This window comes from Momordica charantia, assembly GCF_013281855.1.
Source record: "Momordica charantia cultivar OHB3-1 chromosome 2 unlocalized genomic scaffold, Mcharantia_2.0 BLBB01000002.1, whole genome shotgun sequence".
NCBI classification, from domain to species: Eukaryota; Viridiplantae; Streptophyta; class Magnoliopsida; order Cucurbitales; family Cucurbitaceae; genus Momordica; species Momordica charantia.
Window position 1 is genome coordinate 617054 of NW_028275160.1, and position 120766 is coordinate 737819.

General features: G+C 33.9%; 16 protein-coding genes and 1 pseudogene across 36 annotated transcripts; 4 read left to right on the forward strand and 13 right to left on the reverse strand.

The window, feature by feature from the left end:
• Nucleotides 1-4752: 4752 nt before the first annotated feature.
• LOC111021183 (peroxidase 2) lies at nucleotides 4753-6254 on the reverse strand. Its single transcript, XM_022298048.2, has 4 exons — nucleotides 5996-6254; nucleotides 5703-5897; nucleotides 5450-5612; nucleotides 4753-5363 (listed from the first exon to the last, which is right to left on the reverse strand). Exons 1-4 carry the CDS (start codon nucleotides 6251-6253, stop codon nucleotides 4921-4923), a joined length of 1059 nt encoding a protein of 352 aa, XP_022153740.2. The 5' UTR covers nucleotide 6254; the 3' UTR covers nucleotides 4753-4920.
• A 4846-nt stretch (nucleotides 6255-11100) lies between these two features.
• LOC111021195 (peroxidase 2) lies at nucleotides 11101-12516 on the reverse strand. The gene is made up of 3 exons (XM_022298060.2): nucleotides 12216-12516; nucleotides 11931-12119; nucleotides 11101-11847 (listed from the first exon to the last, which is right to left on the reverse strand). Exons 1-3 carry the CDS (start codon nucleotides 12417-12419, stop codon nucleotides 11254-11256), a joined length of 987 nt encoding a protein of 328 aa, XP_022153752.1. The 5' UTR covers nucleotides 12420-12516; the 3' UTR covers nucleotides 11101-11253.
• A 4518-nt stretch (nucleotides 12517-17034) lies between these two features.
• LOC111021185 (peroxidase 2) lies at nucleotides 17035-18511 on the reverse strand. Its single transcript, XM_022298050.2, has 4 exons — nucleotides 18261-18511; nucleotides 17982-18170; nucleotides 17725-17890; nucleotides 17035-17640 (listed from the first exon to the last, which is right to left on the reverse strand). The coding sequence occupies exons 1-4, from the start codon at nucleotides 18474-18476 to the stop codon at nucleotides 17195-17197; spliced, it is 1017 nt and encodes a 338-aa protein (XP_022153742.1). The 5' UTR covers nucleotides 18477-18511; the 3' UTR covers nucleotides 17035-17194.
• Nucleotides 18512-24611: 6100 nt separating this feature from the next.
• LOC111021222 (peroxidase 2-like) lies at nucleotides 24612-26042 on the reverse strand. The gene is made up of 3 exons (XM_022298093.2): nucleotides 25786-26042; nucleotides 25504-25692; nucleotides 24612-25435 (listed from the first exon to the last, which is right to left on the reverse strand). The coding sequence occupies exons 1-3, from the start codon at nucleotides 25990-25992 to the stop codon at nucleotides 24836-24838; spliced, it is 996 nt and encodes a 331-aa protein (XP_022153785.2). The 5' UTR covers nucleotides 25993-26042; the 3' UTR covers nucleotides 24612-24835.
• Nucleotides 26043-32855: 6813 nt separating this feature from the next.
• Nucleotides 32856-34208, reverse strand: LOC111021223 (peroxidase A2 pseudogene; annotated as a pseudogene).
• A 962-nt stretch (nucleotides 34209-35170) lies between these two features.
• On the reverse strand, nucleotides 35171-37268 carry LOC111021196 (peroxidase N). Its single transcript, XM_022298061.2, has 4 exons — nucleotides 36948-37268; nucleotides 36693-36875; nucleotides 36410-36575; nucleotides 35171-35793 (listed from the first exon to the last, which is right to left on the reverse strand). The coding sequence occupies exons 1-4, from the start codon at nucleotides 37167-37169 to the stop codon at nucleotides 35372-35374; spliced, it is 993 nt and encodes a 330-aa protein (XP_022153753.1). The 5' UTR covers nucleotides 37170-37268; the 3' UTR covers nucleotides 35171-35371.
• A 1751-nt stretch (nucleotides 37269-39019) lies between these two features.
• LOC111021198 (Plastid-lipid associated protein PAP / fibrillin family protein) lies at nucleotides 39020-43431 on the forward strand. Of its 3 annotated transcripts, none has more exons than XR_015789232.1 (11): nucleotides 39020-39378; nucleotides 39475-39528; nucleotides 41144-41218; nucleotides 41558-41677; nucleotides 41756-41947; nucleotides 42083-42166; nucleotides 42244-42336; nucleotides 42676-42729; nucleotides 42795-42896; nucleotides 42983-43090; nucleotides 43174-43214. XR_015789232.1 is itself a non-coding variant. In XM_022298063.2 (11 exons), the coding sequence occupies exons 1-11, from the start codon at nucleotides 39142-39144 to the stop codon at nucleotides 43259-43261; spliced, it is 1182 nt and encodes a 393-aa protein (XP_022153755.1). In that variant the 5' UTR covers nucleotides 39030-39141; the 3' UTR covers nucleotides 43262-43431. The 3 variants fall into 3 exon arrangements, 2 of the variants coding, with proteins under 2 accessions (XP_087976704.1, XP_022153755.1); XM_022298063.2 differs by having other exon boundaries at nucleotides 39030-39378; nucleotides 42820-42896; nucleotides 43174-43431; XM_088120578.1 differs by lacking the exon at nucleotides 41144-41218 and having other exon boundaries at nucleotides 39029-39378; nucleotides 42820-42896; nucleotides 43174-43431.
• Nucleotides 43432-43750: 319 nt separating this feature from the next.
• On the reverse strand, nucleotides 43751-47536 carry LOC111021197 (uncharacterized). 10 transcript variants are annotated; one of them, XM_088120574.1, is made up of 5 exons: nucleotides 45487-47536; nucleotides 45067-45144; nucleotides 44574-44674; nucleotides 44310-44405; nucleotides 43751-44126 (listed from the first exon to the last, which is right to left on the reverse strand). In XM_088120574.1, exon 1 carries the CDS (start codon nucleotides 47155-47157, stop codon nucleotides 45541-45543), a length of 1617 nt encoding a protein of 538 aa, XP_087976700.1. In that variant the 5' UTR covers nucleotides 47158-47536; the 3' UTR covers nucleotides 43751-44126; nucleotides 44310-44405; nucleotides 44574-44674; nucleotides 45067-45144; nucleotides 45487-45540. The 10 variants fall into 10 exon arrangements, with proteins under 10 accessions (XP_087976700.1, XP_087976699.1, XP_087976703.1 ...); XM_088120573.1 differs by having other exon boundaries at nucleotides 44848-45144; XM_088120577.1 differs by lacking the exon at nucleotides 44574-44674 and having other exon boundaries at nucleotides 43751-44116.
• Nucleotides 47537-48823: 1287 nt separating this feature from the next.
• Nucleotides 48824-50353, reverse strand: LOC148212622 (delta(12) acyl-lipid conjugase (11E,13E-forming)). Its single transcript, XM_088121206.1, has one exon. It carries the CDS (start codon nucleotides 50225-50227, stop codon nucleotides 49028-49030), a length of 1200 nt encoding a protein of 399 aa, XP_087977332.1. The 5' UTR covers nucleotides 50228-50353; the 3' UTR covers nucleotides 48824-49027.
• Nucleotides 50354-52649: 2296 nt separating this feature from the next.
• Nucleotides 52650-54098, reverse strand: LOC148212623 (delta(12)-oleate desaturase). Its single transcript, XM_088121234.1, has one exon. It carries the CDS (start codon nucleotides 54001-54003, stop codon nucleotides 52876-52878), a length of 1128 nt encoding a protein of 375 aa, XP_087977360.1. The 5' UTR covers nucleotides 54004-54098; the 3' UTR covers nucleotides 52650-52875.
• Nucleotides 54099-55863: 1765 nt separating this feature from the next.
• GATA29 (GATA transcription factor 29) lies at nucleotides 55864-57867 on the forward strand. Of its 2 annotated transcripts, XM_022298145.2 has the most exons (4): nucleotides 55864-55994; nucleotides 56216-56392; nucleotides 57031-57450; nucleotides 57540-57867. In XM_022298145.2, exons 2-4 carry the CDS (start codon nucleotides 56228-56230, stop codon nucleotides 57621-57623), a joined length of 669 nt encoding a protein of 222 aa, XP_022153837.1. In that variant the 5' UTR covers nucleotides 55864-55994; nucleotides 56216-56227; the 3' UTR covers nucleotides 57624-57867. The 2 variants fall into 2 exon arrangements, with proteins under 2 accessions (XP_022153837.1, XP_087977262.1); XM_088121136.1 differs by lacking the exon at nucleotides 55864-55994 and having other exon boundaries at nucleotides 56118-56392.
• Nucleotides 57868-59164: 1297 nt separating this feature from the next.
• Nucleotides 59165-63340, forward strand: LOC111021238 (enoyl-[acyl-carrier-protein] reductase [NADH], chloroplastic). Of its 2 annotated transcripts, none has more exons than XM_088121116.1 (13): nucleotides 59165-59387; nucleotides 60133-60443; nucleotides 60693-60802; nucleotides 60939-60994; nucleotides 61077-61161; nucleotides 61258-61305; nucleotides 61604-61678; nucleotides 61761-61872; nucleotides 61997-62048; nucleotides 62236-62287; nucleotides 62392-62449; nucleotides 62691-62789; nucleotides 62887-63340. In XM_088121116.1, exons 2-13 carry the CDS (start codon nucleotides 60170-60172, stop codon nucleotides 63039-63041), a joined length of 1176 nt encoding a protein of 391 aa, XP_087977242.1. In that variant the 5' UTR covers nucleotides 59165-59387; nucleotides 60133-60169; the 3' UTR covers nucleotides 63042-63340. The 2 variants fall into 2 exon arrangements, with proteins under 2 accessions (XP_087977242.1, XP_087977243.1); XM_088121117.1 differs by having other exon boundaries at nucleotides 60150-60443.
• A 375-nt stretch (nucleotides 63341-63715) lies between these two features.
• On the reverse strand, nucleotides 63716-72538 carry LOC111021224 (uncharacterized). The gene is made up of 7 exons (XM_022298096.2): nucleotides 71580-72538; nucleotides 71297-71496; nucleotides 70699-71146; nucleotides 70232-70591; nucleotides 69981-70159; nucleotides 66906-69881; nucleotides 63716-66460 (listed from the first exon to the last, which is right to left on the reverse strand). The coding sequence occupies exons 1-7, from the start codon at nucleotides 71782-71784 to the stop codon at nucleotides 63872-63874; spliced, it is 6957 nt and encodes a 2318-aa protein (XP_022153788.2). The 5' UTR covers nucleotides 71785-72538; the 3' UTR covers nucleotides 63716-63871.
• A 2218-nt stretch (nucleotides 72539-74756) lies between these two features.
• On the reverse strand, nucleotides 74757-78393 carry LOC111021243 (FT-interacting protein 3). Of its 2 annotated transcripts, none has more exons than XM_022298125.2 (2): nucleotides 78010-78393; nucleotides 74757-77446 (listed from the first exon to the last, which is right to left on the reverse strand). In XM_022298125.2, exon 2 carries the CDS (start codon nucleotides 77212-77214, stop codon nucleotides 74899-74901), a length of 2316 nt encoding a protein of 771 aa, XP_022153817.1. In that variant the 5' UTR covers nucleotides 77215-77446; nucleotides 78010-78393; the 3' UTR covers nucleotides 74757-74898. The 2 variants fall into 2 exon arrangements, with proteins under 2 accessions (XP_022153817.1, XP_087977284.1); XM_088121158.1 differs by having other exon boundaries at nucleotides 77931-78393.
• Nucleotides 78394-79349: 956 nt separating this feature from the next.
• LOC111021245 (NAD(P)-binding Rossmann-fold superfamily protein) lies at nucleotides 79350-84298 on the reverse strand. Of its 2 annotated transcripts, none has more exons than XM_088120677.1 (12): nucleotides 84035-84298; nucleotides 83535-83675; nucleotides 83031-83079; nucleotides 82331-82348; nucleotides 81434-81549; nucleotides 81245-81358; nucleotides 80881-80931; nucleotides 80385-80473; nucleotides 80233-80293; nucleotides 80070-80147; nucleotides 79778-79884; nucleotides 79350-79682 (listed from the first exon to the last, which is right to left on the reverse strand). In XM_088120677.1, exons 1-12 carry the CDS (start codon nucleotides 84155-84157, stop codon nucleotides 79562-79564), a joined length of 1068 nt encoding a protein of 355 aa, XP_087976803.1. In that variant the 5' UTR covers nucleotides 84158-84298; the 3' UTR covers nucleotides 79350-79561. The 2 variants fall into 2 exon arrangements, with proteins under 2 accessions (XP_087976803.1, XP_022153821.1); XM_022298129.2 differs by having other exon boundaries at nucleotides 79350-79687; nucleotides 79783-79884; nucleotides 84035-84297.
• Nucleotides 84299-84665: 367 nt separating this feature from the next.
• On the reverse strand, nucleotides 84666-91927 carry TOP6B (topoisomerase 6 subunit B). 5 transcript variants are annotated; one of them, XM_022298119.2, is made up of 21 exons: nucleotides 91815-91927; nucleotides 91589-91717; nucleotides 91434-91486; nucleotides 91198-91295; nucleotides 90970-91075; nucleotides 90611-90748; nucleotides 90399-90450; nucleotides 90194-90258; nucleotides 89620-89726; nucleotides 89304-89406; nucleotides 89091-89176; nucleotides 88802-88998; nucleotides 88362-88477; nucleotides 88152-88237; nucleotides 87894-87966; nucleotides 86633-86724; nucleotides 86322-86460; nucleotides 86154-86248; nucleotides 85833-86007; nucleotides 85343-85464; nucleotides 84666-85172 (listed from the first exon to the last, which is right to left on the reverse strand). In XM_022298119.2, exons 2-21 carry the CDS (start codon nucleotides 91680-91682, stop codon nucleotides 85118-85120), a joined length of 2052 nt encoding a protein of 683 aa, XP_022153811.1. In that variant the 5' UTR covers nucleotides 91683-91717; nucleotides 91815-91927; the 3' UTR covers nucleotides 84666-85117. The 5 variants fall into 5 exon arrangements, with proteins under 5 accessions (XP_022153811.1, XP_087976801.1, XP_087976800.1 ...); XM_022298120.2 differs by lacking the exon at nucleotides 84666-85172 and having other exon boundaries at nucleotides 85206-85464; nucleotides 91589-91883; XM_088120675.1 differs by lacking the exons at nucleotides 91434-91486; nucleotides 91589-91717; nucleotides 91815-91927 and having other exon boundaries at nucleotides 90611-90743.
• Nucleotides 91928-105144: 13217 nt separating this feature from the next.
• Nucleotides 105145-109767, forward strand: LOC111021194 (linoleate 13S-lipoxygenase 2-1, chloroplastic). Of its 2 annotated transcripts, XR_015789429.1 has the most exons (10): nucleotides 105145-105450; nucleotides 105872-106152; nucleotides 106258-106495; nucleotides 106650-106970; nucleotides 107048-107133; nucleotides 107220-107330; nucleotides 107421-107725; nucleotides 107813-108079; nucleotides 108193-109069; nucleotides 109160-109767. XR_015789429.1 is itself a non-coding variant. In XM_022298059.2 (9 exons), the coding sequence occupies exons 1-9, from the start codon at nucleotides 105246-105248 to the stop codon at nucleotides 108953-108955; spliced, it is 2577 nt and encodes an 858-aa protein (XP_022153751.1). In that variant the 5' UTR covers nucleotides 105145-105245; the 3' UTR covers nucleotides 108956-109767. The 2 variants fall into 2 exon arrangements, 1 of the variants encoding a protein (XP_022153751.1); XM_022298059.2 differs by having other exon boundaries at nucleotides 108193-109767.
• The last annotated feature ends 10999 nt before the right edge of the window (nucleotides 109768-120766 follow it).

A 120766-nucleotide genomic window follows, 5' to 3' on the forward strand; every position in this document is an offset into this window, starting at 1 on the left:
CCAAAATAAAAATATCAAAATAAAATAAAGAAACATTCCGTTTTCTTATTTTAGAAGTCTGTAAATAAAAATAGGGAAGAAGATATAAAATTGTTCAGAATACAAAATTTATTAATTTAAAAGAAGAGAAGAAACTGAAATAACGTTGACAGTGAGAAAAGAAAGTGAAGCTATTAAATGGAAGCTTAGCATAACTTAATTAATTGAGGTATATATCCCGAACAAAAATTTGTCGGTTTAAATTCATATCGTTTATTATACTAAACAACGAAAGTCAAAAGATGTTAACAAAAAATAATAACGAAAAAAGAAAAAGGAAAAAAATGAAGAAATTCGTTAAAAATTAAAAATATTTTTATTTATATAATAATAGTTAATAATGGAGAGAATACACCATTAATTCAAAAGAGAGGGAGTGCGATAGAGTGTATCAATTTTACCTTTAAATATGCGGATCCCACATAAAAAATAAAAATATTTTTATTTAGGTAATGATAGAACAACTTTACATATGCACAATTTAAGTGGGAGTAGTATCGGAAGTTTTCCGTATCACGGGAGGAATTCTCCAGCATGAACAAACAACACAATTAAATCAAGCTTCAGTATTTATTCCTCACAATATATTTTAGTGTGAAATCTGACCCCTTTCTAAATATTTTAAAAAATAAAGTGACTCAAGACTCAACTAGTTAAATATTTATATATTTTCATTAAAGTTTATGTTTTTTTTTATGGGTCTAGATTTGGATCCCATCTCTTATTAACCGTATAAAAAATCACATAAACTAGATTTGGATTTTTTATAATGAATTTACAGGAAAAGAAAAAAAAAATCTCATCATGATGGATGGTGGATAACCTAACCCGATCCTAATCTTAATAATGGACTCAAGGGATTGAAATTTTCTTTTTTTAAATGAATACACTCCATTTTAGAAAGAGCTGTCCGCAGCTCTGCACGCCAAGTTTGATTTTATGCAATTTCTCTCTCGATCTAACTTGCTAGAAAAATAAAAAACTAATATAATTTAATTTATATGGATAATTAAGATTAAATAAAACATTGTTTAATGGTCGTTAAAATCAAGAAAATTACAATATAATATTCTAAATGAAAGCGGGAAAGATGCAAAATTTACTTTGATTCCTATGCATGTGACGGCCATAGGATTACTACTTTATTTTATTTTATTGTGTGGTGGAGAAAATTAATATTAGTAGGTAAATGAGGGTCCCACATGGGCAAGTTGGTCAATATCTTATATGGATGACATTTTACTTTTGCAAATTACCATTAACAAAGTAGAGCAAAACGAATCTTTTCCATTTATTTTTAACTTCCAAGTTTTGAACTTTAGAGCTGTTGTTTTATTTATAGCTTAAACTTTTTATTTATTTATTTTTCCATTATGTTATATGCCCATGCCAATTAACAAAATAATTGTTTCTTTTGCCTTTGTTTTGAATTTTAAAATCTTATGAATTTTTTAACAATAAAATATTTAAGATAATTAGCTTATAAGATTAGTTTGACATCAACCGATATCAAAAAGAACAAAAATATATAATATTAAAAATAACAACCTTCTCTATTTTAAAAAAAATTTTACAATGAAATAAAAACTTTAATTAATACAAATTTAATATTTTGAATCATTACCACCAGCGGATAGTGGCATAGTGGGTTTGTGGTCGAATGAGGATACCCCTCTCCAGTTCGAACTCGTTGGGACCTGTAGTTGGGATTCCTCTCCTTTCGGGGACGAGACCCACAACATTAATTATAGTGTTGGGTGGCTATTGACACTCCGTTATAGAGATCCAAATTCAAATTATAAAAGGATATATACATTTTGAATAATTACTCTCTAGTATATTTTAATAGCTATAATATTATTAATATAAAGTATAGATTCGATGACTTACAAGAAGTTACAAATTTTTTAATCACCCGAATTACCGACTACAACGCAATATGCTCTAAGTGGTATACTTCTTGCTTTATAAGTTGTAAATTAAAAAACTCCACTTTTGCACTTCAAACAATAATAGAAATGAAATCTAATAACAAATCATAAATATAGGAATAAAATAAAAGGAAAGAAAGAAATAAAAAGTGATATTGAATTAAATCCGTTGGGTCCCACCTGCAACCCTCTTCCTTGAATTCAAACTTTTGCAATTCGCCGCCCCAACGCAATTAAGCTAAGTCCTTGGTTTATAATTGAAAGCAGAGTGGGCAGACTCTGGAAAAGGCTTCCATAATAATTATATGATTTACTCACATTCATTATGATCATTATTTTCTCCTTTGTATTTGTATATTAGTTTTCTTTTCTTTTTTTTTTTTTCATTTTTGGTTTCTAAACATGGGTTATGGATATGTGATTATTGGTGTATCATCGCAAAGTTTTTTTACATTAGGTGGGGTAGGGGATTCGAATTCATGAACTCTTGGTTAGAGATATATGTCAATTTACACTCATGTTGGCTGCATCATCGTAAAGTTAATATCACAATCTCTTTGAAAAATTTTAATCAAGATTACCTTTAATAATGTGATATTATAAAATAATTGAAGTGTAAACTACAATGAGCTCAAAACAAACTATTAAAGTCAAAAGGGTTATCACATCTATTTCAAACAAGTTATCCAATAAAAATAAAAGGAAAATAGAATTGTGATTTGAAATGGGCTCAAATTCCCAACCAAATTTTACAAAAGTAGGTAGGTTAACCTTCAAATCATCAAATCGATTTAAAGTTTTTTCCTTTTTTCTCTTTAATATTCGTGAGTGTTCGAGTCAGTTTACATATACATCGACTGATTTACGGGACAACTGTTTGATCCTACAACATTTAGTATCGGAAAACACATAGGAATTACTAATTTCAAGGTAGATAACCTTCCTGAATAAAAATGGGATGGAACCTCACGTGAAAATTTTAAAGTATTGATATATTATTTTTATCCATGTGAAAACTTAAAAAAAAAAAATCTAAATTAAATATTGAAGCCCAAACGTGTCCCGTTTTATGAGGCGAAAATAAATGAAGCTGTCACATCAGGTCCAATAATTCAAAATGGGATGGAGAAATCAAAACTTTCATATGAAAACTATGTGCTGCATTGCAATTTCGGTGTTGGATAAGGTTATTTATTAACATTATCTCACATACTGTACATCGACGACCTCTATTTTAATAATAAGAAAATAACCCTTTTTCCAAATTTACAAATAGAAAAATGGGATTTCTTTTTTAAATATATGATAAAATCAGCTCTTTGTAATTTGGACAATTGAATTGATACGAAAATGACTTTAAAACCTTATGTTATTTTAACAATTTGTAAACCTGCCACGCGTATCTTTTTTTAGATGAGGATAAATATTTCTTGTTGTCAATGATACAAGTTCTCTGGACGACGATTGACATATTATACATATATCTTTAACAACAAGTTGTGAGTTTAATCTCCACGCCCACATATTATATTTAAAAAAACTCATTGATTAATAGTAGAGGTTTAAAGGTACTATCTACTTGGTTTATTTTTAACTTTTAACTTTTGTTTATTTTAATCCATGTATTTTCAAAATATCTATTTTTGTTTCTATACTTTTAAAAAGGAGTCATTATGCTTGATTTTTATCTCTTTAAAAAAGAAAATTGGCTTTTTCAAAAAAAATTGATACAATGAGCTAATCATGGATAGTATACTCGTCTTTATATCACCAAAATGATGTGACGTTATAATTTATGTTTAAGGAAAAAAAACATATATATTATATAGTATATATGGCTAATTGCTAATAATGTTGGAGTGACCTTTTATATTTACATTAAAGAAGTATTTTCTTAAACTATTTTGTTTGGTTTTTAAAATCTAGTTAAGATCTGAACATTCTTTGTGAAAGATCAAAAAGTAAGAATAAATTGTTTACCCTTTTATTTTTCTAAGAAAAACCTTAATTTTGCTATTATGATTAATAAGCAAATGAATAAATGTGACACTTTCACATCTAACATGTCTCAGGACAACTTGCATGAGAGTGACGTTTTGAAACTAATTCTAACTTTATAATTCCGACACCCTTTATTATTTTTGTTCGAAAGGAACCATCAACCATTACACATTCAAGAGAGAAAAAACAAAACAAACAAAATAAAATTCTACAAATGGTACAATCTTCTCTTACTTTTGGATCCTTGCAATCTAACGTAGTTCTCTCTCTCTCTCTCTCTCTCTCTCTCTCTCTCTCTCTCTCTCTTTTTTAATTTTTTATTTCAAGGGGCAAAAATATTAATGTCAATAAATTTGAATGATAAAATAAGGATTACATGGTTAATAATTATTTAAGTTCTTTGAATATTAATAGATTTCTCTCTCTCTCAGATTTATCAGTGTCTATCTTACCCAGACCCAACTCCTTGCTCCACCATAAATTCCTCCTTCCCTACCTAAAACCTCATCTTTTCCATCCCAAACTTCAGAGAGAGAAAAAAAAAGCAAATATTAGCAATATTTCATGTATAATAAATGTACCCTTTTTCATATAATCAAAATCTTTTTCACTCAAAACTACTACTCCTAATCACCCATATTCTATATGATCTTCTCCATTTCACGAAAAAAGAAAGTCAAATGAGAGAAAACCGTGTGAGGGTGACGGCCATATGGTAGCCTTCCAAAATGATTCAATTTTGTCACTTATCCAAACAACATTCCAGCATTCATTAACGTAATTGTAGAATTTACCCCAAATTTTATTCATTAATTAAAAATCGAATGAGGAGTTCCTTCTTCTTGTCTGTTTGAGTGGAGAAAAAGCAATTAAGGAGAAGCTGTTCGTTCGTAGAGATTTGTTTAAAACTAATTTATTTGTGGTGCACAGAAGAGGCAACCGAGATTAGTTACATAACATCATGGCCTGCTCCTGCTCCTTGTCCCAAATCGTTGACCCTCCTGCAATTTCTTCTGATTTCCCCTTGATTTCCAGTTAAAGGTCTGATATTCCCCATCTTAATCATGGAGAGGCGAAATTGTCTAAAGAAGGTGCCTTCTCGCGAGCCAAGAAGGTTGACAATGTCAATTGTGTCGGCCCCAGGAGTGGAGAACAGCACTTGGTCACTGGTGAGAAGTCCTCGATTGGCTTGAAGGTTGGTGTAGTAATTCTTGTCAAATGTGTCCGGCGTCGTTGGATCGAAGTTCACTCGCGTTTGCCCATCCGTACAAGCTCGCTCCAGCTGTTGCCTGTACGCCGGGTCCAGCGTCGGATCCGGCCGCCCGCTCCCGCTGAAGTTGGAGAAACGCCCGTTGAAGAAGAGGCATCTCGACCGACCGAACGTATGAGCCCCTGTTTTTTACACAAAACCCACTGCGTTGAATCCCATTCCCAATGCTCTTAACATTATTTGCGTGTGTAATTGTGAAGAGGGTTACCAGATAAAGCCACAAGATCGGTGGAATTGAGGTCAACATCTTGGAACTTTTTCTTGAGTGGATCCAGAGTTTCGAAGGGACTGGGGAGGTTATCCGCCCCTGTTTTATTGGCCGTTCTGCTATCTCTTCTCCCGTATAAGACCCTCCAGCTAGGCCCTCCTTGCTGCCAAATTTAAAAAAAAAAATAATAATAATAGTTATTGAACCCATTTGAATTTTTGAAGTTCGAGTAGTGGAAATTATTAGTACGTACCACGTCGACAGAATCTTTAGAGGCCTGAGCTAGGATGTCGGCGCAGGAGACGACGCCGGGACATTCAGCCTCCACGGCGGCTTTGATGGCGTCCACAATCTCGAGCCCTTGGATTCCCAAATTTCCAAGTCCGTTGAGCTCGCTCACTATGCCGGCCCCGGGATCATCCTCTAGCAAAACAGAACCGTCACAACCCTGCAAAATTAAAGCTTATTTAGAAATAGAATACTGAATCCATTGAGACCGAGAGCAAATAAATTTTTTTAAAAAAATTACAGGATAGAGGATATTACCTGGACGAAGCAGTCGTGGAAATGGAAGCGAATGAGTTTTGCCCCGGCACGGATGTCGGTATCGATAGCTCTCTTGACCTCGCGGCGGACAATGTTGGGGAGGCGTGGGCAAGTAGAGTCGTAGAAGTTCTCGCTCAGTTGACCCAAAGAGCCTCCCAAAAAGAGACTCACAAACAAAAGGAAGGCGGCTACTGCATTGTAAGAGCCCATTTTTTTTATGGGGAGGAGGAGATGGGATTGGTGAGAAAACCACCACATATGGAGCATCGTTTTATAGAGATTCATTCAATCAGTGGGGCTCCCATGGCTGCCAAAACACACCCCCAAAAGAGAGGATACACTATAGACGATATTTTGAGGCGTGTGTTCACCGTTCATACATTTTTTTCTATTATCTTCCATTAATATCATATGTCTAATCATCATTATGGTAGGATAAGTCGTTACATTGTCACTCATCCTACGTTAATTAATTTGTTACATACACATATTCATAGTCATAATAGTATTAATGTGTCTGATAAACACCAACTCCAATCTAATTCTCCATCTCAATAACGTTTTATTAGAAAAATAATAAATAGTATTAATGAGGTTGTGACTTTCATAAGCTGGGTTTTATGGTCCAGATTTTGACTTGATCAAAGATAGAACTGCACATTCATCTAAAATAAATAGAATATTTTAAATTAATTAATTAACAGAAAGAAAAAAAAAAGAAAGAAAACTGAGATTCTACGTGATACAAAGTGGATGACCTACCATATAAAATTCTAATTAAATTTTAAAAATTAAATTCCTAAATTTTAATTTATAATGATTTAGTACATATCCTTAGGAATTGACAATAATTTAGACCATTAATTTTATTTTATAATGATTTAGTTTCTCAAATTTAAAATTTGTAACCATTTAGTTTTTATGGTAAACAATGTCATTAAAATTAAGTTAATTTTTACCATATCTCTGTAATTATAAATATATTTAGTCCATCATCAATTTAACAATAGTCTACATATATAAAAAAATCTTATTAAATCTTAACAAAAAATTTTACAATGAAAACTAAATTCATAAAAAATTTAAAGCACAGAAATTAAACTGTATATTTCAAGAATTAATTTATTATCGATTTAAAAATATAAATATTAAATTATTATGAACTAAAATTGAGAAATTAATTTGTTATTTAAAGGAGGCAATTAGAAAATGGAAGAGAGAAGGGAGAACCTTATTCCCGAGTCCCCACCACGCACGTGATAGAAAGGGCGCCTAGGATTTATTGAAATAATAATATAATAATAAACAATAAAGGCAGGGGGGATGGGAGTAGGAAAGTAGTTGCCGGGTGGTCCCCACGTGAGCATACTAGTCAAGTCAATAAAGCCGGTTCTTAATCAATCAGCCCACGTTTCTCACTTTTTACTTTCTTTTTTTTCCTTTGAAATATTACCATTACAGTTTAGAATTTACATTACAGCAAATCAAAGGAATCTTTTCTTTTCTTTTCTTTTCTTTTTTATATTACTTTAAACTTTAAAGTTCAAAACCTATTCTTTTTTTTTTTACACAAAGTTTAAACCCGTTCACTTCTTACTTACACTTTTCTTTTCCATTTTCCCCACACCGAATAACCCACATGTTTTTTTTTTCTCAAAGCCAAAGTTAAATAAGTTCAATATTATTAAATTATCAATTGATGTATAGTTTGAGATTAATTTTAATTTTTGCATATAATTTACCACTTTCAAGTTTGTCTTTAAATCTTTTTAGTACGTTTTAGTTTCTTTTTCTTTAATGTTAGTATGTTTCTGTTGAAAATATTTCAATTTAATCTCTTGTGTTTGAATAATTTTTCAACAATACAAGTTTGCTAATACTCAAAATAAACTCTTTATATTTGAAAAATATATCGAAGGAAACTATGTTGTAACACACCCATAAACTCTCTTAGACTAAGGAAGCTCCCCTGTTATTAGGGCCACGGACTACCAATTAAACGAGTAAACAAAATAATAACTATAAAATCTTTAAAATTTTCAATAGAAACGGAACGGAAAGGAAGACTTTGAAGAAAGAAGGGGCAGGAGTAGGGTTGGTTTGGATTCCAGTCCTCGACATAGCTTTTGTTTGCAAAATAGTCCTCGATCTACTTCTGAATTATCTTCCTCGGAGTTGATTGGCTCATAAAACGGAGACAGTTGCCTGTAAAAGTTTTCAAGAACGTAAAATAATCAATTAAAATAATATAAAATAGCAATTATATATATATATATATATATATTATTATATTACCTTAGCCATCGCTTTCACTATAATGAACGCAAGCCAAGGCGTTGCTTTGGCGTTGGGCGGCAAATTGGAAAACTTGAGCGCGGACCCTTTTACTTTAATATTATACGATTTTTTTTTCTTTTTAGGTTAAAATATTATTTTTATTTTAATTCCTATACTTTTATTTTTGGTACGAAAGCAAATATTGAAATATATCTCTAATTAAGAGGTTGTTAGATTGACATATACTTTTAATTTTTGTTTATTTTAGTTCTTATATTTTTCAAATGTTCATTTTAGTCTCTAATAATTTTAAAAGTGATAATTTTGGTTGTTATTTTCAAAATTTTAACTTAAATATTACACATAGATACTCATTAATATAAAGTAATTGTTACATTTCAAGAAATATATTAAATATAGTATCACGAGTAAAATTTTGAAAGGAAAAAGGAGATTGAAAATAAAACTAAAGAACCAAAATAATTATTTTTTAAAATTATTGGACCAAAATGATAAAATGAATCAAATCAAAATAAATATTTTAAAAATATAAAAATTAAAATGAATCACATAGGGTAGATACACCCAAATAGTATTTAACCTTTATTTTATTATTATGATTCGTTTTCAAACTTCGGTTTCCCATTTTTAATTTTTTAATTTTTTCTCATGGTAAGAATTTGGGAGTGGCCATGTCGTCGGTCGTCGGGACTGGGGAGGCAGAACTACGAAAGTAGCCTTTAAAAGTAATAAAGAATTGCCTATATTCCACTACGCATCCTTAAATTCGATGACAGTAATTGTTACGATTATGCCTATAATTCTATAAAATATTGATTATAAAATTTAATCCTCAAATTGGTATAATTGTAGAAATCTCTCTAGAAAATGTCTCCTTCCCTCTCTAGTCTCTACTACACGGCCGGACCTTCCAAGGTACTAGAGGGCCAGAAAATAAATAATTACATTAAATTAATATTTAATTTATTAATTATGAAATTAGACTTTTTTCAAAATTAATATAGAAGACTTTTTTTTTTTTTATCATACCTTTTCTTTTAAAAAGAAAAATCTCGTATAAAAATGGATTTTTGGAGCACTTTTAATTATGCAAAACAATAATTTTTACCAGAGGAAATATTTCACCCTAAATTTTAAATTTCATTCAATTCGACATTAAAGTTAGAAAAATATTACAATATTTATCTTATATTCAAGTTCTTTTAGGTTCACTATTGATTTTATCCCAAAAAAAAAATGTAAAATATACTAAAACTTACTAATTTCAATGAAAGTCAAACATGACATAAAATTAAGCTTTATCCATGCACAAAATTGGTAACGGGATAAATCACTCAAAACTTCTATCTGCACTAACTTTTGTGATTATTTGAACTCACACAATAATTACTTTTTAACAAATTTTTAAAAGGTAAAAATGGCAACTCTCCTCAAAGTTCAAGATAAGGATTACAATGTTTATTAAAGTCTAATATCCAATTTGATCAAATTAAAAATTTAAAGTAAAAATTCATTCATCTCGCCAAGTTTAGAGATAAAAACTAATTTTGTTCTCTTTAATTATCTAATTAATTAATTATTTTTGTTTTTTTTAAATCAAATTGTTTTTCCGTATAACTATGTGGTTTAAACGGTCAAAATTTTACTTTTTGGATAAAAATGTAATCTTAATTATGATATTCATAATATTGTAATTAAGTTAATTATAATTATATCAATGTGCAGGTATTTCATTCTCCCTCATAAATTTCAATTATAATAAGTACATACTTTTTTAAGTTACTTAAATGGATCCTTATAAATATTATTTAAAAATATTTAGTCATTTATTAAATTTTCATTTTAGCCCCCAAGCATGAGCCGGCATGTTCATGAGATGGTCATCTCTCCCCTAAAACTTGAGAATTCTTTATTAATGAAAATTTTGACAATGTACAAAAAGAGAAGAAAAATAAAGGAAATATTATGAAAATGTCCATTATTTCTCATAGAAATATCTAGTTAGCTTTAATCACAATTTAACGATGTTGTGAAAATAAAAAATAAAAACTGAAAAATATTGAGATCAACCAATTACAAACGAGTGAAGTTTAAAACTCAAGGACAACAATTTCATTTATGATTATTTATTTATTCAATAGGGAATATAATATACAAGTGCGTAAGTGTAATAGAGAAATTAATATTTTGGTATATATTTAATACTTTTGCCCCATTGATTATCTAATTAGCATCTCAGTTTCTTAATAAATATATTTCAATTGACAATATATTACTATAGTACATCTCAAAAAATGAATGTTCAAATTCTCCTACTTTATTATTAAAGTTCAAAAAGTTAAAATAAAATAAAAGTTACAATTTATTAAACGGGCCGTAATTTTTTATTTTCAAGCCTAGCTTATATAATTGAGAGAGAGGGGTAAAATTATAAATTTAATTAGTCTCTATAATTTTGACAAAATTTTGAATTTCGTCTTCAATCTAATCCCACTAGTTTAAGTTTAGTTTTAATTTAGTTGTTTGTGTAATTTAGTCAAACTCCCTAAATCGTCTATTTCAAATACAAAAATTCCGTTTAGAAACTTTATTATTTGGATAATCAGGTTAGTTGTAGAAATAGTATGTTATTGACTTGTTTTTATTACATCACATTTAGATGGCATTTTTTTTTCCTAACACATTGACATTTCTTGAAAGACTAGTGTTTTGGTTCGAACACAAGCCAAAGCATGTGAATGTAATTATGTAATACAAACCGTAGCTAATTAATGGGGCGACATATAATGGATGGATGATCAGTGAAGTAATTAAAGTTCCCACAGTAATCCAGTTTTATTAATCTCCACAGGGACGACAACGGAGAAAAACGAAGGGGAAACACAACATCGCATCAATTAACCGTATGAGAAACTTACATAAGATAACATAACACAGCCCTGAAATCAAACAGCAGAAACTTACATAACATCATGGGCGGCACTGGATGGGTTGACCCGCCTACAGTTCAATCTGACTTCCGATGGGGTGCCAGGTGGAGGGCTGAGATTCCCCATTTTGATCATGGAATTCCCAAACTGAATAAAGAACAGAAGCTGGCTGCCCGCGAATCTGTTGACTATGCCAATGGTGTCGGCCCCGGGCGTGGAGAACAGCTCTTGGTCACTCTGGAGAAGCCCGCGGTGGCTCTGCAGGTTGTTGTAGTAATTTTTGTCGAACTTGTCTGGTGTGGTGGGGTCGAAATTCACTCGTGTTACTGGAGTGGTACACATTTGGCGAAGCTGCTCCCTGTAGACCGGGTCCAGCGTCGGGTCCGGCAGACCGGTGCTGTTGAAGTTGTCGAACCGTCCGGTGAAGAAGAAGCATCTGGCACGACCGAACGTGTGCGCTCCTGACAGAGCCACAAGATCGGTGGAGTCAAGCCCGAGAGCCCCGAACTTGGCTTTGAGCGACGTAAGCGGTTCAGATGGACCGGGCAGATTTGTGGTTGCGGATCTATTGGCTACTCTGCTGTCTTTTCTTCCAAGTGGAACTATCCAAGCTGGCCCTCCCGACTGCAAAATCAATTGATTGATTTATTTATTGAACCAACCAACACAGCTTTAAGCCAATGATTTAGATTTAGATTTAGATTTACCAATACAACAGAAACTTGAGATGCAATGGCCAAGATGTCAGCGCAGGAAACAACGCCCGGGCAAGAGCTCTCCACTGCGGCTTTGATGCTGTCGACGATGTCCAGGCCTTGGATCCCACTGTTGGGAGGTGCGTTCAATTCACTGTCGATGCCGGGTTGGTCCTCCAGCAGCACCGACCCGTCGCATCCCTGGAGCCAAGAAGGAAAGAGAGAGATCAGACAATTATTACTCACTTAATAATTTTAGTCAAAATCAATATAATAATGTTGGGAAATAAAATGTACGTTGACGAAGCAGTCGTGGAAGTGGAGGCGAATGAGCTTGGCAGCAGCTCGGTCGTCGGTTTGTAGAGCTTGAGAGACGGTGTTTAGAACAATGAAAGGGAGCTGAGGGCATGTGAAGGCGTAGAAGAAAGGGTTGAGAGCGTGGGAGCTCCCCAGCATCAAAGCCACCACCACAACGAAGCCTGTAAGCTTAGAGGAACCCATTCTTCACTTTTAGAGAAGTACTAATGGGTTTTAATTTGGTTTGGCGAAGAAGTAGAGAAATTAAGCTTCATTTATACACAGCCATGAGATTGTAGGGTACGACAAGTTGCGGTGGAATCAAGGTTATTAGATTAATATTTAAACAATTCCACCCCTTCAAAATATGGGATTCATATGAAATTTTGCAAGTAAATTAAATTAAAGGGGTTTCGTTTGGTATTGGTATTGGTATTTGGGCTATACTGATCTTTTCCATTAAACTATTTGTCAATTAATGCTCCCAATTTGCATTAGTTTAATGGTCTATCGAAGAAAAAGGTTGACATAAAACCAACCACATCTTTTTACTTTATATCTCTTGTTATGTATACATTCATATATATATTCCTGGTTTCGTGTGGCGACTTGCTGCAACCATAGCCACTCAGAGTTAATGATTTACTTATTAACATCAAAGTATTGGTTGAAGATGAATAAAATATCACTCAACTCAAAAATTTAAATGGATGAATTAAGTAAATTTAATTTATTTATGAATATCTCAACTGTATCAAATTATGTCATAAATATATTTTTATATGTATTATTTGCACTCGTCAACACACATTCATGTATTAAAAAAGAAAAGAAATCCTTATCGATATAAGAGAAAATTTTGCTAGGATAAAAAAATTGTAGTATTAGGGATGTCAACTGGCAGGGCAGAAGATGCCTTTCCCATCTTAAATCTCAGGGGCGGGCGGGGTTTGGATAACGAATTTTCCTGGAGAACTTTTTTTTTTAATTAAATTAAATGTTAAATAATATATGAAATACATATTTTAAAATTAAGATAAAGAAGAAAAAAATATCAATTTATTAAATTTATACTATAATTCAATTAAGTTTATTTTTTTATATTTGTAAGTATCGGCCAACTTATACGCCTAACCAATCTTACTATATTTGGTTGCGAAAAAAAAAATCAAGTGACCACCATGATATTTGAATTCTAAAATTTTTACGATCACCTCTTTAGAACTAGACCCATTCATGATGATTATATTTAATTAAGTTTATTAATCTAGAAACATAAAAGGTTAATATATAATTAAGAAATGGTTGAAATTTTTGGTCCCGCGGCACGAAAAATTGTCATCGCCGTGTAGAATTATATACAAAGTTTGTTGTTTATCACTCTAAAAGTGGCTTAATATTAGCTCTTTAAATTGAATTGATAAATAAAAATATTAACTCTTTAAATTGAATTGATAATTAAAATCCTATGGTATTATTATTATTACTACTATCATGTTGAGCCCTGGACATCCTCCCTGTACAGCCCCAGAGGTGATACGCCAATATGTATGCACAACATACATTGCTAACCATCTGTGGTCCCGTATCTCGTTGTCATCTCTAATGCTTGGAACGTACCTTGTTCGAATTTTTATCTCAACAATTATTATTATTATGTTATCAAAGTCTTATATTGTATTGGTAAGAAGATCTAGCAAGCGGACAACATCTCTATTGGTACAAGATTTTTTAGTGAAACAAAGAATCAAGGTTAAAAAATACATTTCGTCGTTGTACTTCTAAAATAACGATTTAGTCTCTGTACTTTTAAATTTGTAACAATTCAATCCTTGTAGTTTAAACTTTTTTAAAATTTAGTCTCTACACTGAAAAATCTCATCGGTGTCAATTTTTATCATATAACAATTTAGCCTTTGTAATTTATAAACATATTTTAGACCCTCGTCGATTTAGACCCACACTCCCAAAATTTGCAGTAAGGGTTTCAAGTGGAAGCGTGCTGGACACGTGACGGTGGCCGGTAGGTGAAGGGCAATTTAAATAAATATTATGAATAGAAAGTCTGTTTTTTATTGTCCCCACCATACCTTATCCGATCAAGTCTCGGTCAAAATCACGTTATGTTTTACCAATTCAATTCATATTTTAATATATTATTTATTAAGGATAATATAGACATTTCACTTTCTCAAAAGTCTCCGTTGGAGGGCGTCTGATCGTTGCGTGGGACAGAGGTGAAGATTGCCTTGCCACGAAGGATCTACGAAGTTGCGTTCGGGATTAAATTTTAAATACTTTTTATTCGTGGTTTTTAAATTTGGTTTTTAAAAGTAACTTATATTTTTAAAAATTAAGTTTGTTGGGATATGGAAGTACGGGCGCGTGGTCCGAGCTCCACGACCATGAGAGGCGCTGAGCTCCGGGATCGGTATGCGAGTGCATGAACTAAGGGATTGTCTCTATTTTATTGGAAGATTAGACCCTGATATTATTAACGTACGACCTACAGTGGAGAGCAGAGCAAGTCACTGATTTTCAGAACAGTTGAATGGACGAATTAAACGGTTGATTGCCCATCCACCCCTGCGAATACACCATAATTACTTGAATAGATATGAAAATCTGTATGAAACTAATCTGTTTAGCTCGTACCTAAAACTAACTTGAATGTTTAAGTGCTCTATCTATTTTTTTTTTGCATGTCTTGACAAACTTATCAAGAAGATTTATACTTTAAAAGTTAAAAAGTATAATTTTGATTTTTTTTTAAAATTCAGCTAAATGTGAAAAACGAAAGCACGAGAAATAAACATAATTGTTAGAAATAGAAAATTAAAATAAAATTGTTATCATAGCCTATTTTTTCTGTTATTACTATTATTTTATGATTACTTGATCATGCCGTTCCAACACGTCAGCATGATGTATGCCTTATTTAATAACTTAGTCGATTGCATTGACTGCAGGAAAAAAAAAAAAAGGAAAAAAAGGTCTTCAACTTCCTCCTAGATAAAATAGGGTTTTCTTTTTGGAAAATTGAGTGGCTATTAAAACTAATTTTTAAATTACAATAATAAAACAAAGCAAATTAAAAATCATCGTAGTGTTTATCTATATTTGAGTTCTCTAATAAAGATGAATTAAGAGTTCATTGATCAGCTTCATTATTTTAATCTTGTTGTACTTTTTATAATTATTAAATATATAAAAAAATTTACTTAAAAAGACGTTAACATAAAGATTGCATTAAAGTCGACAAAATATATGATTCCTCTATCAAATTATTAAAATATATTTTTCTTTTTGTCAATTATCAAATTTACCTAAAAAAAAGTCGAACCACTTTCTTCGAGGGCAAGCATCCTGCCGACAATATTAGTTGATTCAAGTTTAGCGGTGTTGGGCTTCTAAATCAACCCTTCAAAAATTTCCAATTGATTTTGATATTTAATAAGTACCACCAAAAAAAAAAACTTATCGAAGTACATGGAGAACTTTTAAAGAAAATTATTAAACTATGAGTTAATACTTGGGTTACTTTTTTTCTTTTTTGATGAAGTTAATACTTAGGTTACTAATTATGTATTAGGTGTATTAATTTATATTTTTAAAGTAAACAATTAAAGGTCTGAGTTAATACTTATTAGGTGTATTAATTGATATTATTGTTTTATGTAATTATTACAATAGTAAAGTAGAATTATACATTATCAATAATTAAAGAAAAATGTTATAAAAAATAAATAAAGAAAATACAATTATATATTATCAAATTATTACAAAAACACGATAACACGGAGAAGTTTAATACTTAGAAATGAATTACCTGTATTGCCAGAAAAAAAAAGAAAAAAAAGAAAGAAAGAAAGAAATGAATTACCTAAAAAAATTTAGAACTGAATTAAAATTGTTAAAGTTATAAAGATTAGCAAGTAAGTTTTAAAAATGATAAAACGAAAGGTTTAAGAACCATATTTTTGTTTTTTGAATGGACTATAATTTTAGAAATATTATTTAAAATGCAAAACACAAAATTGCTATTTTATATATATATTTGAAGTCATAGGACGAAATTACTTTTTAGGTTGATAAAATCATCATGGATTTGAATTCATTCCCTCTAAATCCTTTAGATATATCTTTAACCCTTTTGATGTTTATATTATTTATATTAATTAAATTGATGAGTCGATTTAACCCTACATCTGATGTTATATCTTTTTTTTTTAAATCTAAATTAAAAAAAAAGATGGTACATATACACGTAACGAGGCCCAAAATTTGGAATTTTGAACCTAGTGGTAGTAGCATATATTCCCCTACTTAACTTGAGTTGATTTTCTAAAGCGAATACCGCTATGAACCAACACAAGTCCTTTCAACATACTTCATAGCTATGAAATGTCTCTATGTCATTTTAAATAATCCTCAAGCATGTTTGAATAGTCTCACAATTCTTTTCATTCAGACGTAGGCATATCGTTGGTTCATCTATCTACCTCTTGACTAGCTAGTTCAATCAAAAATGTAATTAGTAATTTTCTCATTTAGGTTGCAGCCCCTGTATTTAGACTTTTGAGTTATGTTTATAATGTAAAACTAGCTGATAACATTGATTGAACGAAATTTCAATGTAGCATTCAACCAGATGAAATTTAGAGGGATGACATTATCTAACTCCTAACCGAATGGATAACAAAATAAAGCAACTAGCTAGATCTTTAATTTTTGTTTTTAAAGTTTGGATTTTAAATGAGACAAGTAGTGTAGTGGGATGGTGATGTGTGGAAAGCTTACGGTGGAACATACATGCACAGATCTCGAAGGGCAGGCAACACGGCTGCTTACTACATTTTTTTATAATTATTTTTGGTGGACAACAAAAAAGACGAGGAGAAATTACGACATAGAAAAGCATGGAAAGGAAACAAGTGTGGCCTTAATTATTATTGTGCACTCAAATTAAAAAGGGGTTGTTACATAACATCATGACCAAGACCATCCTCGGCCCGCGGCACTGGATTGACCTTCCTACAGTTGAGTCTGATTTCTCCCCTTCTTCCAGTCAAAGGGGTAATGTTTCCCATCTTGATCATGGAGCGCCCAAAGCTGTTGAAGAACTCGTCTTGGCTTCTGGCAAAGCGGTTGACAATGGCGATGGTGTCAGCCCCGCGAGTCGAGAACAGCTCCTGGTCGCTCTGCAGAAGCCCTCGGAGCCCCTGAAGGTTCGTGTAATAGTTCTTGTCAAATTTGTCCGGCGTCGTCGGGTCGAAATTCGCACGTGTCTCTGAGCTGCTGCAAATTCGCCGCAGCTGCTCTCTGTACGCCGGATCTAGGCTTGGATCCGGCCTGTTCGTGCCGTTGAAGTTCGCGAACCGGTGGCTGAAGAATCCGCATCTTGAACGTCCGAACGTATGTGCTCCTGAATAATGTATCATGACATTTATTAATTAAATAAATCACCCTTCAACCGAAAATTTAAACTTAATTAGTAGTTTTTAATTACCAGACAAAGCAACAAGATCAGTGGAATCGAGGCCTTGTGCAGCAAACTGCCTTTTGAGTCCGTCGAGTGTGTCGAAGGGACTGGCCAGGTTGTTTGAGGCTCCCTCTCTATTGGCTGTTCTACTGTCTCTTCGTCCCAGTGGCACTACCCAACTCGGCCCTCCAGCCTCAAAAATACAAAATAAAAATTTCAAATTTAATTTTTTGATTTAATCATGTTTAAAGTGAAATGCGTGTCAAGTTGCGTGTTTTAGTTACCAGGACTACTGATTCCTTAGATGCAAGGGTTAAGATGTCGGCGCAGGAGACGGTGCGTGGGCAGGCCTTTTCGACAGCAGCTTTGATGTCGTCCACGATGTTGAGTCCTTGAATCCCTTGATTTCCGGGCGCATCCAGCTCACTGTCTATGCCAGGTGCGTTCTCTAGCAAAATAGACGCATCACACCCCTGCAATATCATTCACTACATTAAAACCAAGAGCCAGCCACTAGGAAAATAAGTGAAAACAAAAAACTGGTAATGTATATATATAGTTACGTCAACAAAACAGTCGTGGAAGTGAAGGCGAATGAGCTTGGCTCCGGCTCGGGCATCGGTTCGCAGAGCCTGAGCAACCACACCATTTACAATTTTGGCTAAGTTGGGGCAGGTTTTGGCGTAAAATGAAGGGTTTAGCTGACCCAAACACCCCCCCACTGTCAAACCCACGAACCAAAAGAAGGCTAAGAATAATCTAATATTAGAAGAAGCCATCACTAATTTGGTTGGTTCCACTGTGAAGGTCACTGCCAGTGGAGCTTCCCCTTTTATAGATATTTTGGAGCACACAGTAGGCGTATAAAATAAAACCACGTGGGGCGGCCAATCCAAGCGTCTCTCAAAGTTGGAGACTATAAAAAAAGAAAAAAAAGAAAAATGCAAATTGCACAAACCAAAAAATGCAAATTGCACAAACCAACTCCTAAAATGTGATGATGGTTACAATTACACTTTAAACCTTTCAATTATAAAAATTAAATACAAGAAAAATTGTACCCATAAACTTTTAATTATAAAAATTAAACTCCCATATTTTTATACTTGAAAGAAATTGCAGGCCTAAACCTCCCATTTGGAAAGTTAAATCATATAAAAGAAAAGAAAAGAATCTCAAAACTAGATCAAAAGGATTAAATTGTTTTTAGAAAAAGTCAACCGTGAACTAAATGTTAGGACTAAAATTCAACAAAATACATGGACCAAATTAGATGATTTGAAAGTAAATAAACTAGTGAAGTACAGATAAAAAAAATAGGAAATTTTAAGCACCGTTGATCCTGATCGTTCAAGTTTATTTTTTTTTTCCCATAATGTAATTTACTTTTGTGGTAGTGGTGAAATGAAAGGTCATTGGATTCTGATGATGATCCAATATTGGAATTTGGAAAATCCGCGTAGGAATTATGTCAAATGCCTTCCAGTTTTTATTTAAAGGTATATATAATGATGAAGAGCAAACAAAAATGATACCATTTTCTTTTTTAAAAGCTCCTTTCAACTCTCGAGTCGAGTCTCTTAGGGTGTGTTTGTAAATGATTTTGGTACGATAAAATCACTTTTGTCATTGTTAAAATCACTTTAATTTTTCTCTATTATGTTATACAAATTAAAAAATTAATTTTAAAAAAACATAAAATCACTTAAAATTGGTTTTTAAGATATCACTTGACTTGACTGATGATAATTTTAAAAAATCAATTATTCTTAAATTTATTTTTTCGAGATAACTCTTTCTACTATCCCTCCCCAACACATCTTTAATATACATAAACACATGATGACCCTCTTAATATTATTAAATTAATTTAAGAAACGAAGTTTATTATTTTTTCAAAATCACTGCTTTTATTAGTACTCCCAAACACACCTTTAATATTCACAAACATGATGACCCTCTTAATATTATTAAATTAATTGAAGAAATGAGTTTATTATTTTTTCTAAAATTTTCAAGTGATCCGTATTAAAAAATTTCTGTAATTAATGTGTAACTAATAATTCACTAAGCTAATTAATCTGTCTAAAAGGAATCACTAAGCTAATATGAGAGTGAAAAACTTAGTAACAAAAAAATAGAGAAAAATAAAAAGCGAACTAATTTCTTCTAGAAAATTTTATGTCTTATAATTTAACATTATTATCTATTTTAAAATATATATATTATAAATATGAGATAAGAGAGATTTTTATTTTTTAGAATAACTAGAGTAAATGGGGGAATTTGAACTTCAAATTTTTTAAAATATTCACGCCTTAAGGAATTGAGTTATATTTTGGTGGGCTGAAAAGAAAATATTCAGACTTATTATACATGCACAATTAATACTTTGACCATATTATGCTTGATCAATTTAATTTAACATCTTTTACAAGAAAAATGAAGAAAAAAGGTAAGAAAGTTTCCATTAAAAATGAAAAATTAGAAAGAAAGAGAATAAATTTTGGGAGTGTGTTGTCCACAGTCCACAAGACTCATGTGGTTGGTCACCTAACTCTAACTTTAATATTTACGAATAAAGGGTTTTGGATTTTGGATATTGGTGGGTCCCATTTTCACATGTTTGTGTTTTTTTATTTCAATATCCATACCACTTTATAGCTGTTGTCTTTATCTTTTTAGCACGCATTATTCCACTATCGCCCCTCTTCTTTAATCAATCTAAATATACTGAATCAGTAAATAAAAACAACTTGCTCCCTGTATATGTGTATATATATATATAAACTCCTGTTCTCGTCCAGATCTTGTTTATTTCTTTTATGTTGTCTAGTTTTATAAATTTATTTATATTACAGTCAAATAATACTTGTACATCTTCCTTTTTATGTGGTCTTTCTTTTAACATTTTAGCTTCACGTTGGGTAGGTCTTTCAGTTTCGTACTTTTTGTTGGAGAAAAATCAGACGATCTTGGCTTTGGGATCATGGACTTTTGACAAGAACGCTCCTGTCGTTTTGGTGTACTCTCTTCGGGCGACAGATAGGTCGGAGACCATGTTTTTCTCTCACTGTTCCTTTCAGGTGCAAGTTCACAAATGTGCCTTTCAATTTTCTTGACGTGTGATATGGCAGTGAAATTAGGCAGTGCCCCCTCTAGAGGTCTCGGGGAGGATACATTTTGTTGGATTGACCTTGTTTTACGCTTTAGAGTTTACTTGGGTAAACGGTCCCTCTCGTGCGATTTCAAACTCAGGTGAGCTTGATGGACTAGAGGTTTGATGTCCTTACAAGCAGGATAAACAAACCGTAATAAGACGTGGGTTAAGTTACGAAAGTACCTCACAACTTTACCATTTATTTAAAAAATACCCATATTCTTTCAAAAGTTTAACACTATGCGCTTCACTTTTAATAAACGTTTCAAATTAAAAATACTATTTGATCAACCTTTTATATTTTGAATGAAAAGTTGACATGAGGGAATTTAGAATGGCGTGTTAATTGATAGAAGTTTTCCTATAACAATGAATTGACACTACAACAAAATTGACATTTAAAGATGGTAAAAAAATTCACGAGTCGAAATAATGATAGGCCCATAATTGACCATATTAAAGGTCAAATTTATCATAATGCAATGAATTGTTACTAGCAAGTTTCCATTACTTGTTACGTCATTTTTTATTCTGTCACATCAACTTTCCCTTCAAAACAATAATATATGTTTGTTCAAATAATATTTTTTTAATATTTATAAAAAATAAAGAATAATATATTCTTAAAGATAGAAATATTTTTTTAAAAGAAAAAAATTTCAAGAGTATTTTTTTTTGTTATTTAGCGTAAAATGTATTAGACACATCATACGTGTAGATCTTAACTACAAAAATTTTGGGGATGTACACTAATCTTTTGTTAAGTGACACATGTAACTGTCTAATTTAGTTAGAGTGAATACTAGTATTAGAAATCCACTCTATTAAATTTTGTTGATCAATGTTTTCTTAATTAAAGTAATTTTGAACAAAAATATATTTTCTTAACTGTCTCCATTCTATTCGTCAAGAGAAAAGAAGAAAAAAAAAAGAATCCCCATTCTGAATGGAAAAAAAGAAAAAAAAGATAGACAAAAGTTTGGCAGAACACTTCATGTATTGAAACTTGTCGAGGGACGCTTGTCAACAGTTAAGGAGTGTGGGACAACATATTACACTGTCATGGTAGGAGATGTGACTCCATCTCTCCGATACGGGTAGCACGCTGAAACCAAAGCTTGCCTGCGACAGGCGATAAACCCCAGATCTGCGAGTGATGGCACCGCCCGTCAATTGTCGTGGGACATACACCTCCGCCAGCCGATGTACCGCACGGCACATCCCTGCCACCATAACCATCGTCCTTCCTGTTCGGCCGTCTGAGCCTATATAAGGAATGACTCTCACCTTCATCAAGTAAGTGAAAAACTTGTTACTAACACTTGAGGTGTCTTTTCCTATTTTCTACTCCGATCAATGACTTGAGCATCGGAGGTTATTAGGCAGGACACCGCACTGGAGTCAGTTTTCTGGTTGCAGGCTCATTTGCATTCAGGCGAAATTACTTGTTCGAATGATATGTGGATTTCTCTAAAGTTCGTGGTCAACACAATTATTTTCTATAATTACTCAGAGTTGAATTTTTTTTTTTAAAATACAATAGATAAGAGAGAAGAGATTCAAACTCATAATCTCTTACTAATGTGTACTATCGCTAAATTAACTCTTTTTTTTTACAAACTAAGCTGCAGGGAAAAAAGAAAAAAAAAGTCTATTTTCATAATTACAAGATTGTATTTCTTTTTATGATATAGAAAATAATAAAAGTACAAAGTTACATAACAGATTTTAATCATTTATTGAACTTTCACTTTATATCACGTTTTTAATGTTTATTTATTTTGCAAATGATTATTGATTTTTTTTTTTATTTTGCCATTTTTTTAAAATGAGGGTGTAATTATGGCCATCCACTTTAATTTCTCTATTACTTTATACTTATTTGACAAATATTTTGTATATTTTATTAAGAGATAATGTCTTCGAAGATTGTTTTAGAAACTTATTTACACAAATGTCTAAAATTTTCTAATTTTACACTTTTAGATTTCTGTTGGATTTTATTTTAATTATGATTTTACCCTTATTTATTGCATTTATATTTATTATAGTTAGTATTTTATTTAAATGCAAAAGATTAATATTCTAAATTTGATTATGTAAACATTAAAGTATTGTGGGACCTAAATCAATCATTCTCATCATCACCTAATTTACTCCTTAATATATTATACTCAAGAAAATTTATTACAAAATATTCAATTATTATGATAATTCCCAAATTTACTCCTTAATATATTCTACTAAATAATGAAATTTATTACAAAATATTTTTTCATGGCATTACAAAATTTGGCTAAATTTCAATAATATATTCATTATAATATACACTTATATGGAGATATATATATATATATGTATTTATATGGAGATATAAACTATATCCAGCTACCTTTTCATTTATATGAAAATATAAACTATATCCGGTTATAAACTTAAGCAACATACACTTAACAATGGTCATATAAATTATAGTCATTAAAACATACACTTAACAATGGTGATATAAACTATAGTCATTATAACATACACTTATATGAAGATATAACCTATATCTAACTATACGACTATATCCCTCTACAATTAACAAACAAAGCAAATAACCTACAAACCTTCTGGTCGGCGATTAGATAATGGTCGGAATAAACAAAGGGCTCAAATGGTCGACGGACGGCAGACGACAAGAAAGAAACATTGGTATAAATGGACGGAAACAATGGATGGGCGACTGGAGATGAAGGAGAAGCTAGACGGATTGTTCCAACGACGAAGAAGAACGGCGACGGTGGCTGGAGATGAAGGAACGCAGACGACGGTCGGAGAGGAAGGAATGAACGGAAACATAACGATAGAGGAAGAAGAAAAACCGGAGGAATGAGGTTTTCGAATTTTTTCAATAATGGAAGATTTTTGGGATTTGATATTTTTTACTTTTGGAAAGCCTAATTAAGCAAAATTTAAGGGATTTAAAATGTAACCTTCCAATTAATCAATTTTGGATTTTAAAAATTAATTAATATTGAGGTGAGATACAAAATGATATATTAGTAAATTGTGTGATAAGTATCATCTTAAATAAGGTTGTTTTACGACAAAAGTATAAATTTTATACCATTCAATTCTTTTATGTAATTATAGTCTCTGCTCGTCTGTTTTATTAAAGAGATCAAATATTTGATGTTGGCCCAGCGCACCAATGCTCTGATAATATACAATTGAATACAATCACCTGTTTTGGAATTTGGGTCGGCCCATCGGACTAAGCCTAAAAGATGATCCACGTTTCAATCCAAAGTCGAATATAATATTTTATTTATTTATTTTGTACATGATATTTATATATAAAAATAGATTAAATTACAAGTTTAATATTTGAAAAGTTTCAAAATTGTGTCTAATAAATTCTTAAATATTAAATGTAGCTAATAGATCTTCGAAGTACTTTAAAAAGTTCTAATGAGTCATTTTCTCAATTATATATCTAAGTCTTTGACATATTTTATTATTTATTTATTTTTTTGAAAAAGAATCATTTAATTAAGGGTTAATGTGAGAAATATACCAAATAAAAGACTATAGGTAACAATTCAAAGGAGAGATATGGTAGATATATTGTAATTAAAAAAAAATTAGACTTTTGAGACTAAATTGAAGCAGTGATTTTGATTATTTTAAATTTTTTTAAAATTCAAAGAATTATGAAAGGTCAAAAAGTCTATGCAAACGAGCAGAATGGAAGATATTGAGCAATTGATAAGACAAGAACAAGCTGCACTACCCAACTGGGTATTAGATAGTATTGAAGTTTAATAATTTATTAGACAGAAAAATAATTTAGACAGACCAATTTTTATTAAATAACTCAATTTACATGATGTCTCATGTATTTTGAGTTGTTTGACATGATGGGAAAAAAAAAAAAAAACAGACGAAACAACGAGGGTACATAATGCAGGCGTGCACAAGACAATTTGAAATTTACACAACGGCAGTAGTCGGCAAGGGATTAACGAGCCTACAATTTAACCTAATTTCCCCATCGGTGCCGGTGAGAGGGCTAATGTTGCCCATGTTAATCATCGACTGACCGAACTGAGCAAAGAAATCGGATTGGCTGCTGGCGAAAAGATTGACGGTGGCAATGGTGTCGGCCCCGACGGTTGAGAAGAGCTCCTGGTCGGACTGCAGAAGGCCACGGTTATTGAGGAGATTGGTGAAGTAGCCATTGTCGAAGGCGTCGGGCGTGGTGACGTCGAAGGCGATCCGGTTGTCCGGGTCGCCGGTGGGGCACGCGATGATGAGCGCGTCACGAAATGTGAGGTCGAGGCTCGGGTCTGGGCTTCCGGTGCCGTTGAAATTGTTGAGGCGGTGGGTGAAGAATCTGCATCGTGACCTGCCGAAGGTGTGGGCTCCAGACAGAGCCACGAGGTCAGTGGAGTCCAGCCCAACTGCAGCGAATTTTACTTGAAGTTCGGGGAGGGTCTCGAAAGGGGAAGGGAGGCCGTTTGTGGCTCCAGATCTGTTTGCTGTTCTGCTGTCTCTTCTTCCCAGTTGGACTTCCCAACTTGGCCCTCCAGTCTAAAACAAACATAAACAATTATCTCAGTACACACGACATATTGAACTGAATAAAGAAAGCTCCTTACCAGTACTGCAGATTCACGAGATGCAATGGCTAAGACATCGGCGCAAGAGACGGTGGCTGGGCAGGCAGCCTCGACTGCGGCTTTGATATTGTCGACTATTTCGAAGCCTTGGATTCCTTGGTTCCCAGGAGCGTCTAGCTCGCTCTCTATGCCATCTGCATTCTCCAGTAGTACCGACCCATCACAACCCTGCACAAATTCAATTCATCCCTCCATTTCCAATATATTTTTTCTCACTCAAAAAATTTAAGAGAAAATGTACAAACTTTGAGGCCAGCTTACATTGACGAAGCAGTCGTGGAAGTGAAAACGAATAAGCTTGGCTCCTGCTCGAACATCGCCTGCCTGTGCCTGGGTCACCACATCTCTGACGATGGTGGATAGATTAGGGCATGTTTGGTCGTAGAAAGTGGGGCTGAGCTGAGCCAAAGAGGTCCCCGATATCATACCCACGAACATAACTAAAGCTGCAGCTTTAAAGGGCGACATGTTTGTGGTGTTATGGCTGGTTGGATATATTTTGATGGGAGAAACTACAAATCCAACTTCCCTTTTATAGACACATGGAAGCAAGCCCCGCCCCTAATGCGATACTTTCAAGTTTAATTTGGTCAATAAATTACAACATAAAAACAAGATCCACTCTTTTGTTTTTTAATATTTCGTTTAATTTATCATTACTTCCTACTTTTGTCTTTGTACAAAGATGGAACAAGCTGAATAAAAGCATCTGCGTGTCATGCTCCAAAAGGCAGCAATTGGGATCAGAATATGGAACTTCAGAGTTCAGATTGTGCTACATTACAAGATTTAAGGGTAATGGCAGCCTTTAGGATTTTTTTTTAATAATATTTTTATTTAAATTTATTTTTAAAATAATGCTGCATTAAATAAAATTAGGGAAGAAATATTTATTTTGAAACTTATTACAAAAATATTATTTTTAAAATTTGTTCTCCACTTGGTCGTCTCTTCAAAGAGACCATGTCATTTTTAGTAGTTGGTTGTCTCTCGAAGAGACGACCATAAGAACGTAGCCCTTAATTGGCGACACGTCTTTTTTTTTCTTTAAATCAAGACATGGTAAGAGACGACCATGAATCAAAACCCATTTAACGGCCGCTTCTTCAAGGGACGGAGGGACGACTTGGAATTTTAAGGAAAAAAATAAGTATTATTATATATTATATATTACAAAATAAATTTCATTTTCAGAAATTGATAAGTGGCGTAGTGGATGATGGCGCAATCTTCTCCACTCTCTTCACGGGTTTAAGCCTAAAAAACGGTAAGTTTTTTTTTTTTACTATTAATCAATTTTTTAATTATTATTATTATTATTTTAAAACAATACATTATTATAATTATTATATTTTATAATTTATTATTATTTATATTATAATATATTTCATAAACTAGGTATGTATTTATTTTTTCCTCTTGCTATTAATCCATTTTTTACTTATTATTATTATTATTATTTTTAGTAATAATTAATATTTTTTTCCCTTGAGGAAGAGTGCAATAATTATTATTATTTATTATTATATCAATATATTTTATATATTATTATAATTATTATACTTTTGAGTAGATTTGTAATCACCTTAATTATTATATATAATCAACTATTTATTTAAAGTCAATTTTAATACACTTGATTTGTAATCAACTTATATACAAGATTTTTTTTTGTATTCGAGCCTTGATTAACGCGTTTCTCATTTTTTATTATATTAAAACTATAATAATTATGTATATATATTTTATACACAGCTTATTAAAAATAATATATAAAATATAATGATATAATAACAAATAATAATAAGTAAAGTGTTGATTAATAGTAAAAATAAAAAGAAATGCTTTTTTTTAAATATATTAAAATATAAATAATATATAATAAAATAATAATAATAATAATGTGAAAAAAAACTTACAATATTTAGAACTCGACTCGAACCGTGAGTGAAGTCGATTGCACCATCATCCACTACACCATTAGTCAATTTCCAAAAACGACATCAACTTTTTAATATATAATATATATAATACTTATTTTTTTCCTTAAAAATCCAAGTTGTCCTTCCGTCCCTTGAAGAAATGACCGTTAAATGGGTTTTGGCACATGATCGTCTCTACAAGAGACGATGAAGAGACGACCCTATCTTAATCTTTTTAAAAAATAAGACGTGGCACTAATTAAACGCCACGTCCTTATGATTGTCTCTCGACGACAAAGTGGAGAACGAATTTCAAAAATAATATTTTTGGAATAAGTTTCAAAATAAATATTTTTTCTTTAATTTTATTTAATGCAGCATTATTTTAAAAATAAGTTTAAATAAAAATATTATTTAAAAAAATATCCGTAGACTTTTAACATACTTATTTATATCTATACACATACTTATTATTAAACTTTACCGTACTTGGCAATTTGCGTATTATTAAACTTTGCATCACATCGGTTCAGTAAAGATAATGTATTTTTAACGTGATTATCTATGAATCTAACAAGTGCGAATTGACAATTTGGGTATTAGTTGGTGTTAAATATTAGTTTTTTTTTTCTTTTTCTTTTTGAAGTAGATATCATAATTAGACTTGTTTAATAACCAATTAATCGAGCTCTCTTTAGCCCTTCCAACGATGATTAATTTATATAAAATTAAAATATAATGTCCTGGTCCGCCCTATGTTGGCCAATTATTGGTTTTACAGTTTTTTTTTTTTTTTTTTTTTTTGGATGTTTGTTGGCAATATATATGATGTAATGTTAAATAATATAAAAGTTTGATTTTTCTGCAGTTTATTACTTGGACGTTAATAATATTTTAGTGTTGGCACCCTCGATTAGACCAGAATCCAAAATGCTGAATGTGAATTAAATTGTCGTCCTGAAATGAATATAAAATTAATTTTATATTGACTGAATTGTAGAATTAATTAATTGGTCATTGTCTTTTTGGGCTTAGTTTGATTTTAATAAATGAGGAATCACATGTCCAGGGTGTAGAAAATTTCATGCAACTTAAGATATTGTTAAATGGACACTCCAACAATATATATACAAATTTTTCGAGAAAAGACACTCCAACATTTTTGACTTTTGAATGATTTTTTTTTTCTGTCTTAGGAATTGATCATCAAGAAAACATGATAATAACAGTCGAGATCATAAATTTGCATAAAAAAATAAATTACGAAAGTTGAAAACTATAGAAAAAAAACTTATTTAATAATAACTCAGACCAAACTTTAGAAATAGATGAGATTACTCTCATGAAATCAATTAACTCAATTATCTTCACAATGGTAGGATCTTTTTGGACATAATTCTCACGACTTTATTTTTTAGTTTTACCTAAAATGTCTCATATAATTGACCTCATCTATACACGATGGATCACTCGTTCATGTGAAACTATATATAACAATCAACAACATAAATTTTGGATTATTTATTCTTCATTGTACATACACAACCTCCTTATGGCATACGATTTTTCATTCGTTCAATGTCTCTCTTCCTCCGCCGAGAAAAATCGACGATTTTATTATTGAGGCTCTCTGCTCCAATGTGAAAAGCAAAGATAAATATTCTTTGGTGCAATGCAGTGGTGTTTACCCTTTGGCAAGTCCGATGGAACAAAATAACCGCACCTTTCCGGATTGTGACTGACCGTGTGCTCATAAATGGAGTGATGTAAAAGTTTCTGTATTGTTTTAGTCTTCTAAGTCATCCATTTTGTTGTTGTTGTGTATCAGTCTTGCATGGTTCTCACATACCCTCTTTCTAATGAAATGGTCTACAATTTTGTTTAATTAGAGAGTTTTTTTTATAGCTTTTTCCTCTGGTATGTTTTTCACATACCTTCTTATGAAATGGTCGGGTCGGTATCTTTTTCAAAAAATATATAATAATCAAACTGAATATAATTCAATTGGTTAGGACAAATATCTCAACTAATTAAAAAGGTCGAGAATTGAATAAAACAAAAAATACTAGTGGGTGTAAACTTTGATTTCAATTATTTTATAATAATTGTTAAAAATGTGAATTGAATATAAATTAAAGAAGTTGGTAATACATATTAGTACCTAACTTAAATTTGTCTCTTCTACTAGAGCAATTGAATTATGTATCAACTAACCAAAATATTAAACGTTTTGGATGCTTCGTTTAACGACAAACATATGTATGTGTGATTACACCTTTTTTAATGCTCAAACAACCTTTTCGCTGTTATAATTATCAACTATCATCTTCGTATTTTATTCGGCTACTATATTAAAAATTTGTAAGTTTCATTTTATATATACAGTGAGCGTCCTCATAGTAGAAATCATTTCTTTTTTATAATGCAACCGGTCGGTCTGAAGCTATCAACTAGTAACTAAGATAACATTTAAAAAAAAAAAGAAAATTCTCATATTGTTTTGTTTTGACCTCCAAAATGATGAGAATGTCTTAACCAATCTAAATATAATTTAATAGATAAGATATTTATCATATTTTTTAAGATTTGAGTATAATATTTGTTGAATTTTAATTTGGAATTTCGATGGTGGGTCTCGATGAGAGCTGAGAAGTTGAACAATATAATCTGTCGTCGAGCATCGCACACCTTGCCACAACAATCGTATAAGCTCCAAGTCCCAATCAATACTATTACAAAAATGTTTTGTATTATTTCTCTTTTCTAGTATTGCATCTGCCCTTAACATTGAGAATATATCTCAAACAATTATCATGATAAATTTGGTGTCTATTTTGATCGACGACTAGAATATGCATTTTCGATTTACTAAATCAAATAAATTCAATAAATATACTTTTGACATATTTATTTTACAAAATTATTTTTGAATTTTGTCATCCAGTAGAAATACTAAAACCACAATTTTTATCCTTTTAGTGTTTTCGAATTTGAATTCCAAAGTTTAAAATCTAGAATTATATTAAAAAAATAAAATTTTGAAAAATATATTATTGATTTCAGGTTTAAAGTTAAAACATATAAAACATAATATAATATTGTAAAGGGATAATTATACAAAATTTAATAAATTAATTAATATTATTAACAATTTTTTTAATTGAGATTATAATTTTAGGAAATTGTCTCATGTAGGCTAAATTTTAATCATGATATTTAATAAATTTCCCATCTTTGTTTAAAAATCTAGATTTCGAGATTTGAATTTCAATTTTTTTCCTTTTAATACTGCCCTCAATTAATGTCAAGGTGTAAGCCGGTCGGTTAGACTTGGTTTTAGTTCTTAAATTGAACCGATAATAGATAATATATTAGTTTGAAATCGAAACGAACCAATCCAAAGATAAAAACTGAACTCAACGTACCAAATAGCCAAATCGTCGGTTTGGCGGTTTAACCGATTAGCATGAAGTTCACTTGTCGCCTCAATTTTGTGGAGGGAGAAGTTCACCACGGCTGCAAATTCGTGTTAAGATTTGTGGGGTTTCGTAGGAAGGTGGAGAACTATCGTGAGAGTTGAGAGAGAATTTGAGAGGGAGAGAGCGAGGATGAAGGAAAAAATTAACCAAATTGAAAAAGTTGAAGAAAAAATGTCAAAACTTGTGATTAACGTCTAACCTTAGAGAATGTACTGGACCTCGAATATTAGGAATAGGCTTTGGGATAAGGGAACATTAAATACTAAGGGGATTTAAAAAAGTAAAAATAAAATAATACGTAACTAGCCTCGAATATTGAGAACGAGGTTTTAGGTAAGAGAACATTAAAGAAAAAAGTTTCTTAAACATAAAATAATACATATTAATATTTCGGTTAGGTTTGGTTTTCAAATCGATTTTTGATCTTCTAACCTAAATCAAACCGACTATTCAATTTAAAAAATATAGCAAATCAAGTCGAACTGTCAGATAGTTTAAAAGTAAAGGTTAGTCCAAACTAAACTCAAGTCCGATCCAAGTTCGACTCAAAGTCAATGTTTGACTGACCCGACCCAACCCTATTCATCTATAAATTAGATTGGATATGAATCTTTATTTTTTAAAGCTCCTGTCCAATTTTATTCTCATTTTCGAGCATAAAATTTTAAGGTTCATCTTTCCGTCAATATTGGTTCACCTTTGTTTGGTGGTCCATTAATTGTTATGGTGTATTAGGTTTTTTTTTTTTTTGCTTTTTTTTTTTTGAAAGCTATGGTGTATTAGTTATCTTTTCGGACAACACATTTATTTTTCTGATTGTTTAAATCTCTTTTTTGGCAACCATTGGTTTTCTAGAGACAATTATATAATATATACCTTTTAGTCTAATTTAGAGTAGGATAAACACATACTTGTCCAATAGATTATAATAGTACACCATTTTTATTGAAATATACTAAGCTATTATATTACATAATATATATAACTTTTATTACAAACTATATAGAGCATATACTAAAAACAGATACTATATCATACCTAACCCATATCTACAAAATAGTACCAATATATTGATTTAACATTACAAAATTTATGCTACTGAAATATACTTTATATAAATAATTTCATATCATTCATTAAGCTGTCCGAAAATAATATCATTAAAGTATTATTTAACGTTATAAAGTATATGTAATATATTATATATATATCTAAAATATGCTGGCTAGAAATATTATTAAAAACTATAAAATATACGTAGCATATACCTAAAATATATTGAAATGGGTTGTTATTTATGTATTGTATATCTAAAATATATTGAGTAGAAGTCTTATTAAAAGTATATCTAAAATATAATCTATATTATGGTGAGTTGCAATGACCGGGCAAGGTTTTTTAGAATTACCACCGTTAAGGCTTAGGAGATTGAATCAGTCGTCGAAATCACGGCTTGGTTTCATCAAGCATGCCTATTTCTGCTCTTATCCCTAATTGAATACAATTACCTATTTTGGAATTGGGTCGGCCCATCAGACTAAGTCTAAAAGGCTTCATCTATGATTTAATTCTTTTTTAATTCATTTCTTTAAGTTAAATTACAAGTCTATTATTTATAAAATTAAATTGTATCTAATATGTTTTTGAATTTTTTAAAAAAATTTTCGAGATGTTTAAACTTTTATAATATTTAATAAGTCCTCGATAAAATTAAGTGCCTTAATTTTTAAAAAAGTTAGATTGGTTAGGACTATTAGACACGCTATTAAAGTGAGACTATTTAGACAAAAAAATTGAAAAGATAAAAATCTATTATACCATAGCCATACACAAATTTTGAAAATTTTGAGAATAGACAAACCATGTTTATTTATTGTTAATATTATACCTGGTTTCATAGACATAAAGCAGGCCCGCACGAGACGTGTGATTATTCGTCGGCAATGGTGGGCAAGGGATTAACGCGGCCACAATTTAACCTAATTTCCCCATGGGTTCCGGTGAGAGGGCTAATGTTCCCCATGTTGATCATGGAGCGACCAAACTGAGCAAAGAAATCAGATTGGCTGCCTGCAAAACCAGTGACGATGGCGATGGTCTCGGCGGCATCGAAGGTGGAGAAGAGCTCCTGGTCAGACTGTAGAAGGCCACGCTTGTTTCGGAGATTGGTGAAGTAGGAATTGTCGAAGGCGTCGGGTGTGGTGACGTCGAGCGCGATCTGGTTGTTGAGCTCGCCGGTGGGGCAAGCCACGACGAGCTCGTCCCGGTATGTGGGGTCGAGGGTCGGGTCTGGGCTTCCGGTGCCGTTGAAATTGTTGAGACGTTGGGCGAAGACTCTGCATTTCGCCCTTCCGAAGGTATGGGCTCCAGATAAAGCCACGAGGTCTGTGGAGTCGAGCCCAACTGCTGCGAATTTCAGTTTGAGTTTGGGCAGGCTGTCGAAAGGGGATGGGAGGCCGCTTTCGGCTCCACTTCTGTTTGCTATTCTGCTGTCTCTTCTTCCAAATTGAACTTCCCAACTCGGCCCTCCCGTCTAATAATAATATATAACAACTAATTTAATCATTTAATTAAAACGTGCCCCAACTAATTACAAAGACATATTTAATTAATTGTGAGTTACCAGTAGGACAGATTGAAGAGCTGCAATGGCTAAGATATCCGCGCAGGAGACGGTGGCTGGGCAGGCAGCTTCCACTGCGGCTTTGACTTTGTCCACAATTTCGAGGCCTTGGATTCCTCGGTTCGGAGGAGCGTCTAGCTCGCTCTCTATGCCCGGTGCGTCCTTCAGTAGAACCGACCCGTCACAACCCTACACAAAAGTATGTCCATTTCCAATCATTCTCACTCAACAACAAAAGTAGAAAATTTCACAAACATTATTCCATTGGTCATAAAGACAATAAAGTATTTTCCTTTCTTAAAATGTATAATTTTTAAGCTGATGTACGTCGACGAAACAGTCGTGGAAGTGAAAACGAATGAGCTTGGCTCCTGCTCGAACATCGCCTTCTTGTGCCTGGCTCACCGCGTCTCTAACGATGGTGGATAGATTAGGGCATGTTTGGTCGTAGAATGTAGGGCTGAGCTGAGCCGAAGAGGTCTCTGTGGATAAATTGGGGTACGTTTGATCGGAGAAGGTGGGGCCGAAGTGAGCCAAAGGGTCCCCCATGGAGAGATCAGGGCATGCTTGGTCGTAGGAGGTAGGGCTGAGGTGAGCCAAAGAGGCCTCCAATATGATACCCACCAACATAACTAAAGCTGCAACTTTGAAGGACGACATGTTTATGGTGTTGTATAGTTGGATATATTAATTAAGATGGATTTGGTGGGAGAAACTACAAATCCAAATTCCCTTTTATAGACACATGGAAGCAAGCCCCGTCCCCTTATCTATGTATGAATAACAAGGTATAATTGATGGCGGAAAATTGAAGTTCAACTTAGATACTTTCTTAGTTTAATTTGGTCAATAATTTACAGCCAAAAACATGATCTTCTCTTTTCTTTTTTAATATTTCCTTTAATTTATCATTATTACTTTTTTTTCTCTTTTTTTTTTTTTTACAAAGATTGAACAGGCTGAATAAATTTGTCATGTGTCATGTTCCACGAAGCTGAGATTGGGATCAGAATATAGAAGTTCAGGTTTCAGACTGTGTTATATTGCAAAGGTTAAGTGGAATTGTAGCCTTTAATATTTTTATTAAAGTTAGTTTAATATATATATTATATGAATATCTATAATGACACAGTTTTTAACCTTATACAAATTTAAAACATTCAAAAAAAAAAAAATTACTGCAAAACAAACCTAAGTATCTAAATGTTTTTGGACATTCCTACAAAACAAATGTGCCTAATCTAAAATTCTAGACATCCATAATTTCAAGCATTCCCATTCAGAAGAAAAAAAAAAGAAAAAAGAAGACGAACATATATGTATATATATCTGATTACACCTTTTTTAATGCTCAACAACGTTGCTTTTTTTTTTTTTGGGATTAAAACCTATTTGCTGTTACCATCACTAGGTCAGTAGAAATCAATTTTTTTTTTCTTTTATAATATGTGTATATGTGATTACACCTTTTTTAATGCTCAACAACCTTTTTGCTGTTACCATCACTAGGGTTAGTAGAAATCAGTTTTTTTATACAGGAACCAACTAGTAACGAAGATAACATAATAAAAAATAAAAAAAAAGGATTGAAAGGGCAGACCAAAACTATATATTTTAACTCATTGAACCCAAAAAATTTTGTTTTTATTTGATCAGTAAAATTCAGATTCCCATTGGTGAAGACATTACTTTTCTTTTATAGGTTGGAAAATATGTGCGTTACTTGATACTCTGGGCCAAATACGTAACAAACCCTATAAATTATCATGCATATGTATGTAATTTATTCATACAATATATATAATCTATAATACTATTCTTAATTAGGAATTAATGACTCTGCAGTTCTTGCGGATCTGTCCATTAGCCCCTGTGAGTGGGCTGATATTTCCCATCTTGATCATGGCTTTCACAAAGTCCTTGAAGAAAAGCGTGGTGTTTGAGCTATAAGCTTCAACCAAGGTTCTTGAGGTAGTTTGGGCTGCAGTGCTCGAAAACAGAATTTGGTCGGAGCCCAAGAGGCCCTTTTGGTTGAGCAAGTTCTTGTAGTAATGGTTGTCGAATAAATCGGTTGAGTTTCTGTCAAGAACTGTAGTCTTGTTGCCGTCGTCGGTGAGAGGGCACAGAGCTTGCAGATCGGATAACATTGTGGTCTCCATGGTGGGATCTGGTGACCCACTTGATGAGAAGTTGAACAATCTGTCTGTGAACATCGCGCACCTTGCCATTCCAATCGTATGAGCTCCTGTCCACCAATATTACATACATTATACAAAAAAACAAAACCCTTCCTTTTCATGGGGTGAGAATGGAAAAAGTTTGGGTTCAATTTTAAAATTATTTGTTGATGAGTGGAATAGATCACTTTATTATAAATTTTTTGTAAGGTCCTTTATTCTTAACACACCGTAGATTTGAAAGAGTGAATAAGTGGTGCATAATTAATATTTCCAATTAATTAAATATTCACTTTTTTTAACTTTTATGTAAATTATTAGGAAGTGACCTAATTTTGAATTATGAATTTTTTAAACCACGTTTGAAATGTATTTTGTTGGTATAGATAATAACTTTTCATTCTTTATAAGTATTTCTTAAGCAGTTAAGATGTTAAGGAAAGGGGATCCATGGTACATAAAGTGATGACAATTATTATTATTGGTACGAGGTTTTTTTGGGTGAGTCCGAAAATAAAGTTACGAAGATTATGCTTTAAAATGGTTAATATCATACCATTGTGAGATACATGGAGGTTTGATAAAGTTTATGTACTACTCTGACATGATGTTTAGTGTTTTGATTGATTCATAAACAGAGGTATAATTTAGGTACTAGGATATAATAATGTTGTTTACACGCACCAGATAAAGCAACGACGTCTGTGAGATCTAGGCCAACATCGGTGAACTTGTTAACAATACCATCAAGGTTTTCGAATGGGGCGGGCAGTCCTTGATCCGCTCCTGTTTTGTTGGGTACCAATCCATCTCTTCTCCCCAACAAAACCCTCCATGTTGGTCCTCCACTCTGCAAAAAATTAAAACATTATTAAACCATATATACGACTAAAAACTTGAGCTTCAGAGATAAGATAGTAATTTAATTTCTGGCTTTATCTCAATTGTTAAGATTCGTGACCATTACCAAGAGCACAGAGTCTCTGGCAGCTATGGTTAATATATCAGCGCATGATACCACTCCGCTACAAGAATTTTCCACTGCGGCTTTGATTCTATCCACTACATCGAGCCCTCTAAGAGAATTTATGTTTGGAAGTGCAAATTGCTCCCCATCACTTCCATCCAGCAGCACCGATCCGTCGCAACCCTATTGCATAAAGAGGAACAAAAAGTTAGAACGTAAAATTTGGTCCCTCCCATAGAAGTTTATAAGACTTACGTTAACAAAGCAGTCGTGGAAGTGGAGGCGGAGAAGGGAAGCGGCCATTCGCATCTCACTCTTTAGAGCATTTATTACTTCTCTCCTCACAATTTTGAGAAGGTTGGGGCAAGAACTCTTATAGAAATCCACAGTTAACTGCGACCTTGTGGCTCCACACAGCATGAGAAAAACGACCATAAGCAAAGCAAGAACCTTTAATCTGCGGCTCGAGGTTTCCATGTCTAATGCTCTCACACAACTTTGCAAGCTGGCACAGACACGATTGTAAACTAAGTGATAATTAGATGAAGGATTCCCAAAATCTAATGATCAAGGCTTAATTTATAGCCTGAAAAAGGCATTCACTTTGTGCAAAAACTTTAATTTTAGTTGCTGGTGATGCATGGCGGCCGAGAAACTGCACTAAGGGATTGACAAAATTATCTTAATTAAGGAGATAGAGATCAAATTATTCCATATACATTATTGGTGGCTACTTTAGAAAGGATTGGTAATGGTGGAATATTAGTTGCATGTGCATGAACATTGAGTAGCTTTAATATTAGTTGGTGGCAGGGAGAGTGCAGTAGTGGCTAAAGCATGTATGGCCATAAAAACTTGAGCGCATGCACATAATCAAAATCAATATAATTGAGCTAAGCCCAGCCACTACAAACTTATTTTAGGATAAAAAATTTGTATGTGAGATGAGTACGTATCTGCTAATGTGAAATAGTACTAATTGCCGAATGCCGAAGTGATCAATCTAGCTTTCCCTTTTTCTTTTTGCTTATTTTGCTTATGGTTTTAGTGCATGCTTAGTGGACACTGATCAGCACCCATGCCCATATTGCACCACATGCACGGCAGATAGTAATATAGAATTTGAATTTAGAACAAATACTTCTCAATTGAGTCGTACGGGTAGGTTCCTACTGTCCACCACTAAATTTTTGACACGTGGCTACTTTTTGAAAGAGAAGCTAAAAGTCTCTTCTCTTCCTCCCTTTATCGTTCCTTTATATTCCATTTGTCAAGAAATTAAATTAGTATTTAGTAGCAAGAATTTTCAAGGTGGTATAATAGTGTATTATATCATGTGGTGTGATTTTCCTTGAGAGAATGGAAGAAAATAATTGAGGGAGAGAAGATAGAGATATAAGTGTTCTTATAGATTAGAGAAATAAATTCAATACAAGTTTTATAGATAAATTTTAGAAAGATAGACAACTTAGAGCTCTAATAAATACTTCAATTTTCTAAGTGATAAATTTTAGAAAGAGAATATATGTAAGAAAGAAAAGATGAATAAATACTTCTCTACTCATTTTATGCTACCCACTATTAATTTTTTTACAAAATTTTAGTGCAAAGCATAAATTTAATATGTGTTTTGACGAGAAAGAAAGATTTGGAGTGAAAAGATAGATGAAACGACAAGAAAAAATTATTTTAAAAAAAAAAAAAAGACAGGACGAAGTTAAAACTTAAAAGAGAGTGAAAAAGTTCTTAAGAGAAAAAGTAAAATTTAGAGAAAAGAAAGTTGAAAAGAGAAAGTTTGGAGAAAGATCAGATTATGTCAGAAGAAAAAAATAGGTAAAATGTAGGAGAGAGTAAAAGAGCCATATTAGAGAGAATATGGTTAAATAAAGAGAAAAATAGTGTTAGAAAATGACTTTTTATTAAAAATTAAAAAGCTTTTTTAAAAATAAAATCAAAACTAAAAGATAGAGCATTAAGAAATTAAATTATCTAATAACACGGTTTTTTAAAATTAAAAATGAAAAATGAAAAACAAAAAGTGAAATTGTCATATCAAATTTACTAAAATGAGTTAACCAAATTTTTGCGTTTTAATTTTATATAATAAAATGTTAAAACAAGTTAAGCTATGCTCGTTCCCAAATTTATTATTAAAATCAATTAGAAAACATAACCCTACATGATATCAGGTAAGAAATTTGTGCCCTCAATTTTTCTCTTCCAAAGCAAAAAAGACAAAAAAAAAAAAAAAAAGCATTGAAAAATCATCCTAGCTTAATTGGTCCACGTGTCTGAAAACAATTGAACCACCTCAGCTTTCTCCCTCGCTTAAACTGCCACCAATACCACACAGCCAGTTCTCGAAAGATAACCAAAAGCATCTCGGCGCCGGCGCCGGCGGCAATTCAGCTCTGTGTTCTCTGTCCCAAATCGCAACCCAGGCCCTATCATGGCTCTTAAAGCTAATGCCCTCCGCCCCCCATTTTTCAGCCCCCAAACTGCGTCTCTGCCTTCGCTCACACGGTACCATCGCCACCACAGAAACATTCCTCTTCGGTGTCAATCTTCTCTCGTCGATGAGCAGCAGAAAGAAGTCGTCTCGTTTTCTGAACCTGAAAATTCGCTCGTTGAGGCTCTCATTGGTGTCCAAGGCCGAGGTCGTTCTGTTTCTTCTCACCAGCTCACCGTAATATGTTTCGCCTATTTCTTTATTCTTTGTCTTCTTGTGTTTATTTCAATCCAAATTCGGAGGTTCGAACTTCTTTTACTCTGATTTCTGTAGAGTGTTGAGCGGGCCGTGAATGTTCTAGAAGATTTGGAAGGCGTGCGAGATCCGGTAATCCGGTTGCCTTTCCCTATCACTTCTTAACAGTCTTCTCATTCACCACACTGCTAGTGCTAACTAATCTCTTGAAACATTGGTAGATAAGTTCGCCAACTGTTTGAAATAATGTCCACCACAAACTTTTCTTACTTTCTTGGGAAAATACTGGAAATACGACCCGACAACCTTCCGGAAAATAGTCTCCGTAAGAGCCAGTGGGTGGCTCATTCTTTTAGCCTTGTTCTGTTAGTTTCTTGCCCGTATAATTTTGTTTGTTGTATTCTGGTTAAGTGCATTACACTAGGAATAGTATTGCCCTACACACTGGTCAGCAAGAGCTCCTTCTCACTTTTTGATATAATTTGTCTGTATTGGTCCATTTCTATTGCATTTTATAGATGAGTGATCCCACTTATATTTTAAGCTGCTAAAAATGAACCACATCAAAAAGTGGAGTTTCAGCTGACCGGTGTGGGGGGCAAGTATTGTTTTTATACTCGATGGTATTCAAAAACCAGTTGGTTTGCAGGCTTAAAATTGGAACTGCCGGTTGATGGTTAGGATGAGTGACTATTTTTCTCCAATTCTGTATCTTCTTCTCTCTTGAGCTGTGCAGTAGAGAGGAACTGGCTTTCATGGTGGATGTATTAATACCTATACATGGTATTTGGAACTATGGTTGCTTGGTATTCTTGACTACTTCGATCGGTTTGATCATGCAAGTTTGTTAGTTCATCAAACTGAGGCAAGTGGACAGATGAAGTAGACAGGCCATAATTTGGGGTAAGTTGGATAAACTTCGTTTAGCTAATGCCTGTGAGAAAACAAGTGATGAAAACCACACCATCATTCCGTTAATTCACTGCCATATCTTCTATGGAAGCTAAATCTGTCATTGTGGAAGACCTTCACTTAAGGCATAATAAGCCCCTGGATGCTCTTGAATTAGAAATCCAGAAATGAAAATTGAAAAGAGTAAGGGAAACGGTGAAAGTTTGAGCGTTAGGAGAAGACCAGCTAAGAGGAATCATAAGAATAGAAGGAAAGGAAGGTCTAAATCCAGCTAGAACCGGAGGTAAGGCTCTTATTATCAAGTTAAGGTGTATTTTTACAATTAAAGTGTAATACAAACTAAAAATTGAACATATCATGAGAGGAGCAGGGGAACTACAGATAGAAGCGCTGGGTGACTGACTACCTCTCACTCTATTTTATATGCTCTCGTTTGAGCTCTGATATAGAAAGGAATTGACTTTCTTAGTGAATGTAGGAGTACCTATGATTTCTGAACCACTACAATCCTCGGTGTTCTTGATTACTTTCTCTGGTTAGCATACAATGGGTTTAGTTCAACAAGTTATTAGTTTGGCAGCCGCACAGTCTTCTTGAGAAATCGGTCTGCACCAAAGTCCTGTTTTGATTAGTCAATGCCAGTACAGCAACTTGTTATTATAACATTATATGGTAATCCAGAAACATTCTTGATTTGTTTCTGTCCATTATATAGAGGCTTGGAAATTCATCCTTAATATTATATCTACAATATGAATCACAATTAAGGAAGATAACCTGCGTCTATTTTACGAGTTTTGCCCTTTGTAATCCTCACTTCTTTCAATGCCTGCAGACAAAGTCTAGTTTAATTGAAGGACGTTGGCAGTTAGTGTTTACGACTCGACCTGGAACAGCATCCATAATACAGGTTTAATTTCAATTCTTGACATAACCTGCAGTCGAACAGTAGCAAGTGGCTTTCTCATAATATTATAATCTTGTACCTTAACTGGTTTTACGGTCGAATCATAGTTCAGAAGTTAGATTATGAATATCAACCTCATTCATGTATTTTAATTATAATGAGGTGAAGAAGTTGCCTGTATGAAAAAATTCTGTTGCCTTATCGTAGGAACCATTTGTTAGCAATTAAGTGTAAATTCTGATAAGACAGCGAGGAATGAAGATATAATCAGTTTGATATTTAACACACTGAAGCACTGATATGGACAAAAGGTGGTAAAAATTAATGGATCTTCTCCTTCAGAGAACGTTTGTTGGAGTTGATTTCTTCAGCGTGTTTCAAGAGATATATCTACAGACAAACGACCAACGTGTCTCCAACATTGTTAAATTCTCCGATGCAATCGGAGAGCTGAAAGTAGAGGTATGTTGATACATATTCTGAAAATCGGTTTATCAATCTCAAGTACTTCGCATATCTAAGGCTATTCTCCCCTGTTAGGCGGCTGCATCAGTCAAAGACGGCAAACGCATCCTTTTCCAATTTGACCGAGCAGCATTTTCTTTGAAGTTTTTGCCTTTTAAGGTTCCATATCCTGTACCATTTAGACTTCTTGGAGATGAAGCAAAGGGCTGGTTGGACACCACATATTTATCTCCCTCCGGAAACCTCCGCATCTCAAGAGGAAACAAGGTAAATTAGTTCTTCACTTTCCCCAGTTATCAAATGTTAGGTCTGGCCATTTAAGATTACCTTCAACATATTTTACACTTCTACTGGGGTTGATTGGGCAGTTGCTAATCATACAGAACCATTGTAATAGTGTAGGGAACCACATTTGTGTTGCAAAAGAAAACGGAAGCAAGGCAAAACTTGCTGGTAGCAATTTCTACTGGTAAAGGAGTTGAAGAGGTAAGACTGCTTGAAAACTGCACAACTTCATTATATTCTCCTCTGGCTAATCTCTCGAGTACTTGAACCTACTACAGGCCATTGAGAAGCTTATCTCTAAAAATCAGAATGATAACAAATTTGAAAAGGAGCTTCTCGAGGGAGACTGGAAGATGTTATGGAGTTCACAGGTAGTCTATGGTTTTTATATTTTCGTATTCTGTACAGAAGAAAATGGGTTAGAAAATTATCAATTAAAGAAAATAGTGGTGGAATGTTGACAGTGGAATATTTGAATTAGACATTATCCATTAAACAGTGTGCATGAGATGTCGAGGAGTAATAGTTCTGGTTCAAAAACTTCATATGAGTATCAATAGGTCATTGTCTCTTTCAAGTTTGTCCCTGTCCGCTCCACTTACTCCATCTTTTTCACTTCTGAATTTCATTTTTTGAATCGGAATAGTTCAGGTTTCGAATGTTACCATTTCAGAAAACAAAGCTAATTATCCAATTCCTGTAAATTGCAGATGGAAACAGATAGTTGGATAGAGAATGCTGCAAATGGTCTCATGGGGATGCAGGTAGAATGCTTTATTAACCTTTAGTTATAAAGTGAACTAATTTTTACCATTTACTACTCTCACAGAGTCGCATGTATATTACCCTGACAGATTATCAAGAATGGACAAATGAAGTTTCGAGTGGATATGCTGCTAGGACTGATATTTTCCATGACTGGTACTTTTGTGTAAGTCTCTCTTCCATTATTGTTCTTTCTATTGAACTGCAAGAATCCCAAGAATTTTTTTTAGACATGCGTTTGCTCTGAGGCAGGCAATCTGAAGACAACACATACGATGTTACCATGGATGATGCTGCAATTATTGGAGGCCCATTTGGATATCCCGTGGAAATGGAGAGCCGGTTCAAGCTCCAACTTCTGTAAGATATCTCCAGTTTTTGCTGCTCTTTTATTCAACGGTGGCTTTTACACAATCCGACTTACTTGCCTGATTATGTTCCAGATACAATGACGGGAAGATAAGAATTACTCGAGGTTACAATAACATCTTATTTGTTCATCTAAGGGTCGGCGAACCAAAGCAGATGTAGGAAAATTTGTTTAAAAGAGGATGCTCCAGCTGAAAAACCCATGTATAGCAGTATCAGTAAGAGATGCCCTTGGCGTCTTCACAATATATATTCATGTTCATATTCAAGAAATTGTAGGCATACCACGATAATCATATCCCTCCAACGATTCAATAAATACTATTTATATACCTTCAGGTTTATTGTTTAGTTTTAAGTAATATGAAAATCATCTTTAATTTGTGAAGCCCATGAGAAGAAATAATCTTAAATTTGTGAATCCCGTTACCAAGATTGAGTTTTGTTTCTGTTGAATCATTCATTCCTCTTGATGGTATTCCATTTTTCCCCATCTACATAGGTCGACTTTCTTCACAATGAGGTTGGCTTTAATGCAGAAAATTGGAGAAATAATTCACGTGTTCGAAAAGAGTTGGCATGCAGCTTTGATTAAACAATTACAGATTAATTGAAACTCGAAAGCAGAGAAAGAATTGCTCGCGCACTCACTGCATCAAAAATAGCCAAATGAAATAGTTTTCACTATTCACAATTTACAAATGCAAGTACCTGAAGGAAGGCTTAAATCTACCGAAACAAACGTTCATATCAGCAAAGAAGGGGACTCGAAATAAAGTTTGAGTTCACGTGCTACTGAAAAACACTGCAGATGAGAAAATATCCATCCTCACACCACCAGCTTATTTACCATGCCTAAGCCGCTTTTCACTTGCGCAGCTGGCAAAGCCTATCACAACCAAAAACTACATAAACTAGGGATGACTATGGGGTCAAGCACCTCTATATCATCTTGGATGTTGTGGACAAATCCACCAGAAGAGGACTTGAATCACCGGTGTCCAACGCCCGTGAGATCTGAAAAGGCCTATCGTATTACATCAAGAAAATAAAACATTATGACTTTTTCAACGCCATTCAGCTCGTTACCAACTATCAAGCTAAGAACTGTAGGAAACGGTAAAAAAAAAAAAAAAAAAAAAAAAAAAAAAAAAAAAAAAAAAATTCCATGGCAGTATTTCCAACCAAGCAACTACATCAGAAAACTTACAGCTACAGCTCATTTTCCAGACAGCAAACGCATCATGCACGCAAATCTTGCGTCTTATACCTTTCAATCGTTATTTCTAAACATCCCGTTCAGCCACTGGAAACCAAGTTTTCAAGAACATAGGAACTGTTAGTACTAATTTTATTGATATCGACAAATTGATAGCAACAATAAAGCCTCAGAATCTAGAGCACATATGAAGGCCAATAAAAGCAAAGGGTTATACCCGAAGTCTTAGCGTGAAAAAACAGATAAATAACTCACTCGTAGAAATGATAAAGATGACTGTCAAAATAACTGATGATGGAAAGGCACAAAACAGTTCACAATATTCTTCCTGGGATGCACACTAAAACTTCCACTAACTGCTCGAGGAAATAAGGATATGTCAAATACACGGAACCGAAGTGGGCAAATTACCATTAGCACAAGAATTGCAAATCTCAAGAAGTGAGATCTGAAAGACACTTCAAGAATCAGAGTTAGCAGAGACTAAGATGATAGGAGAAACCAACTTAAGAAGTTGGGTGATCTGCACCTGATTTCCACATTTCAGGTATCCTTTACCAGATGACTGCAACCCGCTTGTTTTGATGAATGTTAGAGTTAAAACCACAATCATAGAAAGGAAAACTATGAGAAGACTAGTGCATAATTCATTACATAACCAAAATAAAAATACAACTACACAGTTAGTTTAAAAATGCATTTGATTTAGATTATTCCAAAACAGATAAAGAACAAGTATGGCAATTACATTAAGAAAATTGTATGCACACCACAGACCACTGCATCGTGATTGACGCACCATAAAGTTCACCGATTCTTTGATAACCTGACACCAGAAAAATGCTAAGACGTAGTTCATAAATTTAATAAAGAAAGAGATAAATCGCAAACTGGCATCTTCAGCAAAGTGAATCATCACATTAACCACTGAATATATTACACCAAAAGAAAAAGGAAAAAGAAACAAAAACATAACCTAGAATCTGACTCAAAAGCATTAAGAGTTAAGCTAAACAAGAAGAAAACTTGATCAAGAAACATCAGCCGTTTCCAACGAGAAACAAAGACTTTAAAGAAAATATTAGTCAGAAGTATATAACCAGAAGCTGCAGAAGATAACGGCAACAATAGAATTCCATGAAAATGCCTCTTCAGAGAAGTGGCTCACATTTACACAAAATTAATCACTTATCCAAGCACTTCTCTCGAAGTTGGCCTATCATTAACAGTCGTTTCCTGATACATCCTCGTTTGATTCTCCACAGTCTGAATCCTTTACATCTGCAACTACGTTTACTGGTACAACTCTTCTCTGCTCTTCATCATTGACCGTGGCTTCTTTTCCAAACCCTGAATCCAAGTGCAAAGTACTACCCAAATTTTCATCCATATCCTCGCATTCATTTACCTTTCCCGATACAAATTCACTCTTCATTTCTATTTCTTCATATTTTGCAACATTGTCCTCCAGAATCAGTTCATCTGATTCCTTCACCATTTCATTCTTCACCGTGCATTTCTCTTCAACCATTCTCCCTCCCGTAACAGATTCCCCAGCACATTTCTCCCCACCCTCAATATCTAACGCTTCTTCGTCGTCAACATCAACATCTTGGTTTGCTCTAATCTCAGATGCATACTCCATCTCCAACCCTCCATCACTTTCATTCTCAGATACGTTCTCCACTACCTCCTCATTCACATCGTCAATAGCTGGGTTTTGCCCCTCAAGAAGTTGCAACTTCCTCCTCAAATCACCAATCTCTCTCTCCATAAGGAAAAGCCTCTCTTTCAGTGTCAAGTTCTCCTCCTCTAACTGAGCTATATGGCTATCCTGATCATCGACCCTATTCTCCAAACAGTTATTATACTCAACTCCATAGTTCTGGTATATCATTTCAAATCGGCTCAAGTCATGGTCCAATCTGCGTTCTACCTCCAGATGCTCCTCCACATCACTATCACTCGACCCACCACTGCCTTCCTCTTCTTCATCCTCATGCACTTCCGCCTTGTTCTCAGACCCTCTGAGCCTTATCAACCCTTTCATTGATCCATAGCCATCAACGCCCCACTCCTCCTTGGCCATATCACCCAAAGCCTCCCTCGAAGGGGAGAACATAGGAGTAGGAAGCACAGCTGGTGTTACGGGACAAGGAGACACAAGTGAAGCTATTCCACCGAACTTCTTGGCACGAATTATAAAAGACGTAGTATTCCGTGGCGCATAAGGCGCGAACCTATTACTAAATTTCTTTTTTGAGTAAAATTTTCGAGCCTTAATACGATTTTGAGACTGCAACTCGTGAAGACTTGGAGGTTGATATCCTCCAGCGTTATTTCCACCACTTATGGAACCCGGTAAGAGTTTATCCGTTCTCCTATTGTTTATCCTTTTGTCACTAACGCCCTTTCCCTTCCAATTGCCTCGCCCTGACCTCGGTTGCTTCATGTTTCCATAGTTAGGCTTCGAGAAGTTGCGATACTTCTTGTTAGGATCCAAGGGGAGCTGCGGGCGTGCCCATACCTTGTAGTTTCCACTCATCATAGGCGGCTGAGACTGATTCATGATCATCTGGGACTGCTGCATAGCCTGAGGTTGCGGCAAAAGATTTGGCTGATTGATGGCCTGCGACTGAGACATTATCTGAGGATGGATCATTAGCTGGCTTTGGCTGAGAAATTGAGGTTGGTTAATCACCTGCGGCTGATTCATAACTTGAGACTGAGGCTGGCTCATAACTTGAGACTGATTGATTACATGAGGCTGGTTTGCCATCTGCGGATGGCTCATACTAATCATTTGAGCTTGATTAATCATCGGATTCTGATCGTTCATGGTACAACAATATCGAATCGAAGACTTAGCAAAAGAAATAAAACCCTAAGAATTAAGAATTAAAGATCGGTCGATAATTTCTCCGTGTTGGTTTCCAGATCATAAAAAATCGGCAACCAGATCGAGAATTTATATGCCCTAATCGCAAACCTGAAACAAGTATGAAAATATTCGCAACGAATTAACCCTAAGAACCCCGTCTTCCTCAGAGAAGATTCAAGATGAAAAGTCTAGAAAATCCTTAGAACTTGGGAAGTATTTTTCGAGAGAAAGAAGTATTTCAACCACAATTTTTTCTCTCCGTGTCTCCCTTTAATTTGGGAAATCTGATCTCCAGGGAATTTTGATTTCTTGAGAAGCCGTTTACGGTCGGTCCGGGCGCCCCTTGAAGCTTATTTATAGTAGGGAAGACGACGGATGAACGGTAGATGATTTAGTCATCAGATTGAACTTCGTCATGACATGTGTCACACGATTCCCGTAAAGAATCAGAATTTATTATGGGCAAAATTACAAATCTCCACTCAACTTTCCCTTTCAAAACCACCACCAGTATCATCATTGGGCCAGTTCCACCTAAGATCTAACACAATATAAGCCCAAGCCCAACAATAATTTGATTAATGATCTAATCTATTATTAACTTCCTCAAATATCCTTTCTCAAAAAAATAAAAATAATTCATCAAATATATATGTTCGTTTCTAATTTTATAGATTGGTGGTAGGAATAGAACTTCACGATCACTTATACCATGTATTTTTCCATGAAGATTTGGATGATCAATGATCTTTGTGACTGGATGGTGAATGGTTTAGTTATTATTTATTTATTTTTAATTACAAGTCAATGATAAAGATGGAACAATGATCACCCTAAGAAAATGAATCGTGGTGAAAATACAAATTACTCACTTTAATTTATTTTGAATTAAAATTTCAAAACCAATATTTTCTTACTGTCATTATTAGGTCAGGCCAGCTTAGAATAATATTCAGATGAATCCATCATTTATCTATCTTAATTATCATATTAATCTTTTTTTTCCTCTATTTCTCTCCCTGTTTGTCAAAAATTGAACGGTGATACCAAGTATTTGTCAAATAATAAATGAAACAATTTTAAACTTTTAGTAATTTTATTTTTTTTCTTCCTTAATAAATGTACACCATGATATTGTATTTAATGAGAGATTTACGCATGTAAGTAGTATAGGGCACTATTTGTCGTTATTATTATTTTAAAATAACAATAATTATTATATTATTCCTAAATGAATATAATTATTATATTATATTATATATATATATATATATATATATATTCAATTAACTTTAAATAGAGAATTTGAATTTTTGAGGAATGGGTGAATGTGCGGGGAATCAATTTGAGAGGAACAGATTACAATGCGATAATGATAAGAGAGACGTACAACATTTTTTTTTTAACCATTAAACATTTAATGATGATAGATTGATATTCTCTAATAGCAATTACAAAAAAGCATCTATTTTCATTGATGCTCTAAGGTGGAGAACTCTAAAAGTAAAAATTTGCAATTCGTTGACTAGTAAATTTTATTTATTTTTATTTTTTTAATTTTGTTGAGTAGGTGAAATTTGGTTGCATATTTTTATACAATCTAACTTAATTAGCAACTTCACCATTTACAAAACACTAAGAAGAGGAGGAAGTTTATTAGTTTTAGTTGAAAGTATCGCATACACCGCACAACCTCCAGACTCATTCATTTATTTATTTTATTTTTTCATCATATTGATTTGCTCTATGTAGCAGTGATTGACACCTAATTAAATACGTGGAACAAATGAAGTATGAAAAAGAGAGGTGAAAGAGGATATTATTGAATTCAGAGCTTGTTGTGGTACCAGAAAACACCCTTACTACTGGAGCCGGAAGTGGCCCCATCGTCTTCGTCTGGCTCTACATAAACGCACTCTCTGAATTCCCTCCAGGCCGCCTTCCAAATTGGGGTCCCATCAAACTGGTAGTACTCTCCCAGTATTCGCTTTGCTGCAACCGTCGCCTCTTTCCCGTTGTAGTGCGGCATCGAAGGAAACAAATGGTGAACCACGTGCGTGTCCGTTATGTGATGAAACACTCTATTCATTATAGGCCCGTAATCTCTGTCCACCGTCACCAGATTCCCTCTCAGCCAATCCCATTCCGTCGAGTCGTAATACGGGAACGAAGGGTGGGTGTGCTGCAGCGCTGTGATCAGAACTACGCACGCGTTTAAAACGATCAGCGGCACTCCGTACAAGCGGATCAACCACCCCACCCCCTTCGCCATTGCGATCCTGTACAGCAAATACCCGGTCGCCACAAGCCCAGCGTTGGAGATATGAACGAGAACGCGCTCCTTTGGGCTGAATATGGGGCTGTTCGGGTCGAAGTGGCTGGTGAACCGGCCGTAGTACCGGCCGGAGATGTTGAAGGTCAGGTACATTGGCCACCCGAGAGTGAGCGTGATAAAAATAATGAAGACCCTGGCGGGCGGGTTTGTCAAGTACTTGAAGTACCAGGGCATTTTGGCCTTCGGCTTGGGGACGAACACCTCGTCCCGGTCCACGGATGAGGTGTTGGAGTGGTGGCGGCGGTGGCTGATCTTGAAGGAGAAGTAAGGGACAAAAACCAAAGAGTGGATGAGGAACCCAACCACGTCGTCTACCAATTGGTAGTCGCTGAAGGCGTGGTGGCCGCAGTCGTGAGCGATGCCCCACATGCCGGTGAGTACGGCGCCCTGACAGAACCAGTAAACGGGCCAGGCCAGGTAGTGGAGTAGGGGGTGGGGCAGGCGGTGGAAGTAGGTGTCGGCAACGTAATAAAAGGCAGAGACGAGGGCAATGTCGGAAAGAAGGTAGGAAAAAGAGCGGCGGAGGGATCGCTGAAAGCAGTGGGGGGGAATGGCCTTCTTGATCTGGCTGATGCTGAAGGGAGGCCTGGCATGTGTAATGCGCTCCCCCGGCCCCAGCCCCTGCCCCGGCCCCATTTTCTTTTTTGGGCCGCCACCGTTCCTCACTACTCCAATAGCTCCTCTGCCCCCCATTGCCTCCAGATCTCCCTTCACTCACTTAAAAAAAGAAGCTAATTTATTCCTCTACCCCAGAAAACGAGAACGCACCCACCCACATATATATAATAAAATAACACGTACGCACGCACACAGAGACATGGGGAAGGGAAGATATTACGACATTTGTAGAGGAAATGGAGGTGTAGGGTGTAACAAGTGAACCAAACACTTGTCAAGAATGGTGTTATTAATGTGTGTGGGGATGAAACACAGAAGCCTGTAGACAGGCAGACAAAGAGAGGGTGGTTCCGTTTTGGGATCTTGGGGTTGTCAGTTTGCGCTGCACACGGAATATATTTAATTTGCACATTCCAGATGGTAGTGATATTTTACGCGTGTATGTACAACCATTTCTTTTATGCCTCCCTATATGCATGCAATTCTACACGTCGTCTATTACCTTACACAAAGCTAGCCACAGCATTTTATGTTCTCTTCTGTAATAATTCATCTCCACATTATTCTTACATCTATATATATTGTATCTCACACCACAATTTTTCTTTTTTCATGTTATTATTCTATGTTTTAACCAAAACTTAAGAGATTTTATATCGACTTGTCAATGTCATATGTGAGTTCAAGATATTAACACAAGAGGTTTAATGTGTGCATGACAATTAACAGGAGAGTTCGCCGACTCATGAGTCATGTATAGATGTGTCGAGAAAATAGTATAGGCAGATTTGAGTCCATATATTTTCCTTTTCTAATTTGGACCATTTTCATTCTTTTTTCCTTTTCATAAAATAAGCGGTTTTCCTTTTTTTTTATTTTTTATCTTTTGTACCGTACCATTGTTTTCTCTCTTAAATTTATTCAAACTCTTTTGTCAATAATTACTATGGGAACTTGTAAAAATTAATGCATAGAATTCTTCGTTATTGGAATGTTCTCTTGAATTGCATGCTAATTAAGGTCTATTCTTAAATTTTCAGGATAAATTGTGGATCACTGAATATTATACAACCAACGCCCTAAATTTATACAACTTTTTACATTTTTATATTGCAACTTGTAACTTAAATGACACATAATCGATCATGTACAAAAACACAGAACTAGTAACCATGCAGAAAAATATAACATTTCATTTATTGCTTTTATTACATATTAATAAAATTCCTATTATTCTATACTTCAAAGCACATCTAATTTTAGAAAAATATTGTAACTGGGTAGCTAAAATATATGCAAATATAGCAACAACTTTTGAATTTTGCAAATATGACAAAAAAAAAATTAATTTTATTTTTAATATTTCAATTTTACTCTTCTTATAATTACGCTGTATCAAGAATTTATTATTGATTCATTCACTAATATAACATATCAGATATATTAATATTATTAATTATTAATAATGGTATATATGACTCAGGTTATGTATATCAAATCAAATATATATACATATATATATATATATAAATAAATAAATAAATAAATAAAGGTATATTAGTGTTAGCAATTCTTCCAGTAATATAACAAATAAAGTATATCAATAAGCAAAAAGAATATATATTTAATTGAAGAAAAAAATTATAGGTAAATTGAAAAACAAAATATAGTATATGAAAGTTTCTCTCCTTGAAGTCCTATTTATGTATAAAGTAGATTACATGAAAGATAAAGTGAGTGAAGAAAAAGATTACTACTCACCATTTATATTTAAATCTATAACAAATTTGAGCATAAATTTATAGATAAGAAAAAGCTATATTGCAAGTTTTTTTTAATGTTTTATTTTAAATTTTAATGTATTATAACAAGTAAAATTAAAAGTTTACTTCCCATAATTATATGTAATATAGATCCTTATATACTTTTAATTGTGTGTTTGATAAGTCTTTAAACTTTAAAGGTGTATCGTGATCTATGAACTTTTAATTTTATGTCTAGTAGATAGAGAAGCTATTAGATATTTTTTAAAATTCAAATATTGAAATTTGTGTCTAATATGACTCTTTATCATTTAGCTTTGTGGCAAAAAGGTTTAGGAGTTGAAAAGAAACTATCCAGATAAGTCAGGAACTTATATATTAGATAGAAAAATTTAAGATTTAGTTAGACCTGAAATAAAAAATTTAAAGATCTGATAAAAAATTTACGGGAACATATTAGACATAAAATTAAAAGTTCACAGATTTATTAAACAACCGACACAAATTACCTTAAAATTTAACCTTAATTTAGGTACAAACTTTTATTTTTAATTTTGAAATAACAAATTTATAAATGAATTTATTTATAATCACTCTATGTAATTTATATGCACATTGGAGTTCAAGCTTACTGTGTGAATATATATATGTATATTTTTCTTTTTGCCCCCCAAAGGAAGGAAAAAGTCAAGCTTACTCTCTGTTTTATTTTTTTCGTTTTTGATGGTAGAGAGTTGCATAATATAGTAACTTATTTGCATTAAAAGTGACCTCACGAGGAAATTTACCAACAGACGCACTAATTAAGTGGGAAAATTAAAGGTTCATCCTATGAAGCCCAACACAGACAGACCTTAAAAGACGAAATGAAAAATGAAAAATTGACAAAGAACACTGCCAACTCCCACCACGATCAATTTTGAATGTTCCTCATTTTTTTTTTTTGTTGAGGAGTCAGATTCAGATCTTGTTGCGGTACCAAACGACTCCTCTAACAGAATTAGGATCGTCATCAGGCTCAACATAAACACACTCTCTGGCCTCCCTCCACATGGCCTTGAAAACAGGGGTCCGATCCAACCGGTAATACTCCCCCAGTATTGGCTTCACCGCTTCCGTCGCCTCCCTCGCGTTGTAATGCGGCATCGTCGAGAACAAATGGTGAACCACGTGCGTGTCCGTTATGTTGTGGAACACTCTGTTCAGCACCCCGTAGTCTCTGTCCACAGTCGCCAGCGCCCCTCTCAGCCAATCCCATTCCGACGACTCGTAGTGCGGCAGCGCAGGGTGCGTGTGCTGCAAGTACGTGATCAGAACCAAGAACCCGTTCACTATCACCAACGGCACTCCGTAGATCCGCATCACCCAAAGCGCCCCTTTCGCCACCGCAATTCGGTAGAGCACGAAAGCCATGCTGATGATCCCTGCATCCGAGATGTAAATCTGAAGCCATTCCCGTTTGGTGAAAATGGGGCCGTAGGGGTCGTAGTGGCAGGCGAATCGGTCGTAGGGACGGCCGGAGACGTTGAAGGTCAAGTACAAGGGCCAGCCCAGAGTAAGCGTTGCTAGGAGAGAAATTAGCCTGCCTGGTGGGTTGTTGAAGTACTTGATGTACCAGGGGATTTTGGATTTGTGTCTGGGCACGAACACCTCGTCCCGCTCGAGGGAGCCGGTGTTGGAGTGGTGGCGGCGGTGGCTGTACTTCCAGGAGAAGTAGGGGACGAGGAGGGCAGAGTGGAAGATTAGGCCAACGATGTCGTCGACCAATTGGTAGTCGCTGAAGGCGTGGTGGCCGCACTCGTGGGCGATGACCCAGACCCCAGTGAGGGTGCAGCCTTGGAAGATCCAGTAAATTGGCCATGAAATGTACTCAAGAGGGTGGGGGAGAAGGGGGAAGCACGCAATCGCGAGGTAGAAGAACAGAGACACAAAGCAGAGGTCGGAAAGCAAGTAAGAGAAGGAACGGAGAAGAGAGCGGTCGAAGCAGTGGGGAGGAACGGCTTTCTTGATTTGGCTGAGAGTGAAGGGAGGCTTGGCGTGTGGAGCTCGAGCATCAACGGCCTTGTCCATTCTTTTTCCAACTCCCATTTTTCTCTTTTGCTTTGCTTTGGATTCAAAAACTAAAATTACTTAGCCCAACTGCAACTGAGGTGCTTGAGCCCTGGGGCAGTAGGGGTACACAGGGAGATTGTTATTTTAAAGGCAGGTCTCATGGGTCACGTGGAGGAGAAGGGACCCACCATGGATTTGGTAATGCCACCTAAATGGTAATACGACGAATGGGTGGAAATTTTGTTTAATATGACTTGTCTCCTCGTTGGATCCGTATTTATTGTTTCCAATAGTTACCCAATACAAATTTGAAAGGAAAATACTTGGGTTCCAGTAATTTTTATTGGTGATGACCAATCTTATTTAGGGGCCAATCAATCAAGTATTTTCCATAATTCGAAGTATATTTATAGTTTCATCCTGTACATCTAATCATGTAAAATTTTTCAATAATTAATCGGTGGGAGCCTATCTCTGTACGACTAAAATTGAAAAAATCGACAGTTAAAATTCTAAAAAAGAAATCTTTGATTTTTAATTTTCGTCTTTTAGTTATCAAATGGTAGTAAGGATAAGATAGATTTCAACATCGACCACGAGGAGCCAAATATTTTCTGGTTTTCAAGGAGAGGCAGATTGTAAATTGTTTAAACTGTGGACCGGAGCAAGAAGGGTTGAGTGTGGAGCGTGGCAAGTGGAAACCATCTCATCCGGAAGCTTTTTTATGTTGGTATTGGAAGCACACCGGACACTCGTCGAGGATACAGTGAGCCCGTTTCTTACTCCACTGCATGGCCTTGGCACGTACTTACCATTCACCTCTATCACTTGAACTAAACTAAGCTCAAATTTTGCTCTTTGAATTATGAATTATTCTATCTCCCAGCTATTTTCAAAATTTAAAGCTTTTTTCTATATATTTTTTAACTTTGATGCTTTTTAATAAAATTAGTAGTATAGTTTCACATTAGTAAGGGAGAGAAAAATGTGTTAATTGTTATATGTATACTACAATATTTGTATTGGTATGATCGGTGAAATCAAATTTTGGAAGTTTAAGTTTAAAGTAAATAGTATTGAACTACTATGAAAACGTGGGAAGAGACTAATTCTTGGACAGGTAGTTCCAATAAGAGGAGGTAACAGTAGAAAAGTGGACGAATAAACAACTATACGAGGGAAGAATTGGTAATAAAAGTAGGGATCAAAACATCTTGTGTGTACATAATACTTCAAAACAACATTTTTATTGACGTGAAATCTTTTAGAGGTGAAATGGCTAAAAGTAGAAATTGTGGAGGCAAAATAAAAAAGCGATAAGATGTGCCTTGGGCCACATGTTTATCTTAAACTCTCCTAATATGGATTCACTGAAGTTGAACGTTACACACATCATTCAAACCAGACTAAAATTACATAGATGCAGCAAAGAAATATAATTAATGAATGCGCGTTAAAGGTATAGGCTGGTTAAAGTTTGGGTAAATAATAAGTAGTGGTGCAGTGCAGGGTGCAAAAATAAGCAATAATATTTGGATATATAATATAATGGGCAATGAAGGGATCTCGTGTGTGATGGAGAAAAAAGACAAATGTTGATTATAAGGTTGCCAAACTAAAAGAAATTTGAAGTGGATCCAGCCTAATTGTTCAACCATGGTAACTTCGGTTACAACTTTCATTATAATTTATGACTTCAAAATCTAATCGAATTCCAACCTGTCCCTCTCATCAATCAAAATGGCCATTGTAATTTCCACGTGGATGTGAAACGTGTCCACTTTTTCTCTTCTCTCTCTCCATTGTGCCTTCTATTGTTCCAGTACCATACGAGAATCGTCAAACCAGGGGGACAAAATATTTGGTCATTCAACTCGAACTTCTGTCTAGAATATATGATGGAAAATTTTCTTTTTCGTCTGTGGGCATGATAGACGAGTTTGTCGATTTGTGCTTTAATTGTCAGCCTTCCAGCTTGTCAAGCCATCAGTTTTTAAGATTTTCCATGCACTTAATGATCAATCTTGGTGAGCCTCTTCTCTCTCTCTTTCTTTCTTTCTTTCTATATGATCGTGATAATTCATATATGCATATATATATATATATATATATATATATATATATATCTCCCGTATGAGAGGCCGAGAGAATATATATACATATATATGTTTGAACGGTAGCTGTTGCCTGTTTGTGTGGTAATACTCTCACATTTTAACTAATTTTTCTTCCTACGTCCTACGCCCAGAAGACAATAAATATGGAGTCTCAATTATGGCGTCGGTTTCTTCGTTCGGAAAGTCAGGTGGATCTGACACTCCGACTTGGCTTCCCCAATGGCAATGGCGGCCACCCTGATGATCACACTGATCATAATAAACCATTATTCTCCCCACCTCTTCATCATCTTCGTCAAACTCATCAGGTTTCATACATTATACTCTCTTTTACTTTTTACGTCTCGACTTTGTTTTATTTTAACAAATTGTGAAATCATCTCAATAACTGGGTTTTTCAATTTGATGAACAATTGTTTTGAATTTGAAGAATAATAGTATCAATTATTCTCTTGCAAATCCTATTCTTATAATTTCAAACTAGCCTGCGACTTTTTCAAATTTTTTTTTTGAATTGATCGATGATTTGACTATATTTATGATCACAAGTGTGTAATCTGTAGATATTAATTAACCTTCCATCTTATTGTTATTAATAGCATTATTACTATATTTATGATACAAAAACTTTAATTTTGTTAATTTTGAATTATTTACTCGAATTAATTCCACTTCCACCCTAATTTAATCTTCTTTTCAAAAAAAAAAATCCTAATTTAATTTTATAAATATACTAAATATAGGTATTAGGTTTAAATGCACTCAAACGCCATGTCAATCCTAATTTAGTATTATAAATGCCAAATACTCGAACGCCACTTGATCAAACCTAATTAAAGTTTCAAATGTGAGGTTCAAATTCGAACCATTACAAATTAATTAATCAAATAAACCATATTATCTCAATCTAAAAACTCAAAGGGTGTTTAATAAATGAATTAATCAGGTGGCCGCGGTGAACAATAATGTTGGGTTGGAGTCGTGCGGTGGGATGAGTGAAGCAAATTACAACCCTAACCAAATTTTATGGTCAAAAGAGCTGAAAACCTACGTTCTTAAGTCAAATAATCAAACTTCATTGGGTAGTCATGATCAAGTGAAGGGCAATATTGGCATTGGAAATGGCAGCACTACAAATAACTTGGCCAATGTTCCTCTTCAAACCAACAGCAACGACCTCTACACACTCCTCAACCCCGCTTCAAGATCAACAGATGATCACGAAGATGAAACTTCCTCCGGCAGCCGGCGGAAAGCTTCGCGGCTGCGTCGAGTCTCACACGACGAACCTGAAAAGCGGTGCACCAATTACAATTGCAACACTAATTTTACACCCATGTGGCGTAAAGGCCCTCTAGGTCCCAAGGTATACGTAATTGAATTTTTTTTTTAATAATAATGTGCATTAAATTAAAGCATAAACTAACAATCCAACGATAATATAATTATATGCAGAGCCTGTGCAATGCCTGCGGCATAAGGTATAGGAAGGAGTTGATGAATCGGGAGGCGATGACGGCAGAAAACAGCCACAACTAGCGAGCGACTAATGGCGGCTAAATCGGAAAATTAGGGGACCTCCTTAATTTCTTCAACGTCCGGCCATGCCTCGGGTTCTTTTCAAGTAATGCATGTCAAGAACTAGGTGTCAGTTCTCAAATAATATTGTAGATTTCAAAATCTTATGTTTTAATTAATTAAGAATTTGATTTCTTCGCCTTCATCTTTTTCTTTTTAATTATTATCATCATTATTAAAGCTCGGTTGTATTAAATGGATTTTATTACCGTTGAATTAAAAGTCCATTGTAGATATCTTATTTTTGAAAAAAGTTATCATTAATGTTAGCTTATGATGTATTGGTTAAGAGTAATAATTTAGTATATGATGTGTCACAAACGAGTAGTAAGTTTGATAAAACAACGGCGGACAAAGGAAGAAAAAATATGGGGTGGATGAGCAAAATACATTTCGAATCAAATTTTCGGACTATTTGTTATTATTTTATTTAATCAGGGTGATTTACAGTCTATATTGATATTAATGAGAAAAATTTAGAACTCTAGTTACATAATTAAACGCGTTAATGGTATGTATTTGGAGTAAAAAAGTCGTAAGTTTGAACTCACGCAACAAAAAGATAGTTACATAATTAAAAACTCTAAAAGAAATACAAAATAAAACATACGTTGAGTAACTCTAAGGTTTAAATGCTACCTCTATTTATTTCTCATGTTTCATGTTTAATTAATTATGTATGTAATGTTATATTCTTTTAGAAAATACAATTCTAATCTCTTATGGATTTATTTGATAACAATGTTGTTCTCTAAAATTATGATGGGTTTTCTCACCATCTATTTATCAAGTTTTTCACATTTGAAAAAAAATATTTATATTTTCAGCTAATATTTAAAAAATAAAGTTTTTAAAATTATTTTTTAGTTTTCAATTTTTGATTTTAATCTTAAAAACGTTTTTAACTAAGATAATAAAACGGAAAAATAGTGTTTATAACCTTAATTTTTAACAATAAAAAATAACATATAAAATAATTATCAAAGAGGCCCAAAAGCACCTCAAATACAACCACTAAAATTTTAAAAATTAATTGTAATTTTAAGCGTTTATATTACATTACATTTTCTCTAATAAGGGTTTGAAAAAAATCAGAAGATTATGGACAAAACTAAAAAAGACTCATAGTCCAACTTTCTACTTTTTATTTTTCTATATATATTTTTTCCTTGTGATTTCATCCAACAACAAAAGCTTTTTACTTTTCCATGCTACACCCATTAAAACCCATAAATCTTGAATTCTCGATTGCTATTTTTCTCTCTCTCTTTTTTTTTTAAATCAAATTAATTAATTTATTTTCAAATAAAAGAAAGAAAACATTTGTGACCCTGACAATTATTTTCAAAGGCATATAGGTTGATCAGTCACAATGCATGAGTAAAATCATTTGAAAATATTTCTAAAAAAAAAAAAAAACATTTGAAAATAAAAATCTTAATTATCTTTTTCCGAAAAAGAGAAAAAAAAAATAAAAAAATAAAAGCATAGGGTATGCGCGAGCGATCTACTTTGCGATTGTCGACATTTTCAAAGCCCCGACCCTTTCCACTTTCCATCATCGTTATCATCGAAACTCCTATAAGCTGCTACTTCACCATTCTTGTTTTCAACAACAACCCATTATTTCCCTTGATTCCTCTTCCTGGCTCTCCGGAGAAGCCTGCTTTTTAACTGCACCCAAACCCCGCCTCTCTCTGCATTGCCCTTCTCCGTCGCAAAACTGTAAGAAATTACTCTCTTATGTTTAAGTCTCATGGGCTGCTTTTTCAATGCCATTTCACTGCCGATTCAGTCTTGTTTTATGTTTCTGGGGCAAGCTTAACTGGCAGATCTATGTGTTTTTTGTTAACCAAAATTTATTAGTCTCTTGATTTTTCTGTTTCCGCATGTAATTAGTGTAGATGCATTTTAATATTTCTTCGTCCGAAACTATGAGCGTGTCTTTTCTCTGTTTTAGCTCATTAAAACAAAAAATGTTTGCCCAATTCGTTAACTGGGCAATGTGATTTTGCTCTCCTTAAAACCCTGCCTCAGAAATCCTATTTGTCTACCATGGCGATGCCAATATTTTTGCTTCCTGGATGATTTTGTAGAAAATATGTTGTTGAAGATAAGCAAAACCAATGCCAAAAGAAAATTTTCTTCCTGTTTAGAGATGAGTTTTTTATATTGAAGTAAACAATATGGGTTTTGTCTTGTTCTAATTAATCAGGATCATTAATATGTCAGCGGAACTGAACTTGCTTGGCGTTTCTTGTAGCAATTTGGCACTTTGGACCCTGAATATTAGTGATATCAGGGGATTACTTTTAACTTTTATCCTAAAGTGAATCCAGCCCCCAATAAAGATTTCCATTTACAGTTATTTCAATGTTCTTTTTCCTCCTCCAAGGAACTCGAATTGAACTTTATTTTAACATTTTAAGCTTGAATTACTTTCTTGTTCCTGTGGTTAAAAATTGAGCAGATCTCGATTCTCCTCAGTGAGATACCAGTTCCGGAAGATGGCTGCAGCAGCTTCTAATCTTCAAATAGCAACACTAAGAAACTGCCAATTGCCCTCTAGGAAAGGCTTCAAGCCATGTGGAACCACACTTAGTGGCAGTTCTAAAGCACCATCATGGGCGAAGCTTTCGAGTTCTTGCAATTTGTCATCATTGCCCTTTTTCCAGCGGAAGTTTGTCTCATCTTCTGTGAAAGTTGAGAGAACTGTTACCAAAGCAATGTCTGAAGCTAATGAAAGTAAGCCCGTCTCTGGGCTGCCAATTGATTTAAGAGGTTAGAGTTCTTGTAGTTTATTTTTCGTCATTTTTTCTGGTTCACATATGATACATGTTGTAATTACCTTTTTGTTTCTTAGTATCATTGTTTTATTCATTACCATCTTCTCGGTTCGCTTGCCTTTAAAAGATTGTGGTTTTATCTGGAGAGTGTCTCCTTTTGGTAACTTATGAATGGAAGACCTGTCATACTTGAAAATTAGCGAGTGCATGACAATTTTGAACTAATCTACATTTTTATGTGCAGGCAAGAGAGCATTTATTGCTGGTATAGCTGATGATAATGGCTATGGGTGGGCAATTGCAAAATCTCTTGCTGCAGCTGGTGCAGAAATTCTTGTTGGCACGTGGGTGCCTGTAAGTAAATTAACTTGCTCAAATAGTTGTGGTTTCTTTTTTTTTTTTTTTTTTTTTTGCGCACTTCTTGGAAAACATGATTATTTTTCGGTTCTCTGTTGGGAAAATGTTTAGTATTAGAACTTTTATTGTCCAGGCCTTGAACATTTTTGAATCCAGCTTGCGACGTGGAAAGTTTGATGAGTCACGAGTGTAAGATGTCTTTCTTATTATAATCCATACTTTTACCAGAATAAATTTTTGTTTCCCTACTATGAATCGTTTGATATTTCAGATTGCCCGATGGTTCTCTAATGGAGATCACAAAAGTATATCCTCTAGATGCGGTTTTCGACAGCCCCGAAGATGTTCCTGAAGATGTAATTTAGCAGTATCTAATTGATATGATAACAATTGTGTGCTCTGAATCTGATTTCATCTGTATGCTGAACATGTTTGTTTCTCCCATCATGCAGATAAAAACAAACAAACGCTATGCAGGATCTTCAAATTGGACTGTGAAGGTACACACATAACTTTCCTTCCAATACTTTCTATGTTGAAAAGCTATACTAAGTAATATAGTGGATTGTCCATGTGAGTGAATTTTAAGTATTACTAGCTACAAGATTAAGCATCTTATAATGCCAAAAGCCAAGTAGCTGGTATGTGGTATCTCTTGTTTTATATGCATGAGCATGTTGCTTGAATGGATCGTGCCAAAGTTTGATCAAGTCTTTGAGTCATTGTCTCATCAAACCCATGTGATGTCTTTGGACGCTTCAATTTTAATGGCCTGGCTAACTTTTAACCATCTTGCAGGAAGTTGCTGAATCTGTGAAGCAAGATTTTGGCAGCATTGATATTCTTGTGCACTCCCTTGCTAATGGACCAGAGGTATATAGCTTGGAGATTTTGATCAATGATAGGCTTTCATATCTTGCTCATTTTTTTAAAACAAAGATACTCTTTATAATAGGTAACAAAGCCTTTGTTGGAGACATCTCGGAATGGTTATCTAGCAGCTTTATCTGCATCAAGCTACTCTTATATTTCTCTACTGAAGCATTTCGTTCCAATCATGAATCCAGGCATGCTAAAATATTTCCATCGAAGACTTTCATTTTTTCCTCACACATGATAGCCCAAGCTTTCCTTTTCCAGCTATTATAAGGCAAGGAAAGAATATAAAAGGAGAATTTTGGTTTTTGTTAGGTGGTTCTTCATTATCCCTCACATACATAGCTTCTGAAAGGATCATTCCAGGGTATGTATGTAACATGATTGCTTGGCGACCATATACTCAAAGAAAATATGCTTGCCTTGCCCTCGTTACTTTCTTTTCAACTATTTCCAATTAAACTACAGTTTTCTCTCATCCACAGTTATGTTTACTCGGTGGCTTGTGTCACCAAAATTTCACTTATATCTTTATGATTGAATTCATGATTCAGGTATGGAGGTGGCATGAGTTCTGCCAAAGCTGCTTTAGAGAGCGATACACGAGTAAGATTTTTGCTCCCCCTATGCTCTCTTCTTGTGGGGCTGGAATTATTCTTTCTTACCATGATGAGAGTGTTGTATTTAGAATGTGATTATTGTTCTTATAGGTACTTGCTTTTGAAGCTGGAAGAAAATACAAAATCAGAGTCAACACAATATCTGCCGGTATATTTTGTCCTTCCTTTTATTTTCACTTTTTCTGAAAAAAAAAAAATCAACACTTAATCTTGTTATGGTACAAAGAGTCTTTTCAGACTGAAGGGTGACATGCAAATTCCTTTTATCTAGAGTTGGATTGTGTGTTTCGTCTTCTGGGAATCATAATATAAGTATAACTAGAGTCGAGCCGCCGCTATATGTGAATTTCCGCATGGAATCTCTCGAAGTCATATCTTGTTGTCTTCAGGTCCATTAAGAAGTCGAGCTGCAAAAGCTATTGGATTTATTGACATGATGATTGATTATTCATCAGCCAATGCACCTCTGCAGAAAGAACTATCTGCTGGTAAAATCTTCGTCAATCCTTGTGACATGCTCCTTTTTTTCACCATTACTATTATTGATTCATGCTGAAATGCTTCCTTTTTTAATTGATGTAACAGAGGAGGTGGGGAATACAGCTGCCTTCTTGGCCTCGCCTCTTGCTTCTGCCATAACTGGAGCTGTTATTTACGTCGACAATGGTTTGAATGCAATGGCCGTGGGAGTCGATAGCCCGATATTCAAGGATCTAGATATTCCAACAGACAAGCACTAGATTTCCTTTTATATTGGTTTGGTTGATGCCTTGCCAAGGCTTAGAAACTTTAGCCTTAGAGTGCTGTTGTCTCAGCTACCTAGTTCATTACTCTTTTTCCTGTTGTTGGAACCGTTAATAGGAGAATAGCTCGGCCAAGCTGCCTCGATTTTGGATTTATGTTTCTAATTTTTGCTCTTTGAATTCGCCATAAGGGTAGTTCAAAATCGTCCAAGTATGGATGCGGGCATTGTTATAGTACACGTCTGAGAGTAGTATTTCTTCGACATTATGAAATTACTACTGACTAATTACGAGCACTTATAATCTTTTCCACGGCGATTTGGCTTCAATTTGAAAAGAAGGGTACTTTAAGATTTTAACCAAGTATCATGATAAATCTGAATGTTTCTAATTAGATAAAAGCATTTTAGCATATCGAAAAGATCATTCCAAAATAATAATATAGATTGTATTAGATAACATTAATTCAAACCCCAGAATCATGCACTGGCGTCTTTACGTAGAGTTTTTCATGCCCATCAGCTTCAGCATCTCTTTGATTGTTTTAGGGAGAGTTGAGATGCCCAAAAAGGAAAAAGAGAGATTATTCACATATTATAGGAATAAAATAGTCGTCTTCCCACTTCATTTTTGTTCGTGGCATAGTTTTGATTTGATTTCATAATCATCTCTATGATTGCAATACGAAGAGCAAAGGTGAGCATAACTTGTTATGTTTCCTTTATTTAACATATAGGTTTGAAGAGTGCAAACACCATCAAACTACATTCATACAACAATTTATTATTCAACCATCTTAGGAAAGATGGTATCAAGTCGTCTCAGAACTAACTTGCCCTAACGATTTCTTCTTTCATGGCCAAAGAGAGAGATGCAAGACTTGCTTCACTCTCCACTCTTACTCCAGGCATGGCTATAGCTCTGCTACCCACAGAGCCACCTTCTCCAATCTCAATCTTTCCAAACTTAACTTCTCCTCCTCCTTCATATATGTGTCCAAATAGTAGTGCTTCTCTTCCCACACTACCACCTTTATGAATCTTCACCATCTCGGGATTCAACAGAGCTCCCATGCTGTCTACATAAGTCCCTTGATCCAAATCCACATCTGAACCCATCAACTTCATTATCAGGACAAATATGAAAGACCCAGTTGTCATTTCCATGAAATAATCTCCCACCAGCGTTCTAATGGCCTGCCATATTGTGTCCATGAAAATCCTTATGCTCCAAATGCCTATCGATTCCCCGTCTTTCTTCTTCTGCACTAGAACCCATTTCGCCAGGACACAACAAAGAGCAGCTATAATCCCAGAAGACACCCACAACAATGGAAGCAACCACTGCAATGGAAGTTTTTTGTCTTCCTTCAAGTGCATAACATAAGCTAGTGGAAAAAAGATGACCAAACCTATAATGAAATAAGGCAGAGCTGTTTGTAATAGTGGTTGAGAGAATGTAACCCAGAAGTTCTGAAACCAAGTCCTGTCCAGCGCCGCCTTTTCATTGTCCCTTCGCTTTACTGCTGCTGCTACTGGGCAACCAGAAAGATCTACTTTTGTATCTGATTGTTCGAGGAAGATCTTCCAGGCTTCTGGAAGAGGGCTTCCGTTTCGCAAATGCTGACAAATCTCATATATCAATGAACGTCCATGATCGATTGAAGCACTCTGGGAGGCTGATGTTGCTGAAATAACATCAACCTCGGGACATCGGAGAAAGGGGTTAAATTCCAGTGCTTCAGATTCTTCTTTTGATAGACTTTGGTCGATTTTAATCTCCCCAATATCTAGACATGGAAACTCAGCCTCATCCCAGGGTTTGGTGCAGTCAAGTGCAGTGTCGCGGTCAACCTCACCATGTGAAACTGGACGAATTTGGAGCTGAAAAACGTAACGAATTCCTCCAGGAGAGTTCACGCGACTCTGGAAATCTTCAGCCAAAAACAGCAAGGGGCGTTTGTCATCATCTGCTCTTGGCATGGCACCTGTCTCTGGTGGGAGAATTCCAACTGGCTCAACCTTACCAGAATCCTCGTTGATTGTTTTATCGTAAGGCCTCAATTTGAACTTCACATACATTTCCTGTCCATATTTGAATCGGAACAGCCGACAAATGTTTGAGTAATAGTGTAGTTCTGCATATGAATCGGATAGCCGGAGAGAATTCCATACTGCATCACGTATATGTGGTACTCTCTTGACATGTTCCTCTCTTGCAGCAAGCCCACAGACCAGCCATGTTGCAAAATCTGCAATTGTCCTTGCATAGAACGCATTGCCTGTTTTCAATGTCAAGTCAAGGAGTGGGCTAGTGTCTGATTCGTCTGAAAATATTCTCAATGCTGCACCACGAGCGTCGATCCGGGCATCGTCATCGGCGCTTAAGCTATTGCTATGTCTTATGAAGACGGGGTAAGTCTTCCCAGCAGAGAATATCTTGTGATCAGGTAAACCTTTAATATTGTCATATATTTTTAAATGTCCCTTCCCACTAACGCCAATTCGATGGAAATACCTTGTTTTGACTTTCAAAGTCGTAGCAGCTAAATTTGCAGCCAGGTTGCCAACTATCTTCTTGTATATCATGTCCATCTTTTCTATCCTTTCATCCAACACGTGCATCGTATTCTTGATCATGACTGGAGTTCGAGAACCAACATAAACACCTCCCTTTATGAGTGTTGAATTCATTGGAGCAACTGAGAGTGCACCAAGAATAACATTTTCTTGAACCACTGATCCAGGGAGGACTGTACTTTGGCTGCCTATAACAGCATTGTTTTGTACCTCAATCTTCCCACGAGTAAGCCCATTAGTTGAATAGAATCCAGAAATAATCCTGCTGAAGTCACCAAGATGGACAGAGGTACGAATAGAAATTAGTTCCGGATCTGATACTGGATTGATTGCTCTGATTGAACAATGCTTGCCAACTACTGCACCTAAAAGGCGCAGATATATGCAGAAGGCTTCTGTTCCAGACAAGAGTTTAGCAAATCTAAGGTGGCTGGCGATGGTAATTCTATGACAAAGCCATATTTTCAGGGGATTTTGCTCCATGTTGGGCTTAGTGGTGAGGAGATATTTCAGAATAAATGTGAGGATGCAAAGTATTATGCCGTGAAATAAGTACGTGGAGGAAAATAAGATGGCAAAGCTAGTTGCATTTGAAGGGACTTCAGCAAATATGGTAGCATAAGCAATTACAGTGAATGGTGTCCAGTGGAAGGTTCCAGCTAAGCTAATAAATGCCAAGTGTTGAAGTGAAGGAGAGCTTTGAGATAGCCAAATGTAGAAGTAGTAGACAATAGCTGCAGAAAGTGAGCCCAGAAAACCAACTAAGTAGATTCCCAAGAAGTGATAAATGGCCTCAAGTTCCTGTCTTTTTCCTGCAATACTTTGTGGCTTGCTACACTGATATAATAAAAAAAAAAGGAAGCTTATATCAGTACTTTAGCGTGGAAAAGAAGTTGAGAGTTATAAGATGTAAGTAGATAAGTCCGGAAGTAGGATAAGGACTACGTGTTGAAGTAGTACTTGATGTTCGAAACATAAAATCTAGAAATTCAATATAGACCGAAATTAAGTTGAGCTGCTTAAAATATGACAACAAAATAAAAATAAATAAAATAAAAGGGATATGATGGAAATTGATATTTGATGCAGGAAAATTATTACTGGTCGTATTAGAGATGAATTATTTTTATTCTCATATCAAAGAAGGCTCCATTATTACCAAGAAAAGATGCCTCTTAATCAATATTATTGTCAATATGACTCCCTATTAACCTTATAGAATTACTACGCAGAAGATAACAGTTTATGCATTGTACTAAAATGACTTTAAGGTGTGCTATACCTTTTGTAGTTTTTTGTTATCAGAAGTTTTCACAATGCCTTCTATCTTTTGAAGAGCAGGAACTTCAACTTCTTCTCCTAAAGTGGCACCTTTGTGGATTGAAGCATAAGGTCCCACTGAAGAATTTTGGCCGATTCTAATTGGAAGAAAGCTCAAAACTCCGTTTTTTACCTCATGACTTTGAATCAAAGCCCCTTCTGCAATAACAACTCCATCACCAATAGACACCAGAGAGGGGTCAGTGATGTCTATGGTATCGAGAATGACTGAGGATCCTATCCTTGCTCCAAACATTTCATACCAGACTTTTAGGAACACTGTTCCTCTTAAATGCACAGCTAGAACTTTAGAAGAAACATCTTGTGCTTTATACATCGCCCACCACTTGACAAAATCGATTGACCAGATGGAGACTTCAGGGGTGAGAGCATAATTTGGTCTTAAGAAAGAATTTCCGAAGAATGCAATGCAAATGCAAGAAGAAACTATGCAAAGGATCCAAGCTAGAGGGGCCAAAGTCAAAGGTAATAGATAATTCATCAAAGGAATTTCGTCGGTCAATTTATGGAGAATAGAAATGGAACTTGTGAAAGCTGAAATCGAGAAATAAGCAGGAAATACCAGCATCACAGCAACAAATATGAGAGCCAGAAGGTGGAAAAACCAGATAGCAAATTGGCGAGTCCTGGAAATCTTTTCCATCTCGATCAATGCACAAGCTGTTTCAAATGTTGGATTAGCTGGATTTTTTGTTGATTGTGCATGATTCTTGTTTAAAATATTCTCCGAGATACTTGCCAATTCTGCAATGCAACTTGCTGTGAAAATATCCACAGCCCCTACTGGCACTCCTAGGAAATTTGAAAGTTTCTGGGCTGCTCTTACCACCAGAATTGAATCAATTCCATATGACAATAAGCTTTCTGTGGCACAAATTTTGTTAATTGGAATGTTTGTTAGCTCAGATACGAGCCCTTTCAAAAACTCTTCAATATCCTTATTACTTATTCTGGGACTTGGCTGAACAGAAGCTCTAGAAAGATTTGATAGCTGAGGACGGGGAGTATTTCCCTCCTTACATGTCCCTGTACTGAAGGATCGAAGAAAAGTCCTTCTCAACTTTATTGCTTCTGGTACTACATTAAGAGTTCCATCAACAAACTGTTTCAGGCACTCAAATCTCTTTATTTTTCCTGATGTAGTCTTACTGATGGTCCTAGGTTTAATCAACTTAACTGAAGCAACGCTCACCCCATGCTCTTCTGCCACACGATTCTGAATTTGATCAATGACATCCTTAGCAACCGGCTTACCATCCTTAACCTCCGCAATCACAACCACGCCAACTTGGTCAGAACAATCAGGAATTGGAATACCCTTTTCCATCAGAATATCTTCTGGAACACCAATGACTGCACAGCAACCTGGGCGTAAGAGCTCGGATGAACTCTCAACTGTCTTTTCAACATCTGCTGGGTAGATGTTTCTTCCTGCTGCAATAATGAGATCCTTAATCCTTCCAGTTATGAATAACTTCCCGTCAATTATTCTTCCCAAGTCACCAGTTCTAATATATCTCCGTCCAGGACGGTTTTGGAGCTCATTTCTGAAAGTATCTTGGCTTAATTCTTCCCTCCCCCAATATCCAATTCCAGCACTCGGGCTACTGATCCATATCTCTCCTTCCTTTCCATCTTCTTCAAGCTCCTTGCCAGTCCCTGGATTGACTGTCCGTATGTCAATATCTGCATTATCTTGATCTACGTATCCACAACAAACTCTTCCTTGCGAGTCTATGAAGATGGGTTTTCCTTCTCCAAAAGCACAACTCACAAATACACAATTTTCTGCCAACCCATAACCCGGAGCCATCACCTCTTCAGATAGGCCTAAAGGAATAGTGAGCTCAATAAATCTTTTCAAAGTAATTTTCCGAACAGGCTCAGCAGCAACCATAAGGAAAACCAAGGAGGAAAGGTTATACGCCTGAACCTTGTCCTTGTTAGCCTCTAACCTTCGAGCTACCAATTCAAAGGCAAAGTTGGGACCTGCACTATGAGTAGCTTGATATGTGCTAATAGTCTGAAGCCATAAAAGGGGATTTTTTATGAATGTCATTGGAGAAAAAAGAATTGCAGTTCCACCACTCACAAGAGCGGTGAAAAGTCCACCAATCAGCCCCATGTCATGGTATTGAGGTAGCCAGCTTACCAGTACCGTCCTCGATGTACTTTTATATCTTCTGCGCATCAACTTCACATTGTGAATGAGGCCACCATGTGTAATCATGACTCCTTTTGCATCACCTGTTGATCCGGACGTAAATTGCAGGAAGCTTACATCATCTGGATGAGGTTCAGATTGGTTAGCCACCACTTCTGGAGCCAAATTGGCAAAGTTCTTAATCCAACTATCAGTGTGCATCCATGGAAGTTTAGGCCAGAGAGCAGAAGATTTCCCATTTTCTCTTATCGAGGCAATCATATTCTTTACCTTACCTACTCTAACTGCTGAATGATAACCAAGGGTCGATAGTATTGCGACTGCACCGCATGATTTTGCAATGTATTCGATTTTCAAAAGTGCTTGGCCGCCTCTTTGCAAGGGATCAGGAGGAAGAACTGGAACCGGTATAACTTTAGCTCTTAAGCACCCAAAGAATGCATCAATAAAGTCGAGACCAGGAACATATATGAGAAGAAGCCGATCCCCTGGTTTTATTGGAGGCTTCTGGTTTGACAGCAGCTTTTGAGCAATGCAAGAAGCATTGAGATGAAGCTCTCTGTAGGTTCGCCGGCATAACACTGACCCTTCTTCGTTAAGCCAAGTATAAAGTACCTTATCTCGAGTGACATGATGAGACCCCCAGTGCCTTAAATAGCCATCGAGTGAGGACAAATCGGGAAACTCCACTCCAGGTAATTCGACTAACCCCTTCAAAACCTTTTCTCGTTTCGATTGGAAGAGAAACATGGGCTGCAAAGGACATGTTCAAATTAGTAGAGATCAAGCAGAAGGGACAGAAAAGTGTTACTTTTTTGTCTATATTCAGCTGACAATCATTATTCGGACCACCTTAGCATAAGAAAACATTGGAGAAGAGTTGTTGTTCGCGAAGTGCTTGCATACTAGTGACATGGCATATGAAGAATTTCTCTCTGTAAGTTCAAAAGCCATAAGCCCTCCTACGTAATAAGTATTCAGTGAACCTTGTAGCTCCAATTCCAATCTTCTGTAGAACCCATCCTCCATATCTGCAGAGACTTCTACATATTAGCATCTCATTTTGACAACTAACTAGATAAAGGCAAATAGATTTTACTTACCTTTGCTACAAACATGGGGGAAGTATTTGAATCTTCTCTGTAGAATCACCTTCTTAACTTCTCCCCCCATTGTTTTAACTGTGTTGATTGCCAGTTCAGTCACATTTGGACCTGTAATGTCGGCAGAGTTGCCATAAGACCAGAACAAGAAAATATCAGTGTCTGGGTAGAATCTTTGCATGGCAACTGGGTATCCAATAGTTTCCGGATTATCCATATGTTTCCCGAAGTAATAAAAACCAAGCGGTAAATGGTTTAGGCCTTCTATCTTCAGAACAGTGGTGTAATAGTCAATTGTATATACTTTACTGAATAACTCTTTCTCGAGGTGGCTCATATCCATTATCTCAACTCCTTCTTCTGCAATTAATATCAATATAAAGCCTATTAAGGAAAAGAAAGGAAAAAAGGAAAGAAAGGAGACATGGACAAAGAGAGCAGAAAAGAGAGTTGAAAGTAATCAAAACCTGATAATTTTGTGGTCGAGGATCTGTAAGTTCTTCCACTTTTAAAAGGAAATGAACCAGAGATGATAACCTTGTCGAACTCCAAACTTGTGAGATTTCTGTCACGGTCCATGACATGAAGAATTACACTTCTGAAGCTCCGCCTGACCGATACTACTTCCGTGTTGCAGTGAACTTTGATTGGAAGTGACTCGCTGATCTTCTTCCAGAAGCCTCCATATCCACGTCTGAAGCGTCGAATTTTACCAGCCATTGAAGTGCGGGTGAACTCATGCGCATAGGCGTAAGGCATATCTTGTAGAAACCCATACCCGGAAGCAGTATAACCATAAGCCACAGACTTTGGAACAGACGTCAGTCCATGAGCCTCAAGATAAGCTGGAGTTAGATCTGATGCAAATTCACTCACGGCATGGACACCAATGTGTCCTGAATCCTTTGCTTTGTCCTGTACAGATTAGTTCCAACAACTAAATAACAGTGTGTTAAAATACTGATAAAAGTATTAAATTTTACTGTAACCCATCAGAAGCTATTCAACTGTAATTTTACAGTATTAATATTCAAACCAAAACCAGCTATAGCAGAAGAAACTTACCTGGAGTTCTAACGTGACAGAGATGATGGATTTATAATCCTCTGCAACGCCTATGTCTTGATATTTCCCCGTAGTATCAATGAGGGCTAGCTTATGGGAATCCATTTCTTCTAATTCAGAGCCAGTTTCTTTAGCCAGGTGAAAGATGGTCGGGGCACTATTTGCAGCAAGAACTTGACCTCCCAAATCATATATTTTTCCTGCAAGAATGGTGAACATAATGCTTGTTGTTAATCAACTTCAATTCAATCCCATTAGAACCGTGTCATATATAACTTGATACCTTCAATTTCTACTGATTCACACATGCCCCCAACAGCCTGATGCTTCTCCAACACTGTTACTTCAGTGTACCCAAGCTTGGCCAGTGCATAAGCAGCTGATAAGCCACTTGGCCCACCTCCTATTATTCCAATCTTCGTGTTCAGAGGAAGGGAAGGGTGCAGCTTAGAGAACTGATCTTCTAATGTCTTTCCTGTATCCATCATTACAGATGAGGACTACGAAACCAACTACAACTTCTCAGACCAAAAAGATCTCACATCCCAATTCAACTTCCTACTTCTCTCGAACAAAACTTGCTCAAAATCATCGTGTTGATATACACAATTTTCAGCGGACCCACATGCAGGAATACGAACTGGTTATTTAAAGCCTGGTTAGTGGCGTATTGCGCCAAAAGGGTCATTTAAAAAAGTGCCAAATGGCCAAGGAAAATGGGCAAAATGGTTTCATCGTTTGGCGACGACTTGAAACTTCACAATCATAGACTCTCCAAAGACTAAACGACGAATCGCAACATTCTCAGCTACTTTGGACACTCCGAGAATTAAACCCCCAAATATTCCCCCCACTACTACTTCGTCTTTGTTGGTAAAACAACACGTACCCTGAAAAACAAATGGACTGAGGACCGGCAGCGATAAGCACAAAGCAATCTTTTTCGAAGTCGGATTTTGGGGAAGAGTTGGATTTTTGGAATCGGAATCGGATCAGCGGAGTTATCAATTGTTGGTTTACTCATTGTTCACTACGCGATTAATTTGCGTTGCGCGGGAAGGGAACCAACCGTGGATGGTAGTGACCGTTGATAAATAAATATACTTTTAACGAACTGGATGGTTATTGGACGGTCGTGACATTGACATAAATCAAATACATTCAAAAGGCGACACGTGTTAATACTTACTTCTGTTTCCAATACTTTTCACTAAATAATTAATGCAAATCTCTAAGTCTCACGTGTAAACTATAACCAGGGAATTTATCTCTATTCGTCAAAACGAGCCTAATTCAGCAGTAATCGGTATATATACTCTACAAAATTTTTGTATTTGCAAAATCTTTTTTTTTATGCTATATTTGTAAGAGAAATTGTCGTGGATAGCAAAAATCTTTTATTTATTTCAGAATATGTCGCTTGTTTTTTAAATTTTCAAATATATAAAAAAATTTCATTTATGTTAGATCGGTAGTATATATATCACATGCATATTGCACGGACAAAATGAATATTTTTTAAATGAAATTATGAAAGAATAGCTAACAAAATGGTGAGCCTAGATTATCTCAACAATATATAGTGTGAATGATAAAGTTAATATGCTCTAATAGATGATTGCTAGGATAGCGCTCTTAGATGGACTTCAGCTACATCAAGATAAAGTTTTGTACAAGAAGAATAATTGACCTAACCAATAGCAAACTCTTAATATGAGTTGTAGAGTGTCGGAAGAGATAACTATTTGAAGAGATTCTCTGATGAAAGTTTATTGAAAATACATAATATATATATATATATATATATATATATATATATATTTTTTGGATAGACAATTTTTGAAAATAAAATCATGCAAAATTTAATTTTCAAAATAGACAATTTTTGTAGTTTTTTGTAGTACAAGGATGGATGGAGATTCGAACCCTTAACCTCACGATTAGATACGTATAAAGAAACGGAGGCTGGATCCTTACAAAAAGTTGATAAAAGAGAAAAGAAAAGAGTCAAAATTGAGGGGGCAACTATGCATTGGTTATATATATAAAAGTAACACACATTGTAATTTGAGACCCATTTCCTAGAGCTTATCGATGGGGGAGTTACGTGCAATATATATCTCTTTCTTTCCTCCCACATTTTTTCTTTTGGTAGGTAGGCTATGCCAATTTAGTGTGTACCTATCTATTTTCATTATTAATTTTAAAAGTGAAAACCTTACCCTCCTAGTTATTTAAAATTGGAAAATATTGGTTCTTACCGTCAATCTTGTCCTCAACAGAAAAAGGTAAAAATAGAGATTTTGTTTAAAAAATAATGAGTTATCAAATTTATTAAAGACGATAAAGGACAAGATTTAGTCTTGTCATCTCCGGTAAATAACTAGTTTTCTTTGTTGTACGTGATTTTCTCCTAAAAATAAAATTTTCTATTGTAATTCTTGATTTTGTCGGTGTAGATGGAGTTTTTATTAATTAACCTACTAAATTAAACTCTAAAATAATAAAAAGACAAGTTTAATTAAAAATAAAAGTATTACTATTCTTCCAATCATCTTCTTTTCCGAGAAAAAACTCATAAATCGGAGAGTAAAAAAAGAATAATAATAAGGTTCTCCTTGCATCGAATGAGAGAGAAAAAATTGATTATGTTTAGAATGGGAGAGTAACTAAAAAATAATATTTTTTATTAGTAATTGACACATGTCACTGCCGAGGTCATATTGACACCTGTCTCTACCACTTTTATTTTTTTCTCTCGTCTATTCACGAGACTAGTAAATTTTTAATGAATTATTTTACACTTTTAGTTCATCCTCGTTGATTTACTACTAATAAGAAATAAGAAATTGACGTGAGAATATGTTATAGAATATATTCTGATTCTTTTGGTGTTCAATCAAACCAACACCATTGACAAAATCCTTATTCCATTAGCATACTACATAATCACCATTATTTAAAATTATTTTGTTAGTTAATGAAATTCCCAACTAAATAATTTGACGGTTAGTTGAAAGGGCTTCCTTACCAGTTAACAGAACAATTTTGTTTTGAAAAAATAAAAATCAATGACTTCACGGACATGAGAATCGGTCATGGCTGATTCAAGCTGCTAGCATCACTTATGTACAATTTTACAATGCTGCAATTTTATGGAACAGCTACATTGATTAATGTCATTTTTATAATGATGCAATCAATTTCATCACTAACATATCAATATAGATATAAAATATAATATTGGTATATCATTTTCATATCATTGATAAACTATATTATTCATCATTGATATACAGGTTCTTACATTTGTGCCATTTTTACAAAATATTTTATATAGACAAATATGCCATTATTTAGACGGTGTGAAGTTTCAAAAGTCCAAGTTATGTAAGAATTCTTTGTAATTTAAGATGCAACATGTTAAATTAATAAAATAAAGAGTCAATGGCTTTCAACATTGACTTTTGAAGGAGATGGAATTTGAACACTTTGCACCATTTTACAGATATAACGAAGTAGATGGTATCTAATTAATTGAATGTTGTAATAAATAAGAGGGCAAATGAAACACAAATTCAAGGCAGCCTCTTCTGCTTTGCTTACAACATGCTGTCTGATCTTGCAGGCAATCTCCTAAAGAAGCTCGAAGGAACTGAGGGAAGTTTGTGCCGAAATCTTGGATGCCTCAGAACATAAATGCCAGAAACAAGGCTGATAACTTGGAATGGTGTAACATAGAGAACTATAGCAGCAATTAAGCAAAAAGTTATGAAAAGAGCACTTGCTCTTGGGTCTCTCCAGCTCAATAGTGACTGAAATCTTTCTCCTTGAGTTGCGAGATCCCCTACCACGGTTTGCACCCTCCCAGCTATGCTCCGTAGGCGGTCGTATCTCATCCGAACGATATCTGAAGATCGGGATGTAGGAAAAGTATCGAATTCTTCATCTAGTTCATCAGGATGAGCTGCATCAGCATGAGACAACCTGGTGTCCATGTGTTGGGGGTGTCTAGGCCTCCGCCGGAAGTTCCAGATTCCGATCAAGAAAAGGTAGAGGAAGGCAGTTGGAAGTATGAGCTCGGGGTAAAGAACTAAAATGATGAAAAGGATGTGGATTAATATTGTTGTGATGGGGTTCTTCCAGTTGCAAATATGATCAAACCATTTACCTAAAGCAATCAACCCACTTAAAACTCCCATTATTCTGAAGAAATTGGCCTTGCTTCTCCTCATGCTCCACATATGTGAATCCACATCCAGCATATACTCAACAACCTCTTTCCTCAATGCAGGCTCGGCACGGCCTAGTCTCATCGAGACAATTTGCATTGCCTGGTGCCTTAAGTTATCGAGCTGAATTACCGATAAAGGATGAATGTAATGCATTTTTGGCAACAATGGGTGGGAGTACATATGCAACATGTTAATCAAAGATGAACAAGTAAACCTTACAGCCAACTGAACTTCACCCATTTTCTTCACTCCTGAAGAATGAAGGACCAGAAGTGGATATGAATGAGTGTAGACCCTTTCAGTTTCAAGAGTCGATAGCCGAATTCGCACCTTCCCAATCCTTGAATCTTTCACTCCGCTTCCTCCACCTATATGACTATTGTCAAACACCCCAATAGTAATAACAGTACAGGGATCAAAAACCTCCCAAGTGTACTGTTCATTCCACCTCGGAGCGAAGCTGTCTACAATAGTCCTCGTTCGTATCCACTTCTGCCCGTATTTTGCAACACAATAAGAATCCGTCGTCCCTCTGCCATCTTTCATCTTCATTGGCATCAGCCCTTGAGCACTTAGAATTCCCAACTCAAGAATCCCAATGCTAGACTTCCACAACTGCTTTGCAGTAGGCCTAAGATCGCTACTGTAGTGAGTTGATTCATCCAACACATGATACCCACCATCCAAACAAATCCTTAAGTGAATCCTACTGGCAAACTTAACTTCCTTTTTCTGTTCACCATCTGAAATAACATGTTTCTCCATATTATACCATCTAGTGTTGACAGGTTTATGATCTAATCGCCTCTGCACGTTTTGCAGGGGAACCAAACACCTCCCAAGAATTTCATCTTTGTTTGGCGCCACCCGGTCTTCTACTGTCAGAAGCAGAGGCTCCTCAAATGGCTCAGCGGCCACGAACAATAAGTCCTCATTCCACAATGGATTTATAGTTTTGCTTTGAGATATCCTAGTTCTTAAAGCCTGAGCCCCAAGAATAACCTTCACAAAAACTTCTGGATACCTACTTTTATCACTCAGTAGTAAATCCTGAGCTTCAATGATATTTACTCTTACATACCAAAGTTTGGGAGAAAGATAAACCTTTGATCTGATGCTAGCAATGGCTTCAGAGCCCACAGTCACGGCATCCGAATGCCAGGCATCAGGAAATGCTTCATCTGCTTGAGTTCCCATCCAAACAGCCAGCATAAGCTCTCCTTTGACCTTATCCCCCTTTCGATCCTCTAGTCTATACCACTGCGGTGCCAGGGGACTGTCGGGAGGGACGCGTTTTGGAACATCATTGAGGTCAAAAATAGCCCGCCCCATGAAATCATCTATTACAAAATCCTTGTCTTTCACCATCACTTCCAAAAGAGACGCTTGGATTCGTTCTCTTGAGAACGCAAAAACCTGCTTCCACTCAGGGTTGGACTTCTTCTCAAAGTGTTTAGTTGTTCCCTTATAATTTCCAAGTTTCACTTCCACATATGGATCACAGCTACCAGTGACATCTTTTCCAGGTAAATCTTTAGCTTTCACCACAGAAACATAAAGGTATTGCATTTGCTCCACAAGGTCATATGTGCAAGAGAGCTTGTCGCCCATTATCGAACCTGCACCTATTTTTGGATAGGTCTCTTTAAGAGCAAAATCATGAGGTTGAAGAGGCTTCTGCATCTTTCTGCGTAGGTTAATGTCACAAAGCACTGAACTTTTAGACACTCAGAATAAGTATGGCCTCAACTTCCCCAAACTCAAATTCTGCCATTAACAATGCAAAATTAGACATTCAAGCCAAGTTAATCAAGAATTCTTAGGTGAGATTTACAGAAGGGAGCAACTAGAAGCAAAGAAAACTTAGCAAAGAGATGAAATTCTCAGTGGAATCTTCCAACTCTTGCAAAATCACCTGCAGATCAAAAAAGAGACCTCCTTACTTTTACCCTTTTGATGTATGCACTAGTTTAGTTGTTCAATAAAAGATGAAAAAGAACATAAAGCTCGATTCTCGTGCAATTTACTTCACACCTTAGGCCACAGAACGAGAATAACGACCAAACCAAACAATAAACAGTAATAAAGTCAGGAAATAAACTATAAGACTCGCTGAGGCTAATTTCTTGCACTCAAATTCACAGTTTCCTTCACATTTGTCTTTCTCATGGCATGCACTTTCTCGGCAACCAAGAACAGAACACAGAGCTAAAATCTGCTCCAAGACACAAATAAGCAGCTTGTATTTTACAACTAATGGGGTTGTATGGCAAGGAAAACCCAATAAGTTTAAGACAAAAGGTAAGGTACAAGTTTAAGCTTCAACACCTAAAATTAGCTAGAACTTGAAGAAAACATGACCTGATAAAATAATATTAGCTATAACCACTCGAACCAACCTGATAAAATAATATGGAGAGATAAACATTATACAACACTTGAATGCTGGGTTGTTTAAGGAAAGAGAGAGGCATTTACCTTCCTCAAGCACTGTTGAACAGGGAAATTCTTGAACACTGTACAGTATAACAGGGAAATGGAGTTGAAGGGTTGAAACGAAAGGTAGCTAGAGAATGAACTGAATTAAAAAGTGGGTTTTGGGGAAGCATGTGGGGGCCCAAATCTGTACAACATGACTGAATCTCTGAAAAGAGCACAGAGAAAAAAACCAACAAGATACCCAACTTTTACTATAAGTTTTTTTCTTTTTTCCCTTCTTCTATGATCACCTTTTGTTTTCCTTTAGGCTATTGCAGGTGCAGACAAAAACCATAGCACACGTGTGGAAGGCTGTGGTTAGTTTCGGCACGTGTATCCTCTCCAAAAGGGAAGAAGTTAAAATCACCACCTCGCTAAGTTCCAGAAGAGAAGAGAGAATAATATCTCAAGCTAAGATTTTTATCCACACTATTTTCAAAAGTTAGTACAAATAAATACTATAAAATACTTTTTTGATGTCACATCACATCCCGCTCAATAGTTCAGTTTTACGGTTCAATCTGTTATTTTAGGATGTGGGTTATAAGATTTCCAATCTGAGATTAATTTCATCCAAACAAGTTAAAAGGATTGAGAATGCAATTCTTTTTAAATGGGCAAATGCAGAAAAAGATGGGTTTTTTGTCTCATTGGGACAGTCAAAGAAGCAAAATTCCAAAATCAACCATTAACGTTTGGGGTTGCCTGGTCAAAAAGAAGAAAAAGGAAGCAGTGATAGGGCAAAGACCAACTTGGAAAACAATGGGAAACCTCTTGCATCGAAAGACCAATCAATTTTGAGCTTCTAGATTTTATAGAAAAACAAGAAATCGAAGGATAGAATTTGCTATTTCAGAATGTTGGGTGGTTGAGCGAATAATGAGACAATGTGTGTGTTAGCCTGTTAGGTGTGGTTGGTTGGTTTGGTTTTGAGTACTTAACCCAACCCATTTCTTGCCAAGATGAACTACATAATTTTCTATATGACAATAATATGTTTCATTATTTAATTGAGACTGCGTAAGGATAATAAGATTCAAGACAAAGGAAAAAGGAAATCAATAGAGAAATTATGATTTGAACTCTAGTTTTCCTTTTACACAATCAAACAACACATATCCTTCGACCATAATCAAGATCCATAAAATCATTTATATGCTCGGAGTAACTCCAACTATCTAAGTTAATGTGTTTAGTTTGGAACCACCCACTTTTAATGGCGGTCTCTGAAGTATTGGGTTTAGTCCTCCTCAAAATTCCCAAAAGATAATTCATGACGTAAGTCACAAACTTCAATGAAAATGCAGTAAATTCAGTTAAAGATGAAGAAGAATGGATCATAGATCAAGCCTTTTCTTTATTACAATCGAAATGTCATAAGAGTGGAGGATAGTGAATTTGACGGTAACTGCAAGTCAAGCATGTCTTGAATAACCTCATCAGTTCCTCCAAAAATGCTGTTTTATTTGAACTAGGGCTACATTAATGATACCTAATTCTGCTGACAAAAACCATGTTTCAAGATCCACCATGTTAACTAGCTGTGCTCAAGTTAAAATCTTTTCACTTGAACAGGAGTCCCATGCTTTGTTCCAGATTCAAGCATTGCCTCTAATACAGCAACATCCCTAGCACCCTCCACGAAAGATATACGAGCATCGGGTTTATAATCGCTTCCCTGCAACAAAAGCAGAAATAGAATCACTGAATTTTACATTTTAATGTCATGAAAGATGAAACAAACTTAAGAGTAGAGATTATCCGTGACATTGCCTCGGTAGAAATAGCATGAATGTAAGTTTTTAGTTCTTCGGTAACTCCACTGAAAGGATAGAAGGAGCATCTGTTCTGCCCATTAGCATTGGCCAGAGAAACCTGCACACCAACTCAAAGATATCAAAGAAAAAAATGGGTTGGATCATGGTGAACATTATGTATATATATGAACAACGATCATAGGAACTAGTATATCACTTGGGAAATTGAGTACTTGAAGCTTTGCTTTTCAAAAAAAGTGCCCAAAACTAGGCATTAACTATGACGTTTGACTAACGAAATACCAGATAGCCATGTTTTCCATCCTGGTTCCCACGATCGATCTGCAGTGTGCCTCTTGAGCCAACAACTCGCCAGAATAACTGAAGAAATTCAAAATCATTCAACAAATGAATTAATTTAAAAAACAAAAAAAAACTGAGAATTTCTACTTGTTGCATAGCATACCTTGGGTGACCTTGAGGAGACTACCATTACAAAAACTCCTGAACATCCATTCCCCAGTTGGCTAAAGGAGGGAAAATTGTGAGCAGTCTTCATTTTTAGGTTGTCAAACTTGTTGGAGACTCATTTATTAGCACTAGGCAATAGAAACTTACAAGATAGAGGATATATTATCTGGCGGAGGTAAAGACTTGTCCACATAAGAGGTATTGGCTGACACTGAGACCACTTCACATCCAACAAGCTGTTCATAAATACGGGAAACTAAAATTTCCAGATCTAAAATCTGTCTGCCATTGCTTCCTAGTAAAAAAAAATCTTACATATAAAGGACAGGGACGGGGTGGTTTATCTGACAAATAAGCCAACATAAATGTCATGCATGACCAAAAGTGTTTATTTTACCATAAATCAGACCCTTTCTGATAGTCAGGTTTTATACAGTATTCGTTGCCACATCATTATGTTTACAGACTTGTCTTCTATACGTTTTGTCAATTAGATAAGCATTTTGAACTTAGAAAGCAGAGCACTAATAGTAATGTTTGATCAACGGCCTTTAAAGATTTGTAAAATCAAAACAAGTGAGTCATTAGGATAAAATTCTAATGTTTTTTCAAAGCGGAGAAAAAAAAAAAGCAGTGCAATTACCATCCTTAATCCAGCAATGAAGTGTACGCCCATATCCAGAATGAAACCTCCCTGCCACAAGTGAAAACATATGTTGTCAATCTAAGATAGGAATATGTCAGTGCGATAAAAAGGGATAACAAAGATAAACACATTGTTGAAAATACAAGATGTACTAAACACAAACAATATTTATCCCAGCTTCTATACAATAGAAGTAGAGAATTTGCTAGTAATATCTAAATTAAGCAACATCATATACGATATATATCATATTCTCTCATGGAAGAGTGTAAGACATGACAATCATGCTTTGATGAAACAATGGGAAACAGCATGTAGAATAGTTAACAACTTTGTGATTATTTACTAGATAAACACTTACATTGAAATTGCGTCGCCAAGAGCTTGAGAAATAGGGGTTTGAACTATTCATTGATCCTTCAACAATCACTTGGACGCTCATCATATCCCCAATGTCTGCAATTAAGTTCTTGCTCTGAAAAATAATTAATGAGCATGTTGCTGAAGTACTGTAACCATGCCAAGGAAAAAAAAATCCACGAACAAGTACCTCAACAAATGCTGGTTCAAATCGATAATTTTCTGCCACAGCCCATAACGGTTGATTGAGACAATTAGCACTTATAGAGTTGTAGTTTGAAAGTGCATATTCTAACTCGCTTGTCGCTGCATTACCACCATATTGCCAATTAAGTGAATGTTTCTTTTATCATTTTCAATTCTGACCATTGATAAAAGATCCAAGCTATTTTGGGCTGCTTTTCAAGTGAAGTTTCAGAATCAGCGGCACTATACCATTTGTAAATTGATTCCAGAATTATATGGCATTAGTTGTCCTAAGATCAAGGGAACAAGTGCCACTACTCATGGGAAGTATACATTCTTTCCAAGTATTGTGGGCTTTGTGGTTGGTTATATTAATTTGAACCTTTTTTCAACTTTGCTCAGAAAGGCTAAGGGCCTCTGCCTTCAACTCAAAACAAGATGAGATAATTTTCTTTATAAACAATAAAGTTGGGCTATAGACCTATGGCTCACCTTAGGTCAATCAGAAATTTCATTTTCCTTTCAATTCATGATTAGAAGTAATGGTAAAGACAGCCCTAAAGTAGATAGTGAGGAACTATGTTGGGCAATGAAAGGTTTCATTTCCAAACCAACAGTCTCCTTTCTCAAGAGGGAGACTGACCTCCTAAATAGAACTGAAGTGGAACAAGGGAAAAAGGAAAAATGCAATGAATTAAAATATAACCAAAACAACTTATTTCCAGTGGTATCACAAGTCGGTGGGTGGAAAAGGCAAATCCATGCATTACAGAAGCCCAATTAAAAAGGAATACCGATGTCAAAAAAAAAAAGAGGACTCAAGAGTAAGTGGGAAGAATTTCATGAACAATTTAATAGAAACTTAAAATAATAATAATAAAAATAATAAAAAGATACTTACAGGCTGCTGCTGGTTTCTCTTCACATCCATAAAGTTTGGGAGACACAATACGTACAAAATTTCCAAACAAGAAGAATATTAGTCTATCACACAGAACCATATAATAATAGGAAGTCTTTTAATGTAAAAGCTAAAAAAAGCTTTCTTCTTTTGGTTTGGATTATTTCATGTTGGAACGTCACTCAAAGTAATTTTTCGCTCATAGTTTGCATTAGGCATAGAAACCCAGATTAGAATGCTACTACTATCTATAGAAGCTCAGAGGAAGCACCTAAACCTTTAAACTTTGAGTCCCTAAATTATTTCCTACTAAAAAAGGACATTTGGCCCTTACAAGACGTTTATAAAAATTCTTGCATGCATCATTGAGACTTCTATTAGGTAATGAACCATCAGGGAAGAAAACTCATGGATAGAATGTGAAAGCCAAGCAATACAAGTGGGCGGAGAACCATTAAGAGGAACTGAATCATGAAGAGTTATAATAAATCTGTGAATCGATTATTTAGCCAATGAATCTTTTCCCTTATTATACCAAGAGGAAAAAGCAAAACTAGTTAATTGAAAATATGACCAAACTAGTTAGTCAACAATCCACAAATAAGAATGTCAAGCACATGATTTACGAGTAAATCCATCAATATAGAAATGATCAAAGCAATAAAAACTTCAATTTATTCTTAGTTGAGGCACAAATTACCTTGGAGGACATGTTTCCCTGCTTTGAGCAATCTCAATGACATATCAACCTACACGACATGATTTATACGTAAACGACAGCACACAAGGTACCAATGCACAGAATGTAAAAGTTAATTATTGCATGTGCATTCTTCCCTTTTCTTTTTCCACCAAAATAAAACTTAAAATAATGTCCAGTTTGCCCTAAGTATAGTAGGTCTTAGACAAGAAGGCAATGGTATTCAAAATGGCGTCTCTTAATCCAATATTAGGAGCTGGATAAAGTGCTGTGGGTTAAAGATAATGAATGGAACACGATTGATTCCAAAAGTACTATTGAGTAAAATGTTTAGCATAAATAGCTAATTACATAACATTTACAGAAGTAGATTGTGAAAATCGTTCATGGAGTTTACGTCTATGACTCTACATTAACAAAATCGCTGAAGACCTAATATTTAGAACTACGTCAGCAATAGTGTCAGTACGTTTGCAATTCATAAACAAATTGGCAATAAGATACCTGAGTTTGTCCAGCTAACACCACGGCAACTCCAAGAATTGAATTGTCTTGAATAATCTCATCAAGACCCGCATCGCCCCATTTACATTCTACCGTGGGGAAATATTTGCTAGCAATTTCGACGGCACCTTTGGCTGACGCCTGCAAGCCAGCATTACTACTCTACTCATAAGTTAATATGAACACGAACAGAGTATTTCGAATTTCTACTTCTATTTACTCCAGCTTCTACTCGCGTGAAAAATTGAGAAGTACATTTTCAGTGAGCAGCTATATCTTAATTCTTACGGCCACAGCAGAAGAACGAACAGGTAACGATTAAAAAAAAAAGGACACAAAACAAAAGAGCGTTTAAAAACACAGCTCAGTGAAACAAACTTGAGGTGCTTGATTGGCAAAATCACTTCAAGTTGATTTCGTTGCTTTCAGATTTTCATCAAACATACATAACGACGAGAAGAAGCAAAAGCATTTTAGAGGGAGAAAATAAAATGAAGGACCTCGGTGCGGCTCCATATAGCCTTAACAACTAGAAGATCAGAGATCTCAGCGAGTCTGGGAATGTACTGTGTCTTAACGAATATACCAGCTCCAAGAATGGCGATCTGGGGAGGCTTCGTCATCTTGAATGATTCGATTTCACCTGCAGTTCCTGCAAAGTCGAAATTGTTTAGCTCAAAATCCTGGATCCTGGGGCTGTTGGCTCAGCTGATTTCTGACAGCGGAGGTCGAAAGATGATAACAATTAACAACTTTTAATAAATTTTCATAGAATTATAATTTATAGTATTTAAAGAATAAAAAAAACAACAACAATGTCCACCTATATCTACTTTGAGTCAATCGATTTCATCCATTTGATCTAAGTAAATTTCTTCACTTCAACATCTTAATAATTGTTAATGTCTTAATTTATATGCTGAGCTATGGCATAAAACTTAAGTTCAAATCCTTTGTTGTAATAAAAAATGTCTTAATTTATATAGATTATGTTATTTTTGTCAAATGCTAATAACCTCTTTTAAAGGTTGGAGGTTAAAATCGAGAACCAATAATTATGAAATTTTGTAGTTAGTTGGGAGGAAACACTCTTCTTAGTTTGCAGTTTTAAAATGAACTGAGTACCAATAATTATGAAAATGTAAGCCCCATTAATGAGACAAAATATTGGGGAACTAAGTATGGATGTACAAAAACATTGCTTAACTTGATGCAAACCATAAAAATTGGGTTATATAAAGAAATTGAAATTTTATGGGTCAGGAAGAAATATGGTTCATTTTGTGTGGAATTGAATTCAGCAAATGCCAGATGAAATTTCTCCTCAGATTAATTATCTTGCTAACTCTCTTGATCACATTGATTATCCAAGTGTTAGGAGGAACTCAACGGTTTAGCTCAGCTCAGTTTTATTTGCTGTAGATTTGAACGGTTCATGGGTTTAGTGTGTCGATTTTTCCCCTCTTAACTAACTAATCGAATCGTTGGAAGCTTCTTCTGAATTCTGATACAGGTGCAGGCATGGCTGGTGTACCTGCTGGCTGCTGATTCTGAGCATGAAAACTCCAGCCCCACGGCCATGCTCAAGTAGATATTTCATTTGCCTGGACACAGCCAACCAAGATGCGCAAAAATTGTCTGCAAGGAATCATATGAGATGGTGACCAAAAATTCATGTGAAACATTCATTACATATTTCTAAAAGCAATGGCTTCAACAACTAATTGTGTTTTTCCATTATTATAAAATTAAATCTTAAAAATGATCATATTAAAAAACAATATTAATAAACGAGTCTGAAAACGAACAAAGGGCTTTGAAAGTCGGTAAAGTTATCCGTAGCTTCTAGTGACTGAATATATATTTCTTCTCTGGGCTCTGCACTTGCTCCACTTTGTGTGGCATATTCCATGGCCATTTCATGGTCAACCTGGAAAAACAAAAAGCATGTAAAATCGTTGTATCCAGTAACTATGATTCCATTATGCCAAGATAGAGGTGTAAATTGCTTCGGTCAGTTTGGTTTTCGACCGAACCATGCAGTTTGGTCCCATACATTTTTGGGACCGAACCAAACCAATGCAAAGGATGAGATGGAACCAAGCTATAAGCACAAGTTATATGATGTGTTTATCTAAGCACACGTCTTTTGGCTTCAGAAGACATCTTAAAGGTAGGTTTAACAAGTCCATCCTTCCCCGACACACCTCATAAAAGGAAGGAGATGAAAATGGCCTGACGTGAAATTTATAATTCACTGATTAGTATATAACTTAAAATTAGGCACAAGCAGATCACCTGTTCAACATGTTGAGCAAGTTTATCCCTCAAAGTCTCATTCGTAATCAAGCGAGCAGATACTTTACTGAGTATTTCAGCATCCTCACTCTCATGACGTTTCTTCTTTGATGCATGCACTTGAGCCATTTCTTTTAGAACATTATACACAGCATTTGTCGCATCCGGGATATATCTATCAACCAAATCAAAGCAATGTGATTAATCATATCAGCTTGTGCTAAAAGGGAGTTTTATATAGCAGTAAAATCTTCAAAAATGGTTGGACATTTTGAAGAAAGGAATCTAAGCTGCATAAATTGATATAAATGCTTAAATCACCTGCTCAGATTTCGTTTCCTTTCCTGCTGCTCACGTGCTTGTATTTTCTTCACTATTTTGCTTTTCAACTGAATGCAGCACTGCTGAATGGCAGACTGGAAAACTAACAACGTCAGATTACAGTTACAGATGACAAGTGCAAATTGTTATTAAAACTAAAATGCCTACCTTGACAGCAGATGCTATTTCAGATATGTCATCTCCAATGTACTCCTTTCCAGTTCCCTTAAACGGGATCTTAGTACTAACAATACTCACGAACACACCAATCTTATCTTGAGTTTGGTTCATCTTATAACTACTCCAACTAAAGAGAGAGTGAGAGAGAAAATGGTGAAGATGAAAGTCATCCTTCTGTTTAAAAACTATAACTTCTATCATTATAAATGCCATAACAACAATATCACATCTGTGCATTCCATTTGACCCTAGAAAGAAGATAATTTTGAAATGGGAACATTAAGTGCATCACATCTTACTTGATTCTCTTAAGGGCAGTCCTAGTCACGACATCGGCACCTTGCTCAAAAAGAAGGGGTATTCGATTTGCAAACCGGAAAATATTCAGACCCTGAAATCAAGAAGAAGGTCCTATATTTACTTTCAGCTACTTTGAGTTTAGTCAAATAAAATGCATAACCCACCCCTGAAAACACCTAAGCCTACACTGTAGTACAAAGTAGGCTAAACAATATTTTTCGCTATCAAATAAAGTTTTAATTGAAGTACTTTACTTGCATGTATATAAAATTTAATCGTCCCTTCAAATCAATATTAATGAAATAATATACAGTACATAAAGCCAACGAATGAAAACTAATAGATCTAACACCAGTTTTGACAAAGATATATAACACCAGTTTTGCAAAGATATATAACACCGGTTGTGACCTTTGAAAAGCATAAGTTCCATGTTTGTCGTGAAATCAATGTCCTTGTACAAAATAAATATTTTCACGTATGGACTCAACATTGCATCTAACAATCTAAGCAAGAACAAAAAATGTTAATACTGATGTATATGGCAGGGATGAGATATCACGCAAATACTATAAAAAGAATTGATGTAATTATCAAGAAAAATGTCAGAATTTTCATATTCAGGTTATATTTTCTATAATGTATGATTAAAAAATAATTAAAAATTAAATTCATAATAGTCAGAATTGTATTAAACAAATGTGAATTTTATATTTTACACCAATACTGTAGGCTTGCATCTTTCGTGGAAATTAATTTTACAAAGAAAACTACAAATTTTACAAAGAAATCCTGAGGTCTTGAAGATGCTGTAAATAATATCTTAATTATATTTAAGCAATTTTTTGAGAAGTATTATATTTAAGTGATTGAAACAATCAAATGTCTATCATCATTAAATGTCAGTAAATGTCAATGCACATGGCCAATATCAAAGGTGGTCATTCATAATTGTATTAAAAAAAAATTGGTACAAAAAATGTGGTGGTGGAAATTTGAACTTCTAACCTTAGAGAAAGGAATTGTTATCGTTTCGTTACCATCAGGCAAAAGGGCAGAACAAAATATCTGATAGAAAATGGAGGATAAACATACTCTGTAGTAGGATTTCTTTTGATAGGAAAGAGACTGCATTTTTATCTTTCCACTTCCTCTAGGACCATCTCGACTAAATACATCGTGATAGAGAGATAAAAATAACATAAGCTAGCATAGTATTTAAATGGCTAACTAATACAAGTTAGATGAAAAGGGAAAAACCTGTTTCACATCTTTTCCTCCCACACTAACGCCAGCTTCAACAATGAATGGGTGTCCTTCGAAAACTTGAGCACTGCATATGTTTAACATAAAATTGACAGATAAAAGAGCCGATAAGAATAACCAATGCATAAAACCAAGAGGTCTAATTTATTTCAGAAAGAATATATACGCACGTCATATCAATATCAGCTTCAATTAAGAATAAGAAGCATGCAGATCTAGCACAATTGGGAGAGTTCAAAATTCAAGAACAACCTGCCTGAATAAGTAGCAACCATTTCAGGCTGCAGTTCCTTTACAATTCCAAGACGAAGATTGTATTCCCCAGCAGGACTAAGACACTGCAAAAATATGTGCAGAAAATTAATTAGTATAAACTTAAATCAGAAACAAAGAAGAAGAGCTTCGAAGAACCAATGCTCATAGTTCTGATAGAAATTTATCGAACAGAATGAGACAACTCACATCACCACTAGGATCATCAAATTTAGCTTGACGAAACAACTGATGAATACGGACTATTTGCTGAGATGTCAGAGACTTAACAGACATTTTGGGGCTAAATTCTGGGCCCATTTCTCCTGTGAATGATAATTCATCAGAATATATGAAAGAAAACACATCCCAGGAGCCCAAGTCAACTAAGCATAAAATTGTGCCATCATTGATATCAAGAAGTACTATTTGAGACCTTTATCTATCGATTATTTTAATTTCCTCCTCAATGTTTGTATTTTTCTTTTGTTTTCCCTCCACCCTTTTTCCTTTTTGTTGTGTGTATGTGTTTCTATTCCCATTCAAAAGAGGGTGCTGGGAGAAAAAACAAACCTCGTGGCTCATGCGAAGTAAAACTTTTTGTAACTACTCAATAGGCACTATATTTAACATAAGGACAAAATGCTAACCAATTAATCGTTCAGCATAAGATTTCCCTATGTTCACAAATTCATGCTGAAGAAACTGCAAAAGGTTCTGTTTCGGTGTTTCTGCAATAAGGCGCTTAATCAATAGTAAATCAACAGCTGATGGATGATGTTTAGTCTCTTGAGGAACTGGAGGCATAACATCTGTTCTCCGGGAAAATCTAATTGTGATATTTTTGCTGCATGACAACAATAAAAGGATAAGATGCCATATAAAATGTGTGATAATTGTTCTGGATGTGCACATGTGAGAGAGAGAGAGAGAGCATACTCTGGTGTATCTGACACAAATTTGAAAATAAATTGAGCATAAGGTGTGATAACTGCCATCTGTCGCATATAATGTAAAATTTTCGACTGCACTTGCAAAGGATGGAATGTTTTAAAGATGTGTGAAGTATTTACTCAGCAACTCTAGAGACTGGAAGTTCTCTCAAAGTGGGGAAAACAAGGGGAAGGTCAGTATCAGTAAAGTAGAGCATACACGGTAAGTTGTCCAATTCCCTTCAATTACAACTTGAATTTCAGCTCCATGCCATAGATCCTTGTTATCACATTTTTCTTGGATATGTATGTGAGGAATGTTCCTGTAGGGAAATACACATTAAATGAGGCCAACAAGAGCCAAAGACCAAAAAGGGAATTGCATGTGAGATAACAGATATTGTTAAAATGGAAAGAACAGAGCAGCACGAGAAAAGGGAATTATCCTGCTTGTAATGTGCTAAGAGAAGAAAAAATAAAGTCTGTAAGCAAAATATGTCATAAAGTCATCAATGCATCACAAGATCCTAGCATACCGATGAATATCAATATCTAAGCGGCAGAATGAAATATAATTTTGACCCTTCATTGATGATGAGATCTCTATAGGAAGACCAGTACTCATCTTAGACCAAATTAATGCCTGCAAAATGACAGAGGTCAATGTCGACAAATATATGGTCCACATCTTAACATCAAGTGGAAAAATAAAAGGGGACAAATTGATTGCAGTTTTGGTACATAATATGTTAGTCATTTACATAACTAAAATCAAAACTAGTTGCTACTACTCATATCATTCTGGTTGAACCCAACCCAGAAAGTTATATGAAATCTGCTCCTTTTTGACACAAGGCTACTTTTCAACAATGGTCCTGACCATGATGTTTCATATTAAATCAACTTCGCAGTCTACTTTGTCCATTATATAAAAGAAATATCACAGTTACACCCCTAAACATGAAACTAGGAAAGGAAATACGGAATTAGAACTTAGTATGCAAATCATTGTAATTACAGCATTTCCCAAGTGTAAATGAATTTGCAGCTGCAGTACAAAGAATTTAGTGTCAATAGTGTCATTTCATCGGTTTATAAGACAATGTCTACCATCTTTGCACCCAGACCAAACTTTCCACGGGTTTGCTTCAGGCCATATTTTGTTCCAGAAAGTACTGCACACACATAATATAGAAAGCTTTAGGAAGCACCGCTGAACACCATAGCTTTTACGGGTTAAAGCAACAATTGGATCTCATAGGCAAATAACCACAAGTGACAAGAAGAAATCAAACCAGCAAAGTAATATTATAACCTCGGCCAAACATATTTGGTATGTCATCATGTGGCATTCCTCTTCCATTATCCTTGAGATAAAATTAATTTAAAAAAAAAATCATAAGTTTGATCAGCAAATAAGATAATAAAGACACCATATCTGCATAAGAGCAGTTTTTTTAAGGGAACAGAAAGAAATGCTTAGCAAGAATGATCGAGTGATAGGGAATGGGAAAAAAGAAACCATACTTTGCAAGTCACCCGGTAGAATGAAGCCTCACCACGACCTTTCATACCCTTGGAGGCTGCAGGCTCTCTAACTTTCTTCCCAAGGGCAGCATTTTTTGCTTGTATTTCTTGAGCACGTGCTTCTTTTGCTAATCTTTTCTAAGAAAGGAAACGAAATGCAGAGTATCAAATTTGTAAGAAATGTTCTTTGTCCATTTTATTTGGTGAAGAGGTAATTTAGAATCCATGAAAATTTGGACTCAAACAAAGGACAAAAAACACCACCCTTATACATGAAAAGTAAAATGCATAACAACAACATATCCCTCCAACCAAGAAAGGAAGTGTACAGAACCAGGGTCAAAATATGATTCACAAACCTCACGAGCCTTAGCTGTCTCGTAATCATCATAAAGCGCCGCATCAATGCGTTCTCGATCAACCAGACCAATCATAGAATTAAACTTGGTTTTCAATATCTCTTCACTGCATTGCCAAACTTCCATGGAACATTACATATCTTAACCAATGGATTTGTAAAGCCGAGTATTTATGTGCAATTTTCTAAAACAAGGTTTTTAGTTCTGTTCTTGTGAATTTAGACTTACATGGTAATTTCTACCACGGGAAGCTCAGATATAGACTCCGCGGAATCAAGGGAATTTTCCACGAGCTCCCTCACAGTGGTGTAGAGGCACTTCCCAGGCTGACAATTCATAAAACAATTACCAAGTATCAATAACAACAATAACAATCGGAATTGCAGACCAGAACAATCTTAGCTAGAACTAACTCGTAAAAGATACTCGATGGTAAAGAAAAAAAAAAACTGAATATAGCTCACATTATCAAACCCAGCAATATTCTTGTTCTCCGCAAAGAACTCAGCTGGTGATTCTGCAAAATCGAACAAAGTCCAACCAAATTAGTAAAAGTTTAGAAAAAATAGAAAGAAAAAAAACATAAATATACAGAGAAATAAAGAGAGAGGAAAGAGACTCTGCTTGAGGATGCTTTCTTTGGGCTTCTTGGGTGTTTTTGATTTGCCCTTCTTAGGCTCATCCGGACTTTCACTGCCACCTCCCGCCTCCATCCACTAACTTGATTCTGTTCGACGGAGGAAGTAGTCTTCCAAATCCAACACCAACACGAACAGTTAGTTAACTGGAATTGTAATCCAAATTTCTACTCTGTTCCGTCTTTCTTAGCAGAGATAATTTTCAACCTCGATTCGAGTTCGTTGGAAATTCAGTGAGAAAGCAGAGCACCACTCCACTAGGGCAAGCGAGCAGGAAGGGAAGCAATGGTACCTCAGACTTGCTGCTTACACTTTTCTCTCTCCTCTGACCATTGACACCCATGATGGTGACGACACGTGTCTCAGAAGTGAAATTATGAATAACGGATGGTTCAGATCAAGAACGTGGTTATACTTTGCCGTGTATTATAAAATATAAATATTACAATTTAGTTCCCGCCAAATTTTGGAGAGATGAAATGGCAAAAAATAACTTTGGTAAGAAATGCAAAGACCCTATTGGGCCAGTTGGAAAGTATTTGGACATTTTTCGTGGAAATAATAGTAGCGGCCGCACCTGAATATTTGTTGCACGACTAAAAATGCATTTTTATTATTTTAAAAAATGGCCTTTAGTTCCGTAAATTTTTCTCTTCTTTATTAGTTTTAACAATAGGAGAAAAATGAAGGTTATACTGTCTTAACAAATTTGTGTTCAGCCTTTTCAAAATTAAAAATGTTCAAGTTGATTTAATTTCGTATATTTTCGTCTAAAAGAATCATAAATTTTAAATGTAGATAAACTTGTTAACAAAATGTATGAGAAAAGGTGCCGGTAGAGTTGTCTTTATTGGAAAAAAAAAAAGTCAAACGACTTATTTATTTATTTTTTTTAACTTTATAATTTAGCATTATATTAAAAGAAATAAAAAAAATGCCCATTCGGATTCAATGAGCCCATTCAATATGCAAGAGCTCGTTCGGCTGGGCTTTTCCTTAAATTTTTGTAAGCCCAATTGTCCAATTGGACCTGGATCCAGGTCACTAAAATGGATTTTCTTCTATATCCAAAAATAATTTACTAAAAAATGTGCTGTTTTAGAAATCAGACCTTTCTACGGTAATAGGCATCTCATTTACGGAGCTATATTTGAATTAGCATTTAAAGTACTACTCGATCATATTAGAATAAGAAATATTTATATATATATTAATAATTGTATACTATCATCACATTGTATCATTGAAAAGATAAGGGCATCCAATAATTCAATTTTTTTTTGTTTAAAACTCTAGTCTATTTAACATAGGTATGGCTTTTTTTATTTGATTTTATAAAAATAATAATTTAATTTAATTTAATGTTTTTTTGACAAAGTTTCGTTCATTACATGTCTAAAGACGTTGACACATGATTTAATTTTACTGTTTTTCCATTAATAGTTACTTCATCAATCTTATCGTGCTCGTTGTATTTGCTTCTCTTGATGGTTGGTCGCGAAGACTTTTTCGAGTCAGACGGAGATTGGTCCTCGAGTGCAAAGGCAGTTTTCTAGTTAGAGACCAACATCTCAAAGCTAACGTTAGATCTGCTCTCAAAGCTAACGTTGGATCTGCTCAAGGACCCACTAGTTTACGCCAATATCTAATGTGTTCTCTTAGTTTACGTCAATATCTAATGCGTTCTCCGATTGAAAAAGTTATTTTTGAACCAATTAATTTTTACTTCTTATTTTAGTGTATGATTCTGGAGGAGCACGCAGACAAGAAAGGAAGTTTGAACTTGAAATTTACTGAATGAGCAAATCTTATGATTTTTTTTCTTTTTAAGAAAGCATCTTATGAGTTATAATCATGATATTAAAAATTTGTCAATATATTGACATTTTCATCGACATTTCTATGTATCTATGAGTTCGACATCGACATGAAAAGTAAATCGACATTTCTATTATATTATTAAAAAAATCGACAAAAACAGAAAATATCAACAAAATATCACTAATACATACCTAATATTAATATTAATTATTTTAAATTTATTTAGAAATAGAAAGTGTTTTATTTCTTAATTTAAATATTTTTTACCATTTTTAATATCTCTAACTTTTACAAAATATTCATCAACATTTACATTTTTATCGATATTTTCATGAAATCGAGACCTCAACATTTCCATCAACATCGATATTTAAAATCTTGGTTATAATCGATTTGTGAACTTTCTCAATCTCTTTTTAATTGATACTTTTAAACAAGCATGTGTGCGATTATTTTAGTACTTTACTACTTCGAGGGAAGAAATAAAACTCATCTTTCAAACAATTCTTTAGAATATAAATTAAAAAACGAATATGTTTGATATAAGTGGGAAAACAGTTATTGGTTGAATATATTCGGCCAAATTTTGGAAAAGGAATTAATTGTTGTTGAATATGCTCTGCCAAATTTATTTATACGTCAATAGAAACATATAAATATTTTAAAAATGAACAAATCATTTTCTTGTTTTATTTCAACCTTGGAATCAATTTTAGGGCTTTTTCAAGCATTTTTTTTTCCATTAGTTTTCCTTTTCTATTTATCAATTAGTTTTATAATCTAACTTTATTGGGAGAGTGTATACAAAGAATAAGAGGGAATGGTTGCTACACAACTGTATATATTTGTTGTAATTTCTATTACTTTCTCGTGGCATACACTTCATTTGAGAGGATTTTAGTTTCTTTCAGAGAAGATATACGTTGAATCAGAGTTTTAACTTATGTTGATATTTTATGTTTCTACGGACTCGACATTGATATAAGAGTGAATCGACATTTTCATAGTATTATGAAAAAAAAATTGAAAAATATTAACATAATATTAATTAATTATAATTAATGAAAGGTTTATTTGTTAATTTAAATATTTGTCATAAATTTTTTTAATAATATTTCCATAAATATTCATCGACGTCGATATTTTTGTCAATATTTTAATGAAATTGAAATTTGGACATTTCTATCTAGATCGATATTTAAAATCTTTTACTATCAATTTCTGTTGAGAGAGAGAGAGTTGAAAGAGTTTCATAATATTCTTATTAAAAGAAAAGGAGTTTCTTAATTAACTTTTCAAGGGAGAGAGCTGAAAATGTTTAGAGTATTAATAGTTGTTTTTGTAAAATTAATAATATAATTTATTGAGAGAAATAAAAAGAGTTGAAAAGGTTTTGTTATAATAATGGTTGAGTTTTTTCAAATAATAATTAGACTTTTAATAAGTTTTTAAAATTATCTGAGGTCTTAGAGTTGGAATTTTCGTTCATAATTACTTATAATTAAGAATTCGTTAATTATAATTTCATTAATATTTTATATTCACGAAATCATTGATGGTATATGAAAATGATGCTATCTTTCTCCATAAAAATAATCATTCATCCCAAAAATAAAATAGAAATCATTCCTTCAGTGATTTTATCAAATATTAACCTTTTTTAATTTAAAAATTGCAAGATGAAATGAGGATGATATTTTGATAGAGGATGATATTTTGATAACAAATATAGTTTATATTTGCTCTGAGAATATATTATTGTGGTTTAGCCTCCACATCATTTAATGTAAATCCATAAAATAACATATAAATATTGCGATTTAATGACACCTATTATACAATTTCTATTTAAGATTCGACATTCTGCGATTGTTGAACTCAAAAGAATAAATAATAATAAATAAATATTAATTTATCACTCTTATATTAAATCTAATGAATCAATTTTATTTTAAATATAAATATTCCACATCGAAAACATCAAAAGATCTAACGCAATTTATAATGCCTATTCATTGTAAATTTTTTCATAAAAATTATGATTAGTTATTGATTGATATTTTTTTAAACTTCAAATATCAAATAGACGTATATTTCCAAATGCATGGAAAAAAATGTATTTGATTGCTTTTTTTTTTCTCTTTTTCTTTTTGTTCAATAAGTGCATCATTAATGAAAAAGGTACGTAACCACGTGGGGGTACAGTAGACAAGTTAAAGAGTGTAAATTAAGTTGGCTAGAGAATTGGCTATGTGGTTGTTAGTTGTTGGCGTTTTTATCACTGTGACAGACATGTATTTTGATTTGATAAATAGGGTAAGATATTTAAATGAATTGGTCAGTTTTCATTTATGTTAACTTTGCCACCAATGTGAACTTAACTCACCATAATTGGTACTTGTCCCTAACTAAATTATCATGAGTTCGAATCTCCAACCATATTTATCGTATTAGAAAAACTTCGCCATTATTGAAGAGATCAACCAACATCGTAGTGGACATTGTTGAACGAAGGTAATTTTAATAGTTGTTAGTCATTAAAGATTAGAAGTTCGCATTAAAAATAATAAATTTATGGTATAAATCCCATTTAAGTGGTCTAGTCTATTCCTACGCCATCAATTGTCACATGTACACACCAAACTGTTACGTGGAAATACTTCAATCTATTAATATTTATTGGATTCTATTTCAAAATCAATTGACATTGAGAGGAGTAGCCACTCATGTTATAAATCTTTTGTGAAGTCTCTTATCTTTTAAGATGAAATTCGTAACATGCCCTCTCAAGATCATGGCTCTTTCAACTCATATATCTTGGATGGATCTCATTTTTGGACTGAATGCTCGTTTGAGCTTGTTGGACTCTGATACCATATTAATATTAATTGGATTATATTTCAAAATCAATTGACATTGAGAGGAGAAAAACACACCTATATTGTAAATCCTTGTACGGTATTTTGTCTTTTCAAGATGGGATCCTTAACACAATCTATAACATGATGAACTTAACACACCTAACAATATGCAAATAAAATTATCTCAATAACACAAGAATTAGTCTTTTAACACAAAAATTGCCCTTTTTAACTAGGGAGCAGCAAACCATATCTTAGAACATGAGGTATCAATTACATTTCTTGAAGGTTCGATCCCGATCTTTGAGTAAGATACCACATATTAATAAATTTAAAAAGAAAAAAATTCAATTTTTACGCCCCTAAAGTAAGAAACGCATTTCAGTTTTTACCGTAAAATTTCAATTTAATCAAATTGGACCATAGATAAAAATGTTGCAATGACCTTTATATTAAATTAGAATAATTATTGCAATATAATTTTATTTTTTAATAGGATCTTGTTTAAAGAATCGTTAAAAAAATACTCTCATATGTGAAGGCTTAGTAGAGTTAAATTGATGGGGTGAAATTTATAAATTTTAAAAGATTTATTCAAATGGTTAATTTTAAGCATTGATTGAGCTTTATTTTTGTGCATGACTTGACTTACATTAAAATTAGACAATTATGAGAGACTTTGTGACGTTACTTTTGTTAAAATTAGTAGGCGAACATACCAGAATTTGAACCGGAGGTAAAATTTCAATACTTATCTAAATCTAAGGTTCAATTTACTCTTTAAAAGAAAAAAAAAAATGGTGAAAATTGACCAACCTCACCATCTTTAGAAGTTAAAAGATGATTTTACCTCCTCTATTTTTCTCTCATTTTTTAATTGAGTTGGGTAATGATTAGAGATACACGAGTTCTAACATAAGATTTCCTACTCTGATATCATCTTAAACATAATTAAATCGTCAATGAATCCAATAACTTAAGTTGATAGGTTAGGATAAATTTAATTCATATATAAATATTCTAACAATTTTGAATAAATTTTTATTTGCTTTAATTTTAAACAAATTGTTTGGTTTTCATTGATTTTATTACTGATTTTATCACTAACACGAACTTATCTCATTGGTTATTGACACCGATTCATTTGACATTATTGAAGAAAATTGACATGGTGGTGGGACATTGTTGAATGAAGGTAAATTTTAATGGTGGTTGGTTTGTAGCAGAAGCATTTAAACGGGCCTAGTCGTTTCAGTTACGTGTAGTGTGTACAGGCCGAACTGTTATGTGGAAATTATTAATGTCCAATTCATGACGTTTAATAAAATAGTTAGATTCACTTACATTGGGTTAAAAATTTTAGAATGTAATCTTTTATGGCGAAATTTTAAATTTGAATGAATATAAACTATTAAATATTTGACATGAATTTTAAAAATGATGAAAGTGAAAAAATGATTAAAAAAAATCATAGATAATTAAAGTTTAGGTGCATATATATGTGAAGAACTTTTTCCATGTTCATAATCAATACTAAAATTCAAATTAATCTTCATTTAAAAGTAGTAATATACTGCATGTGATTGACATAAAAAAGAGTTAAAAGTTTAAGAAAAAAATGTGAATCTTGCAAATCATGGAATAATATTAAATGAAAGGATAAATAGGTAATTATAGTATAAAAAAAGTGAAATAGGTAATTTCTTTTATTTATTTGAGATATTTTGTGGAATAATTATTATTTTTTTAATTTTTTTTTAATTTTTCATCGAAGAGATATTGAGTTATATTTTAAAATTATAAAATATATTTCTCTTAAAATATTTCTAGGAAAGAAAGTAATTACTCTACACTCCTAATTTTTAAAGTTCTGTTAAATTTTTAGTTTTTTTTATCACTACATATTTTCAAAGATTATTTTTTATTATATTTTAAAATCGTTAGTAATATTTTATTTAGTTAAAGAAATATATTAAATAAATTGAGAAAAAAAATAATGATAGTATAAAATTTTATCATTATAAATTTTAGGAAAAATAAATTATACGCACATCATACAAACATTTTCTAAAAGAATGTTTGACATGATGACATTGTCGTAGAATTAATATCTATTAAAATCTAGACATATACCTATGATTTTAAAATGAAAAAAATAGTTCAAAATAAATCAAATAATAAGTTAGTTTGTGATTCAGAAATAAATAATAATAATAAGTTAGTTTGAAATAAAAAAAAAAGTTTATAACTTGTTAGAATGAAAAAATTAAGAGGTCGTTGAAGATGATAGAAGGAAAAATAAATTATAAAATTTCAAAAAAGAAAAATTAAAGATTACAAAGGATGGAAAGATTTACTTTTCATATAACATCATGTTGTTGTTATTTATTTTACACGAAATTGGTAGGACTCTAGTTTGTGTTGATTTTCCTTCATAAAAGAAATTCTTCTAAAAAAGAATAAAAAAGGGGTAAACATAATGTAAACAGAATCTCAGAAGAATTGTCCCATTTATATATAGCATAGATTATGCTGCAGCCACGTACTCCAACTTAATTAAAAACAAAACAAAGTAGAGAGAGGAAGAGATGTCAATTTACAATTACTATTTTTCAAATTTGCTGCCAACCACTCCAAAAAACCAAAAAGACAGGGGAAAAAAACTCGTCTTCCTTCTCACCTCAACTAGGATCGGTTAAAGTTATAGGCTAGCGAGACGATCGCTTAAGATCCCAAATTTTAATATGACCTCATATTTTTTATATAATATATAATATTTATACTTATCTATTTATTTTAGTTTTTTCTTATAATATTGAAAATACATATTAATAATATATATAATTTTCTTGAAAAAAATCAAAATTAATAAGTTTATAAATTTCTCTCGTTTTACCCTTTCAAATTTGTTAACTTTTTCTTCACAATTCTTTTAAATTTCCTTAAAAAATTTCAACCATTAATATAACATCCTTGAAATCTTCTCGAATTTAGGTAGGTTAAACTAATTTTAACATTAACTCTCTCCCTCTCTCTCATCTCACCCAAGTCTCAGACTTTTCATGTTGATGTTTTGTGTGTCTCACAACTTAAAAGTGTGATTGTCAATGGCTAGAGAATAAATCAAATTTCTTATTTACTCAAATCAATCGACTGGTTTTAAAGTTCCATGTTTTTTTCGTTCAATTTCTTTTACTTTTCTTTAAAAAAAGTTTAATTTATATTGTTGATTGTTCAATACCTTAACATATTTATTTAGATTTGCTTGCTTAGAATATCAATATGTCTAAAAAAATATGAATTTCGATATCAAACCTTAGAAACTTAGAATATCAGGTATGGTTCATTCTAATTATAATATATATAAGACAGGAAGATTAGAAAATGTTAATTCTAAATTAATTGATTTATTGGTAGAAAAATGTTTCAGTAGAGAAGGTCGTTTAATTTTTCCAAAAGATAAAAATTTTAGACATTTTTATAATATTCATTATACTAGAAAATTACCTGACAATGAAAAAATGATAGAAATTAGCTATATTACTCAAAAGATTATGATAAAGTTTATTGTTTTTTGGTAGGTTATTTGGTACTAAATCTAATGCAATTTAATTAGGGACGAAACATTAGTTAAAAGATTGAAAAAAATTTGGTGGTTGGCTAAGAAGTCATGAATCTAACAATAAATCACATAATTAACCTGAATGCTTTGATTATTTTACCAATTAGATTTTAAAAAATAAAACAGCTGACAAAAATATTGAAGAATTAATTAATAGAAAAGAAGATCATTGGGATAAAGTATTAAGAAGCTGTTTTTAAAAATTTGTCTCTCAGGTCGCTTCTGAACATATTAAACCACTCAATTCAACAATATGCAAATAATCTCAAGAAGTCATAGTAGAATTAGTCTTGAGCGGAAATTTTCATTATAACAATGAGTTTGAGACCCACCAATAATTTGAATACAATTTTATAAGATACCAATTAAATTTGCTATAGTTTTAAGGTTTGATCCCGACTTTTGAGTAAGAAATCACATATTAATAAATTAGAAAAAATGTTCAAAATTTACCCTAATCTTAATAATATAGATGTTTCAAATTTGACTCAATTTTTACCACAAATTTTTAATTTCATCAAATTGGACTTTAGACTTTGATAAAATGATGCAATATTGATCTTAAATTCGAATAGTATTGCAATATTATTCTCAATAAAATGATCAAAGGCTGCGAAACTCAGACGACAGAAGACAGAAGAATGGAGAGACTTGCAAAAGATAGTAACAGTTCCAAGTCTGTCTTTTGACGTTCAAATCAGTAATATTTATTTGATCTATTGTTCGAGAGAGAATCGTTTCGCGTATCTGAAATATGAAGTGAGACTCTCTATTTATAGAGATAAGCTTCCGACAAGGTCTCCAATACTATTATGACAGTGTCAGGAATCACAACTTGTTGTCTAAATTTCAGTGGGAGCTGGTAAATGCCTAAAAAATTCTCGAATGCCGCCTCGTCCTTTAGGAAGGTTGACCATTGTAGATAAAATAGATCGGCTCATCCTTTGAAAAGACCTCCGACTAAGCTTGCATAACTCAACTCTGACCTATAATTTTTACTTTTATAATAGGATTTCGTTTGAAGAATCGTTAGTGTGTATACTTTGTTATAAAATTAGTAGGCAAGCATAGCATAATTGAAATAAAATGTAAAATTGTAATACGTTGTTTAAATAGGAGTTCAAATCGGATGAAATTTAAAGTTTAAATTGAAAATTTGATAACCTAGTGAACTTTAGGAGTAAAAATTAATTTTACCCTCAGACGATTAGTCATCTTCTCATGGAGAGCGTCATGTTTGTAAAAGTTAAATACTTCCTCATAGTATTTTTAATAAACATCTCTCCTCATAAGTCATGCCTAATAAATCAAATGACACGTCCTCCTCTCATCAAATCACACGTACTCTCCTCTATTAAATTATCTTATTAATAATTTTTACCATTGGAAAAAAATTTAGTACAACGACCTTTAACAAATTAAAATAAGTTCCGTCAAAAAAAAAATAAATAAATAAAATAAGTCGTTAGGTGAAAGTTTCCTTATACCATATTATATATCTACCGACAAAATTCCCAACAACAAGTCCTGCAAGCAGAATGAACTTCTGCATTTTATTTATTTATTTATTGTTTTTACCAAACTTCGGCTTTTTGTTGAATCTTCTTCTTCGTTTTCATTTTATTATTATTATTATTATTTTTATCAATCCTTCTTTTTATTTTCTATTAAGAATACTCAACATGATTTAAATCCAAAAGTACTATTCTCTACAAATAAGACAAAGAATTAGTCATCAGCCCAAATTTTCTTTCTTTTTAAAACACAACTTAGTAAATAAAGTAGCAATTATATTCCTTAAATTTAAGGTTTGATTCCTCACCCCAAGTTTAGTGGTATTTATAAATTAAAAAAATATCAACTTTTACCTATAAACTTAGCAAAATGTATATATCAATAGAACCCTTTAGACTTAAACAAAAATGTTGCAATCTTATTTTAAATTTGAATAAATGTTGCAATTTTTATATTTTGATAAGATTTCTTACCAAGAATCATTTAAACAAGAAAAAAAATATCATATATGGTCAACGAATTATACAAATCATTAACTTAGTATATAACGACACACTTGAAAGAAATATGACAATAGATATAGATTATTTGGTGAAATTTGTAAGTTTTGAGACATTTATTCAATGATCAAAAATTGATCGAACTTACTTTTGTGCAAGACTCGAGTTACACTACAACTAGAAATCTAGGGTTCAACAATTTGATGAAAGTTTAGGATGAAAATTGATATACTCCCCCACTAATCTAGAGGTAAATTTTGATTTTTCTCGAACGAAGAAGTTGGATACATGAAGGACAAGCTCAAGATCCAACAAATAGAAATTATAATAAATAAGGAGGAACAACAACGCATGGATTCGAGCACAGGACCTCCCACTCCGATACCATCAGAAGAATGAATAAACCATCACTCAACCCAAAAGCTTAAGTTAATGGGTTGGGTATGGATTCTAACAAATACTTTTTATTTCTTTCTTGCAAGAATAATTGGAGATAGATAAACTGATCAAAATTGAATGGATTTAGTTAAATCGTGATTTATATATCGGTGGCTTAAATTTTTTCTGATAATAACCGAATGCCTTCTAAGTTGGAGAGAAAATTAGAATTGGAAAATTGAGAACATTGCATGATGATACTGATATCCACATATCATCAACTTTTTTTTTTTTTGACAGAGCCATCAAGTTGGTCATATACATATACAAATTACAGGTAGTTAAAATTGAAGTCTACATATTTTCAATGATATACAAACATATATATAACTCATGGATTGCGTTAAATATAATATTTTCTTTTTGAGAAAAATTGCTTTAAATATAATTAATAATATTGCAAAAAGTTATTTTACTAATAAATTACTCTAGCATATATTAATAGGGAAATACCGTTAAAAAAAACATGTTGAAAGTACTAGAAGACTCCTTTCGAAGCATGGAATAAGAGGAAACCTGTTGTTCATCACTTCAAAGTTTTTTGCTGCCCAACTTATTCTCCAGTTCCTTCCCGAGAAAGAGAAAAGTTCGATAAAAAATGAGCTAAATACTTATTCATCGGCCACAGTGATGAATCAAAGGGATATCGATTGCTAGATCTAGAGACGAAGAAATTGTTGAAATCAAGAGATATAATATTTGATGAAATGGCCACATGGTATTTTGAGAATAATGGTTCTCAACCTTCCCAACGATACAAAGATATTCAAGAGCTTGATAGCCAACAAGACTCTCAGAATTTGAGCTTACCAAGAAGATTTCCTTCAATTCTTACGAGATCGCCAGTTGAAGCTACTTCAAATCAAGAAAGCTCGAAATCTCCCCCAAGAAGAATGCGTTCTTTGCAAGATATTTATGCTTCAAGTGAACATTTTGCAATGTTTGCTTGTGAGCCACAAAATTTTGATGAGGCAGCAAAAGAAGAAGTTTGGATCAAAGCTATGGATGAAGAAATGGCTAGCATCGAAAGAAATAAGACAGGGGAGCTTCAAGACTTTCCACCAGGAAAAGAAGCGATTGCCTTAAGATGGGTCTTTAAGACCAAATTTAAAGAAGATGGTTCTATTCAGAAGCACAAAGCTCGTCTAGTGGCAAAAGACTATTCCCAACAGCCTGGTGTCGACTTTAACGAGACTTTTGCACCAATAGCTCGCATGGAGACAATAAGAACTGTTCTTGCTTTAGCAGCCCGGTTACAATTGAATGTGTTTCAACTGGATGTCAAATCTACTTTGTTAAATGACGAGCTGGAAGAAGAAGTATACGTAGAGCAGCGTCAATGATATATTGTTTTCATGGAAAGGAGGAAAAAGTTTATCGACTCCATAAGGCTTTGTACAGATTAAAGCAAGCGCCTCATGCATGGAACAGTAAAATCAATGGATATTTCTGCATAAGAGATTTCCGAAAAGCCCCATGAACCATCTCTCTATGTGAAGAAGGAAGCTACGAATTTCCTTGTTGTTTGCTTATATGTCGATGATCTAATCTATTTTGGGACTAACTCAGAAATGCTCGAAGAATTAAAACAAAGTATGATAAAGAATTTTGAAATGACTGATTTGGGTCTCATGAAACATTTTCTTGGAATTCAAGTAAAGCAAACATATCAAGGTGAGATTTTTCTTTCTCAAGAAAAATATATTGATGATTTACTCAAGAAATTTCATATGAGCAATTGCAATCGTACTGCGACTCTCATGGCACCCAATAAGAAGTTATGTTGTGAAGATAAATCTGGTAAAAAGCATATCCATGGACTTTTTGAAGTCTAGTTGGTTCATTAATCTATCTTACTAATACCAGACCATATATTATGCATTCTGTCAACATTATTCAAGGTACTTGAATGATCGAAGCAAATATCGTTATGCTGCTGCAAAAAGAGTTTTGAGATTTTTACAGGGTACTAAAAGTCATGAGCTCAAGTATGTAAGCGAGAAAGATTGCAAGCTCATTGGCTACACTGACAGTGATTGGGCAAGTTCTCTTGATGATCGAAAGAGTACTTCAGGAATATGTGTTTTGTTTAGGATCTAATGTAATATCTTGGAGTTTGAAAAAGCAACAAACTGTAGCTTTGTCTTTCGCTGAAGCAGAATATACAGTCGCAACTGAAGCCGCTTGTGAAGCTGTTTGGCTTAGGACAATCCTCAAAGATATTCAAATGGAGCAGGTGATGCGACAAAAATCTTATGCAATAATATGTCAGCAATTGCAATGACAAAAAAATCATGTCTTTCATGCTCGGTCCAAGCATATTGAGCTACGTTATCACTATATCAAAGATTTGGTAAACAAAGAATAAATATTTTTGGAGTTCATCAACACCAATGATCAATCAGCAGATATGTTCACCAGCTTTTATGATTGAGAAGTTTGAGAAGTTCAAGAAGTTTTTGAAAATTACAAATTAAGAGGGGACGCTGAAAAATAGTAATTTGTAATTTTCAAACATGTTAGAAGCTTCTAAATTATCTACACAAAATAGCTTTCTATAGATTTATGTTGAAGTTTGTAAATAAATATGTAAATAAAATACCCTATAATCATCTAGCTTTTTTGCTAAGTTCCAAGAAATTTTAGAGAATTTCTTTCGATAAGAATAGATTAATATGTATCTAGAAATCTCCTTAACTCTCTAGAATTCTCTATAACTTCTCTCAAACATCTATAAATAGATGTGTTATCTCTCGTAATCATTACAAGAAAAATCAAAACTTAAATTAATAAAAGTGTCCAAGCACAATATTAGGAGTTTCTCCGCGTCCTTGTCTCCCCATTTTAAATCATTCTCCTGCTTTCTTTCATTGCCTCCAACATGGTCAGATTCGGTTCCGGCGAAATAAAAGCAACCTCAGAAGAATTAGTCACTTCCGCTGAACCCACCACTAGCGTTCAAACCAAAGTCATCATTGTCAAAAAGTTACTGAATATCGGAGAAACCCATCCGATTTTACCCATACCCATTATCTTTCCTCGAAAGTTTCTCAAACTCCAGTTCGTTAGCACCCACCTCGACCCCCGTAAGTTTCTCACCTTTTCATTTACACTCAATCATATAAAATAGTTTTGTTCTTAATCGTTTGAGTTAAATAACTTGGAGACGTTTTAATTTAGTTCAACTTTAGTTTTGTTATTGACCTAAAACAAGTTTTCATGACTAATTAATCTATTACAAGAGTCCAAAAATAACATAGAATTTGAGTTAACAAAATGTTGCTATTTTGTTAACTCAAATTCGATTTTATTTTTTTCCAGTTTAGATATTTTCTTAAAAAATAGTCAATAGTGTAATGTGGGGTGGAGGAAGACAGTTTTTTATTTTGAAATTTGACAACCAAAAAATCATTCATTCGAAAAAAAAAACGTGTATAACATCTGTTTTGGAATATAAAAATGTATAAAAACTAAAATTTTGTGGTTTGTTGGGGGTACAAATTTTAGGTAGTAGGTCGGAGAAGTTGATCACAGTTGAGGCAAAACACAGCAGTGAGTGCCCGTTGGAGGAAATTCACGAGGCAGGCTTCAAAATTCCCTCAGATTTCGGTGAGATTGGGGCCGTGATTGTGGAGAACCACAATGAAGAGGAGATGTACGTGAAGCAGGTTGAGCTCAGTGGGCTGCAGCCTTCAGGTGATCCCTTCACCATCACCATCTCCTGCAACTCATGGGTCCAACCCAAGACTCTAATTCCTGACCAAAACAGGGTCTTCTTCACCAACAAGGTCAGCTCACTGCTCACACTCACACTACCCATAAACCAAAGCGTATAATTAGCTTAGCCAGTCAAATTTTGCCCCCTCCCTAACAAATTTGTAGCTGGCGTACAGTCATATTTGCCATCCCAGACCCCGGATGGGCTCGAGATGTTGAGGGAAAGGGAGCTCGCCAATCTTCGAGGCAATGGTACTGGAGAGCGTAAAAGTTACGATAGAATCTATGACTATGATGTTTACAATGACCTCGGAGATCCCGACACAAGTGAAGATCTCAAAAGACCAATTCTTGGTGGCCCTCAACATCCTTATCCGAGACGTTGCAGAACCGGTCGTCCACGTACTAAAACAGGTACAACTACAACTACTCTTGGAAGTTAGATTTTTAGTTCCCAACGGTGAGGACCAAATTTGACAACTTACTAAATTTGACAAGATTGTTTTTTACTACGAAGGAGGCAAGTATTTTTCTTAATTACTAACTGATTAATGTAATATTTGTGTAGACCAAGAATCGGAGCAACGGGCAGAAAGGGTAATATATGTCCCACGAGATGAGGCATTCTCTGAATTAAAGTTCGGAACCACGGCGTTGTCTGCATTACATATCTTTTTACGGGATTTCGTTGAACACTTTGATCAAAACTCTGGATTCCCCAACTTCACGGCAATCGATGAACTTTTCAACCTTCAAGGCTTAAAACTAAAAATACCCCTTCAATATACCCCCATACCCGGTCTGAATGACCTTGTGCCTTTGTTAATCGAATTCCTCCATGAAAACCAAGAATATTTGTTACACTTTCAAATTCCTGAACCCATGAAAAGTGAGCTCCCCCCTCTCTCTTTCTCTCTACTCATCTTACTCTCCCATTATTCTTACATTAGTTAATTAATTAAACAGGAGACAAGTTCTTTTGGTTAAGAGATAAAGAATTCGCGAGGCAAACTCTCGCTGGTTCTAACCCAAGCGTCATACAGTTGGTCAAGGTATGAAAATACTTAATTAATTATTATTTAATTCATCTTCATCAATAGAATACCCAAATAATATAATAATAAGTAACATTTTGTAGGAATGGCCAATTAGGAGCCAACTCGACCCGGAAATCTATGGTTGTCCTGAATCAGCATTCAATACCCATATGATTAATCAACAAATTGGGGGCTCCATAACCGTTGGAGAGGTATTAAATAGTACTTAATCATGCCACCACACATACAAATTACACATACACATATATTATAACATATTATCCTTTCTTTTTTGGATGCAGGCCATTCAGAAGAAAAAGCTTTTTGTATTGGATTACCATGACTTGTTGCTGCCATATGTGCAAAAGGTGAGAGCCCTTAAAGGAGCAACATTGTATGGATCGAGGACATTGTTTTTTTTAAATGAAGACGAGACACTTAGACCGCTAGCTATAGAGCTTACTCGCCCACCCATGGACGAGAAATCATCGCAGTGGAAGAGAGTTTATGGACCCAGCGAGAACGCCACTAGTCTATGGCTTTGGAGATTTGCCAAAGCACATGTTCTTGCCCACGATGCTGGTTATCATCAACTCGTCAGCCATTGGTAAATATATATTTATTATCCCACTAAACTAAACGCTTTACTTTTGTAGAAAATCTTTAATTAATAATTTGGTTTTGTTTCATGCAGGTTAAAAACTCACTGCGCCGTGGAGCCTTATGCCATAGCCACAAACCGACAATTGAGTGCAATGCATCCTATCTATAGACTTCTACATCCTCATTTTAGGTACACTCTTGAGATCAACGCAGAAGGTCGTCAACTTATTGCGAATGCTGGTGGGATAATCGAGACCACATTCTCACCGCTAAAATATTCCATGGAGTTGAGTTCTGCGGCCTATGATCTTCAATGGCAGTTTGACTTACAGGCCCTGCCAGCCGACCTAATTCATAGGTGAAATGTTGATTAATTATAATTGAAATATGTACTAAAACTTGATCACTTTACTTTTTTTTTTTCCATTTTTCCTCCTAATTAATTACTTGGTGTTGGGCATATAATGGTAGAGGACTTGCGGAGGAGGACCCAACAGCTCGACACGGTTTGAAATTGCACATCAAAGACTATCCTTATGCTAATGACGGTCTGATTTTGTGGGATGCTCTGAAACAATGGGTGACAGAGTACGTGAACCATTACTATCCAGACCAATATAGGGTAATATCTGACAAAGAACTCCAAGCATGGTGGAGTGAGATTAGAAATGTGGGCCACGGGGACAAACAAGAGGAGCCATGGTGGCCACTCCTCAACACTCCCCAAGATCTTATAGATATAGTCACAAACATGGCGTGGGTTGCATCTGCTTACCATGCAGCCGTCAACTTTGGGCAATATGCTTATGCAGGCTATTTTCCCAACAAGCCCAGCATAGTAAGAACCAACATGCCCACCGAAGATAATATCGACTCTGCACTTTGGAAAAGTTTCTATGAGAAGCCAGACGAGATGCTTCTCAATGCCCTCCCCACGCAATATCAAGCCACCAAGGTGATGGCGGTGACGAATCTGTTGTCGGCTCACTCTCCAGATGAGGAGTATCTTGGCAAAAACATGGAGCCATCGTGGGGCGATGATCATGTAATAAAGGAAGCATTTGAAAGGTTCAGTAGGAAGATGAAGGATTTGGAGTTGATAATTGATGATAGGAATGCTGATCACAACTTGAAGAATAGGACTGGAGCGGGAGTCACTCCCTATGAGCTTTTGAAGCCATTTTCAGGATGTGGGGTCACTGGAAAGGGAGTTCCATACAGTGTTTCTATTTGAGAGTTGAGACCCATTGAAGCCGAGCATCAAGATCATATATATGTATTACACATTAAGTGGTGATATATATATATACACTATGAAATAAATAATGATCCTATTCCTATTTCCTAGGTATATCGTTGGAATTTATTAATCTGTTTACAGTCAAGCACAATTAAACTGCTTATATTTAACACAACTCAAAAACTAATTTGTATTCAGCCAACTTACCATAACATGGATTACCACCTGTTGGAGGCCGTTTATCACCTGCCACGTGTCAGACAGAAAATCTACTTAAACAACGACAATTGGTGTCGTTCAAGTCTGGTTAGTTGGATATATAGCATCCGGCCGGGCCGACCTACTTGTTATTATTTTCGGCTAACTCAATGAGGGTCTGAGCCAAGCGACTGAAGATATCTGCAGGTGCATAAATAGCGCACCATTTCTGACAATGTGTCGCGTTTCACGAGCGATCGGATGATCGTTATATCGCTGTAGGAAGTCTTATCGAACATTATTCCTATAAATAGGGATGTCTGCCCCATAAGCAAAGTACATGAAGCCATTTACACTTTGAGCTTAGATTGGATTGAGGCTAACTTGCTTGTCGGAGTGCTAACCTTGTTTTGTAGTTTTTTAGGGAGTAGCTTAGAAATCGACTAAGGTTCTTCGATCTTTGGAGATTTTAAACTTGACCAAATTTTGGATCAAACATGACTATAGCGTTAACTAAAGAGATTCGTGAAAATAGTCATAGTTGCAAGGACTGAGATATAAATTGTGAATTGCTTCGGTAATTAAGGGCATATAATATTATGTGAATCAAATGGTAAATGAATTCAGTGGATATATATATACTATTAATTTATTTTTTAAAATTGTTTTCGAATTCTGTGAGATAAAGGATGGAAATTATGAAAACGTGTTCTCAAATTTTTAATTTTAAACCTTAAAATGATAAAGACTTGGATAAATATATTATTTCATTATTATATACTCATTTCAATTTTATTAAAATTAAAAAAATGTAAAATGTTATAAATTATTAAATAATAATTTTACAAAATTTATAAAATATATATTAATTAATTAATTAATATTATTTTAAATTGAACTCATTTTTCTTTTCAAAATAAATTGAACTAATTATTACCTACCACTAGTTTGCATTGCAAAATTTATTACTAACAGGTTGAAAATGCAATTATGCTTTTCATGTTGAATAATTTATTTTCAAATTTATGATTACTAACCAAATGAAGCCAAAGTTATCTACAAAATTGATTAATATTAGGTATAGACTTATTGGTTATCATCCCTTCAAGTTTAATCATTAACATTTCCTAAAAGATAATTAATATAATTTTTTCCGTAAATTTACTACGTATCATTTGGTATTAATTATTTTGTATTTGACAGATAGGTATAAATACCTCTGTCTTTTGATCACAATTGATTAATGAGAAAGATCTCCAGCTATTCGTGATCGTTATCTCTCTTCCCTCATTTTTGGGTTAAAAATCTATTGTTTTAGAAACTTGAAATGGTATCTGGGCCTAGGTCAAACCGCTCAAAGCTCAAGATCATGACTACTGTACCTTCATAAAGGAATTCTGATTTAGTTTCAACGAATCAGAATTCACTGCCGATCAATCCGAGAAACAAAATCTCGACGGTCAAATTGAGCGATGAAATGTTTTTGTTACGACGATTACAAGTAATCACAATCCGGCAAGGTCACAGTTTAGAAAGATTCATCGCTTCAAAATAAAAAGAATTGCACCAAAATTTCTTCCATGAGAAACTCTGAATCAAGAATTCTTTAATTGGACCAGGCCAGATAAATTGATTACTTCATGGCTTCTTCGATCCATGACTGAAGAGATTTTATCTCAGATGCTCGATGTGTAATAGATAACGAGGTTTGGACCATCCAATTTTAAAATGACACCTTTACACAAATGATTTACATTTGTAATATATCTGACTACCGATATATGTATAATATACATCTGATATATATAAATGTTTGATATACTATGTTATGAGTGTCTGTGTAATATGTGATATACATCAAATATATTATTGATATAAGTGTCTGATATAATACTGATATGAATATCTGATATACTACTAATATAAGTAAAAAGTTTTGTTATATTTGAAAATTTTAAAAAATAGGTGACATATTTTGAAATACATAAAAAAATTTGCTACCCACTACAATTTTCGAAAAAATTATCATATTTTTACCAATAATTTGTATATATGGCACCACAACATCAATTTTTTAGATTATAGGATCAATTTGTTCTAAATTTGAAAAACATATGCATGGATAAAATCTTGCTACAAACAAAAACTTTTTTAAAATGTGTTATCAAACGCAAATAAAAATTTTGTTAGTTGCCTAAGGTGGAAAAAATCTTATTACTAATATTATTTTTAATATGTTTAGTTTGAATGTTAGATATTATTATATGAATTAAATTTACGCAACTCATTAATTTAAGATTTTGGGTTGAGTGGTGGTTAACTCATCTGTAAAATTGTACTAGAGTCGGAAGTCTTGTGTTCGAAACCCTATGTTATTCGACCCTTTTTCGTAGGTCACATATTTTCTTCATCCTTCTTTGATTTTTGTTTTCGAAATCTCGAGCTCGATTTAATCTTGATTTTTATTTTTGAAATTTCGAGTTTGACTTAATTTTAATTTTTTTTATTTAATCAGAGAATGGAAAAAATCCAAATTGAGTTCGTTGTTGATTTATGGCATCGTACCCAGTGAATGGAAAAAACTGAAGATAGTGGCGTGGCCACTCGTATGGCTGTGTCGCTGAGTCGTCTCACTTTGGACCACGCTCTATTGGAAAAGATATCTTCTACTTGTTCTTCCAGTTGGTCTCTAGATTGTCATGGAAAAAAATCAACTATTGGAGGAAAGATTTGAATTTTTGATTTATCATTCTATGACAAAGGTGAAAATAGAAGGATTAAAAGGTCATTTTAATTCCACATTTTATCTGCAAAAAGATCACAAAAACTTGAAAATTTAAAAGGAGTTAAAAATCCCATCCCAGAAATTGTAGAGGTCAACAATGTCAATTTTTAAAAATAAATGTATCTTAAAAGTTCAAACTCATAATTTAACTATCATTTTATTAATACATTATTAGAACATATATTAAATAAAGAATATAAAAGAGTATTAATTATTATTTTTAGTTAAATTGAATTTGGCACGCATATCAAGATTGGCCGATGCCGACAAGATTGATTAGATTTGCCCAATAATTAATTGTTTTGTGTCTTCGTTTGTCTTTTAATGGGTCTGCCCTATCCGACTTTTCAACACCTTACTATTTTTTGCCCCTTTTTTCCACGGCTGCGGATTTCATTCTTTTTAGTATAATATGTGACAGAAACTTGTTTTTTTTTTATCATATATAAATATTCTACCAAGTTGAATTCTACTTAAGTTATTTGATGGTAGATCTAATTATCAATTTTTAGACTGAACAATAAATATTGAATTATTTTATCGATTGAATTATGACAGATTAATTCTAGATTTTGGTTTTTTATCTACTAATCCGGAGCTTAAAAGACAACTTTTTAGAAATTTAACATTAAAGATCTCACAGGTGTTCTTTTAGGGTTTTTTTTTTTTTTTTAGGATTATAAAATTTCTCTATTTGGCTTTATAATTTAGCCAGCGAAGATATTTCCACGCGTGATGTGTTCTTCTTTCCGCTCGCCAGAAAACTTCCTATCCTCCCGCAATATGAAAATTTTCCATACCTCTCCGTTTATAGTGTCATGGGTAAATTTTGTCTATTACCATACAAATAAAAAAAAATACATATTCTTTAAGTGTAATCTAGGAATAAAAATTATATGTTAGATTCTATCCTCTCTTTTTCACTCAAGCAAATACAACCTCAATTTTTTATGACAACCAAGATGGTTGAAAATCAAATAGTTTTGATGTGGGGACATGATATATATATAGGAGAAAAGTTTTAGTATGATATCAAAATTGCTTATTATAACCTTCTTTTGGTTAATAGTTGATTCATATTTTCACATTTAATTCCTTTTTTTTAATAAAATGTTGTCTTATTATAATATTGATTAAATGGAATAAAAGGTTCTAAAAAATTAAATGAGACAAAATAATTATTTAATTATTTGAAAATAAAATTATAAATAAAAAGAAAATATCACAATAAAATAAACGTTCTTTCTTATTTTAGAAACCTGTAAATGGAAATAGATAGTTAGTGAAGAAAGTAAAATAATAAGAGAAAAAATGAAGACGTCCAGAAAAAACAAATTGAAATAGCAATGAAAGAAAATCAAAAGAAATATTGCAAATAACAATAGAAAAATATAGCTCAAAAAAAAAAAAACAATAGATAAATAATAATGAAGATAAATAATAAATAGCCACGTAATCAGGTAGGAGAGAGATATTTTTATTTTCAAACATGTGGACTCCAGTTCCACTTTAAAAATATGTATTGTTATTTGTATAAATATCATACACACATAACACATGAAAAACTTTCTTATTATGAAAATTTCCTCGGGAAGGAGGATAGGAATTTCTCTTTCTCTCTCTGGACCATAGGTCTCTTTATTAATATTTATGATTCCAACTTAAAATCAATTGGTAATAAGAAAAATAATCAATGAACTTTCTCTTTTCTTTTTAAATCTGAGATCCTTAACCATCCTCAATTATAACCAAGATATTAAGGGTTGATTTTCTTAGATATTTAGGTACAAAGTCAAAAATTAAAAAATATTTTTTTATTTCTAATAATTAAAAATGATTAATATATATATATATATATATATATATATATATTGATTTTGTTGTTTTTTTCACGTGATCGATTTTTTTGTACTATAATAAAAATATCACGTATTGATGGATATTTAATATGAGTTGAGTGTATGGTTGTTTTGTGAGATTAGTTGAGGTATACACATACACTAGTAGATATAAAAATATATATATAAATTGTTTTTTTTGGGGGCAAAGGATAAGATGAAAATAAAGTAAGATATCCGCGTGTCGTTGTCCGTCCTACTGTACTCCCCACCCTCCCTATTTTTGGTGTCTCTCTTATTTACTATTTCCCTACCACGTTCGACCCCTCTCCCTTTCATATGAATATTGTATCTTCTAAATCTTTGCTGTGTGGTCATGAAGTAGCAATCTCTTCTTTTGACGTTCATCAGAAATCATCATAAATATCGACCCATCGTCTCGCGAATGATGGGTCAGTTTGGTATATTATTAGTTTCCAATTGCCCAAATTAACTCAATCATCAGTTTGGCACCTTACTCTTATTTTCAAATTAATCCAAAGGATACTATTTGGCACCTAATTTATGAGAGAGTTGAAATAGTTTCATTATATTAATCGCCTACGAGAGTTGAAAATGCATGCTTTGTAATATCAAGAGTTGTTTTTGTAAAATTAATAATCTAATTTATTTAGAGATTGAAAGTGTTTGGTACGATAATGATTTCTTTTTCTAAGTATCTATTAATAACCTGTTAAGAAGTTTTGTAATACCCATAATTTATTTTTGTAAAATTAATAACTCCATTAATTGAGGTGATAAAGTTAAAAAGTCTAGGGATTAAACCTACATTTTAAAGTTTTAGAAATGGAAATAGAATAAAATTGAAAGTTTAGGATTAAAATAGGTATTTTAAAAATTTAAAGACCTAAAATTGAAGAATATTGACGTTTATTTATCAATATGAATATAAAAAAAAGGGGTGGGAGGCTTGAATTTATGACCTCAAATGATAAAATACGTTACTACCACCAAACAACATTTATTTTATCACGAATTTAAAAGAAAAAAATTTAAATAAAAATTAAGCTATTACTCTCACTGAATACAATGTACCAATTTTAATCACAAACTTTTTAACTTTGAATCAAACAAAAACTATGAATTGGTTGATTTTGATTGATGTTACGCTTCATAGCATTATCGGGGAGAATTGGTTATTGGGTTTTCAAAGGAAAATAATAGTGGTAGGTTATTGCCTTTATTGGAGTTGTAAGGCATTTTCTGCGTGCATTAAATTGATGCTATAATTACCCATTTAAGTGTACTAGTCTTTTCCTATGCTGAGTCACTCTCAGTCCCACCATTAAAAAAGAGAGAGAAAAGCAAAACAAGAGAGAGGAAAAAGAAAAAGAAAAAAATCAGTGAAATATTTATGTGTTTTCAATTATTTGAGCGAACAAAGTTGGTGTTGGTTATAATATAAGGAAAATAATTAAATTGATTGAATAAATATACCCATCATCTCCTTAGACAAACCATTTCTTCTAGTTACAACCTCTGAGTAAGACACCACATATTCAAAAATTAGGAAAAAAATTCAAAATTTACCCGTAAACCTAGCAATAATGTGTACCAATTTTTACTCAAAAATTTCAATTTCATCGAATTGGAAATAGACTTAGATAAAAATGTTGCAATATTTATCTTATTGAATAAATAGTGCAAATATAATTATTACTTTCTAATAGGACTTCGTTTGAAGAATAGTAAAAAAAAAAAATAATTGTCATGTATGTTTCAATTAGTACAAAATTGAGAGGGTTTGAAACAAATATAATACTAGAGCTAGATTATTAGTGAAATTTATAAGTTTTAAGAGATTTATTCCACGGTGAACTAACATTGATTGATCTTACTGTTGTGTGTTGTGCATGATTTGAGTTATACTAAAATTAAAGAATTTTGGGGCATTTTAAAAAAATGGGTAGGTGAGCAATAAATCAATAGAGGGTACAATTATAATATTTGTCTAAGTCTATGGTAAGTCTATGGTGTATCCAAAGGGGAAAGGGAACGTGGAAGGGAGGGAGGACCATTCCATCGAAAAAAACTTTTGAAGGAGCTAGGCCACAATAATAACGTGGCCGACAGTTTTTATACTACTAGATTCATAAGACAAACCAAAAAAAAAAAAAAAAAAAAAACCTCAAATTCATGAAGATTTTTCGAATTTACATCAAACAATTATTATGAGCCGCCTCCTTCAATAATTTTCTCAATCTCATCCCCAACTCAGAATTGATTTTTCAAATTTTGAGGTCTCCTTTTGAATGATTAAGACAATAAATTGTGGGTGAAGAAGGGAGGAGAGATACATTAAAAAATATTGATAATAACAATAATAGAAGAGAGATAAAAAGTTGAACTAACTTTTAACCTTTTACTTTTAACAATGTCTCCTTACCCATTGGTTAGGGGTGCTACTTTTCTATGTAAAGACGTCCCCCTATCTTTGTCTAAGCACCCCATGGGGTGGGGGATATGGGGAGGAAATTTGGGACAGAATATATTCCCCGTCCATGTCTCATTTATTTTTTAATTTTTTTAATTAACTTTATATTATATAGTTAAAAAAAAATCATAACTTGATAATTACTTTGAATTTATATTAGGTGATTAATAGAGTTATAAAGATTTTCGAATTTACATCCAAACGTTTATAACAATGCATCTACATGGTGGCAACTTCATTCAATAAATTTTTCATTTAATCCTCAGCGTATAACTATTTCAAATCTAAGGTATGCTCTTAGAAAAAAAAATTATTTTAAAGAAAATACTTGGTTTGAGGGTTAACTTTGTTATCTCCCCCATTAAATACTTGACAGCTTATTATTTTTTAAAAGATGTCTTTATTTTTTGTATTTATCTATTTTAGTTGTCAAACGATTGATATTTTCCACAAACTTTGTTACCTACTATTGACAACACTAGGAGGGTTCACAAAATTGATTCTTTTTCTTTTGTTGCAACTTAATCTAAAATTAATTGAAAGGTATCCCATTGAATAAGCCATCTAGTTCAAATTCACAAATCAACAAATCACCTATTATGCACCTGGAAAGCCCCAAAAATTAATTGATAAACTATAAAGCTAACTCCATGCCATTTAACTAACAAAAACTAATTGAGCATTAGAAATATAAAGGAGGGAACACCAAAAGTTTTTATAGTGGTTTAAAACCTCTAGTCTCCAAGACTTATCCTTAGGTATTTTACTGCACTGGCTCTCTTGCAGATGAGAACAGAACGGATAGACAATCATTCTTTAGTTGGGTTTTTAAGAGTAAACTCTCTACCAACTTTTTTGTAGGTTCAAAATTTAACATATATTGATCATTTTTACCGGTTCAAAAGTGAGCCATTACCATCCTTTTAACTAGTTCAAGACCAAATCACTCGCTGAATTCTAAGCTACTCCCCAAAACTCAAATGAAACAAAATAAATCCCACAAATTAAACTAACTCTCACAAGCGTGGATTTATAAGATTAGCACAAAAAAAAATAATTTAATATCTCAATTAATTTTACCTCTCATAAAAATAAAGAAGAACTTTGAGTTCTGGAGTGAGATCTGTGGATTGGAGCTTCTTGAAAGGAATTTTTCAGCAATGGGATGCAATAGTGGATTGTATAAGGTGGCTGAAAAATTACGCTTAAGAGAGAGAGGTTTAAATATGTTTAAGGTTAAAGTAAAATATGAGTAAATTTAATCCATAGGAGGAGAAAAATAGGTTGGAAAATAAGATGAATATTGGAGGGAAAAACACAAATAAGAGGTTGGAGCATCCGAGCGGAAAAAACAGTCCACGTGCGAATCCGGAAGGCCGTATGACGCACGCCCGCGTCGTGGCGTATATGGGGACACCGTAGGTATTTTTGAATTTTCCTTTTTTTCTAAATTCAGAATGATGCCACGGTGTCCGGTAGCCATTCGTCTGATTAGTTTTCGTCAGCCACCACACAGACTACCGCGTCATTCCTTTGTCAGATCAGTCCACCGCGAGTCGTCAAATGACTTGTCCACCTTGCCACGTCGCTAGAACATGTCGTGCGCCAGTGGTGTACATTGATCGGTCGGGTTGGTTTTTAAGTCCAGACCGATGCCAACCAACTATTTCGTTCGCTTCCACTGACTGTTCGGTTGGTCGGCAAACTGACATTTATTTTTTTTCAATTTCTGTTTTTTATAAATCTTTTATTTTAAATATTTTTTCAATTTCTGAGTGTTGGGGGGCTGGACTGCGGTGGATTTGAGCGGCAGCAGGCGGAGGGGGTTGGTTTGCGCTAGGATCTGAGAGGCAGCGACGGGGGGCTGGGTTGTGGTGGATCTAAGCGGCGGGCTGGGTTGGGAGAGAGGGAGAGAAATTAGAGGAGCTGGGAGAGACTATTAGGAGGAGACAAAAATCAGAAAATAAACCAGGGAGAAAGAGGGAAAAGAGAGAAGGGTATGGGGTAAGATTTTGGAAAAATACGAAAATGAGACAGAAGGGAGAATGAAAAAGGAAAAAAAAAAAGCATGAATCACGTTGGCAAAAAGAAAAATAATAAAATATTAAAAAATAAACCTGATTAACACGTGAATCACTTGAATCCGAAGCGAGAATAGCTCAACCGTAATTGATATATACCTCCAACAAGAGGTTGTAAGGTTGATCCCCTACCCCGACATGTTGTACTAAAAAACACTTGAATCACGTGAAAAGAGGAGATCTATCTAATTTTATTTTTTTTATATATATAAATCTTTTTAGAAAAATATAGGAATGTAGGTTGATTGGTCGGTTTTGGAATTTATTATCCATATCGACCGACGATTTGAGAATTGTTCAAAACCAACCGGAGACCGAAGGGGTGGTAAAACCAATTGACCGATGTCGGTTCGGTCGGTCGGGTCGATTTGGACAATTCAAATGTATACCCCTAATAAGATATGACAATATTTGAGATGCAAGTGTACTTGAACGTTAAAGATGCCACATTAACTGCCACATTATTTAAGTGTCTGCTACCAACTAATTGGTTTTTTTTATCCATGTTGATTATATATATTGGCGACATATCTTCAAGTAGAATTTTTTCTTTCAATATTCTTTTCATCTTTTAGCCATAACTTTCTTGTTTGACGTCTAATTTACGTAATTGTCTAATTTACGTAATTATCTAAACTCAATTGAATCGTCTTCGAGTTTTAGTTTTACATTGAGAATACTTTGAAATAATAAAATTATAAATAAATAAAGTATTTTTAGTTCAACAAATTAATTTGATTACTTTTATTGAAATTATAATAATATTTTGATCAGTTGAGCTACGTTGACATTAATAAATAAAGTTTTGTTATCATCAAAATTTATAGTAGAGTTAGAAAGTAACATATAACATGTTGAAAATATTAACATATTGAAAACCATATTGGTTGGAGTCATTGAGGCTAATCAATAAAAAACTATATCAAGCTAATCGTTATCCAACTGCTTATAAAATATTAAGTAATATTTTCAATATGTTATGTGAGTCTATCAACGTAGTTTCAAGACAAAACTTTGGAGCAATAAAAAAATCTAAAAAAATGTTTAATATTTTTAAAAATTACCGACAATCTCATGCTACACGTGCAAATGAACTCGTAAACAATTGAAAGTAACATGCATCCTTGCCTTATTTTAGTGGCTCTATTATATATTTATCTTGGCTGTTAGCCTTTGTTTTTATTTGGACCTTCAAGACTACTTTAGTACACTCAATAGGGATGGGTATCTAAATAAATCGACGCCAAATTTGAATAAGAGAGACCTTTATCCAGAGATCATGCAAGTATGATAAGAAAACTTAAAAACAAATCGAGAATAATTATTTATACCAACAATGTATAAATTTTTTTCAATATAGAACTACAAAATTAAATGTTTTTGCTTTTGAACATTCTTAAGTAAGATGATTTAATTTTTAGCGGATTTTCCTAAAAAACATGTGATAAAACATGTCAAAATGATTCGTGTTGGTCTATAGAAAAAATAAGTTTATGAATTAGACTGGAAAGAAAGTTAGTTGACTACAAAAATTGCAGGATTAGGTAGAAATGACCCAATCCAAATTTCAAGTATAAAAAATATAATTTGTCAATGTTTCTTTTACTAGATTTATCTTTACTCTTTAATCAATTAAATCTCTTTCAATTTATTGAATTTCCATCCTACATATTATTATAAAAGAATAAAAAAACTTAGGTATATGGGATGAGGATCGAATTCACAATTTCTTGGTTGAAAATATATGTTAATTATCGTTGAACTGTGTTTGTTTTGGTTGAAAAACACTTATTTGAGTACTTCGTAATACAATTATAATATGGAAATGAGGGTGTGAGTCCAGCTATGAAAGAAAAATTATTGCTATCTCAATGAGCTGTACTAAATTCAGATTCTAAAAGTATTTTTTACCATGTATGATATATAGATTGAGACGAACAAATAATTACAATGGTAATCCATGTGCTTTTTCTCGTTGAGCACAAATCTTCGTCCATGTGCATTGGAAACGTATTCACTATATTATCATAATGAAAAGTAATTTTAAATAACCCAATTGAAGAAACTAAATTATGAGCGCGATATCCCAGGGGAGCAGAGGGCAAGCAAGGTAACACGCAGTAGTCAATTTTACTTTCATTTTTTTTAAATTTAAAGCATGGGGTTTAAATGCTTTGTATAAATATTTACAAATTATATTCGTAAAATAATTTTATCTTTTAAGTTCAAAAGTATACTTTTTAAACGCTTAATATCATTATTATCCAAAATATTAGAAAATTTTGAATTCCCATCTAATATTGAACTTAAAAGTTTGAATTTTCACGAACTAAATAAAAAAAACAAGACTAAATCAAGACTTAAAAAAACATGAGTTTTGTGTTTTTGTTTTTGGCTTTTCTTTTAGAT

Bases quoted from the DNA above. Each gene is read 5' to 3' on its own strand.
- LOC111021195 (XM_022298060.2), bottom strand. From the start codon at position 12,419: ATGGGTTCCTCTAAGCTTACAGGCTTCGTTGTGGTGGTGGCTTTGATG. The intron at 12,120-12,215 runs GTACATTTTATT...TCTTGGCTCCAG, and splicing joins TCCACGACTGCTTCGTCAAC to GGATGCGACGGGTCGGTGCT. The intron at 11,848-11,930 runs GTAAATCTAAAT...TTGATTTTGCAG, and splicing joins CTCAAGTTTCTGTTGTATTG to TCGGGAGGGCCAGCTTGGAT.
- LOC111021198 (XM_022298063.2), top strand. From the start codon at position 39,142: ATGGCTCTTAAAGCTAATGCCCTCCGCCCCCCATTTTTCAGCCCCCAA. The intron at 39,529-41,143 runs GTAATCCGGTTG...CAATGCCTGCAG, and splicing joins TGGAAGGCGTGCGAGATCCG to ACAAAGTCTAGTTTAATTGA. The intron at 43,091-43,173 runs GTAAGATATCTC...ATTATGTTCCAG, and splicing joins CGGTTCAAGCTCCAACTTCT to ATACAATGACGGGAAGATAA.
- LOC111021196 (XM_022298061.2), bottom strand. From the start codon at position 37,169: ATGGAAACCTCGAGCCGCAGATTAAAGGTTCTTGCTTTGCTTATGGTC. The intron at 36,576-36,692 runs GTAATGGTCACG...AATTTTTTGCAG, and splicing joins CCAGAGACTCTGTGCTCTTG to AGTGGAGGACCAACATGGAG. The intron at 35,794-36,409 runs GTGCGTGTAAAC...ATTGGTGGACAG, and splicing joins AGACGTCGTTGCTTTATCTG to GAGCTCATACGATTGGAATG.
- LOC111021222 (XM_022298093.2), bottom strand. From the start codon at position 25,992: ATGTCGCCCTTTAAAGCTGCAGCTTTAGTTATGTTCGTGGGTATGATA. The intron at 25,693-25,785 runs GTAAGCTGGCCT...GAATTTGTGCAG, and splicing joins TCCACGACTGCTTCGTCAAT to GGTTGTGATGGGTCGGTACT. The intron at 25,436-25,503 runs GTAAGGAGCTTT...TGTTTGTTTTAG, and splicing joins CTCGTGAATCTGCAGTACTG to ACTGGAGGGCCAAGTTGGGA.
- LOC111021197 (XM_088120577.1), bottom strand. From the start codon at position 47,157: ATGAACGATCAGAATCCGATGATTAATCAAGCTCAAATGATTAGTATG.
- TOP6B (XM_022298119.2), bottom strand. From the start codon at position 91,682: ATGGAGGCGGGAGGTGGCAGTGAAAGTCCGGATGAGCCTAAGAAGGGC. The intron at 88,999-89,090 runs GTATGCTCTCTC...GTTGTCATGCAG, and splicing joins TTTGTGTCAGATACACCAGA to CAAAAATATCACAATTAGAT. The intron at 87,967-88,151 runs GTTGTTCTTGAA...AAACATATGCAG, and splicing joins GTTGCTACTTATTCAGGCAG to TGCTCAAGTTTTCGAAGGAC.
- LOC111021243 (XM_022298125.2), bottom strand. From the start codon at position 77,214: ATGCAGAAGCCTCTTCAACCTCATGATTTTGCTCTTAAAGAGACCTAT.
- LOC111021194 (XM_022298059.2), top strand. From the start codon at position 105,246: ATGGTCAGATTCGGTTCCGGCGAAATAAAAGCAACCTCAGAAGAATTA. The intron at 105,451-105,871 runs GTAAGTTTCTCA...TACAAATTTTAG, and splicing joins TAGCACCCACCTCGACCCCC to GTAGTAGGTCGGAGAAGTTG. The intron at 106,971-107,047 runs GTGAGCTCCCCC...TTAATTAAACAG, and splicing joins AATTCCTGAACCCATGAAAA to GAGACAAGTTCTTTTGGTTA.
- LOC111021224 (XM_022298096.2), bottom strand. From the start codon at position 71,784: ATGATGGATACAGGAAAGACATTAGAAGATCAGTTCTCTAAGCTGCAC. The intron at 71,147-71,296 runs GTAAGTTTCTTC...TAATCTGTACAG, and splicing joins CTGTCACGTTAGAACTCCAG to GACAAAGCAAAGGATTCAGG. The intron at 69,882-69,980 runs GTGGTCCGAATA...TGTCCTTTGCAG, and splicing joins CAATGTTTTCTTATGCTAAG to CCCATGTTTCTCTTCCAATC.
- LOC148212622 (XM_088121206.1), bottom strand. From the start codon at position 50,227: ATGGGGGGCAGAGGAGCTATTGGAGTAGTGAGGAACGGTGGCGGCCCA.
- LOC111021185 (XM_022298050.2), bottom strand. From the start codon at position 18,476: ATGGCTTCTTCTAATATTAGATTATTCTTAGCCTTCTTTTGGTTCGTG. The intron at 18,171-18,260 runs GTAACTATATAT...ATGATATTGCAG, and splicing joins TCCACGACTGTTTTGTTGAC to GGGTGTGATGCGTCTATTTT. The intron at 17,891-17,981 runs GTAACTAAAACA...TGTATTTTTGAG, and splicing joins CTAAGGAATCAGTAGTCCTG to GCTGGAGGGCCGAGTTGGGT.
- LOC148212623 (XM_088121234.1), bottom strand. From the start codon at position 54,003: ATGGGAGTTGGAAAAAGAATGGACAAGGCCGTTGATGCTCGAGCTCCA.
- LOC111021245 (XM_088120677.1), bottom strand. From the start codon at position 84,157: ATGACGAAGCCTCCCCAGATCGCCATTCTTGGAGCTGGTATATTCGTT. The intron at 80,294-80,384 runs GTAAGTTTCTAT...TCCCTCCTTTAG, and splicing joins GATAATATATCCTCTATCTT to CCAACTGGGGAATGGATGTT. The intron at 79,885-80,069 runs GTATTTCGTTAG...GTTGGTGTGCAG, and splicing joins ATGGAAAACATGGCTATCTG to GTTTCTCTGGCCAATGCTAA.
- GATA29 (XM_022298145.2), top strand. From the start codon at position 56,228: ATGGAGTCTCAATTATGGCGTCGGTTTCTTCGTTCGGAAAGTCAGGTG. The intron at 56,393-57,030 runs GTTTCATACATT...TGAATTAATCAG, and splicing joins ATCTTCGTCAAACTCATCAG to GTGGCCGCGGTGAACAATAA. The intron at 57,451-57,539 runs GTATACGTAATT...AATTATATGCAG, and splicing joins AAGGCCCTCTAGGTCCCAAG to AGCCTGTGCAATGCCTGCGG.
- LOC111021183 (XM_022298048.2), bottom strand. From the start codon at position 6,253: ATGTGGTGGTTTTCTCACCAATCCCATCTCCTCCTCCCCATAAAAAAA. The intron at 5,898-5,995 runs GTAATATCCTCT...TTAATTTTGCAG, and splicing joins TCCACGACTGCTTCGTCCAG to GGTTGTGACGGTTCTGTTTT. The intron at 5,364-5,449 runs GTAACCCTCTTC...TGTAAAAAACAG, and splicing joins CGATCTTGTGGCTTTATCTG to GGGCTCATACGTTCGGTCGG.
- LOC111021238 (XM_088121116.1), top strand. From the start codon at position 60,170: ATGGCTGCAGCAGCTTCTAATCTTCAAATAGCAACACTAAGAAACTGC. The intron at 60,803-60,938 runs GTAAGTAAATTA...TTTATTGTCCAG, and splicing joins TTGTTGGCACGTGGGTGCCT to GCCTTGAACATTTTTGAATC. The intron at 60,995-61,076 runs GTAAGATGTCTT...TTGATATTTCAG, and splicing joins AAGTTTGATGAGTCACGAGT to ATTGCCCGATGGTTCTCTAA.